Source organism: Argiope bruennichi, chromosome 7 (assembly GCF_947563725.1).
Source record: "Argiope bruennichi chromosome 7, qqArgBrue1.1, whole genome shotgun sequence".
NCBI lineage: Eukaryota > Metazoa > Arthropoda > Arachnida > Araneae > Araneidae > Argiope > Argiope bruennichi.
In genome coordinates this window covers 28,689,302-28,792,489 of record NC_079157.1, presented here as the reverse complement: position 1 = coordinate 28,792,489, position 103,188 = coordinate 28,689,302, and the positions used below count along the sequence as shown (strand labels likewise).

The following is a 103,188-nucleotide window of genomic DNA, read 5'->3' as shown; positions in this document are numbered from 1 at the left end:
TTGTTTTAATCTGTAAATGGTTTACTGCAATGCTTCATTATTTTACATTCATGAAATTTTATAAAGTCTTTGAAAATCGTGTCGTATCAGTTGCCGACAAAACGGTCTACTACTTCTGCCATATACTTATGAATGACATTTTGCATGAGTCAGCAGATATTTTCATTTTATTTTCAAAGCACAATTGTCTTCTTTTTTCTGTACCATTCAGCTCATGAGAAAGCAAATTTTTATTAACGAGTGAAGTGTTTATCACACTTATTTAACTTTACAGTGTCTTGGTCAACCAGTTTGCCCACAGGAAATATTACTTGAAATATCGTTTTTTGATACCTTAATTTTCATGATGTTTTGAACGTAACATTTTTTAATTTAAATTTCAGATATATCTCCTCTCACTGCTTTGGAAGCGAGGCATTGTTTCCAGTTCATTGCTTGAATACACCTGCAAAAAAATAATAACAGATTTGATCAAAGTCACCCTGTGTATGAAAACTTTATCCTTTCATGCATAAATGTAAACGGAAGATCTTAACTTTAAAAAAAATTGCATGGTATAAAGATTTTATTTAATAGATTAAAAATACATAAAACAATAAAAAAATTTAATTTAATGTTAATTAAATGTTTTAAGTTCGTTAAAATAAACTTTATTTTTGATGTTAATATTTTTAAATTATAATAAAACGAGAAAATTTGGCTTGATCTTTAAAAAACTAAAATGTTTAAAAAAATCGCTCTGGTTGTTCTTCTACTTCCTCCAAAGTATATACGTATATAAATTTAGTAACTCTTCATGCAACAGTCTATTTTATAAAATGGACAGAGTTGCAAACATAAACACACATTCACTTTTATTCATAGAAGAAAACCTCTTGGATTAACTTTTAAAATTGCATTCATAAATTTAAGCGAAAAATTTCGAGTGTATTATCTGATTTAAAACATTCCTTTTTCTAATTTATCTGAAAAACTATTATTTCAGTTCTTAAAACCGTTTTTCTTTTATTTTACGACAGTTAAAATTGGAATTCGAAGAATTTAAAGAGAACTAAAACTCTAAAATATAGGATGAAATAATAAACTTTTTTCTTCATTTTTATTAAGCTTTCCTAATATCTAATGTTTATTTATATTTAATAACATTTGCAAAATATCGATTTTTATTTTAGAATATTTTCCATGACTTCCTTTTTCTTCCGTAGTAATAAATTTAGGCAATTTTTGTGACATAACACTATATTGTCTTGATTTTTCATTGATGTTATAAATTTTGACAATAAATATACGAAGAAGTATATAAAGGATGCTCATGACAAATATCAATCGCCGAAAGTATATTTAGGTCAGTTAAAATGGATATTTAAGTTGATTTACAGAAGAGAATTCAAATATGTCGTAGCTGAATGGGCGAAAAATCTTAATAAAAGATTGATTAGTCAAGAAAAACAATGAAAAAAATATATCTTAAGTTAAAAATTAAAAAAAAAAAAAAAAAAAGAAAGAAATTGAATAAATCTGGGGAAAATGATAAAACGGCATTAAAAACTGGGGAATAATGGAAAAACATCCATGATACTTTGCAATTTTATTGAAATACGATTTCTCACATCAATTTTAATTTTTAAATAGATAATCAATATTTTAATAAATAAATGTACCTAAAATTGGGATATATTTCAATCAAAATACTATTTAGACAGCAAACTTATAAGTCTATATAATGTTGATTTGTTTGAAAGCAGTGTAGTTTTGAGATGTTAGGGGAGATTTATTTATATTATCGGATTTTATAACAGCCGAAAAAGAGATTGCTATGCCTTGGTGATTACTACATTTCATAAACAAAATGAGGAGTTATATAACCGATAAAAAAATTTATACCTGAAAGAGTAGTTCTGATGTTGATATAACATACTACCAGATAAAAGTATACCTTCCGTAACTTGGGCTTCCTTTAAGTTATTTATGGTGAATCAAAAACATCCCTTTAGCAATTATCATTTCCTTGCCAGTCAATTCAACACCAATAACCTCACGGACCTGCACTTCAAACTTAAGAAACAATTCTCTGTCTATTCATTTTTTTCTGTTAAAAGACCATAATAAAATACCATTTTTTTTACCGAAAAGCAGTAGCTTCTGATTAATAAAAGCTGTTATATTTCAATAAAGTAACAAATTGTTAGTTCAGAAATTATTTATCTAGAACGCAGAAGATATGATTATTGTTTCAACAGAGGTACAATTTCTTATGATAAAAATATTTATTCTTGATTTTTTTTTCATACATTTTTGTATAAATTTACTAAAAATAAAATTCATCCCTTATAAAACACACTGTGGAAATTATTGAGATTGTATTAAAAGCCATGTCATTAAATATCCAAAAATGTACTAAAAAGGTCAAATTTCACCAAATCTCACTCTTGTAGATAACAATTAAAATGTTGTAACCTCTTCCAGAACTAAATGACACAACCCGATTTCAAAATACCATTGACTGATAGTTTTATGACCGGTATGGAATTGCCCTGTACAGGAAAGTCCTATTATCTTACAGTTGAATTCACAAATACGTAACTTCTTAGTATTGCTGAAATATGCTCTCTTCAAATCCTTCTTCAGAAGAGAGAGGGTAAAAAATCTTACGATACCTCTTCCTAGCATGTAATTTCTGTTCTTTTCGTAGAGAATGCTTTAATACAAATCATGTTTTTATGGCTTCTCTTTCGTAGCTGTCAAGAAATACTTTTTAAACATTTTTTTTAAGAAAATTTTTTAAAAGCAAGTCAGAACTCATTTTCTATTAAATAAATCATAAAAGCGTGATTTTTTTAAACTTAATCTTTTAGTTTTTATTATTATTATTCCTCTTTTCAAAAAACTGTTTATCATTCAGGTTCTGGCACAAGTTTTCTCTTCCACATGAATATAAAAAATCAGCCACAATTCCTTTAATGGTTTAAAAATATATATATTTTTTCTATGTGCGAGAGAAAAACCTCTAATAAATACAACACAGAAATAAATTTCAAGTCTATTTATTGTTTTTTCCATTTTGTTGTAAATGTGTCTTTAAAGTTTTCTCACCAGAAAATACCTTGCAACACTTATAGCGGGGATATGATTTCATTTCTCGTTCTGATGTGGCAGCAAATATCTATTTAAATAGTCTCAATTAGAAAATAGCGTATAACTCTCATCACAAACAAAAGGCTTTTCCTTCGCATGAGTGAATAAATGTTGTTGTTTTCAACTTTCCTATAGAGAATGCACGTACTATCATAAATCAGAAGCATGTGGCTTTTCTTTAGAATGAGTCATTAAATGTCTGTTTAAGTTGGACATTTGAGAAAACGCTTTATTGCATAAATCACAAACATACGGTTTCTCTCCCGTATGTGTTAGTAAATGTTTCTTTATAGATCCTCTCAGAGAAAACGCTTTATTGCAAATCTCGCAATGATACAGTTTTTCTTTTGTATGTGTCAATAAATGTCTGTTTAAGATGCACGGTCGAGAAAATACTTCATTGCACATCTCGCAGCGATATGGTTTCTCTCCAGTATGTATCACTAAATGTCGCTTTAAACTAACCTTCTGAGAAAACGCTTTATTGCAAATATCACAGACATATGGTTTCTCTCCCGTATGCGTTTGTAAATGTGTCTCTAAATTTCCTTTCCGTGAAAATGCTTTATTGCAAATCTCGCAAGAATACGGTTTTTCTTTCGTATGAATCAGTAAATGTTTCTTTAAATTTTCCCTCAGAGAAAACGTCTTATTGCAAATCTCGCAAGAAAACGGTTTCTCTTTTGTATGTACTAGTAGATGTGTCTTTAAGTTCTTCTTTCGAGAAAATGCTTTATTGCACACATCGCAGCGATACGTCTTCATCCCCGTATGCGTAAGTAAATGCTTCCTTAAAGGGCTCATTTCAAAAAATGTCATAGAACATGTACCGCAAGTATACGGTTTCTCATTTGTGCACATCAGTAAATGTGGCTGTAAATATTGCTGCAGAGAAGATGCTTCAGTATATATCTCACTTGTATACAGTTTCTATATCATAAATGAGCATAAATTTCTTCTCAAATTGCTTTAATTTGTAAATGGTTTACTGCAATGCTTCATTACTTTACATTCATGAAATTTAATAAAGTCTTTGAAAATCGTGTCGTATCATTTGCCGACAAAACGGTCTACTACTTCTGCCATATATTTATGAATGACATTTTGCATGAGTCAGCATATATTTTCATTTTATTTTCAAAGCACAATTGTCTTCTTTTTTCTGTAATATTCAGCTCATGAGAAAGCAAATTTTTATTAACGAGTGAAGTGTTTATCACACTTATTTAACTTTACAGTGTCTTGGTCAACCAGTTTGCCCACAGGAAATATTACTTGAAATATCATTTTTTCATACCTTAATATTCATGATGTTTTGAACGTAACATTTTTTAATTTAAATTTCAGATGTATCTCTTCTCACTGCTTTGGAAGCGACGCATTTTTTCCAGTTCATTGCTTGAATACACCTGCAAAAAAATAGTTTCTTCATGAAAATTTACAATGAAGGTAAAAATTAATAACAGTTTTACAGAAGTTCCATAAAAATATATCATTAAATGTAACTAATTCATTGTGCAAAAAATTAAACAGTACCTTCTTGTATTTTGTTATGCGATGTTATAAAACCTTCATATACGTAAAAATAAAGAAAATAATTTTCTTCAAGAAAGATATGTAGGGAAAAAACACATATTATATATTAAAAAAAAAAATCAGTTTTAAAAATTAGACTCATAACGCACACAGGAGACTTGCAACAAATGACGAAAAATGAAGGAGAAAATTAAATGTCTTTTTTCAATTTGCAAATAACACAGTATTTTAAGCTCAGTATCTCTCATGTGGTTCCAAAATAACTCATAATAATTAATTATACATTTAATTAAAGAAAATCAAATATTATTTAACTTCTTTTTTTATTCAAATGCTGATCCTTTTTTCCATTGTTAAAACTTTGCAAAGGAATTTGTAAATAAATGTTTTCAGTTTCTTTTAAAGACCATAAAAAAAATTGTCAATATTTGAGTCTATTTCTTTATGAGACTGTTCAGATTTAATTTCTCTGAGATCTAAAATTAGAAAAAATATGTTATATTCCTTTCTAGATTGTAGTATATAGATAGGAACACAGATTGCGCCAGAATGAAGTGTCATGCTAAATAAACAAATGCATGCTCTAAAGTTATATAAAATAAATGTTCAAAGAAAAAGTTTTATAAAAGAAACTTTTTCAGAAATCTAAAATAATAAATAAAAATTTTTTCGATGTTTTCACCAAAAATCGATTTTTTAGCGTAGTTCTCCCTATCTAAAATATTTGCGGCAACGAGCAGGAATTCAGATATGTTTCGAATCCGAGGATTTTAGTGCGCAACAAAAATGCATCAAATAACATTTAATACAACAAAAGATTTACTATAATTTTGTCACGATCAATATAGAATGCGTAAAAGATACAATGATGTCTTTTCTTAAGAATACTGGGGAAAATATTTTGTAAATATATGTACAAACTTACTATTTTATGTAAGATATGAAAAATATTATCTTGAAAAATGTTTTACTTAAAAATTAGATCTGCCATGTATTTATTTTTCAATATATATTTAGGGTTAAAAAATCAGTGAATTTTATGAAGAAACAATTGGATCTTGAATATGAATTCCCCTATCTTCATTTTTAGGCATGCCTTCTTATGGTTTACTTTTTTAATTCAAAGTTATTGCAAGCTAATATTTCCCTCCCAAAAACTGAGTTTTATCCCCTCAATTGCATGCATTGGTTTTTCTTAACCCCTTCGTATACAATGACGAGTCTGATTCGCTATAGAATTACTAAATTTTTATCTTTAAATCTGCAATTAAGGGAAAGTACTTAATAATTTAAAATGCGAAAATCACTTGAAAACGCATCATAACCTCAAATGCCGTTATATTATTCTAGGGATTAAAATAACAATAATTATCCCAAATAAAAACTGCCATCTAATTAGGAAGTTAAGTAAATTCGTCGGAAGTTAAGAAGTTAATGTGTTATATATGAATATTTTATGAATAATAATTTTAATCATCCTTTTTATCAAGGCATCTTTATATAAAGTCCATAAAAATTTAGAAACATCTGAAATCATATAGTTTTTCTGCGAATAGTAATTGAAAAAAAATAAAAAACGATACGTTCCCCGATTATATAGTCATAATATTGAATGCAAAGTTTGAATCACTTAGGAAGTAATTTATTTCACAAATTTAGTGCATACTTAGTTAAACTCTTTTAGTGTAACTACAAAGCTATCATACCACATTTTTTTTTTTTTTTTTTTTTTTTTTTTTTTTTTTGTCGTCAGTTGTAGTAGGTAATACGTCTTTAGTGTAATAATTGTAACTTGATAATACAAAAGAAAACAGATATTTTACTGTAAAAAACGTAATTTTCAATTGTACAATTTACTTACTTCAGTAATTTATAAGGAAGCCACATAATTTCGCTATAGTAAAGTATCTTTTTTTAGCATGCATATGCACAATCGTGGTAAAAAAAAAAAAAAAAAAAAAAATGTTTGATGAAACCATTAATTAGATTTTAGTCGGGTAATTTTAGTCGGGTAGTGAAATGAATAAAATAAATTTACCAATTCGTTATCGAGGAAGTAACAATTAGAATAAGACGACGATTAACTTTAGAATTTGAATGATGAATTATGAAAAACGACCCTATCGTCCTATTCATGGATAATATAAAAGCTTCAATTTCTCCAATAATTCCACTGGCAGGTAATCGAAGTGCACTATGAAAATAATTTTTTTTTCTCATAATCTATGATAAAATTTTAGCCGAAGGGAAAAAGATCAGTCGAGAAAAATGTGACTTCTTATTCACTTGCCAGCTTATTGATTATTCTGCTAAATATAATATAAAGTATGTGCTGAATGAACATCATAACATTTAAATCAGATGACTGAGAATTTGAATTTAACGTCATCGACATCCATCGCATTGAAGTCTTGGTCGACCGATCAACGCTTTTTTGCAAAATGTAATATATTTTATGTCTTATTCACATGTTACCTTGTCGGTTATATTGCCAAAAGTAGTGGAAATTAAAAGCTTGATGAGCAACATTTGAATCAAATCTCTGAAAATCTGCAGATATAGTCTCCGTCATTCATCACATTCAATTCACAGTCGGCCGCCTTAAAATTGTCGGCAGAATGCGATATCTTATTCAGTCGGATATATTGCAAAAACTAGTGCAAATTATAAGTTAAATGAACGGCATTTTAATCAAATGTCTGAAAATCTGCAGACTTAACGTTTTCGACACTCACCGCATTCAGTTCATAATCAGCCGATCAAAAATTGCCAACAAAATGAGCCTATATCACCTTGTACATATCTTATTCACTTGTTAGCTTGTCGGTTATATGTCAAAAGTAGTACAAATTATAAGCTGATGTTAAGTTCGCAGATTTTAGACATCTTCGACATCCATTGCATTCAGTTCTTAGTTGGTATATCAAAAATTGTCCGCAAAATACGCCGTATTATTGACCTACCACTCTATCGATTATTTTGCCAAATATAGTCAAAACACTTTAATCATTACTTGGATATTTCGACTGTTTACAATATATTAACTTCAAGGCAGTTTTTAAATAATCATATTCGATAATGCGCATCTCCATACAACCATCCTGAAGTAGTAAACACTTTTACCGACGAAACTCTGAATCCCTCGCCGACGGGGGGTGGGGGGTGGGGGCAAGACGCTTCTGACAGGGGGACAACTGGCCCCCTACTACCGGCGCTTCTGCTAATGATGTCAAGTTCCGAAATTATCAAGTTAAGCCCCAAACACCATTAGATCCTTGCTATGCCACTATAGTCGTTTTAAGATGGCCACCTTAAATTCTTAAACCAATAAAAGTGTTATGTATTTTTTCTTTCATGGCAAATCGATCGGACTATAAGAAAGTCAGTCAGTTTTTCTATAAGCTGAAAGAGAAATCAGATTCTGTCTTTTCTTAATATATCATTGGCAGTTATTTCTTGAGTCGTCTGTTTGCCATTTGCGCTATTTTCAACGGCTTGATACTGCTAATATCTCAGCATTATAATTATGTTAGTTGTGTGGATTGCGTTAGATTACTTTACATGATCATAAATTAGACATTCGATTTGTATACATGAATGTTTTAATTAATACTGAATTTCTTCAACATGCGCTTCTTTATGAGACAAAATGAAAAGAATTTTTCAAGCATTTTTCTCGTAATTTCTGATAATAAATTCAATTAATACTGAAAGGAATCGACTTTTTCTTCAAATAGACATGCAAAAGGAAATGAAACATGAACCAAGTATTTAAAAGGGATACATTTCTCCCATTTATCAGTTTTTTTCGTAAACTTAAAATCTCTTACATAGATATCCTTAATTAAACATGTTCTGCAATTAAGGAAAAGTCTTTTTAATCATTAAAAATATAAGCAGTTTTACAGCCATTATTAAAATAAGCAAATTTTAAGGAATTTTAATTATGTTAAGCATTTCGGATAAATATTATGAGCAAAGGAATAGTCGGTTCTTGAAAGCTGACTATTATAGCATCCAATAGTGCAATCGGCAAGTGGGAGAGGGAATGAATATGGCAGAAAATAAGACTTTTGAGGTATATTTCGATTCCTCCTAGATCAATAAATCATCAAAATTACAGCTGATTAAAAACTTTTTTCCAGTATTTTGTACTTTCTAATTATTTATCATGCATTTTAATAAATTTCCTTAATATTTCATCTCAGATGCTGAACAGTGAGATTGAGAGTATAACACAACACTTCGTGACTTTTTGTTTAATACTATAAATCAGTAAAGAAGTCGTCAAAACGTTGTTCACATACAATGTTTTACAGCTTTATTTTATTTATATCTTGTTTTGAATAAAACCAGAGCTATTTTAGATCATATCCTCTTAAATCTAAACCTTGTCAGACGCTGAGGACGTCTCGTTCACTCTCCAAATTTCCTCCTAAACCAAAGAAGCATCGATTTGATACTCGACGTCAGCTTTAACGTGTAACGTAACGTATGCCAACATGCACGGTTTTCTTACTGGGTGTTCATTGGCAAAATCCGATTTCAAACACGGGATTCTCCGACTACAAAGCCAATCTAACAACCAGGCAGAACGTCTTTACATTTTTTCGAAGTACCGTTCTTGTAATAGATTATTTAATAAGTATTTCAATGTACAATTAACACCTACTGTTTTTAAGAAGTGTAGGCAAAAGAAAACAATTCTTGTTTAATACGGCTACCATATTTGGAAACGATGTTTTCTTCAATGAAAAATTGGGAGGACTTTTTATTATAGATTGTTTATTAATGGTTCGATTACACAATCAATATTTCTTAAATACAAAAGAATATGGCATTGATTTTTGACATTATTATTAGTAGGGTTTTCTTGTTATAGGTTTGGTTTTATGTAATAGAAGTCAATGAATCGCTTAGAGACAATCGATATCTCAACCAACCACTCTCCAAGAAATTCAAACTTTTATTAACGTCGAAAAATCAGCATTGTGGTTTTGTGTATTTAGGAGGAATTAGCACTATAAGAAAGTAAACATTTCGGCGAAGCCTATGATATCACAACTTTTATTTTACTTTTGTATGAAACCATTTAGATAAAGAATACCCAAATCTCATTGGACATGTATAGCAATTAAAAGTTATTCGACATTACTTGATTTGTTTAATAAAGATATAAATACTCCAGCTGTAATGAGATACTTAAATTAATAATTTTGTAAATTAATATGCTTATTCAATAAAATATTGAAATGTTGTACAGTACATATGCAATCAAATAGCAGGGGGAAATACACACAGACAGAGAGAAAAACCCTAGCAATTTTGGAAATGTTGCAGAGGTTGAATTATTCCATTTCTCTGTAAGGTTTTCCAAATTCGAAATGAAAATGTGCGGTTCCAAATCATAGATATGAACCAAGAAACTCTTTAGAATTATTTTTGAATAATATTTTAGAAAGCAAAGATATTGCAGGAATATTCTCAATAATAAGAATAAATAGAAATTAGAAAATAAGAATAATAGAAATATTTTTGAACAAGATAAAAACAAATATTACTTGCTTTATTTTAATGAATTCATGCATCTACATTAATTAAATAAACTAAGTACTTTCAATTTCTTTTTGTTAAATTTTTTTTTTCACAAATAAAAGCATTAACTAAAGAGTTGACTTTTACAAAGATACAATTTTTTTGTTTCTTAATCCTTAATTTTATATATATATATATATAATTAACATGTTTTCTGAAGCGTAAATACTTTTCAAAGGTCATTAAAACTGAAGGAAGGAAAAAAAAATCTTTCAATAAAAATACAAAATATAAAGAAAAAAAAGCATATATATATATTAAATAACTTTGAAATTGTACATATATTTCCAGAAAAACAAGAGAAGAAACTTACTATATGAATATTAATGAAAAGAAACCCCCAAAAAAGATCTGCATTTGAAATCAAAATTGTCCATTAAAACTCAATTTAAAGCTTAGAATTAACACTGTACTGTAGAATTAAATCTGTACTGATTTCAACTTAATGAATTAATTGCCAAACCTACTGCATCAGAGTAATATGTCTAGATAGATATATTTTATATACAATGTTTTCAGTATTCTCAAATGATACTTATTCTATTTACAAGTTAAAATGTGGTTCAGTTTTCACCAGATAACAAACCAATTTAAATTCAATGCTTTGCTTTGTTAAACTGTTAATTTAAAATAAGCAATGCAAACATGATCTATTTCATTCTGTTATCATTTTTTATATTTCTATAATATGCATAATGAAAAACAAAACAGTAATATTAATAAAAAATTGTTTACTCTTCTAAGAATAAGATAAAAAAATCTTTCACTAATTAACAAATAAAATACATGATTACAAAATAATTTTGAAATATAAAACAGTATAGATTAAAAATGACTAACAATTTATAATGGTTTGCAAAGTTTAAAATAAATGTAAATCTCATCACACTGTATACTCTTTTATACAGACTTCTTTCTTTCTTTTACATTTATTAGATAATCAAATTTTTCCTTGCCTTGAAATATGTATGTTACAAAGAATACTTTTGCAAAAAATCATAGCAAACAAAAATCATTTTATAAGATTAGGAAAGAGTATTTAAATTCTTAATTAAAGTAAACTTATTTAAACTATGAGTAATTCTAATGATTAAATAAAAAGCATCGAAACAAAAAATGCATAACTTAATTATGCATATGTTTGTATAATTTATTTAAACTAATTTAAACAAGTAATTGTTTTCTATATGTTTCCAATTGTATTAAAAGAATTTCAATAAATTTATTTAAAAATGTAAATTTAGCAATAAAAATTAATTATAGGAAATTGTATTCCATAAAATATTAATCTTTATACATTAAATAAAATTAGTTACAAGCAATGATTAGAAGCTCTCACATTATAATTTAATTGCTTTCACATTAAAGCTTCAAAAGAATGTAGCCAATTTATTCCAAATATAAACTAATTTATATTTGAAAGTAGTAATCTACATTAAATGCTGATATATAATTGCAGGAGGGGGGGGGATAAACTTGTTTAACTTGATAATGGCCAGCATCATAATTCCAAGTCAGTAACACTTCACTTCTTTTGAAAAAACCCATGCTTCTTTTCTGCTTCATTTAAGCAATTATCCTAAACATTTCCATTTCCTATCCTAAACATCCTATTTTCCACTTATGTATATCACTAAATGGCCAGATTTGAGAATCACAGCATCATTATTTTGAATACTTTTATTATTAGCTTTGTTTCATTTTCGAGGTTTTGGAAGAAATATAAAAATATTTTTTACCTTTTTAATACTTAATTATAATTCAAGATTTTTTTAAAATATTTGTCTGCAATTTTTTTTAAATAACATTTTAGTACTTTTATTTATATTTCTATAATACTAATAATATTAAACAAAAAATATTCTTTGGAATTAAATTTTACTTCACAGTAATATCAATTTTAGTACTGTCCACATAATATTTCATATACTTTAAATTAAGTAATGAATTTATTTGACTTTTACTTTTTATCATTATGATCATTAATATTTTTGCAAAAATTCTATAGTAAAAACTACATTTTAAAAAAGAGCATAAAAGAAAAAATGTAAATATTTAAATATAATATATATATATATATATATATATATATATATATATATATATATATATATATTTAAAATATCATAGTTTTAATATATATAAATAGTATAGTAAAAAAATATATATTAAATTTTAATCAGAACCAAACAAATTAGACTGACATTCTCTGGGTTACAAAACACTTTTATTACAAACTATTGATTTCATCATATTTGTTTAAAATTACTGAAATGTGGTTTATTGCAATGTTAGTAAGAATATATTTAATATCAGTGTTCTGAATAAATGATGAAAAAGACGCAGAAAATTTCAAATTAAAGTAAAGATAAAAATTGTTGCTTTATTTACATACACTAAACATATTTAAAAAAAAAAATTATAAAACTGACAGTAAGGGCACTATTTTTCTTGAATGGTATTGGAGTACTTCTCGTTTTAACTGAATTAAGATCTTATGTTTTCTTGGAAAGGGACAACACAATTCTGCCTATACTATCTACCTACCTATACTTGAGACAATTACAACCCAGGTACCATTTCACATGTTATATTCTGTCAACAAGGAATTTTAAAATGTTATGCATCAAATTGACTTGCTGGTTTTAATAAAGGACATAGGGTTGGACTTCAGGACAAAGTCAGTTGAACTCCATGCTTCTATCTAGCATTATATAAAAAGAAACAGCTTAATTCTTCTTACATAATGAGCAGAAGATCCATTGTCTCTACTCTTTTAAAATTTTTCATACCATTTTTCTTAGAGTTACAGGATTTCCTGATTACATCTTTTTTACCATAGAGGAAAAAAGGTAGCGTCAATTCATACCTCATATTTCTATAAAACAATTTATTAGAAAATAGTGTAATGTATATTAAAGAAAATTTTAGTTTTTTTTTCAAAAAAAAAAAAAAACATAAATAAAAATAGAGCATTTACAGCTAAAAAAGTTGTTAATATGAAACAAGTGGATCAACTGATTGGCAGTATGCCATGTAAATCCTGATTTTACTCAAATTTCTTTTTTGATTAATTTTCATCAATAACTTTTTATAGCTTAGCCTTCTCATAGATTTATTTAAATAATTTAAATGTGTCACAATTTTTCCTTCGGCAACAGAATAAAAAAAATTTCCAAGATATATATAGCTTTTGAATTCAACAGTTTTTTTTTTTTTTTTTGTAAGAACTTATACTCAAATTTTTTTTATTTTGAGTATAAGTTCGAAAATATAAGTTTTATAAATTTGCCCATTTATTTAATCCCCAATATTCAGATGATTTTTTTCATCACATTATTGACATTTAATTTTTCTTTATAACTAATCCTTTATCCAATGTGCATTTTTTAATGTTTATGAATATTAATTCTATATACAATAAAAAAACCAATTTTTTTAATTAAAACATTTAAAGAAAAAAAAATTTGATATTTTTTATTTACACTTATTATAAATCTTTTTTTGTTATAATACTTGGAGCTTATTGCTTTAAATGTATATTTACTTTTAAAAAGGCATACTCTTTACAACATTTTATTTTTAATTTTTTTCACAAAATTTTCTTTCTATGAACTTCAAAATTTTTTTAATGAATCATCATATATAATGGAGACTAAAATGAATGAACTAAAAGGTAATTTATGCAAAACCATCTGGTATATATATATATAAAAAAAAAAAGGATAATACTTTATATTGCATTAATTATAACACTTGGGAACAGAAAAATCTTAGAGTAAGAGATAAATTGAATCCATGTTTCCAATACAGAGATATATGAATTTTTTTCATTACTCTTCTATTAAATCATGAATAAAGGTGTATTGTTACACACAATGTAATTTCAAAAAAATGATTTTTAAAGTAATATGCCAGTAGGAAATAAAGATTTATTGATATAAAAAGTTAGACAGAAATCAAAAATACTGAATTAATTTTAAGATTAATGACCATTTCTCGAAAAGAAAGACTAATTTGGCCCGTCATCTTAGAGACTTCAAAATTAAAAAATGTATACAGTGGCTTAAATAATTGAGAGTACACCTTACTTTCGCTTGCTAAATCCAACTTTCATTATAAATAACACATTAACGAAAAGTGCAAAAATGCTTTTATTTTTATACATAATAAATGGTTTAATTTAAAGTAAAAAAAAACAATCAACGGAAAATTTCTAAATTGAAAAGTTTTAGTAGAAGCATTTTAAATAAACATACGCAGATTTTTATCTCAAAAAATTCAGAATACACCAGTGAAATTTTTGTAATATCTCACATCAAAAGAAAGTGTAAGTATTTAGTTGCATGTATTTTGGCTTTTATAAAGGCCTTTAAAAGTGGTGGTACCGATTAGGCCAAGTTTGGTGGTATTTGAAGATATTTTACCCCATTCTTCTTGCAACACTTGTTTTAAATAGATTTTATTTTTAATTTTGCATTTTTGGACCACTGTTTCGAGTGTGGCTCACAAATATTCAATAGCATTGATGTCAGGGTACTGTGATGATGTGTGTAACTGCTGTTTATAATTAAAAAACGTTACGTGCTGTGTGTTTAGTGTCGTTGTCCTGTAGAAAAATGAAATTTTAGTCTAAACCCAAATTTTTAACACTTCCATTTAGATTACTGCAACCATATGGTCCATCTAACTTACTGCATAAATTTCTCAGATCATAGACAAAAGAGTAAGTGCTGAAAATGTGCAAAAGTAATTAGACAAGCTGGATATAAAAGTCGAATTGTTAGAGACAAACTGTTCATCAACTTGCAAATTCAGAAAAAGCGTTTTAAGTTTGCAAAAACTCATCAATTGTCATAACTTTTGGAAGAAAATTATATTTAGTGACGAAAGAAAATCAATATTTTTGTCAGTGACAGCCGTTCGCACCATATGGAGAAAGCCTAATACTGCTTTTGATCCAAATAATTTACATCCTACAGTTAAAAAAGGGTGGTGTCTCCAGCATGATTTGGGGTAGTATGGCTTCATCCATTGTAAGAAATTAAGTTTTTAAAGATGGCATAATTAACCATATGTTTTACTTAACTATATTTTACAGCAATCTAAAGTAAGGTACTAAAAGTTTGAGTCTAGATGGAAATTTCATTTTCCAGCAGTACAATGACACCAAACAGAATGTAAGTAATGTCAAAATGCAGTGTCTTATTCACTGTAAACAGCAGGTACACATACAACCACAGTACCCTGACACCAATGCCATTAAATATCTGTGGGCCACACTAGAAACAATAATCCAAAAACACAAAATTAGGAACAAAACCCATTTAAAATAAATGTTGCAAGAGGAATGGGGTAAAATATCTTCAAATACCACCAAAAATTGGTCTAATCGGTATCACGACGTTTAAAGGCCTTCATAAAAGGCAAAAAACATGCAACTAAATATTGACACTTTCCTTCTATGCAAAATATTATAAAAATTTTATTGATGTATTCTCAATTTTTTGAGATACAAATCTGCATAGGTTTATGCTTCTAAAACTTTTCAATTTAGAAATTTTTCGTCGATTCCTCTTTGTTTTTACTTTAAATTAAATCATTTATTATGTGCAAAAATAAAAACATGTTTACACTTCTCGTTAATGTGATATTTATACTGAAAGTCGAATTTATCAAGGAATAGTAAGGTGTACTCTCAATTGTTTGAGCCACTGTATAGTATTTATAATAACTGTATTTATAACAGCAATTCAAATACCTTTTATTTTACAAGTATCTTTTATTAAAAGACAAAGACATTATTAAGCACTACATTATTAACAAAGCATCTATAATATCAAAACAATTTGTAATGTAAACTATTTGTATAAAAAATAATCCCTTAAAAATGATTAATTAACTGAACTTACTGATAAATGGGAATTTTTGTGTGCACCCAACTGCGCCAACTATGCCAAGTCGTCAATAAACACGGCGGACAAAGTATGCAAATACTTCGGCGGAACAGTTACGGTTACCATTTCCCGCTATATAATTAGGACTTTTTACTGATAAGTATTTTTTTTTCCGTACTGCCTGAGAAGGCACCGGACAGAATATATATATATATATATATATATATATATATATATATATATGTCCGAAATACTCCCGACATAACAAATTATGAATTATTGCAGCTGTTTTTTAAATTGAGAATGCCGACGAATTTTTAAAGCGCATACTGATGATTAAAAATTGCAAAAGAATAAATATTTTCTCTTCGTATTCACATTAAAAAAAGAAAGAAGAAAATAACTATTAATTATAAGCTAAACTTTCTTTATTTAATAAATTTTAATTATAATAAAGAACAAAATTAAAATCTGTAATCGATATTTTTTTAATATAACATTTTTCATAATATTGTTGTAGTTTATGTACAACTCAACCATTGCAAAAAAGTAGTAAACAAAACAGCATTAGGGTTGCTAGAAAAGCATTCCGATATTGGCGACAAACTCGGGTGCACACTAAACTTCACTTAATCCAACTTGCAATTATTTCAATATCATGTTAGACTGAAATGTATTGAGATTTATCCATGCTTTTAGACATTGGTCTCCGCTTGAAGTGCCCGGTATTACAATTCCCGAGCACAGATGAGTTGTTCGCGAAAGAACAGATCTGAAAGGACGGTTCATTTAAATTATCGACCTGCACCAGATCTCCCATTTCTGAACTGGTATTTGTGAGAGCGGTAGAAAGTGAGGTGCACCTTACAAGACCAAAATGTTTTTAGCCAATCAGCATATAGAGTCAAACTTGCATTACTATTATCGGGAAAGAAACAACATTTCTCATTGTTTTGTTTAATCGAAACATTTTATTAAATTAGTATTTCGAAGCAAAATAAAAGTGTTTTTTTTTTTTTCATTTACCAACATGTATTGATTCTTAATTCCATTAGTTACTGTAGTTCTTTTACTAATGGCCTTTTAATATTCCAGTTTAAATCTTATTGTACATGGAAAATTTATTATTGACCAATTCTATAAATGAGTCATAGAAGTAGCAAAAGATTTTCGTGCCATCAAAATAAATAATTTTAGAATGTTTTAGACTCAACATTTAATTTTATTGCAAATTAATTGTGCATGAACACATCATATTTGGTAACATTTTAATTTGAATACTTTTTAAATTCAATTTTACATTGAAATGCTATGTTACACTTATTCTACAAAAAATAAAAGAAAGATTTAACATTTCTTCCAATTAAAGTGATAATTTTTTTTCTTTGAAGGAGTTTTTATTGATACTATAAAAGATCAGTTAATATATTCGTTCAAATGTTTAAAATTGGAATTTGTGTAGAGTGGCTTGATTAGAGAAATTATCTTTTAGTACACAATGAATTAAACAGTGGTAATGCTAACTATCTTATTTAATTAATAGTTTTGAAATGATATATTGACATATTTAGCTTTTAAATTATTTTTGTATTACATTTAAAGGTTTTTTTAAGATAATGTTTCAAAAAAATAGTTCTTATATTAATATTAACACCAGTTTTATAACTGAATAGAGTTGCTAGGGTAAAATGTTAATTTATTGCTTAATATGCTATAGAAACTAGTTTACAATGTTTAGAGTTTACCTTTAAGAGGGTTTTTTTTTTTGCCAGGAAAGCAAAAATTAAAAGCACAGAAGTGATTATATAGGTTCCCAGAGGACCTAGAAGTTAACTGGGAGAGGTCTTCTCAATTTAATTTGCAATTCTTAACATACTTATAGAACATAACATACAGGTTGTGAACCGTTTGAAACATTTCCTAACCAGTTTTTGTTCTGGTTAATGGTCCAATATTTTAAGGTCTTCAAAAAGTATAAGCTAGTTTTATTTTTAATGTATTAGATTTTTGAATTAAACAGTTCTGTATACTTCTCTCTGTTAAAAATCAGTGCATTCATTTTTCAAAAAAATGAGATAGGCATAAAAAAATATGTCACAGTTAAAACATCTGATTTTTACCTTCTTTTCATTTAGTATTATCCTGTTTTATGGGTTTCAGTTTTGAAAGTACAGAATGCATAATTTTCGTAGATTTATAAATGTTACTTATCAAAAGATTGATTTATTTCTGATTATTTTTATTCAAATAGTTTATCTGGGAAAAAATTTATATAACAATATATGCTGTTTTAAATATTTATATTAGGATATAATACTATTGTAAAGTTTCGATCTAATAAAAGGTCGCATTATATTCAAATTCTTTATTGATACAAAATTACAGTTCATCATCTAGGTTCTAGGTTAAATGAGTGATTAGTATTCTATTCGACACAAGAAGGATAGTTTCTTGAATACTTTCGGAGAAACCTCCCAAGAAAACAGCTAACCGACTCTTAGCGTTCTAGCAAACACAGGCGTAATTCAAATCCTTGATACGATCTTACTGATGATATTTCGATTATAGGTTTTGGATCACGATAGAAATTAACAATCGATACGATATCACTGAAATTTGCCGGAGCGGTGACTTTACTGGAAAGTAATAATCGATACGATCTGTCCAATGGAAGCTCTCGAATGAAATCTGTGATTGGATTGAAAAGTGAACGAACCGGTTATTGGAATTATCGTATCGTATCATTGAATTGCATATCACTGAAATTTATGGGAGCGGTGATTTCACCGGAAAGTGCGAGGCTTCACTGGAAAGTGCGAAGTCACCGTTCCACTTTACGGGAGTGACCGATATTCGTATTTGATGATGCACTATTCGATACAGATCATTTTTAATTGCTCCTGACATGATTGACTTTGATTACATGTACTCTGTTTACTGCTGGCGCCATCTATTGATCGAATATAGGACTAAAGTAAACATTTTAAAGGAATGACATATATTTTTAACTCATCTTTTCCAGAAAATGGTTCACTCGAATAAATAAATTAATTAAATAAATAGTTTTGAGAAAAAAAATAAAATTTAAGAAGCTGAACAGATAAATTAATTCAATCACACGTTAGTTAAATTAGTAAATTAAGTATTAATTACAATGAATAAATTTTATATTTAATATTAAGTAATAATTTTTAATTAATAATATGATTGAAATAACAGATATTTGGAACGCATATTTAAAAATAACAATAGCAATATTAATTGTTATTCAAAAAATCGTTGATTGTGCATCTCTAGCTGTGGTTGTCCCTATTCCAAAACCAAACTCTGATTTGACCTTACCTCAAAATTTTCGTCCCATCTTGCTACTTAGTTGCCTGAGCAAAGTGTACGAATCTGTGCTTCTCAAACGCCTGAATCAATTCCTCAGCGACAAAAATATTTTAATATCCGAACAATTCGGTTTTCGTAAAAATCTGTCGACGAATCACCAGCTAATTCGTGTTACAGAATTGGTTCACAGCGGCTTTGTGAAGTCTCAAACCACAGGTGCACTTTTTCTGGAAGTAGCCAAGGCCTTTGATAAAATTTGGCACGAAGGGCTTTTATTCAAGTGCATGCGACTTGGATTTTCGGCGCAATTTGTCAAAATTTTATGCTCGTACCTACTTTCTCGTAACTTTCGGGTGCGTGTTAATGATGTAATTTCTTCCCCCAGACCAATCCGAAGCGGTTGTGCGCAAGGAAGTTTACTCTCTCCAACTCTTTTTAACATTTATGTTAACGATCTACCTAGAGCTAGTAATTGTCACTTAGCAATTTTTGCAGACGATACCGCCATTCTTACACAGCATAGGGATCCAAACATAGTCACTGCAAACATTCAACAGTACATGACCATTTTACAGTGCTGGCCCGTCGGCTGGAAAATAAAAGTCAACCCAAGTAAATGCGCGTGCCTCCTGTTTACTAAGAAACTGGTAATGCCTGACTTACTTAGCCCCTATCCAAATTTTCGGCCAACCCGTCCCTTTCGTAAATGAATATAAATACCTAGGGGTAATTTTAGACGCCAAATTGAGCTTTAATAGTCATATTAAAGCAGCCCTCACCAAAGCTACTAGAATGAGTGTTAAACTCAACAGCTTAATTTCTCCTAGGAGCAAGCTATCGATTAGGCTCAAGCTTCTGCTCTACAAAGCTATTTTAAGACCAATATTAATGTATGGCTCCCAAATTTGGGAGGCGACTTCCGCCACTAACATTAAGAGGTTGCAAGTTTTCCAAAATAGGCACCCGATGAAGATTGTAAACGCCCCCTGGTATATCAAGAGAAAAATCTTACATGACGTTCTCAAAATTGAACCTGTTTCGGAATTTATTAGAAGAACATCAATCAATTTCTTCGAAAAACTGCCCCAGATTCGTAACAAGTTACTTAATTTACCTGCATATGATCCTGCAGTACCCAGCTCAAGAAAACGACCGAGAGCTGCGATAGACAATGTCTATGTAAACTTTCCCTCAATCAAAAAAACTGAGAACTAATTAACTCTGTTACCAATCTGGTGGATTAAATTTATCAAAATTATTTGTTTTGGCCTCAGATAGCTACGATGAGCTACACGCGTGAAATTTCTTGAAATTTTTTCCTTTAGAAAATTTATTCTTAAAATGTCCCAATAGTTAAGGCACGTGCAACGTAATTCCATTAAATCTCTGTATATTACCCCATAAATAATCTAAATATTATTTTAATTAATTAATTGTATCATAAATAATAATAATATGAATTAAATACCAAATTTCATGACGTTAGAGCTTTACTGAGCTCGTCCTAACTAGTTCCAATTAAATTTAACTTTTTCCTAAACTAACAAATTAAAGTAACTATTCCAAATGATGATGTGGAGGTGCTCGTGACCACTTTGTCACATCGCGGAACTCCGAAACATCATGACGTTGCCGTTGCCGACCGTGGGAATCCGTTGGAGAGCCACCCTCAACAATGTAAAGAATGCAGGTTTACATCTGTTTCAAATACCTGTTTCCTGCATGTGTGGTCCCTTATATGGACTCGCACTAATTGCCCAGATATCCTTACTTTAAAGGGGTTGACCACCTGGTACTTCTGGAAGCACTAACACTGCGGTAGGGCGTCGCCATTTCTGATACTGCTGTCTGGATGCTAATTATGGAGAGTGGGAAAAAGAAGCGTCACCATGGTTAAGCAGGGAAGAAGCTGAATCATTACACTATCAATATTTGTGACTTTTTTAGAAGTTTGTAAAGGTCCCCAAAGATAAATATGTTACTTACATCTTTAACATGTTATTTTAAAGCTGAATAGGGAAAACAAGCACTAAAATAAATTTAAAGTAATAATTATTCATTTTTAGCAATATAAGTTAAATATAAATTTAAGATAAAAATAGGAATTGAAAACAATAAATAAAAGTCAAATGTGCATTTTCCAATTTAATAATTTTATTATTTTTAAAATCTGGAGAATTGACAGTTTATAAATTGAATATGAAAGTTATAAAATCAAGATAAAAAAGGAAAAAGAACAAAACTTTAAGTTCTGAAATGAGTCAACAGATGATAGTTTGACTCTGAATGCTGATTGGTAAATAACATTTTGGGCGTGCAAGGGGCACCGCTCCATCTCGCCGTTCGTCTGATTGCAAACCATCTAAAATTGCAGTTTGTCCAAGAAGAAACTGTGGGTTGGATCGTGAACTACTTCTCGTGGTTCACGGTGGAATCGTCACCTCTCCCCCTTGGAACCCTTGATTATTGACGAGAAAAAGCCTGAATTACTCAGAAAAATTTTCCTTATCGCTTTATCCATCAGGGTCAACTACTCTTCTTACCCGGATTCCACTGGTGTTAAAGCATTTTATTTTTGAAATTATCTTTTCTAAGTAAGGAAGTTCAGTCTTTTGACTGAAAGGCGATTTATTAAAGCTGGAGCGGGAAAATACGGGCACTTATATGGATTGATGAAATTTCATTTTTAGAGTGTAGTTCTTGAAATATCTTTACAGAAAATACGAGATTTTAGGAAAAAAGCTATTTCAGAGAATTCAAAATTACTCAATAAAAATTAAACGCTTTAGAATTACTTCATATAATAATAAAAAATAACTAACCCCACACACTCACAAAAAGAATTTTTTATGAAACTACTTAAAAAGTGAATATTTTCTGAGTGAAAGGTATTAAAAGAAAGAAACACTGTATTTAGAGCGCATTAATGCTGCTACATCTACAACCAAATTATCTTAACCACATTATAAATAAATATTGTTTAAATGCAAAAAATGAATTAAATGGAACAAGAAAGAGGGAAAAGATGAATCTGACCTGAAGACTTTATCAAGGATCATCCACAGGTAGGGATTCCAACCAGGGAATTTCTTTCTGGGAGGGGCCTAACTTTCATACAAGTATTAACTCCTCGTGACGCGAAAATCGCAAGAAATTGAAGTTTTAGAAGACAAGAATTAATATCAATAAAGCAATGACATTAAAATTACAGAATAAAAATAAGCAAAATATTAATTCAAAATTCAAATGTAAGTAAAACCACGGCAAAATTGAATCAAAATGGTTTATATCTTATCATGGTGTAGTTTGATATTTTGCTTATTTTTATTGTGTAATTTTTTTGTCATTGCTGTACTGATACTAATTCTTGTCTTCTAAAACCACAATTTCTTGGTATTTTAGGGTCACGAGGGGTCAATACTTCAACAAAAGTCAGACCCTTCACACACACACACACACACACATACACAAAAAAAAAAAAAAAAAAAAAAAAACACCTTTATTTGAATTCCTGTCTGTGGGTGACCCTTGATAAAGTTATCAGGCTGAATTAATCTTTTCTTCGTTTTTTTAATTCCATTTTCATTTTTTGCATTTAAACTTAAAATTTATTTCTAATTTGTATCATATAATGTTATAATTAAAAATATAAGGTCAGTTTTCTGTCAGTTTTATATGTTCTGTGATTTTTAAAATAATATTTTGAAAGAAATAGTCGATTTTTTTTTGTTTATGTTAGAAGAATTGTTAGTAGAATATACTATTTATTTGGCAAGTATAAACAAATCATATAACTTTTTCTGCAAACAGAGAATGGCATGGATTGATTCGTTCGCTTTATTAAAATATTTAGAAGCTTACTTTATACTGAAATAATAATATTCAAGCATTGCCCTTTTACCTCTCATGTGAGTAATATGTATACAGCAAGACGGAAATGTTATGCTTTCTATAAACGACTTTAATGTATTTAATTAAACAAGTATAATAAAATAGATCAGGATTTTTTTTCATGTAATTATCTTTATGATATGATATCTATTTTTGTTTATGCAAATATTATATAAAATTATAACCTTAGAAACAGATGTTTGGTATTTCCATTATTTCACACTAAAAAGGAAAAGTGGAGAGTGTCAAATGTTGATTTAATCTCATTTTCATAGAGGACATATAATGTTCTAGTATCTGACTGGAAAAGTCAAAACTTCCCTTGCAGTTATTACAGGGGCTGGCTGAAAACTCGAACAAACAATATTTAATATTGCTTTATTAAAAATAAATAAATTAACAAAATATAGCAGATAAAAATAAGAGTAGACTTTTGCTAATAAATATATTTAATTGGTTTCAAAGTGACTACTTTCTTCAGTGATGTAGAAGTGCAAACACTTATTGAAATTTTCAGCAAGGGGACGAAGAGATTGTTTTAGAGTTCAAAATTTTTTGTGGTTTAGTGCAAGTCCTGGACTCCAAAATGAACCATACACTATAATCCATGGGATTGAGATTCAACGAGTATTGTGTCCAATCTCCAGATGATAGTACGTCCAAAAAATACGCTTTGCACCACTCTTGTGTCTTTTTGGCTTTGTGAGCTGGTGCGGAGAAAGATTAAAGTCCAGTTTACATTGTCGAAGCGCTTTTTGGCGCACAGAAATGCAACAGCTTCTAGAATATCCAACTGGTACACTTTTTGACTTTTTTTAACGCCCTCATCCAAAAAAAAAAAAAAAACCAGAGATAGTTTGCCGCTTGCTCAAATTCCGCCCCAGAATATTCCCGACTTTGGATGTTCGCGATTTTCAACAATTACCGACGTGCTTGGATCGTCTACAGACCAGGTGACATCTTTCCGAGTATTAAGAGCTTTTTGGAAGGTAAAGAGCTTCTCTTTAGTGAAAAGGAATCTCTCCCAGCGCTGACTTGAGGCCGGTCTCAAAAGTTTTCGGGATTTTTGGGGCCACATGAGTTTCTTTTCTTCAGTGAGAAACTGAACTTTTTGGAACTTGTAATGCTTCAGTTCAAGCTCTCTTTTTGCCATTCGCCGCACTGATTGGTCATTTATTTCCATTTCTCCAGAGATCTTTCTCATGGAGATATTTCTTTTCCATCTCTCGCTTTTTGATGGCCTTACGATTATTGATAGTGTTTACAATACGTTTTCGTCCACTTCCTGGACATGGACCATCATTTCAAAGCTCTTTGAAACGACAGATTGTACAAAACACTGTTTTTCAAAGCACATTAAGCATTCATACTGTCGTTTTCCTTTTTTAAACAACTTTAAAACTGCAAATCTTTTGCTTGACATTGTAAAAAGCCAAAAAAAAAAAAACTGTATGTAAATTAGGGAATATACTATAAAATATTTTATAATTGAAATGATAGACAAAAAAAATTTTTTTTCTAAAAATTTTTATTTAATGTATAAAAATCTCATGTCACGGTGTTTGTCTTCGTACTCCTCCGAAACGGCCCGACCGATTTTCATAAAATTTTTTATGTGTATTTGGTAGGTATGAGAATAGGTCGCAAAGTATATTTCATAACGCTATGTAATTAGGGTGCTCCTATCCACGTTTAACGTACGCTGATGAGATCACCGCTTGCTTGAAATCATCGCCACTGTGGCGTAATATTGAAAACGTCCAGCTAATATATCTAATATATAAAAATCTCATGTCACGTTGTTTGTGTTCGCACTTTCACCGAAACGGCTCGACCGATTTTCATGAAATTTTTTATATGTATTTGGTAGGTATGAGAATAGGTCGTAAAGTATATTTCATAACGCTAGATAATTAGGATGTTCCTATCCACGTTCACCGTATGCTAATGAGATCAACTGAAATCCTCGTCACTGTGGCGTAGTATTGAAAACGTCCAGCTAATATATCTAATATATAAAAATCTCATGTCACGGTGTTTGTGTTCGTACTCCTCCGAAACGGCTCGTCCGATTTTCATGAAATTTTTTATATGTATTTGGTAAGTATGAGAATAGGTCGTAAAGTATATTTCATAACGCTATGTAATTAGGATGCTCCTATCCACGTTTAACGTACGCTGATGAGATCAACGCTTGCTTGAAATCATCGCCACTGTGGCGTAATGTGGGAAAAGTCCAGCTAAAAATAAACATGCGCGTCCAAATGCTACAAGATCCATCTGCTGACATAGTCTCGAACCAATTGCTAGATATCAGCGATTGAAAAGTTGCTGTCTATGAAAATACTGGATGCATAAAATTGTCCACTAATTTCTGCACTATCGTTGATTCGCGAAATGCTTTCATTGATCGATGTACCCATATTTCCGATGTACTCCCAAAATACATAAATATGCGTGGCTGGCAGAAAGAACCATCTTGGCAGCAAAAAATGTGGACGTCGACGATTTAAACTTCAAGATACAGCAATCGTTGCAAGGCGACTTGGTATTATACAAATCGATAGATACAATTTGCGATGCTAACGAAGCTGTAAATTATCCAATAGAGTTTTTGAGCTCACTGGATTTGCCAGGCATGTCACCACACCTTCTACGACTGAAAGTTGGATATCAGGTTATTTTACTTCGGAATTTGAACCCACCGTGGCTGTGCAATGACATGCGATTGGTCATTAAAAAATTGATGAAAAACGTTATCGAAGCCACCATTTTGAAAGGCAAATTACAAGTCGAAAATGTTTTGCTGCCACGAATTCCAATGATTCTCACAGACGTGCCAACAGACGTTAAACGCGTTCAATTTCTTATTAGATTGGCATTCGCAATGATAATCAATAAGTCGCAAGGCCATACGATGTCTGTTTGCGGCTTAGATTTGGGCACACCATGTATTTCACGCGGACGATTATACGTGGCATGTTCTAGAGTTGGCAAACCATCCAGCTTATTTGTGTTGGCTAAATACGGACTGACAAAAAATATCGTACACTCAATTGCTCTTCGAAATGAGTATTGATTTTCTTTATTTCATTTTTATACTTTCGGATAAAAAATATATTACTTTTTTTACTTTACGTTTAACTTTTAAGAGATCAAACAATGTATATGCTCGTTACGTTAATGAAAAACATTGTATTGAGAAAATAAATGGTTGGTGTTTTTTTTTTTTTTTTTTTTTTTTTTTTTTTTTTTTTTTAATCGGCTATCGTTTACAGCGCCCCATTCCCCTTCCTGTCATAGATCCCATCCCCACACACTTACAATACATTCGTTATTTTTTAATTAACAACCAAAATAGTATAATAACCAACAACTAACCATTAGAAATAATTTATTACCAAATAACCACTAGATATAATTTATATGGCAGAACAACGTTTGCCGTGTCAGCTAGTATATATATATATATATATATTATAGTGGTGTGTGTTGTGGTTTTCTGAAGAACTGCCCGGTTTTAAATACAACATTTTTAATCTTCGCAAACGCAGCTACACTATAAAATTCACACACACACTTATCTACTACAGACACATAGAAAATTAGGTAAAAGAAAAGTGTGATGGAGGGATTCCACGGTTTCCAACCGAAAACATTCGGCGTTAGCGCAAGTGTTGCGCATAGGGAAAAAGTCGACCTCCGGATGCAGATCTGCTGTTCAACTGCTTGTCTTCTGTAAAACGTCACACTCTCTGCTCAGGTGTCAAGAGGAAAAAGAGGTGTTACAATATATATATAATTCGTTTGTAGATAGTTTCTATTGGGAAGCAACAATTTGTTGTTGTTGTTGAATATGTTGAGTTGAATTGAATTGTCTCACTGTTAATAGTTTATTATTTGTTATATTTATATTAAACATAGACCATTCTAATGGAGACAGACTCATAAATTCATAGCTTTATTAAAAGCATAAATATCTAGCTTATTTACCTTCTAAATCCCACGATATTGAATATTCGGGTTTTTTTATTGGTTTTGTGAACTAAACCTCATAGATATTAAACAAAAATCCTTTCTTAGCTTTCAGCAATAGAAGGAAAAAACCCGATTAAATATATGATGAAAAAATGAAAACAGTTTAAACCCCAGAGCAATAACGGATTTCCATTATTAAAAATCAGTCAAAAAAAAAAAATGCCAAAATTCAGAAAAAATTCGCATGACTATTAAACTGATATCGTTGATATTATTTGCGCGGGAATACTTGTGGAAGTTATTACGAAAAAAACATTAAAATCTTATTTATTTTTTAATTAATTAAAATTATAAACTAAATTAAAAAAAAAAATTGCACCGAAGTGCACATTTTCACTTTTTATAATATATTTGGTAGCTTTAAGTCAGTTTAAACGGCTTGTAGAGCATCGACACACATATTCATCTTTATTTTAAATAAAGATGTAAGAGTTCAGGTAATAAGCAAAATTTCTCTTCCTTCTGTCAAAAAAGGTAGAAAATTATGCGATTAAATATTTGGCAATATAATAAAAACGATCGAATTTTATTACAATTAAATATATTGTTGAAATTATAAAAAAAAATTTATCAAAATTCAGGGAAACATTGATTGACAGCAAACATATCATGAACAAGACAGGTTTTAAATTTTAAAAGGCTAAAAAATTATTTTTTTCGACAGTATTTTTGGCAGTTATCGAGGAAAAAAATTCAAACTCCAAAAAACCAAAGACCAATAAATAAATATCTTAACTAATTGATATTTATTAAAGTTCAAAAGTTAGTTCCGAGTTGCACATTCTCATCGTCCAGTGTCAAATTGTTAATTCTAAATGAAACAATCCTTTAGAGTACCAACACAAGAAAACACTCAGAAAATGAAAGAGAAAAAGAGAGATTTAGGCTTAAAATAAAATAGTCGCTTTTGTTGACCAATTAGTTTGCTGGTAATATAGCTTATATATAATTTCAGATAAATCGTTTTGCTGTAATTTCGCGTCGAGGATTTGACCGAATTATGAGATTTTAAAGCTGTGTTATTCTAATAGTATTGCATGAGTTCTATTCATAGTTTTGATGAAACTTTGTGATGGGGGAAAAATCTCATGGAGCAAAATCATAGGATAATTAAAAAAAAAAACTTAAGTTCAGTTAGTCTACCTTTGAATTTCACGTTATTGTAACTTCACTTTTTTATTTACTTCGTAAACTGAGTTACGCAAGTATTAAACAGAATCCTTCTTCTTTAGCTTTCAGTAATAGAAAAAAAAATCAAACGATTATATATTTGATGAAATGATGAAAACAATTTGAATCTCAGAGCAAAAATGTAAACTATTCTTGAAAATTAGAGTTAAATTATTTGTTAAAATTTCCAAAATTGAGAAAAAAAATGATATACGAATATTAAATTGGTATATATATATATATATATATATATATATATATATATATATATATATATATATATATATATATATATATATATATATATATATATATATATATATATATATATATATATATATATATATATATATATATATATATATATATATATATATATATATATATGTGTGTAATGATATTTTAAACTCTTAACTTCAATTTAATTAATTTTCAAAGTTTTATCTTAATCTAGCCCATAATAAGTTCATTCTCTTATTTCGTGATCCAATTCCACTGTCTCTTCTTAATTAATTCAAGAGAAGTTTTATAAAATTGCTGAATTGGGTAAACGCCGACACTTTCACACACTCGGCGTGAAGGGGTAAGAAATGTCCAGTAAGCACATTCTTTCTTAAAAGATCCCTGTGTTTCCCTTACATGTGATTGACATGCGTCAGAAATCTCTATCAGAATTTAATTAATATATTAGCTCTATGAAGAAATATTTTCCCTATCAAAATCTAAGGTTATATAAGGCGAGGGATAATTTATTTCGTCTCTTCTTCCCCACTTCCGCTTTTGTGCTGCGTTGTGGCGGACGTGAATTGTCCGCGTCTTTACTTGTAAATAATTATGCTTTCCCGATGGATTAAAAAGAGTTTAAAAATGTAAAAAGTCTCTTCACTGTCTTCAAACTGCATTCTGCTTCACATAAAATAATGTTACATATATATATATATATATATATATATATATATATATATATATATATATATATATATATATATATATATATATATATATATATATATATATATATATATATATATATATATATACATACATACATATACATATATATACATGCATACATATATATATACATCATACATACATACACACACACACACACACACACACACATATATATATATATATATATGTAACATTTTTCGGAATCCTGTTGGCTCTTTAATATGTAACATTATTTTATGTGAAGCAGGATGCAGTTTTGAAGACAGTGAAGAGACTTTTTAACTTTTTAAATTCTTTTTAATATCCATCGGGAAAGCATAATTATTTACAAGCAAAGACGCGGATATTGCGTCCGGCACAGCGTAGACAAAAGCGGAAATGTGGAAGAAGGGCCGAAATAAATTATCCCTTGCCTTATATAACCTTAGATTTTGATAGGGAAAATATTTCTCCACAGTGCTAATATATTATTAAGATTCTGATAGGGATTTTCTGACGCATGTCAATCACATGTAAGGGAAACACAGGGATATTTTAAGAAAGAATGTGCTTACTGGACATTTTTACCCCTTCACGCCGAGCGTGTGAAAGAATCGGCGTTTGGCCAATTCAGTAGTTTTATAAAGCTTATCGTGAATTAATTAAGTAAAGAAAGTGGAATTGGATCACGAAATAAGAGAATATTTTTAGAATGAAGTTACTATGGGCTAAATTAAGATAAAATCTTGGAAATTAATTAAATTGAAATTAAAAGTTTAAAATATCATTATATATATATATATATATATATATATATATATATATATATTAATTTTAAGATGACGTAAAGATAATTTTTACTGTAATATTTTCAGAAGTTACAATAGAAAAGTTTCAAAATGTTGCCTAATTTTTTATTAATTTAAAATCTAATTAAAATTTCCAAAAAAAAAAAAAAACTCGGGGATGCACATTCTACCTCCAAAATATGCATATGTCGAATTCGGCAGCTCTAGGTCAAATGATCTGGCTTCTAAAGAGCCAACAAGCACACTCACACACATTCATCTTTATTATTACAGAGATACAGAGATTAACAAAGATGATTCTTAAACAATAAATCATGTATGATCTACAAATTAAATTCACATTTCCATTCTTAAAAAATAATTTTAATATCAAGGCAAATTTATTTTAAGATTTTTAAATAAATAGAAGTGTGTCGCTTTAATGCCAGAAAACTGAAACAAATAAAGAACTATGTCACAAACCAAACTTTAGAAAATCTTTTAAAGAAAACACATAAATGAGTTCTTTGATTTATGTTTTAGAAAAATGAAATGAAAAGAACTAATAAATATGGTGATCCAGTTTAGAAGATTACTTTTACTTACCTATTAGAAGCTTATTTTAAAATAAAAATGTAAACATATGCATTTTTATTTTCTCATATACGAATTGTACAAAGAGAAAATATTGCAATCCTCAAAATGTTCGAACTCGAGATTTTGATGAATCTTCGCGTTTTGGGCCTGTCCCATGTCTGTCTGAACATAATAACATAACTTAAACGCTTTGAGACAGATGAATAAAATTTGAGCTTTATATCAAGTTTGTAAAACTCAAATCAAGATTTCTATCAAATTTTGAAAGAGTTACATTCGCTGGAAGTGAATCCATCTGGCCTTCCGAGTACAGTTGAACACGATAATTGCAAAATGTAAAGATCTAGACAGATGAAATCTGGTACACTGATTTATCTACTAAAAATTAGCTTCATATCAAAATTTGAACCATGCCCAGTTAGGGGATTGACTGCATTTTCGCATGTATTTAAACATGGTAACTCAAAAACTCAAAGACTTAGATCAGAGAAATTTGGTACCCTGTTGTAGTGTTTAAAATTTAGATACTTATCAAATTTTGAACTAATTCTGTCAAATGCTTGAGCGTCTATCTATGTCTATCTATATCTTCGCATGCATGTAAACGCAATGGCTCAAAAATGAATGACTTAGATAAATGAAATTTGGTGGGTGTTCTTGTAACTACTTTTGTAGCTCTACAACAAATTTTGGTTTCAATCGGTTCGAAGCTCGGTCACTCCAATAAAGAAACAAAGCATCAAGTTAAAATAAACGATAATATAAATCAATTATCATGAACATGAATCATGAGATTAATCTCATGATTCCTTCAAGAAAATATTTTTAAACATCAACTTCTGACAGACAGCAAATTTATCATAGTCAAATCTGATAATCTAAAATTTTGCTGTCAAGAGCACATAAATATTACATGCAACTTGCTTCATGTTTTTTGAGTTATAGTGTTCACATACAAATGGAGAAGCAAGAAAACTGAAAGTCTGCCCTTTGATATAACGCGATTCTCAAGTTTAAATGTAATTAATTCATAAGTTTGAATTCAGAAAAGTTGAGTGAAGGCAGTTTTATATAAATTGAGTAAAGTTTAAAATCTACCTCGTTACATGTCTAAATACCCTTCATATATAAAAAACACACAAACAAACAGGTAGTTAATTCTTAACGTACTTCGTCTACAGTTAGGTACCCATTTTAAATTCATAAAGAAAAATTATATGGCATATTTCATCTATCGAGTTTATGCATTTTTTAGTTATCGTGTTCACATACTTAAGTATGGATGGACAGGCAAACTTTCCATAGAGGATTTTCGTTCAAATTATGAATTATAGTTTTGATTTAAATATATATCTATACATAGTGTAAAATGAAGTCTCCTGAAACCGTCTGTATGTTGAAACCCTAAAAACTCGAGAAATACTTAACTAATTTTGGAGTATTTGTACCATTTTGTAGGGCATTTATTGGGTTTTATAAATGCGATTTTAAATATTTTTCTACTACGATTCGCGTATGCGTAAAGCAGCAGTATCTGTGCTTTGTACTTATCCGCGCGAGAGCGGAAATCTCTAACTTCGCATATGCAAATAGCAGGAACTGTGGTATTCATATGCGATCAGACGTAAACTCGTCTGATTTTAAACAACGATTCAAATCTCATTATCCCCAAAAGAAGGAAATTCAACCTCGGCCGGAGCACATTAAATGCCAAAACGCTTCGTTTGTTGCGCGATAATGAAAATGTAGAAGAAAGAAACGTTAGGTTAGCGAATACCAGAGAAAGAATGTCCACGCTTTATTCAAAGGAGGGTCTTCTGCTGAGCGAAGTAACTGTGTCTCTTTAAATCGCACTGCAATTGAATTACAGAGACAGAATGAATCTCGCCTGTCTGCCTGACAGAGAAAGACATTTAAATTTGAGACACAGGGGAAGAAGTGAAAGAACAAACGTTCCTGATATTTGGTCCGAAAAGCAGTACTCCGCTCTGAGTTTCGATCCATGTGTGGATTACAGAAATGATGCTTCGGTTTCAATAGGAACAATGTCTATAATCTGTCCATATTGTTCAGCTTTAGGAACAGAACATTTTCCCCAAAAAATAATTTATTGCCAAATTTTAGCTAAATGGTCGAAAGTGGCGAGAACGGCAGTAATAGGGCAACGGTAGCAAAAGTGCCACCGAAAAATTGCCAACCTCGCAAGATGAAAAATGACTGTATATCAAAGCTTAGCCCAGCTTTAAAATGGAAAGATGAATCAAAAAGCATGTGTTGTTTACAAGGGAAAATTGAAACCATTTTAACAGTCTAAATATGGAACAGCATTGATATACAGTCATTTTCACCCAAAAAATAGCTTATCGTCAAATTTTAGTGAAATGGCTGAATGTGGTGCGAATGGCAGTAATAGCGTTTGCAATCTTAAGGTTCCGAGGAACGCTGTAGCAAATTGACGGAAATATTAAAAAAAAAAAGTCAATAAATACGTAAAATGAAATGCATGCAAAAAAATTTAATAGAAAATAATGAAAGTAAGCAGAAGTAGTATGTGCAGCAGGAAAAAATCAAGGGAAATGAACAGGAAAGATCAAAATACAGCAGCATACAATAACACAAAAAAAAGGCGGCCATGCAACCCCTTAACAAAGTGCCACCGAAAAATTGCCAATCTCGCAAGGCACCAAATGACTGTATATCAAAGCTTAGCCTTAAATATTTCTGAATGCGTGCTATAAAAAATTGTTTTGTAGTTATTTTTGATGATTTCTAAATATCTTTTTGATCCCGCATGACATTCCCATGTCATATCGGGTGGAGGCTAGACTTAAGTCTAAAGCTAATTATATATATATATATATATATATATATATATATATATATATATATATATATATATATATATATATATATATATATATATATATATATATATATATATATATATATATATGTATGTATATAATTTTATCGATAGTTTGCTGCGTTTTTGATTTATCATATTCACAGATAGACAGTATTACAAAATGGTTCTTTTTCTCCTTACCACACAGGAAAGTCTAATGTATGGATATTTATTCAAATCTCTAGGCAGGTATATTTTTTAAGATCTCTATTTTTATTTGCACATTTTTCATATAAGAGAGTAAAAAGGAAAAAGAGGCAAAGCCGACATTTTTAGTTAAAAATAAATCTTTTAACTAATTAAACTCAACTCTTGCACGTGCGATAACAAAATTTAGAATATTTATTGATATTGTCAAGTTGTCATAGAAACAAATCTTTCTCTCATGCTGCAGCTTTTAGCAATTTCATAAAAACTTTTAAAGCATTATTTTGATACTTGTATACTAATTTATCAATGTTCTCCCGTCAAGCAACGAAGCCTCAAACTCCTTCAAATGCTCCCCCATTACGATTTCCTCAGAAATTGTGGAAGATTGCCAATGAATGTCAAAGTGGAGCTGTCAGCTGGAGTCCTCATGGAAAATCGATATTACTTCGATATTCGCTATTCAAAGAAGAATTTATGAGCACAAAAAATGATTTCTTCAAAACTGATAACATTTCCAGTTTCGTGAGGCAGCTAAATTTGTATGGATTCCGAAAAGTTTATGACCATACTCATAAGCAATCTTATAAAGCCAATCCAGATTTGCATGAATTCTCCAATACATATTTTCAAAGAGACAGATGTGATTTATTGGACAAAGTTACCAGAAAATCAGGAGTTTTAAAGGATAGGAATGATTTTTTATCTGAAATCCATCGTACTTTGGTGAGACAGAATTTTGTATGATTTTAATATAGATAAGTATTATATTAATAGATATAGTGTATAATAACCATATATATATATATATATATATATATATATATATATATATATATATATATATATATATATATATATATATATATATATATATATATATATAAGTATTTTAATAATTAAAGTTCATATAAAAAGACTCGAGAACAAAAAACCATTTGCTCCATTGACTCTTTCGCCAGCACTCATAACAGTATTAAAACTAAGAACTATTTTAGTCAATTATCGCTGGAAAAAATACATTTTGATGATGATATTGTTTACTGGAGTCTAATATTAATGCGTTTAGTTAGTTACAAGTATAGATTACATTGATGTTAGTAAATAAAAATTTGGGTAAGACTTTAAGATTACTGTACGGTTTATCATCACGCATGTCAAAATCGTGCTAATCATCCAAAATGTCTCCAAAAGTCCGCCATCTTGGATCCCTGCCAGAAATAATAAAAAACGACTTTTAGGGTTGCAATAAAAAGTTGTCACAAATATATATGGCGAAAAATCGCCCTAAAATAATTTATTTTTGACAACTATGCATTAATTGGAACTCTAACTGGAATTTAAAAGATAGTTTCATGTGGATTTTTTTTTATTTTTCATTAAAAGAATACTATATTAAGCCTATCACATATAACTAATTTAAAACGTAAATTTTATTAATAAAAATGAAGATGGCGGCATTTGAACTCTCAGGAATATGGAATATCGCATTTTTTTTAAAACTTGGGTATTCGATCAATATTATTATAAAATGCTCATATTCTTAGGTTCGGAAAAAAATTCTATGAAAGTATTGAATTACCTATTATTTGGCGCTATTTCCAAAATTGTCAACAAGACGCACTCTTGCACTTTGTCCGCTGGAGTTGTTGCAACCGCTCCAGAAGATACTATGCAAGAGCAAATCTGACTATCGAAAACCGCGCCAAATAAGTGGGTAATTCTGCATTTTAACTACACCCCCCCCCCCAGAAGATTGTTTATATGAATATCCTGAAAATAAATGATGTTGTGCAGAAACTGATTTGAAGCGTTTGCTATGCTTTCGTTGAGAAAGAAAGAGAAAAAAAATGTAATAAAAGTAATTAGACGATATTTTATTACAGTTTTAAAATCTAGAAATATGTAGTGTATAACGCAGAATATTAAAGTAGGGACATAATATGGACTTACTTTGCGCAGAATACCGATTGAAACTATAATAGAACAGAATAATAACAATAATAGAACAGAACAGCTCTGAATTCTGTTCTATTATTGTTATTATTCTTCTAGTGGATATTTTCTATAGTTGAAATTAACCACTGTTCTAGTATAAAAAAGAATTCCAAATATAGGATCCCCCAAAAATAGAAACTTGAAATACCTACTTTTGTGAAATAAGACACATTAAAAAGCTAAAGTCTATTAATATTTATCTTGCTAAATGTTCGAAAATTCATGCAAGATTTCTATTTTATATGCTCAAGATTTAACAAAAGCAATATTTTTGACAAACTGGAAAAAAGAAGAAGAAGAATACGATCTTGAGAGAAAGATCTCTAGTTTAGTTGAACTGAAAGAATGCATTCAGTTAGCTAGCTATTGAAAAGATAACTTCTGAAATATTCCAAATATGCTTTCACAATACTAAAGATAAATCTGAAATCTCCATGAATACATTTTCTTTTATTTTATTAATATTTTTGTATTCATGACCGAATTCTAAAAAAATACATTTTATTTTAAAAGAACTAATAAAATACGCGTTAATTCTGAAGGACAAAATTAAAATTTTAGAACACCTTACACATGAAAAATAAAATTGAGCTTAAATTAGTATATAATAAAAAAACGTCCTTTTATTTGCCATACATATGTAATAAATAAAGAGATTTGAATTTTTTTTCCTTCCTCCAAATGTCCGATTTCAAGAAAATTACTTTTAGGACAACCTTTTCATTTGAAATTTATTCAGGATTATTCGGTAAGCTGCAATACATTACAGAGCTTTCCTTGTAGAGTCAGTTTGAGTTTTCTCTGTAGTATGATTTGTGTCTAATAGTAAAAAAAAAATCTAGATTTATTTAAAGTTACTTAATTACCATTTTACTATATACTTAAACGTATTATGCTTCTGTCCTGAAATGGTTTGTAAAATAAACACTGTTATTTTTACTTCATCGTAATAAAGTGTCCGCGTATATTTCGAACAGTACAATCCAGACAAATGAAATTTAGAATACGGTCTCCAACGAAAATTATAGATCTGTGATATTGATCTATAGCAAAGTTAGTGCGAAACTCAAAGGGAAAACTAGCTCACGGTCTGTCTGTGTGCGGGTGAATACGATAAAGGTGGGATTACACTCGGGCAGTTATAAGACAGCCAGTAAGACAACGCATGCGCAGAAAGGGACTGATTCATGTTTGCCGGAATTTCATAAGACAGATTCAGGCATTCTATGCTTGGTTATAAATTGCTGTATTGGCGACCTGAATTTTTCTTTTTAAATGCTTATCATATTAAAATGATGAATATTTGCACAAAGAAACATGGCAAAATAAAAAGTCAACATACTTGCATTTGGAAAACTATAAAAAAATGACAAATAAAATGAAAACACACACACACACACACACACACACACACACACAACCTCTCATTAGAAAGAACATAGAGCAAAAAATGTCGGAATTAATCTATGATAAGTGATCAGTTTTTTCACAGGCAAAAAAAAAAAAAAAAAAAAAATCCCGCCATATTTTAAAAACGCATGCGCAATAAGACAAATATAATAAAGCTGCTTTTAGTTGTCCCGTCGGCACAATTACTTGCAATCGACCGAACAGCCTTTTAGCCTTTCTACGCATGCACTGTCTACTAGCCGTCTTATAACTGGCCGAGTGTAAACCCACTGTAACTCAAAAACGAAACTAATGAAATGAAACTAATGATTGATGAAATTCAATCAATGGTTTTATCACTGGTATTGTAGATCTGCAGTAGATTTTGCATCAAATATGTGTACATAAAACCTGTCTATTCATTATTTCATTAATTAAAAAACTCAATTAGTTAGATGAATATCAGTACCTAAGCTTCCCACTCCAAATTCTAAATCTGCACCGATTTCGTACTAAATCCGCCAATGGTAGTTCATCAGGTATTTCCGCTCGTATGCATATGAACACAATATTTTTTTAAAAATACCTTGAGAGCAAAATAAATGCAATTTGGTATGTGGTCTTGTTAGCAGAATATGTATCACTGTATGACTTAGCTGAACAGAAAACTCTTAATACAAGGACAGAAAGTCGAGGAGATGTTACTTCCTGAGGATTTGTTGCAGTTTCATGGAATAGAAAATGTAATAAGCAAATAGTTTGAATTGCCTTTGACTCATATTTCTTTTTAAAATCTCTGAAAATAAGAATGCTTTCAAAAGATAAAAAAAGTGTGATTTTTCTTCCCACGGCTTTCTAATATATTTAGACAATACAATACCCTTTTTATTCTCACTTATAAGAGAAGTATTTTAATCATCAAAACCTTCGTATTCCAAAGTTTGACAGATCTCCAGGTTTCAAACTTCCTTGAGTTTGAAAAACACATTTTGGGAATTGTGTTTTTCTCTCTGTGAACACTATAATTTAATAACTTTTTGAGGTATGCAGATGAAATTTGACATACGGACTTTAAACCAAACATGTGGATTTCTGTCAAATTTTGAACTCTCGGTAACTGCAAAAAAGAGTTAGGCAATTAAAATTTATTACACAATTTTAACCTCTAAAATGTAGATTAGAATTTTGAACCAAATCTGTCAAAGGGCTGAGTATCTGTTGGCTTGTTTCTTCTCATATATGTAAATGCGATAACTCATAAATTTAATGATTTCGATCAAAGAAATTCAAATACAACTGTAGTCAAATCTTGATTTCTATAGGTTAAAAAAAAAATGGAGGGCATCCAAAATGCTTAGGCATTTAGCATTTAAAATATAGATGTTTTGGTCTGTACTTTTGCATGCATGCAAATGCAATAACTCATAACTACAATGACATACTTACATCAATGGAATTCGGTTTCTGATCTTATGACTTAAATTGCAGTTCAGTGTCAAATTTCGTGCAAAATACATATCCGCACGATAGATTTAGTAAAAATGCTATCTGTATTCTGTATTTTGTAACTATTCACTGATTCCATATAAAGCATTTGCGATCTTATCCGAAATCTACATTTTTATACGAAGCGGGGGGGGGGGGATAAGACCGGTGATTATACGAAAAAGCTTTGGGGTGATCATTACAGCTAGCGTCTTCGCTTCCCTTGAAGAAACTGTCTAAGTCATCGATAGTAATAGCAAAGCTCGTAAGAATGAGTTGTTTCTTCTCTTTCCGATTTTTCCATACAATAATATAATACAATACCACGTTTTGTGTTTTGTAGCATAAACAAAAACGACTACTCCGCCCAATCCTAAGGCATTCGGATAAGTTTGTATGACCAGAATGCTGCGACAGCATTAGTGAGTCTTATCGTAGTGACCATCACCGGCCAAGGTACAACCGCGTCCGTAGGAGGCACGTCCTGTCATCATAGGGAGTAGTCGACCTCCACACCATTTCTGTACGCATCAGAGCAGTGAGAACCAACCACATGACAGAATCTTCTCATTCCCATTTTTGAGGTGCCCTTCGGGAAGAACTGTTTTATAGTAAAATGAAAAAAAAAAAAAAAATAATAATATAAATATAGTGTCTTCCTCTCAATCTATTATATACAAATTTTAATGTATAGATCAATACTTGCCACCCCCAAGACTCGTAATAAATTTCATTGGTTTAAGTCATATAGTTTTTTAGCCATTCCTTTCACATACACAAATATACAGACTATTGATGGCAACAGCTTTGAAGGATTTGGCACAAGATTTAATACAGATCACATTTCTGATAATAAAACAAATTTACTGTTCATTCTCGGATTCGGAAGCGCTTTGCGCTTTTGCACCTACGTAAGGAAATGTTTATTTCTTCAAAAAAGGGATGAAAGGAGGAATGAAAGCAGATATTCTTATTTAGCAATAGGGTGAACAATGATTGTTCGCGGAATTATTATTAAGTTAATAACCGCTCATCTTTCTGCATAGCACCCCTTAGCTATATACAGTAGTCGAAAAGTGCTAGCTTCGGAATCCTGAGACGAACAGTACTTAATTCATCTATCTAGGTATTTGAATCTTTGAATCAGTGGAATGGTCTCCCCAAAACTTTCTTGCATATTCTTTAATAAAGGTGGTATCCCAGAAAATGCCTTGCATGGCATTGACATACAAGAATTACGAAATATTAACCTTTGACGTAAATTTAGCATTTTTACTGAAACTGTCGGGTGATCCTTGGCAAGTGTTTTGGCGACCAATTCCTGGCATGTGGTTAAAGGTATCCGAAAATCGAAATTAAGTTTTAGATGCGTTCTTCTGAACAAATTGAAACTAAAATTTGATACAAAACTTCAGTCAAATTGTAGTCACAAAATCTCATATAAAATTTGATATATTTAAATCACTGCGCTTTTGAGTTATCGCGTTTACATGTTACTGAAAGTAAAGACCGACAGACGATCAACGCCTAGTTTTGGATTTGGCTCAAAATTTGAAAGGTAATTGATAAGACAGTATACAAAATTTTATCATCTAGCTCTCTTCGTTTTGTAACTATCGTGTTAATGTATTTTCGGACAGCCGGATAAACTTCCTCAGAACGGATTTTGCCCAAAGTTTGATAGAAATCTACAAATTTGGTGTAAAAATCATATATCAAATTTCATCTGCCTAGCTGAAAGTATTTTTGAGTTATCTTTGTCACAGACATATATTTCCCAAAAAATGTTTTTTCGAACTCAGGGACATGTAAAACTTGGAGATTCGACAAAATTTCGAGTTCGAATTTTTTGACGATCACAATACTTTTTTATACTTTTATACGAGAAAGTAAATATCTAATTCAAATACACATGGGCAGGTTTTTCTCGGATAGATTTGGTTTAATTTTTTTGTTTGGGGGGGGGGGGTAAAACTTCGTTTCAAATTAAGTCCTTCCTGTTCAAAGCGTTTTTGAATTACCGTCTTCACAGACAAACAAATATAATTCCAAAAGTGGGTTTTTCAGACTTATTGGGTGGGTTTTTCAGGGTTATCTAAAATGTGGAGATTCATCGAACCATGAGACTAAATATTTTAATGATTACAGCACTTTCTTTTCTAATATTTACACGAAAAGGTATAAATGAAATATATCTAATGATGTTACAGATTTGTGGATGAACAGAGTCCACAAAATATTAATATCTATGTATTAATAATCTGAACTGTCACTGATTGTAGCATTATAATCAACTTCCCCGCTCTGATTTTTTTTATCTCGATTCCGTTTGTTTATTTTTATCTTTAGGCATTCCGTTTTTAGCATTTATAAGAAGGAACTACTATCGAGTAATCAACGTAATGATATTTATATGCTGGATACTACTTGTAAATTGCATGATACATCACGTAACTTGAAATAAACTGTGAAGAAACGTTGTAACAAAGTAATCTTGCACGACTTATGTGTCAATTATTTACATTATTTTTAAAATCTATGATTTATAACAGCAGAGATATCGTGCACGCAAAAATATATTTAATATCTTCGCAATTCGTCGTATAAATAGAAATTTTCACAAAATTTCTATTACAGTAAAATGTACATTAAAATGCTTTAGAAAATTGATTAAAATTAAAAGTGGAAGATACTATGCGAACATAAAATTGATATACCTAAAAAGTTAATCATTTGAAATTATTGACAAAAAATGTTTTTAGAATTTAGAATAGTTTATAATTAAAATTCTATTTAAAATTCTTAAAAAATCCTTTCTAAGCTATTACCTAAGAAGTAACTAAGTGACAAATTTGATAGTTCTATGTTCCATTATCTGCTTGTAGAATGTTGTATACGACCTTTAATCATGAATATCGTAATTTACAAATAAATATATTTTTATTTAAATAATTCAAATTGCTAAAAAGGGTAGACATTTGGACATAGAACACCAAATTTGATTATGTGGTTACTTTTTAGATGGTAATACTCAATGAGAAAGGGGATTTAAAACTTTAATAATTTTTTAATTAAAATTAAATAGAGCGCTACTATTTATATAACAAATTTAGCACAATAACAAATAAACAAATTATAATTAATATTATAACAAATTTTAAAAAATATTTTAAGTATATTTTACAGCTATACTTTACATTCATTGCTTTAGTTTCAACGTTCATATAAACACGCACTGCGATGTTGTTAAATTCATAATTTTTATAGATGTTTTATCTTTGGTATAGTTAAGAGTAAAATTTTAAAAATAATATAATCAAGTTGAAGCATCTTCATTCACGAAATTTAAATTGGAGTTTCAAAATTCCGCTAATTTTCCTCCCCCACTCTCCCCAATATCATGGGACCAGTTAAAAAATCTGCCAAATCTTAGTGTTAACTCGTCACATTTTAGCAATTTCATCAAGAAATCTTAAAAGAGACTGCCCTACTAACGGAATGGTACCAATATTAAAACCTAGTTATGATTGATACCTCACTAACGGAAAAGTATTCGTTTCTGGTTTGATCCATCTTATTTCATTTTACTTTCCTATTTTCTGTTAAGAGTAAACTATTCTATTAAATAGTTTATCATTTGGGTTAAAATGTAATAATTTGTGATTAAGGATATTTGAGAAATACTTTTTTTTCCCTTCTGGATATGGAAATTCCAAGCCATAAGATCATTTGTATGATGGTCCTTTCTAAGTTATTATCGTCATTACCTAAAACATTTCAAAAGCATTGTATTAAAAATCATATAAATTAATTGAACTCTTACAGGAACTTGTTAATGAGAGCGGCTGCGAAAACAAATCTGAAGAAGAAATTAACATCGTTGATGAAAATTTAACAGATCGACCGCCTGAAAAAGAGGAAAACTGCCAAGCATTATCTTTTCATGAACCTCCAGAAGAGCAAGATATAAAAATCGGTGAAACTCAGCAAGTAGCTGATGTCCCTTTGACTGAACGGTCTCCTCAACCAGTACAGGTTATGCCACCAGATGCTGCAACAGAATCAGAACCGGTGAAAAAAAAGCGTGGCAGGAAACCGGGAAGCAAACGAGATCCAAACAAACCGAAACCATTCCGCTTTTCAAAATTAAGGTTGAAACAACGCAGAGAATGTATTCCAACTCTGAAACGACCGGATCTTTTTCCCAATCTAATTTATTACAATGACGAAGACAAGTCCTGTTTTCTGCGCAACACCAGCCCTGATGTTATGCTATCTAGTACCTTGCCTTTCCAGGAATCACCTGAGTATCTTGAGTTGAAGGATACCTACCACCGACTTTACGAGTCTGAAAATCACCAAAGATATCCTTTAAGGCCTTTCAGTATCTTAAACCTCGGTAAAAAAAATTTCGATAAGAAACAAAGAGATCATACTATGCGAATTTAAACTGCATTTTCACTAGGACTATTGTTGATAACGTTGGAATATATGACTCCGATAAAATGTCATCACCAGTGGAAAAGTATGTGGTATATATGCCGAAGACCATAAAATGTCGTCACCAGTGGCATGTGCTCTAAAGATCCAAGTATACATGCTTAGACATTGAAAAAAAAAGGAGAAGAGACGGCAATAAGTCAATGCAAATCCTCATTTTCACTGTCCATTGTTTCAAAAATCTGCGCATGCTCTTGTATTATCCTCATACCTTGATACCTTAGAAAAGTAACATGATTTCCAGTTGTGGTCATCGATTGTCTGAGTAACGGGAACTTTTAGAGATGATCGAAGTCTGAGTTACAGCATTGATTGTATGACAGTGTGTGAAAACCTATAATAAAAACTGTAGCATGTTTTTTTAATCTTGTAAAATTATATACTTTGTCGATTCTTCATTGCGTCGATAGAAATACAAGAATTTAGAACTCATGAAAAAAAAAGCACAACCCGGGTAGCACAACTTGCTGCACAATATTTTACAATGTTTGCGATATCATATTATATTATTCAATATTTTACAATGTTATAATATATTACGAATATTTTTTAATATCATACAATATTGTACAATATATGTGTGCTACTAGGGATATATAAATGTAACTTATCTCACTCGGACATTTTTCATTAGAAGATAAATTATCATTATTTTGAACGCTTTTTTATTGTTTAAATTAAATATGAGACTTGCGGCTTTTGACCGAATAATTATAATATATATTCATACCTAATAGTTCAAAATAAGAGATTTTGAAAGTAATTATTATTGATTTTATAATATCAAGCGGAAAATACAAAATTTCGGTTCATCTGTTAGTCTCAAAAAACATCTCCAAAATTGTGAACAGCGGTAACATGACATTTTTGGTTTAACTTTTAAAATAAAATAAAAAAGAAGAAATGTACTAAGATTTTGGTAATTCTGTTAAAATGTTCTTCAATTACTTCTGAAATAATTATAGCATGAAATCGACTTAATTGTCCTCTTAAACAGTAAATCAATTATAACAACTTAATTATCGCACAATGTTTTTTATATGTTATAAATTTTTCAAAATTCAATATAAATCCCATTTATAATGGTGCTTTCTTCTGTAATTGAATTCAAACCAATTTTATAGTTTCAGCAAATGCTTCATTCATGCGTTTCTGCTACTGTTAAACAATTAATTGAAAGGCAGAATTTTGTTTTCACCGCAAGCATACCTTTTAAATCGTACATATAGCAAAAATAAACGTAAATTGAATTATTCTTTATGTGCGATATTTCGCTTAATTTTCACAATATTTAAATGATTATAATGAATGTGTAAGATTATTCAAGGTTATTGAGGTTCCGTTCCTACCGAAGAGAGATGATATAGAAAGAAAAGAAAAGAATGCTATGAGGTGATATTTTTACAGGTATGCAAATACTAAAATGAAAAGAAAAGTACTTCGGATCACAGTATTTATAAAACCATGAATATAAAGAGAAAAATATTTCGCTGTTGCAATGATGGGTAGGGAGAAAAGAATCCTAAGGCTAGCTAAATTTGCACCAGGTAACTCATGCTATTGTTGTGTTGTGACTTGTGACACTTTACAAATCCGCTGACAGTTATCTGTTAGCGATTTAAGCCGAGTGAGCATCTCTTGTTTTTTCAGTAGCGCCAACCAGGGCCAAAAGTACGACTTAACTACTTCATGCGTCACATTCGCTTGCACAATCCCTTTTTAAAGGGGGGCACATTCACACACTTCACAGATAGAACACAGAAGAAGAAGCACCATGCCCCAACCGGGACGCCCAGATCATGGGGAACACGCGCTACCCCTATAGCCGTGTTCCAACGATCCGCGAATTTTCAGGCGGGACACGCGTTTCCCTGTTTTCCTTCTCTTGCGGTTTCCTGGGGTCCTTTGATGCCTGTCTAGTTTACCGACAATTTGTTAGTAAACTAGACAGGCATTAAAGCAATCCAGAAAACCGCAAGAGAGGGAAAACGGGATGAAAGCGTGCTTCTTCTACAGGCGGACAGGTCGTAGGAACGCCGCTTATGAGGTAGCTCAAACACATACATCAAATGAAGAAAAGGGGTATGCTGTTGGCTGATTCTAGTCACTTAAAAAAGAATGAAATCTTTATAAAAATATATAATGATCCAAATAAATTTATTGCTCAAAATTCAATCGGAGTGGATAGAAAAAAAATTGACATCCAATTTTGTTTTTCTTACTTAACTGTTGTCAATTTTTTCCCTCTTAAATAAATTAATTACAATTTTAAGACAGATAAAAATAGAATGTAAAACATCAAATTATTATAAGTAAACGGAAAGTTGTAAAAAATATTGCCATTATTAAAATATATGTGCAAAAAAGTACATATTAAAAAATAAATTCTATAAAATTAAAATCAAGTACAATACATAAACAAATAATTTTAGTTTCTTGATGACAACAAGATTTGTGAAGAAATACATACGATACATTACATAATTATCATCAGTTATAGTTAATTCACCATAAAATTATAAATGTAACATGAATAGTGATGGGGGCATTCTAGATTTCATAACACAATTTACAAATTTATAGATTAAACTAATGCGATAAGTTTTGAATCTTGGGCAGAATTTAGAATTCCAGGTGAGCAAGTAAATCAAAGGCATTAAAAAGTAATGAAAAACAATTTACAGTGAAAGCATTCTATGCACATGAAGTTCCTGTTTTAAGTAAATTAATTTTTTAAAAAATCACTTGTAGTATATAATGATATAAATAAATAAAAAGATATGCAAAATAAATAACAATTTGTTGTTATTACTGATCCCTAGTTTGTTTGACATTGTCATACCAACTCCACAAGTCCAAAAACCTCCAGAAAAAAAAAAAAAAAAATAGAGGTTTGGAAAACACCTCGTCCAATTTAAAATCGATTCAAATTAAAATATGCTCAGGCGAAGCCTGGGAAGACTTACACTTGGTCCAAGTCTTAAAAACTTTCTGTCGTTGCTCAAAGGCGAGAGACTTCAAGTGCACACTGACAAAACGAGAGAGACAAGTCTTCTGACATCTGTTACCCTGAAAAGAAGAGCACCCGCCCCCAGGGCTCTTCCTAGAATACCAATGGTGACCCAGAGAAAGTTTCCACAAGCCCCTATTCAATTTCTTTTGTTCCGAGAAAACCTCACTGAAGGTGTAACACTGATCTGGATGAGAAGCATCAAGAGCAGCATCACTCGCCAGGGTATCAGCCATCTTGTTGCCAGAAATACCGACGTGGGATGGGACCCATTGGAAGTTGACTTCAAAATCACCAGAGAGTCTATTGATAAGAGTCAAGATGGACAACCCAGCTCTGCCACCAGCCACCTTCCAATTACTAAGGTATTGAATTGGGGATCTACTGTCAGTGAGTATCTATATAGCTGTAAAATCCGGATCAGTAACACCCTCGACAAAATTAAGGCCATTCTCAATTGCGATAAGCTCAGACCTGAACACAGAACAGTAATCAGAATTTCTGTATTTGAAGCAATATTTAGAAGTGGTAGTACTGATGAAGACACCGCTACCAGAGAGGCCCTACTACCATCAATGTACATTTGAAGGGCGTCTGTTGGAATGTGATTGATCGTTTCCAAGACCATTTATCTCATAAACTCAGGGTTGTCAGCGGTTTTGTTGGTAGGGTTCAATAGTTCAGTATGTAAGTATACTCCTTTCAATTCGTTGACAGGGCTGAAACACGGCCTCAGTGAATGACATTCACTCCGACAGGAAGGTTGCAAACTAACTATAGTGTGCAGAACTGCTTGGGAGAAGGGACTATTTCTTTTCAGTCTTTGATAGATGTTCCAGTTCCTGAGATAGGAAGCAGTTCTATTCTGGTTCCCATAGCTAATGAGTTTATTATAGTATTTCACAAGAGAGGCTTCTTTCCTCAGGCATAGAGATTGGAGGTCACTCTCATAAAGGACCACATTGTCGGGGCAGCTACGTCTCAAGCCCGTGATGATTTTCGCTGCACTAGTATGAACATTTTCTAGCCTATTTAAATTAGAATCTGAAGCGCAGAAGTAAATGGGAAACCCGTATTCAAATATTGGTTTAATGAGGGAGGTATAAGCAGTTTTTAAAGTAGAAGCGTCTGCTCCTGTCACTCCCAGATATATATTTTAAAATATTAAGTCGCTTTCTACATCTCACATCCAAGGCTTGAATGTGCCTATTACTAAGAAATTCTTGATAAATCCCAAGTACTTAGCGTTTTTTTCATAGTGTAATGTCTGGCCATTCAGAACAAGTATGGGTTGATAGTTATAAAAATGTCTGTTAGTAGTAAAAAAACTAGTAACAGATTTAGTGGCATTAAAGATCAATTTCTGTTCTTAAATAACAATTTTATTTGTACTAATAATAAAGATGAATATGCATGTGTGTTTTATAGGGCAGGCAGACATAGATTTACTAAATTTATCTTTATCTAATGATCATTAGATAAAGTTACATTATTTATCAAATTATTATTAGGTATAAAGATACATTACATAAAGATATATTTTATCTTTATCTAACCAAAATTAGAAATAAATATTAAGTTAATAGTCAAAGAATCAAAAAGAAAACTGAATCCGGCCCGAAGACTTTTTCAAGGGTCACCCTCAGGCAAGGATTCAAACCAGGGATTTTTTCTGTGAGGGGTCTGACTTTCGTCCAACAAACTGACCCCTCGTGACCCGAAAATCCCAGAAAATTGGGGTTTTAGAGATAAATTAGTATCACAAGATTAAAACAAGTAAAACACTAGATTAAACAAGTAAAAACAAAGATTTGTACAATGAAAGTACAAATCTTTGTACTTTCATTTGTAAATTTTGTAAGTATTTTGCCTTGTGTTTATATTACTTTTTTGGTTCTTTTTTCATGTATTTTGTGGTTTGATTTGCTGTGGTCTTATTTGGTTTGTTTTTTGCTAGTGTTTTTACTTGTTTTAATCTTGTGATACTAATTTATCTCTAAAACCTCAATTTTCTGGGATTTTCGGGTCACGAGGGGTCAGTTTGTTGGACGAAAGTCAGACCCCTCACAGAAAAAATCCCTGGTTTGAATCCTTGCCTGAGGGTGACCCTTGAAAAAGTCTTCGGGCCGGATTCAGTTTTCTTTTTGATTCTTTGACTATTAACTTAATATTTATTTCTAATTTTGGTTAAGTTCATTTGTGTTTTAGTTGTAGCAGCATTAGCGCTCTCTAAATACAATGTATATTTTATATTATTATTATATAGATTCAGAAAAATTATATAGGTGTTTTTTGCACATTGTTTAGTTATGGATTGATAGTTTCTTATCTTTATTTAATGTATCTTTAGGAAGCCGAGACCTTACCACCAGGCCACCGCGGCTCTTCACCTACTGGAAGTATATAGGCCTATAGATAAATCTGATTTGCATATCTTTAACAATGTAGCTGTTTACAGCACTATCTACTAGAAATTTTTTTGCACTAATCTTTTTTATTTTCCTGCTATTAACACAGAAAACGTAAGATGTAAACCATTTTCAAACCTGATAATAATTTAATTTTATTGAAATTTTGACCTTTCTTGCATAATAATGTGAAAACAAAACCTAAAATTACAGAATTATATGGGCCAAAACTTTAAACTCTTTCAAAAGATAAACATAACTCTGAATGAAATAATAAAATTTAGTGTGAAGGATTGAAACCCGTTTGAAGTAGTTCAAAAAAATTAAATAAATAAAAAAAAAAATGAATTTTAATAAGGTAAGATAAATTAATTGGATCAAATAAATAAAAGTAAAAACAATTATTATGAATTAGATATGCAATAGGTAATTACTCAAAACTGACCTAAAATCTTTAAGTGTACTGTACAGGTTTTTTTTTTTTTTCTTTTTGAAGAATTTTGAAGCAAAATAAATAAATAAAATTTAAAAAAAAAAAGATTTTATCTTCATGGAAATGTTTTTTATAAAACTATATTTATATAAACACTTTTTGTCTGAAAGAATGAATGTTTCATTTTCAGGATTTATTACATGAGAGTCTGAATGCATCACAATTTTAATTACCTGGATTTTTTTTTTTCAAATTCTGAAGCAAGAAAGTGACTATTATCTCCTTCCAATTCTTACAGAATGAATGCTTCCAATTCTTTATTATTCCATCTTTTAAAACATTATTATTATCTGCTTCCAATTCTTAAAAATCTCTTTCTGGATAATATTTTTTGAAATAAAGAAAGGGCTGATATAGAATTTGAAAACTTTTTTCAACAAGCATAAAACTCTGATTTATGATACATCTAATAAAGAAGCTTCAAGAAAATTAAAACAAACTGCTTATAAATATTTATGTATAGATTACAATTATTCAGCATTCTACGAAACAAAATTGCAAACAAGTCAATTAATCACAAACATAAAAAATACTATAATTTTAATATATTATACTTTAAAAATATAAATCATTTTAATATACAAATTTTATATATTAAAGTTATTTATGAACATTTGTAAATAATTTTAATATATAAAATTTCAATTAATAGGAGCTCATATTGTAAATTTTTTAAAATTAAAAACATTGACACTTTATTTTTTTATGGCTGAAGAAGATTAAAAAAATTCAAATTGAAAATTTTATATTGTAAAATATGTATGTAATTTACTTTTAATATACTGAAAAAAAATGAATCTTCATATACAAAAAAAGAATACTTATTTTTGGGGATATCATTCTTTTTTTAAAGTCAATATCTGTTGATCGTCATGATCACATAAAAAATTAAAAACTAAACTTAATTAAAATATCTTTTCAAGCAAGCATAGAAATCCATAAAACAGAAGTGAAAAATACAATATAACTCACAGAGAACTATAGATTAATGTTTTTGAAAATAGTAACCTGGATTCCTTTCTTTCTTTCTTAATCTTTATTTAATTTTTTTTTTCATCTGAACAAAATATACAGAAATATTTTGAGTGCAAATAATATACATAATTATTCCACATGAACATTTTTATTCAATACATAAAAATTTTATCCAATATAATGCATTTTTATTAAACCTCAATGGTTACTGAAAAAAAAAAAAGTGATATAAAGATATTTTTGATTTATAAAAGTTTGAAATAAAGGGATTCAATGATAATAAAAATTTCCATGCAATAATTTCGTATAAAAATACATTTATTTATTCATTTTTCCAACAACAAAATATTCATCTTTAAACAAGGAAAATACTTCTTTGTCCAACTCATAAACTGTTTCTGTAGGACACCATTCATTTTTAGGTTCATGTTCAGTAAATGGATCATCAGTTAAAATATCAAGGGTCTCAATATTGGTTGGCATATATAAGCGATAGGAATGTAGAAACATCCTGTAAGGGAAAACATCTTTTCTATTGCTATAAGTATAGTCACCGATAATAGTATGTCCCAGTTCATGACAATGCACCCGCAGTTGATGACGGCGACCAGTAATAAGCTTCATTAGCACCTTGGTTGCAGGCTTACCAGTATACAACCCTCGTTGCAGAACTAAAAGTTTAGACATTGCCCATCTGGGCTTTAAACAGTATTCCTTATCTGAGGAGCACATTCGATGTGAATAATCTGATCTGGAATCAACACCAATAGATTGATCCATCTCTACCATATTGTCTTGAACATGCCCATGGACTAAGGCCAAATAATATTTATCAATTTTTTTAGAATTGAAAGCAATGGTACTTTCTTTTGCTGCTTTTTTATTTAATGCAATAGCTAATGCTCCACTTGTAGAATAATCTAAGCGATGACAAAACCTAAAGCCAAATTTTACTGTAGGATCATACAAATCATGAAATCTATATTTCAATTGAGTTGCAACAGTTACTGGATGCTGTTCCTCAGAATCAGAGTTTATAGGAATGTCACATGCTTTGTTTATAACTAAGAAGTTATCACTTAGATGTAGAATATTCAAGTCCTTAACAGTGGCTGGTTTACAGCCCATTATATATACTTTTATAAAATGAGAAGCAAACCACTTGAATTTAACTTCCAGCTGATTCATAAAAATATGGATGAATAATGGATAAATCTAAAAATAAAAAGAACAAAATAAAAGTTTTTAATTGACAATATGAACTAAGAATCAAAATATAATTCTTTTTTTTAGATTAAAAAATAAATTTAAAAAAATATTTTTGAATTAAATAATTTAGGACAATTACAGCCAACACCTTGAATTTTCACCAGATACTCAAATATATATTAGGTTTTTCCCAGAAAGATTCACATATTTTGAAATACAAGTTCAGAAAAATTTATTACAAGCTTTACACACTGTATCATTTAAGTCTGATTTTTGGTTGAAAGTATCATTATGCGCATGAGGTTGTAAGTAAAATGAAACATTAATATTATGCGTATGAGGTGGAAAGTAAAATGAAATAAAATTAACGGACAGAATAAATAAGAAAATTGCCGGAGGGCGCTTTTTGTAAAAATATAATTTTATCGACTATCATTGAGAATAACGTGACAGTTTAATTTTTATAGATGTAATTACTAAATTATAGTAATTTAATTGTATGGGAAAGTTAATAAAAAATATCTAAAAAAATTACAGTTTTTGATTCAGTTTACACACCGTTTCTAACTTCCGAATTATTCGTCTGTTTACAAATTTTTATTTATATTTATCTTCATATCACTTCAAAGCTCTTAAATTTCTATAATAAGCGAGCTTCCTAAAAAAAAAAAAAAAAAAAAAAAAAAAAAAAAAACCCTACAAACTACGCAAATAAATTTTGAACAATATTTCACATGCTTTATCATCCTAATTCAGATTCGTTAAATAAAAGGATTCTAGACACTATAGTTTTACATTTTTACTTTTCAGTTTCAAAAGTTTGTTTTGAATATCGATACGACTTGTTTATATCAAATCGTTACAGTTTTCGCTTGTTGTTGATGTGTTGATAGATGTGAAAAAATTATGAGCTAGGGATTCTTTTGTTTTTATTTATTGCTGTCTGCATTTAATATATGTTTAATTCATAAATTTTTAATAAATTAAAATTTACTTGAAGTCTTGCAAACTAAACTGTTTTTGAGCTATTGCTTGCTACTTCAGTTTCTTGCATAAATGTCAGAAGTTATGGCTCCATTTAAATGTTTTACTTTAGATTTGACAAAAGCAAATAAATGACTAAAAATGTCATCTTCAGCAGTTTCAGCTGTTGTAACTTTCATGAAGAGTCCTTTAGTATCTTGGGTTCGTATGAAAAATTTTATTTTATAATTTTAATGTATAAAACGAATGAAGATATTTAAATTTTTAAAAAATATTTTCATTTGCACCGTATATTTATGTGAAGTTTAGGTAAAACATTTAGCTGCAGATTTTTTTTTCTGCTAATTAAGTAGACTTTTAGTCATATAATCGCAGTTTAAATAAATAATCATAAACCATCATGTTAATTCAAGTAATAACGATCTAGGTAGCTTTGATTGTAGAAACTTCCATTTTTTAAAAACATTCTTATAAAATATGATTTGTATATTTGAAGTGCATGAATAGTATTTTTAAGTTCTCTTTCAGGTTTTTCGTCTTAAAAGTTCTAAACAAAACGAAAAAGAAATACGTTATAGGTGTAGTTTCGGTTTTGGATTATAAGAATTGTTAACTGGAAAATTATCCAAAACAATTCTATTAATTCAGATAAATACAATAAGATAAATATTGATTACTGCTATAGTACTTTTTGTATGATATTACATGATTTAATTCCTATTATTATAATCCTGAAAAGCTAGTTTTATATTTGTTTTCTTTTCTACACTCATATAATATATATAAAGTGCTCTGTACATCTCCCCCCCCCTTTACCATTCAAATCAATTGTCTTTGTTGCTGAAAGTTTAATTTGTGCATGAGAAAAATTGGCTAAATGCCAAAAACTTTTGCAGATATGAAAAATTAAAAATGACCCATAAATCTTATTATAAGTAATAAAAGGTAATATTATTTGTTGATAAAAAATAAGTTTTAAAAGTTGTTCTTAAAATGTTTCATTAATATATCTTTATTTTAATTTAAATTTGTTAAAACAATGTTTGTAGTACAACTTATATATTCAGAAAATCTGAAGAGTCCTATTCCCTTCTACTATTAATAGAAATATATGTTTTCATTTCCATGCATAATTTTAAAAAGTATGCTTAAATATATGTTATAAAATTAAATTTCAATTTTATTTAATGTTCAAGTTTGCTGCTAGGAGTTATCACAATAAACATTAGATAAATTAATTGTATGTTTATATCTAAAAAAGTTTTTATGAGTTTTAAAATATTTTATTGTTATTTTTATATGTTAAACATTTTGCTTCTGAATAATTTAAATTCAGTATTGATAGTTTTTACCTCTGCTTATAAGAATATTGTTTACTTGTTAGACAAGTTATTATAAATATTTTTTTTTTCAATTATTTGTTTAGAAGATTTGATATATATTTATTAAAGATATAATGTCATAATTTTAGTATTAATGTTTTCTGCTAAATATGCAATCATTCAATACATCCTCTATTTTTATTTTATGAATGATTGATCTCAATATAGAAATTTCATATGCTTGTCTTATAAAATTCCCAATTTTATAATGTAGTGTTTTTTTCTTAGTGAATAATATGCTGTATCTCTAAGTTATTAAAAATTCAGTATATTTGTGATGTTCTTCTGACATGTCTGTCATTATTCTCTGTAATTTTTGTCTATTTCATTTATGAAGACCATGGTGGATAGGCTTATTGAAAATTTTATAAGAGAGGAAATGCTATTTGATTTGTGATTTAAAAATTGAGAGGTCATATGCATGGAAAGGTGGCAAAGCACTAACTTATTTCCCTTTTGCAATTTTAGTTTTAAAAGGAAATTTTGTATTTTTCAAGTTAAAATTTGCCATATTTATTGTTATTTAAATATGATTATTATTTCTCGTCGTTCTGTACGTGACCATAAATTCAGTTTAGATCTTTTTTTTATATTTAATTTGTTTAATATTACCAATTTTCAATTTTTTGTTTATATAAAAAATAAGATAGATAGTAGAAATTTTTAATTTCTATATTATAATCTGCATAGATTTCTCCTTTACTTTTAATATACATTTTCTTAGCAAAATAACATCTGTCTTGCTTTTACATTTAAGAATTTGAATATTAGAATATTGTACAAGGAAAATCAGATGTAGAATGAACATTTAGTTAATACAACGATTTTTGTGTTAAAGTAAAAACTGTCATGTATAATCTGGATAAAAAAGCAAAAGAGAATAAAATTAGAAAGGTTTATTCATAATTGATAAAGAATATTAATTCCTAAATTTTTAACTTTTGAATTAAAAAGCTGAATAACTGTTGTTAAGTTCTTTTCATAAATTACTTTATTATTTTGTTGTGTTAAATAGCTTTGGTACAAAAATTATCACTTCACATAATTCTTATTATTTGTTAATAATCAAATTATTTACATATGTATATATATATATATATATATATATATATATATATATATATATATATATATATATATATATATATATATATATATATATCAGTGAAAAATTATTCCTATTGTTAATTACCATTTTGAATATTTTTATAGGCTAAAACATTCCAAGATGAAGAAAAGAAAATATTGGAATACAGATGTCTGTGTGATGGGCTTTTCATTTATAATATGTGGCTAGAAATGTTTGTTTCATTTTTCTTTCTTGGCTTATTATTTATTGATATATTTATAGTGGCATAATTATCATTTATTAATTTGATTGTTATTTGTAGTGATCCTCATCCACCATATCATGGAATTAGCTCATCAACAGATGATCTGGCTACTCGGATACGGAATTTGGATATTATACTCCATAATATAAAAGCATTTTATGAGGTAAGTATGTCTCAGCATTTAGAAATGGTGATACAAATAGAATACTTTTCCTGGTTCTTTTCCATTAGTTCAACTACATACTGCTGCATTATTAACTCTTTCAAGAGTATTTTTTTAAGCAATGGTGTATTAAACTATTTTTGGTTTTGAGATTAATCTAAGGAAAGAAATTCACTTAATCTATATTTTCTCTTAATTACTTTGATTGCATAATTATATCTAATTAGTAAATCAATACATTACCTTGTTCCTTGAGATAAGAAAATGAAACATTTAGGTTATTTCATTGAATGAAAACTTATGTCAACATTCTTTTTAGTAATAGGTGTAATATATTACTCTTTAAAATAGAAACTATAATAAATTTAAATGTGTTGAAAGGATGTCTGTTCACAAATATTTGATTTTTGAAGGTTGTAAAAAATGGACATTAATTAGAGATGGTAATATTGCTTATCAAGAAAGTGGGCTAAGAAAAGTGATAAAATTTTATATTTTACACTGTAATTATGCCATAAAGCATTGTTCTCATGGCCTGTGACTTACTAGAGGAGGACATGGGGTTGAAATCTGAAATCGGGTTGAGATTTAGTATAATGATGGTTAGAATGTTCATTCTTGAAAATATTAAAACGCAATATGAGGGAATTCTCATCATCAGCAAGAAAAGAAATCAAGAACAAGTAAAAAATCATCTTTGAATGGAAACAAATTAATAGAAGAAGGGTCATCAAATGATGGAAATGCAACTAAAAGACCATTGGAGATTTCATTACCACCTTTTGGTGAAAATACCTCTAAAAGATCAAGAAAAATTGTCCCTTCCCAATTCAAAAGAAATAAGACTAGATATGTCAAGCTATCTACAACATTACATGCGTTATAATTATGAATAAAAATGCAGATATCCAGGATTTAAATCTAGAACAAACAGTCAAGTGCTCAAAATTCAGTATCTACTTATGTAATATTTAAATAAAAATGAAATTTCATTCAAAATAAGGTTTAAAAGATTATTAATATAATAATTTTTTTTTTTTTGAGGATGCTTTAACTTGCTTTACATGACAATCTAATCAATTACACATATGTGTACCCGAAAATTATGGAAAATAAAATTGTTTGATCAGCAAATATTTTTTTCCGCAAACTACTGAGATGTAACAAAGGTGAAAGATCTAGAAATCAAATTTTTAAACCAGTTTTAAAAAATTCAGGACTGAAGAGCTTAAGAGATCTATGGAAAAATAAACTTCATTTGCATTTAAAAGTATCTCTTTCATCAGAAAGTTGGGCAACGTACTATGCATACCTTATCATCTTATTAAAAATTAGTGATGACAATTGATGGTGCACATTTAATTGAATATTTACACTATCTTCGGGATCAGCGGGACGGGAATCAAGTTATCAGTATATAAGCTTTACCAAAAGTTTGAGGACCATTTTCTGGAAATTGACTGAATTGTTTTAATATTTTCATGAATGAACGTTCTAAATGTATACTATCATTATACTAAATCTCATCCCGATCCCAGATTTCAACCCCATGCCCTCCCCTTGTTAGTTTGCCTGTTCATACTTGAGGGATCTGTGGTTGTTTGAAATCTGTCAAATGGTGCTGTTTAATTAGTATTCTTCAGTTCATAGGCCTTTAATACAGAAGCCTTTATTGACATTTTGCTGGAAATGCCTGATTTATAATGGGAAATATGACCTATTTATTGCGAACTCTGTTGTGCCATAAGGTGTGGGAACGAGGCCTAAGATAAATATGCTTGCATTTAAGTAGCTACTGAATTAACTTAATCATGACATTGTATGCTTATGTTAATGCTTTATGACAAAAGCTGTGAACTGATGGAAAGGTACCAATTTCCTTTATATGAAGAACTTAATTATAATTTTGCTATGCAATCAAGAGCTATGCTAAGCAAAAAAAATGGCATTCTTAAAAAGGTTTAAGTTCTGACATTGGCATTGCATGCCAAAGTGAAATTTGAATTTCAAATATTATTTCTGAAGCAAAAGTCATTCTAAAAATTAAATCATTGATAATTTCTTTCTTTTATAACAAAGATTATCCTATAAGTAAAAATTATTATTAATATTAAACAAAAAATTTCTAAATATTGTTGAAAATAACAATCCTCAACATTTTCCTGAAGGATTTTGACTGTGTGTTTTTTAGAAATTTAATATTCTTAAGAAGCTTCCATTTTTATTTCTTGCATTTTGGATTTTTCATTTAATAATTTTAATTAATTTTGTGGCATAGTATCATTATTTTGTTTTCCATTTGAATTTCTTACCAGAAATCTTTCATGCACCATTTTAAAAATTTCATAAATGTGTTACTCTATTTTTTTAAAGCTATACTTAAAAGTTTTTTTTTTTGTGTGTGTGTGTAAAATAATGAGATGATCTGTCACTGACAGCCATGAAATTTAGTAATAAATAATCTTATTTTTGACAGTGCATCACAAAAATCTGAATTTTAAAATTTGATGTAGAATTATTTTTTAAAAATCCATCAGTTTTATTTTAGGTGAATTTGTTGTTTATATTATTAATATGCTTTTTATGATTATGGAGAGAGGATTGTGGGAGGGAGGGGGGGGGGGGGTTCAATGCATCATCAGCTAAAACAAACTATTACTGTTCAAATGATTTTTTTTTGAAAGCCTTATACTATTTATTGAATTTTGAGACATTTTTAAATCAGTTTTTCTAAGTTTTAAGATTTAAAACTAAAATTACTGTAATTCAGTATTCTAATTTTTTCATCTTTTCCATTTTTCTTATTTTACTACTGGAACACTGTACCTTTATTGAAAAAAAAAATGATGAAATAATCTTTTTTAAGTTGATTCTTAAATTATTTCTGGTTGAGTTGAAAGAGTTTATTCACAGACTGTAGTAAAAAAGCAGTGAAATTTTTCACCCTACTATCATTATTTAGCTTGGCTTTCCATTTTGAACTTGGTAATGAATCAAACGAAAATTAATGATCCAAGAGCCATGTCATATGCAACACTATGCTTGACATTGCATATATTCACTCTAGTTTGAATACTATACATGTTTGCTGAAGATTGTATTGTATCTGCATCATAATATTTGTTTATAAATAACACAATTGCCAATCTACTTTGAAAATACAGGATGGTTATAATTAAATTGACTCCATTCACACACTTATGTAAAGACCATTATGGTTGACATATTGTTTTTAACTTGATATGTATTTATATATATATAATATTATTTGGACTATGGAAGAAAGAATTCTGCAATAAAATATAATTCAAATTTCAACTTACAGGCAAAACATGGCCATAAAGAACAAAAATATAAATTTGGAGCACAAAAATCTATTCAGTCGCATTATTTGTTCAATGTACAATTTATTTGCATAAATCACATGTTTAAAGTGTTTTATAGTATATTCAATAGCAGTGCAAAAATTTTCTTAAGAAATTGCAACAACATGGCATGTTATTCTTGTTTTCAATTCAATGAGGTCCATATGCTTTCTCCATAGACATGATCTTCTAGGAATCTTCACAACCAGAAATCACAGAAATTCAAATCTAAAGACCCTTTCTTAACTTGTCAAGCTATATGCAGTATTGTGATATCTTGTATAGAGATAGTAGGACTAAAACATTCACCTTCTTGTGAGTCATGAATGGCTTGCTTGATGTTGTAGAAGTTTGCATTTAGAGGTATCCATGACAGAAATCCTTTTAAGCCCATGAGGAGAATGCTCCTTAAAGAAAAAGAACCAAGTATGAAATCAGCTGTAAAATCTTACCATGCAGTAATATAATCAAAATGCAGAGCTGTTCATATGTAACATTAGAATATGCGATATCCCATATGCAATAAATATGAGTATTTATTGTTTCATCTTGGATAAGACACACCTCCTCTAGCCATTAAATGTTGCACAGTCAGTGGCAAAATAGTAAACAAAATTACTGTGTGGTTCTGAATTTTAAGCATACAGTTTTTACATCGTGTGGACTTCATATGGATACCACTTTAAAATGAATGGCAGAACCTTTTGTATCATAGACTAAGAGAGACAAATCACATGACATGTCTAGCAAGTTTTGAAGAATATTGAGAATTTGGCTGTCTTTCAACCACATCAAAAGCAACTTCTTCCACAATTTGATTTGTAATCCATTTCCGTCCTCTTCCTGGGAATGCACCTAATTCTCTGATCTTTTCAAATTTAATAATTATCTTTTTCAATTCATTCTTTGCCTATTCTGCAAGCCTTTCAAATGTCAATATACCTACTGAGCTACTAAATTGTTACTGCTGTTGAAACATTTTGACCAATAAAGCACAGTTTTTCTTATTTAAAGACAAGGATGAACAATCTTTTTCCTGCATTAACTAGTTGGTATATTTAAATGTTCTTCTTTCTTTTTTTTCTTCTGTTGTTTATGTTCCTGATTTCCATTTTCTAATGTTTTTTGTCATTTTTTGCATTATATAAAAATTGCGTCTAAAAAAATGAGGCTGATATACAAACCAAGTTTCATTGAAGTATGTCGATTAGAATATACTTTTCAGGGTTGAGTAGAGTCATATGAATTGCAACTATCCAGAAACATTATATGTGTATGCTTGCTATGAAATCTGAAGTTTTTTTTCAATAAATATCTAAAGAAGTTTTCATTTAAATTGCACTTGAAAAAGTCATGATCTTAATACTTAACTAATCAAGTTTTGTATATCTAGATTTTTTTTTTTTTTTAATTTGACTATGTTTTGAGTGAGTATGACTTCTTAATTTCATTTAAATTTGATGTCTACTTTTAATGCTATGTATAAAATATCTACTTTTAAAGCTTCTACCTATCCCTATATAATCTTTTTTTGCATGTCACAAAATCCTGTATCCGAATTGAAAAATATTTTTTATTTCTATTTTTTTTATCATTTATATTATTTTAAGAACATTATCTTTTTTGATATAGTTCTTATAAATTTATTTGAAAAGATAAAGTATGTTTTTTTTTTTTTTTTTGTACTCTTTTGGATTGTCATTTTTTTATTCATCATTTTGCAGGAAGTTCTGGGGCAGTTGTTACTGATTAAGGTACCTGATATCTTAACCTTAGCAAAACTTAATGATGAGCGTAAGTAAATTCAACATATGCTTCTTATAATCTTAAAAAAAAGTTATATTTATCGTATTTTATTTTGTTATATTTTTTGCCATAATATAGTTTTATGCTTAGGTTTTTATTATATTTCTGACTTAATTATTATTTCCTTACAATTTTTTACATAAATTAATTTGAGAAATAAGTAATTTTTTTTCCAAATTGTTTTGAAATTTTTATTAAAAGTAAATTGTTTTAAGTGTAAAATGTTACTTTATAGATTTTTTTAATCCCAGTTTTTAGTTTTTTTCATTTTCAGCATCCACTTATGCATAACTTTAATATAACAGTAATCAACTATATTATATATAGCAATCTATTTGATCAGTATTTCTCACTTTTTATTATGTAATCTCTAACTTTTTTTTACTTTAACATCAGTAAAATTTCATTTGTAAATGGTAAATTTGTATGGTAAGATTTTTTTAAATTACACATTTTTACCAAATTTAATAAATATTCATAATTAATATTTAGAGAACTTTATATTTTTCTTCTTTTTCTTAATTTATTCTTAATAAATTGATATTAATGCTGCCTTTTTATGTTTTGCGTTTAGAACCGGTATTCATTGCTGATTGCTGAATTATTCTTTCTTTTTCAGCTAATGTTGAGGCTTTTTTTTTTTTTTTTTGCAGTAAATTCTTTAAATTTTACTTAATATTCATTTAGAACAGTATAAAAAAATAATATTTTTTGTTTTTGCATATTTGGAAAATGCTGCATCTTGTGTCTACAAAAAATTTTTTTCTCACCGCCCTTTCCTCAATGACAATTTTAATGATTGCTTGCTCATAGAAGCTTTATATATATATATATCTTTTTAGAAAAATTTATTTCTAAACAAGTTAATGTTTTAAAAATGTATTGATCAAAAATTTTTGTTGAATGTTGATATAAAAATTGTATTTTAACATTTTAAAAAAATCTCTTGATATATTATAATGTAGATTCCAGTGTTGGGGAGATGGAAGTTCTATTACTCTTAATATTAGGCTGTGCTGTGCAGTGTGAAAGAAAAGAGCATTTTATTGAAGTAATAAAATCCATGGATTTAGAAATTCAGCATAAAATAGTTGACTACATACAGCAAGTAATGTTGCATTTTGTATTTGTATTAAATTATGATATTTTGTGTAATTTAAACTGTATTAAATATAAACATATTGTTTCAAATATCATGTTATTTTTATACAATTTTTAAAAGAAAAATTTTTTATTTCTTAAAAAATTCTTAATATTTCAAAAAACTTGTAATCTTCAAGGAATAAATTTTTTTTATATAGATATTATAATTTGTGATTTTTTTTAAATATATATTATTTTTTCACGAATGCCAATGCTGTTATCTAAATAACTGAAATTTAAAATCAGTAGTATCTTAGTAACTGGTATCTTATCCAATCAAACATAGATATTGGCATTTATGGTTAAAAATTGGCAATGTTTGTTATTGGCATTCCTGGTTGATTTCGTCTTCCAAGCTTTTATAGGAAAGCTTTTAGATGAAGAAGAAAAATTTTATGGCAGTAGTTTAAATGATCATAATTCTATAAGTAAAAACTGTTGCATTTATACCTACTGCCTTTCCCTTACATACTGTGACAGATATCGGAACACAAAGTATTTGAGTTTCACTCGGTTTATAGATTTAATTCCTTTGTACCATTAATTGGATAATAAATTATTTCTTATCTTAAGCATTTTATACAGCATATGTAGTGATTAGATTTTTAGTAACAAATGAGGATAGAAATATACACCTTGCAGGAAGTTGATGCGGTTCACAGAACTTATCTTCTAATTGTACAAAAAGGTGGAAAGTACTTTCATTCCGAAATGATTTTAATCTTGATATATACACATCTCTAGAATTATTATTTTTATATATTTATTACATTTTTAAATGTGCAGTTTTAGAATCCTTGGACTTTCCTCACATTTCTCATATTTTATTTAAGAACAAGTATTTCATTTAAAGATTAATAATTAAATATGCTTGAATATTAACAGTTTAGATGTTCTATGAACTGAAATATTTTTTCTTATAAGCAAAAATACAATTGAAAATTGGGTAATTTAAGGTTAGGAAATCTTTCTCTAAATGTGTTTCAAAATGATTTATACTGATTGTAAATATGTAGGCGATAAATTATTGCATAGCTTATTACAATTCCTTACATTTTTTTTGAGTCATTATTTTCTATAGCACGTCTTTATCTCCAATATTTATTAATATACATACACCTTGTGTTTAGTGAAAAACCGTTGTCTGCTTCAAAATGTCTTTTGTATACTAACAATTTTAATAGCAGTAATTATATGAATAAAAAAAACTGATCTCATTATGAAAAAGAAGTTTAACTTCTTTTAAAACATGTTAAGAAAACTCAATCTTTTCTCAATGCAGTGAAACATAATTTCTTTATTACTTTTTTTTTAAAAAAAACTTCCTTTTTTTTAAAATTACTAATTAAATTATTTGAAAATATATGTTTATATCTGTATGTGTTTTATTGCATTTGAATCCTGAATTATTTGAATTTTTATCATATTTTTACTTGTGATAGTTTTCCAGATTTTTGAAATATGATCACAATTACTTCCTTTCCCATTTTAAGAGGTTTTTTGTATTGCTAAGAAGTTGTTTTTATTATCTAACAGTCCAGTTATTAAAAGTAATAATCATATAAAAAATTAACACGAGTATTAATTTGTCACTAAACTGTTCTCTATTCTTCATCTTTAGATTACTGATAATCCTGAATCTGTTTGGACAAGTGAGTGGAATGAGCTTTCTTTAGTTCCTGCTGAAGATCAAGAGCACATGTACAGCCTTCTAGTTCAACATCTTCGCCGTCTAGTCAAGGAAAGAGATGAACTTTCCCAAGTAAGAATAGGTTTATAATTTATGCTAACTGCTATCTCATGCTTCTCAGTGAAATAGTTCAAGAATTAGAAGCTATCATAATAAACTGGAAATAAAGAAATATTTAAAGTTAAGCCAACTTTGATTAATACACATGCGATAAGAACTTTTAAAATTGTAGTATATTTCATGTGAATTTCTGATGAATAAAGACAGCATCTAGTTAGATATATTAAAATCTCTTAATTAGAAATCTCTTAATCAAAAGCAATATAGCAACAAAAATATGCTTTTTGAAATTCTGAAGAAAGTATTTTTGTCTGGTCTAAGAACTACATATGATGACATATACCTTTATGGAGGTGTTTTAAATGCTCTGTTCTCAAGAGATTTGCTACAGTCTGCAAAATTAGTGCAGTAAAGTATTATGAAACTTTCGAAAAGTAGAAGAAAGTGTTTTTTTTTTCCTTTTTTTTTTTAGGGGGATGTTTAATGAATGCAAAACAGATTTACAAATTAAACTGTTATGAGCGGGTAGGGGTGGGGGAGTGAATGATATTGGTAAATGAAAAATTTGCTGAAATTGGCAGAAAAAAATTGCTTTATGATTTTTTTGGTAAAAAATCATTATCAAGATTGCAAGAATGCTTATTTGTGTTATATTTTTTTATGTCCTGAGCCATTAATTTTGTATGACTTAAAATTAGAGAGCTTAAGGAAATGATCAATATCACTCCCTGTTTTTATATAAATATAAGCATTCATTTAATGTGTCGTTATTTCAGGTAATATTAAATAGCTACTGACTTTTTATTTTATATACATAAAAACTAGGGGATAGGGTTTCTCTCTTATAAATAGCACATGAATGCTGTTGTTATTTTTCCACTTCTATGTTTTTTTATTCATAAGAACTAAGGGATATGATTATTCTCTTATAAAAAACCCCCAGATAAATACTGCTGTTATGTTTCCTCTTAAGCAACATATACAATTAAAGAAAAACACTGGAAATCCCCTGCCCCCAAATTTGTTAAGCAACCTTACACAATACAAATATAAAGAAAAATATGAAGACAAATTATCTAATTTATTTTGTATAATTCTTTTATGTATATATTTATCATTTGAGAAATGTTTATATCTTAGTCATAATGTGCCAACTTAGTAATTTTTGTGTGTTATAACATTTCTGATATGTTATCATAACCATTTTCTTTACTTTTAAGTCTCACTTCCTTCAAATTTTTGAATTCTTTCCATTTAATTTAGGCTGTTATAAACATGCTTTTTGAGTTGATAGAACCAGTCTGTTGGTTTGGGTACTTTAATTATATATATAAAGTGATCTTTGATGTTTCCAATCTTTTATCTTTTTACTCATAGAGAAATTTAGATTTTCCAGAAATTATTGAGGATGAAGTTAAATTCTTTCATATGAAGATATTCAACTGATTTTTTAAAAATATTTTCTGAAGTTACTGACAAAAGCGTAAAATTTTCAAATTACAAAGTTTGTTGGATATCATTTAGTGGTGAAAATGTGATGCATATATTTAATTTTTAACGTATCTTATTATGGTTATAAGTTACCTATGCATGGCTTTTAAATATGATTGTTTTATATTGCAGAAAGTTATTCAATTTGCCTTACAAAATTTATGTTATACTTCTGGGACCAGCACCTTAAGCCCTACTAGTTCAACCAGCATTGATAAATCTCATTTGATAGTGGAGTTGGCTGATGTGAAGGCTCGGTTACGAAAACTTCAACAAGAAGTGTAAGTCTTATTGTTATGTGAAGATATTTGTATTAACTTGTTTAAATTATATATTCTATTAATAGCATTGTCATAAATCGTTTGCTATATATTGTCATTATTTAACGTTATTTGTTTAAAAAATTATTTCTTTTTGATAAATCCATATATATATATATATATATATATATATATATATATATATATATATATATATATAGCTGCAAAATATTAGATTAACAAAATATTAGATTATTAATCTAACACGAAATCTTGCTTAACCTTCACCAGTCACATTATCATCATGACTTGCATTTTTAGAGTTTTTAGAGTATGGAATTTGTTATTTCATACTCTAAGACATTCTGTGAAATAATTCAGAAATCACAATCATTATTTCATGAAATAACTTAGAATTCTGTGCAATAGCTAAATTACATACTTTAATGTCAATATATAGGCATATTAATTTGCTCAAATCATAATTTGTTGCAAATCGATTCCAATTAACTTGTGTGTTTCAGTCTTATTAAATAACAAGGTGAAATCTAATAAATGTATTCTGTATTAATAGTTAACTGTCTTAAAAGTCAGTAATCTAGGCAAACAAGCTGGTTGCCAAAGGTAGGCAGTATTATGAAATAATCTGCATTTTTAATTCTAAAATTGCTGTTTTTTTTTTTTGGGTAAGCTTATAACATTAGTTGTGTTTTGTTTATTTATTTATGCTTATTAAAATTTTTAAAATTATCCCATTTTTAGTTGTGCTTTTTTTTTTTACAAACATTGGTGACTAAAGTTAATCTTCTATTCCTTAATTTAAGCTGCATTATATTCCACATAAACATGAGAATATATTTTATGGTTGCTGTATAGAATAAAATTACAAAATAAGTTTTGACATATGTTTAAATTATGTTTTTTTTATTAATTATTAGAATTGTGTAATATTTTGAAAAACTGAATTCTGATCAATTTAATTAATGTTCTATTTCTTTTAGGGAAGAGAAAAATGAAGGAATAACTGAATTGAAGGAAGAATTGGAAAAATCAAAAGAATCTCAGTGTAAACTTCGCCAAGAGGTAAAAAAAAAAAAAAAAAAAAAAAAAAATTATATACAAGAGCTATTATAAGTTATAAAATATTATCTTTAGAACAATGTCTAGTTTCTTAAATTAATTAATTAATTAAAAATAATTTCTACTATTAATGTCTCTTTTTCAGAATTTGGAGCTAATTCAGGATGCACGCACTGCCAAAACATACAGAGATGAAATTGATATTTTGAAAGAAAGAGTAAGTGTGCATGGATTAAAAATGAATTTAAATTTGAAAAAATGGTTTAAATTATTTATTGTTCTCATTTTCTTTATTATTTCATTATTTGAAAACTTTTTATAGGTACATAAAGTTGATCGCCTAGAAAGTGAAATCCAAAGGTATAAAGATAAGATGAATGAATTAGACTTTTACAAATCAAGAGTTGAGGTAATTTTTCCTCCTTTTAAATTTTGTTCTTTTCTTTAAAGCAATTAGATATCTAAATTAATGAAGGAAGAACCAAACGTAATTCTTTCTTCACAAATTTGTGTATGTTGTTCAAAAATTTAAACTCTTAATGTATAAATTTTGATAAAATATCTTTTAATAGTAAAATAAAGTGTATATTTGCATATTTAAAATGTGTACAGTAATTCTTCATGGTTTCTTTAAAATATCCCACATTTATTTATTTAAATTCATTTATTTGTTTTGTTAAATTTAGAATTTTTTTTTTTTTTATTTCGACTATTTTGGTATTTAGGAACTGAGAGAAGATAACCGCATTCTTGTGGAGACTAAGTCTATGCTTGAAGAACAGTTGGAAGCAAGCAGAAAAAGAGCTGAGCAAGTTGTTGAATTGGAAGCAGAAATTCTAAAATATTGCTCCCAAATAAATGAGCTGAATATTGTGAGTATTTTTTCTTCTTCTTGTTTTTACTACCTTAGAAAGTCTAAATTTTGGTTAAAAATCAATTTAGTGTAGCATGGATAGTCAATGATGAATCAGTGAAAGTACAAACAAATCAGGTAATGACCATTTTCAAGGAAAATTGTTATGTAAAAGGAAAATTATCTGATGTTGAATGCTTCATAGAACAAACAAAAGAAATGGCAACATTGTATGTAAGATTAGAAATGTGCATCACTCTATTTACAATTCAGCTCATTACAAGAAGGGTGAGCAGATAAAAAATATGGAATACCAAGAAGCTGTTATGAATTGTAACTAGCTTGCCAGGAGAACAGTTATTTTGGGGGTATTAAATTCTAAAGTATGAATTTTTATTCATCTATTAATAATTTGTGAAAAATATTTTAATGTATGTATATATAATTTGGTTGCTTTCTTTGCTTTAAATAGATGATTCCTTTTCTTTAAGTCTTTTCATCTGATTTTTTTTATTTGAAAATTTAATGAATTGTGATAGAATCACTCAGCCTAAAAAGAATGGTCAAAAATTTTGCTTGACTTGGAAACCAAATAGATTATGTATGTGTCTTCGTCATTTCATGTCAATAAACTTTGTTGAAAAATTATAGAAGTTTGCTTTATTTTCATTACAAAAAAAATCATATTTCTATGAAATAATTTTTGTTACATCCATGATCGGTTCATCAACAATTCAGATAACAAACATCATGTGTTATGTTTATAAGCTGATCACCCTCTCTATTGTTACATTTAAGAGAAACTTTTGTTTGTGTCATTTTAAAATCTTCTCATGTTTAGGAACGAGATTCTGACAAAGAAAAGATTCAGCAGTTGCTCGAAGAAAATGCTCAACTTCACATTGAGCGTAAGGCTTCAATGGAAGAACTAGTTCAGCTTCAGAGTGAACTGTCTCAGGCATTTACTCCTTCCCCACGTAAGAACTTTTATTTTTGTTTTGTGAATGCTAAACATGTAAGTGCTTCTTGAAAACTGTTGTCTCTCATTTTTGGAAATACAAAATTTAACAAAAATTTCTTCACATTTATTAAGGATATTTATAGTAAAACAATATATCTATGTATGTTTCCAGATGTGTGACCAACAATAAGAAATTTATAATTAACTGAAATTTATTTTTCCATGAAAGGGCAAGATTTATACATGAGAATGCACAGGGGAAACATCAATGTAATGCACCTATTAGCACTGAAAAAAAAAAAAAAAATGATGATTTTTTCTTTCAACACTTTTTACTGAGAATTTCTTAGGGTTTTCTTTGACATGAGTAATTCAAGAAAGGGGGTCAGAGCTATCTTTGGAAGGAATGCTGTAAGTATTAGGATCATTTAGATCAGGAAATAGAAAATTTTAGAATAAAATAATATGGATAATTTAAGATTAAAAAACTAGTGAATTAAGACAGATTTAAGAGATATCATTACCCACACACTTATATAGACCAAGATAACCATACAATTTGGCTCCAAGAGATATCATTACACACACACACACACTTATATATGCCAAGATAACCATACAGTTTGGCTCCTTTTTGATTTAAAATTCTCATAAATAATTTATAGCTGTTTGAAGTTTAAATGAAAATATTGTCTGGTATTATATTCTCCGCAAAATAACTTTATGCAAGGCATTATTAAAAATGTTATTCTTACTAATAGAAAGTTTCCTTGAATTTCTAAAAAAAGAATTGTAATAAATGCTAAATGTAATATTAGTAATAAATTGCCTGTTATAGCAAATCTCTGTACAGTATCATTTGATCATGAAATTGCTTATTTTTTATTATCTTAAATTAATAAAAAATTTCTTATTTTTTATTATCTTTATTAATATTATTATTGCTAATTTTTTCCAAAATTTTTAATCTGTCTTTGAAGTATTGATTAAAGTTCTGTCACATCACTTAAAGTGTATTCTGATAAATATTTTTGTAACAGTTATTTTAAATTATATAATGGTTTTTATTTTCATAGTGGAAAATCATAGTCTGATGGAACAACTGAATACTGAAACGCAAACCCGTGTGTTACAGTTGGAGCTTGAGAACAAAAGACTGCATATGCTTGTTGAGAGTCTAAATAGGTCACCATCTTTTGAGATTTCTGATCCCGTAAGTATTACTTTCAAAAGATTTAAAGAATGGATTTGCAAAAATAAGAGTAAAATCTCTGTTGTCTTAACCTTTTAAGTTAAAAATACCACAGAAAGAGTAAATCTATTCCTAAATATTGTCACAACTTTTAGAAAGTGCATTTGAAATAAATTTGGTTGATTTTTGAAGAATGTTGAGGAAAAGTGTTAACATGAGAAAAAGATAGTGGAAATGAGACATTTTTTCAGAATATTGTATTTAATTTGTTTAAATTAAAATATAACTTAAATATTATATGCAAAGTCTAATAAATAAATATCTACATTTTAATTCAAATGTATGCAATTAATCTGCATACAGAATTTAATTAATGGTTTCTTTTTTAATGTAAATATTCTACTTTTTCATACTTTAAAATAATAGTTTTTTTTTTTTTTTTCTGCCTGAAATCTTTTTTATTTAATTTTTGAACTAATAATCTGAATCCAGTATCTCAAGCTACTTGGTCCCCATTTTATTCAGATAACTGAAGTTGAACTGTTTACCTTTTTATTTTATTGAAATTTTTTTACAAAGGTAAGGTGAAAATATTTGAATGAATATCATTAATTTTCATTTATTTTCATACTCGATACAGTTTCAGTTGTATGAAAAGCAACATTTTCTTTTTAAAAAGTACTTGCACAGAAAAGCAATTCAGGCATTCAAAACTTGATTAGGGTTTTAATCCATGTTGTATCTTTATTGAAAAAATTAAAAGACCCTGAATTTTACTAAACAAAATAATTATCTACATTTTATTATGATTGTGTACATTTGAATGAATTTAGGTTAGTAGAGTCTTGTGAAAACTGCCCTCATTTGTAAAGGTTATTACAAAATTTATGTATAATTCAGGTCAATCTTCACAGTTGGAGTATTAGAAAATACAATCGTAATCTTGTTTTCTTAGAAAATTTATTATGTATGGAGCCTGGTCCACATAAAAATTGTTAAATCAAACTTCTTAATGTTGTATGTAATGTAATGTATTGTCTATGCACTGCCTACCATTAAGTAGTTGAACACCTGTGATAAAAGAGATTAAACACAATTTATTCTTATTGAATAATTGGTAGAGTCTCCACCTGAGGCAATAACAGCTTTAACCCTCCGAGGCATGCTTTCCACAAGTGTTTAAGTAATTTCTTCCTATTAGCTTAGAGAAAGCATGTAATTTCTTTCACTGAGTTTGGATGGTTGCTGCATCCCTTAATTCGGCAATCTAACTTGTCCCAGAGGTTTTCTCTTAGATTCAACTCTGAATTCTGGACAAGCTAGGCCAATCAGTTCATCCCATTGTCATCATACTAATCCACGGTGGACTTCGAAACATGACAAGTGGGTGGCATTGTCATCCTGGAAATAACAATGATCCAACCTGTAAAACTGCCACAGAATAGGAAACACGTTGTTCAGAACAGTGGAATAATAGCCGGCATTGAGCTTACCATGAATTAGTATCAAATGTCCTGTCCATACCATGAGAAACATCTCCAGATCATTTTTTCACCTAAACCAAAATTTACTGTAGGCACAGTATAATCTGGTAGTAGGTGTTGTCCTTGCTTACGCCAAACCCTGTCTCTGCTATCCAACTGGTGGAGATATAATATCGATTCATCTCTTTAAAGAACCTGTTTCTACTCATCTACGGTCCAATTTTGATGTGCCTTGCACCGCCTGAACCGAGCATGGTGGTTAGATTTTTGTATCAAAGGCTTATTGGTGGCAGTACAACCATGGAATCCAAGCAAATGTACTTACTTGGAAATGTTATTTATTGAAACAACAGTCTCAGATGCTTATTTGAACTCTTGAAATATGTGAGCTATCAGTTTGGTGTGGTTTTTCTGAATTTCTTTGGACAGTACTCGTTAGTGTCTATTTCTTAGCTTCGTGAGTCTGCTAGGTTGAAGCTTATTCTGACAATTGCCACGTACTTCGTAATCATAAAAGCCATTATTGATTTTGGAATGTTTAACTCAATAGGCCCTTAACATTCATTTCAATGATATTAATCTAAGAATTATGCCTATCTCCAAGGCAGATAGCTCTGAATTTCATGGCATCTTACATGCAATTAATGTCAATGGTGTGTCCTACACAATATTTAAGTACAGAAGACGTGACTTAGATCAGGAGCGCTGATATCCTCAATGGTACTTTTGATGCTCATTATGCGTCATGTTAGTGTAATGTGATGTGTCGAATAATGTTTTATTACCTCTTTCCATTGCATCAAATAAGGGAGAGAGAAGGTTGAATTGATGCTCTTTCTCTCTCTAATTTATTTTCGTAAATGTTCATTTGTTCAAAATTTTAAATCTCCAAAGATGATTTCATTGATTGTTTTGAAATTTTGACGTATTGTATTTGAATACCTGCATTTTTATATACCTTTTATATAGATGTCACACATGACAAGTAAAAGCATGTTTAAAAAAAAAAACAGTGCGAAATGTCGGACGTAAAAGTGACATACACTAGACTAAATATTTTATGATTCCATTTCATTGTTTCCTATTGTATTGCTAAATTGAATTTTTAATAGGTCTTGATTTATTTACATTTTTATGTAATTATTTTTTGCATCCTTGCATTAAAATTGAATTTTGTTGTTGTTTATCATAGCATTCATTTTGCGAGTATAGTTAATTCTTTTTCTATCTTTCATTGCATTTTTTCCCCTATTATCACTTTAATGCTAAAATGTTCAATCCAATCAGTGATGATAAATAAGAGATGCAGCATAATGAACAATTATTCGTACTGATTAATGATTTAAGAAAATAAAGACAATCATATTTTGACAAGCCATCAATTGTTTCATCAATATATTGTAGATGTGTATGCAAAAATTGAAATTATACATTTAATATTCATTCATTTGAAACAGGTCACATTTTGCTCTGAAGAATTTATTCATTTGCAAAGTGCAATTATAAATGATGTTGTAATCTAGTTGTCAGTTGTAATTCATTCAATATTGAGAGATTACCAATTTTGCCATCTTATACAGACAATCCTCATCATATACATATGCTCAAGGCACAATTGTGTTTGTTCATCACTTTGGGCGTCCTACTCATTGCATTCACATTCAGTCCAATTTGGGAGGACATACAATAAAGGCTGCCCAAGTTTATTTCATAGGCAATCGCTAATGAATGGGCGTGATGTCACAGTGCATATTTTCAGATGGAAATTGAAATAGTTAATAGTTTTCATGGTAAAACAGGAAGTATTTGGGTCTGAATGCTGTTGAATAGAATATAATGGAATAGAAAAAGAGAGAATTGCCACACTGATGCTTGCTAATCTTCCTCTATAACAAAATTGATGATGTAGTATGTGCTGAAATATCAATGCTGATAAGAATTTGCATAAAGTTTTTACGTACATGGTTTTTGCAGTACACTGAATCCAAATTCACAATGCATTGTAGACAGAAAATGTTTTCAATGATGTCCTCAAGTATTAGTAATCAACACAGTTCAGGAAAAGATGGATGTCCTTCATAGAAAAAAGGGCAGCTGATAAATCAACTACCTTACAAATGCTAAATGGTGACATCGAAGTTGAGAACCGGTGAGCTGTTCTATATTCACCTTTGCTATCAAACACATACAAATCTCACAAAAGTGAAATAATGTAACTTCATTAAATCCATAAAATATATTTGATAGTAAGTACTTGAATAAAGGCACTGACACAATTGTTTTTAGCATGAAGCCAGAAAGAAGTGTTAGAAATGTGGTCATACATATTGATAAAATTGCACACTGTCAGTTTGAAAGATACATAAACAGGTGAAACTGCATGGCAGATTCTTTTATTTCCCATACATGAATGAATTCCAGCTGTTGTTCATTTACCAGTATATCAAGAAAACGAACAACACGTTTTATTTCATACCTGCAAATGATGTTAACAAGGAGGGAAATCAATGGATAGCTTGACAAATTGTAAGAAATTATGATAAGCAGACTGTACACTGTGAATCCAATCAAGATTAATGCATCTTTCGCTGTATGTTGGCAAATGGACTCAGTTCAACATCTTTTCAGTTTTACTGGAAACTGTCAACAGCATTACGAATGCTATTTTCTGCAGTACTTTGAGTTTATTGGAGAACTGCTGACATTGTGATGTATATATTAATGATGCATACAGCATGTCACATTCTATGTGTGTTTGTAAACATATTTTAGCAGTTGCATGGCCAAATAGAAGAAACTTTTGAAATTTTAAAACTTTGATTTATTTCACCACGGAAGGCATAATTTCCCATACTAAAGTCGTCGGTAAGAAATACTCGGTCTACATTGTGACTGAGAATAGAAGAGATTGAAATTTTTCCCTTCGATGGTGTTACGATGACATTTTAATAGTGGTTTCTTTGACACATGTAGACTTACAAAAAGGAAAATTGAGGTTTTTTAAAAGAATATTGCAAGCATTTGAGATTGTTATCCCTTTGCTCAGAGTCTGAGAACCTGCTGAATTCATCAGTTTTTTAGACCATTTTAGAATGAAGTTAATATGAGCTAAATAAAGATAAAAATTAGGAAATTAATTAAGATTTAAATTTGATTTAATATTTATATATATATATATAAGCATTGTAATTTTCTAATCAGAAGGCAGTTTCAAAGGCATTGAAGATACTTTCAATTTTTTTGGCATCATTTTATTTTATTCAGGAGAGGCACACATTATGTATACACGACGAATATACACACACACAACATAGAATGACACGAGTGAAAAAAGAAGAATGAAGGCCAACTGAACATTTTATGCATGGTCTTATATAACATGAGATTTCTGACATGTGTCGATTATGATTGGAATTTCTCATGTGTGGCAACCTTGACAAGAGAAATAGAAGGTTCCCTTCATTCGGCACGTAGAACGGATGACGCAATCATTTTTACAAAACTTCAGTTGAATTAATTAGAAAAAAAAGTGTAGTAGGATCAGGGAATAAGAGAATATTCTAGAATGACTTTGACATGGGCTGAATTAGGCTAAAAAATTAGGAAATTAATTAGGATTAATTTAAATTTTCAAATATCATTATATATATATATGCAATACTTTTTGAATCCTGTCGGCTAAATAATATGTAACATTATTTTGGTTGAAGCAGAGCGCAGGTTTGAAGATATAGATGAGACGTTGCATTTTTAATTCTCTTTAATATCCATTCCGGTAAAGCAATTTATTTACAAGCACAGGCAGTATGTCACAAAAGCAGAAGTAAGAAAGAAGCGCGAAACAAATGATCACTACTCTTATTCCAGCCACATGCCATGTTTTGACCTCTGATAAGGGCAAAAGTATAACTTTCATTTGAGACATAGTACTGATGGCGCATTAGTTTTACAGAGGAATTAATTAAACCGATGGTGGAATTGGATCACAAAATAAGAGAATATTTTAGAATGAAGTTGTGATGGGCGAAATTAAGATAAAATCTTGGAAATTAATTAAATTGAAATTAGAATTAAAATATCATTACATATATATATATATATATATATTTGCATCTATAATTATCAATTCCATAAATAACAATTAAGCATTGTACCTTAAGTTTTGACAGAACACGACTTAGAACATTTCTGACATTTTTTCTGGTTGTGTGTATATTTTTTAATACTTTATCTTGCAGTCAGATTTTTCTAAAATACAGCTCTTTCACAGTTGTACAGTAATATAAGTTTCTCAAAATGTTTTTTCTTTTTTTTTTTCCCATAATTGTAGAATGATTAAAGTTTATTGATGCTCCCTAATAATGCAATTTATGTTGTTTTTACTTTTTATTTTATGCACCTTTCAGCTTTTTAAATTACTTCACCTTAATATTTATTCTTTATAGGAAAGTATGAAGGATATGGAAGATAATATATGGAAGTTAGATTTAAGTAATTGGAAGAATAAAGCAGCATTAGAAAATGTAAGCCGGCAGCTTAAGATTTTATAATACAGATCAGAAAGTTTTATTGTGAAGGAAATTCTTAAGCTTATATGTTGGAAAGATTTGATTGCAAAGAAATTTTTTTTTGCATGTTTTGAGATGAGAAAATCTATACCATGAAATTTCTTCTTGCAAACCGTAAAAGTTGTAGCTAGCTGTTGGCTTGTAATTTATTATTTAATTTCTCTTAAAACATGACATAATTTGTTAGTTGATAGCATTAATATCTTGCTTAACATCCCAATTTTGCTTTATTAACATGCATGGATTTCACTGTGAAACCAAAATAATACCATGTTAATCAATTTTCATTAAACTCATTTGTCAGCATTAATTATTAAAATCATTTTTCTAATTCTGAAAAGGAACAAAATTAATGTATTTTTTTGAATAACTTCTCTTAGCTTTTGATCTTCAGCTGTCTTTTGTAATGCTGTAATTGCTTTTTGAAATTTTTTTCTCTGTGCTACCCTATGATTAAGGGTAATTTTCTTTCTTTTTAATTTACTTTTTAAAGTATTAAATAAGTTAATTAAAAACATATATACATTATATCATTGTTGTTTCAGTAAAAACTTTTTAAGATTATATGTTGGAATATATATAAATTCCTTATATTGGAATTTTTATATGTTTGAGTATTTTTTAGTTGGAAAGCATTGGCTAGTGAATGATTAAATTTATTTTATTTGGTACTGTTTACATCTACCTAATGCATTTTTGCTAGTATTCATAGTTAAATCCCTTACTTGGTAGACAAAGCTTTGTAATATCTTTGAGATTCAACTACTTTATTGTGACAAATTTATGTCATTGTTATTTGCCATTTCACTCTACTTTTTTAATATAAATTAATTGAGCTTTTGTATTAAATAGATTTCATAAATATTATGTGTATGAGAAATTTGATAAATTTCAGTACCACTAGTGTTCTTAACATTATTCTGTTGATGCGTAAATTAATTTAAAGCCTAATTATTAATAAAATTTTAAAAATGCAAAGATTATGATAACTAAGTTATGAAATTAAATTAAAAAAAAAAATTCTAAAGAAACTTGTTAAAAAAATCTTTTAAGAATCATTTTATAAAAAGCTTTTTTATAATTAAAAGATTTTTAAAACATTGTGAAGTATAAAAAATAAAGAATACTTCAGAATCTTGAATCACTTTTAAAAAAAAAATCAAAGTAAATAAATAATTTGATAAAAATGATGACACAATGACTACAAAATTTTGCTAATGGATAATATATGCCTATTGAAATCTTCTTAAGGGATTTGGACATATTTAATAATTTGTTAAAAAATTCAAAAAGAAAGTTTTAAAAATGGTCAGCTTAGCCACAAAAGTGAAATACTAATGGTTCTCAAATGAAGATGCTGTATTAAAAGTATAGTTGGATGTTCTGCAAATTTCTTAAGTATTAGGTGTTTTTTAACTTTTAAATCTGAAATCATTGCCTTATTTTTTCCAAAATTCTGTCATGAAATTTAAAAAAAAAAAGGGTTCTTTTTGCCCATTAAGTTATTTCAATTTGTTGACATGAATGGCACTTAGTTTTCTGTACTATTAAATGATGTGTATTATTTATATATTGTTTTAGTACTTTTCCATTAGCCGAATGCAAATGTCGCTAATTGTGAACCAAACACGAATTTGGCGGAATTCTACATTATTTGTCGATTTTTCGCTTGCGCCCGGCTTAACAGATTGTGAACCAAATGCGATTGTGGCGTAAGAAATTTGGCGGAATTCTACATTATTTGGTGATTTTTCGCTTGCTCCCGGCTAATGAAAAAGTACCATTGTTTTATATGAAAATTAAATTAGCTGTTATATTGCAGATTGGAAATCTCAGAAAAGAACACAAGGCTCTGAAAGAAAAGAATAATCACCTTGAAAAAGAAATAGCAGAACTGAAAGTAGAAGCCAAAAAGTTCACTTCCCTTGAGTTGCAATGTGCAGACTTTGAAAAACTTGTTGGGGAACTGAAACAAGCTTTAAAAGTTCAGCAGGTTGGATTTTTAAAAATCTTAATTCATTATAATTTATCTAAAATTTGAAATATAATTTAATATTTAATATGTTAAATATATTTATTTAAGGCTGATGTTTCTAAATGTGAGCAACTTGAGCAAAGTCTGAATTCCCTAACAACGGAAAATCAGAAACTTCAGAAAATGGTGGATTCCAGTCAACAAAGAATAAAAGATTTACAACAAGACTTGCAAGCTGTAGAAAATGAAAATCAAAAACTAAATAATACTGTAGAAAGTCTAAAACTCACTGTTCGAAAATATCATGATTTAGAGAGAGAGACTACAAATCTTGAAACAGTAAATCATCGTTTGGAGCAGGAAATGAAAGGACTCGAAAAGGAAAACAGCCGATTAAAGACTGCTATTGAAGTAAGGAAGTATTCCTTTCCTTTAATTTTTTGTAGGAATTAAATTTATATTGGAATATTTTTTAATTAGTGATTTTAATTTGTAAAAATTAAATTTATTTAAAATATTTTTTAAATTTTAATGACATAAGTTTCTTTTAAAGTGACTTTGAATGTTGCTTTTCTGCACATGAGTATTTCATTATGGAATGCTTATTTATTGTATTTTGATGCTGTTATTAGTGAATTATGTATATACATGTAATTCAAGTCATTTTTGTTCAAAAGTCCTTGAACTTTTTTATAATATATAAGGAAAATTTGTATTTATATTTAATTGTAAATATAAAAAATGATTGCACTGAATTGTTGAAGACTTGCAAAGCTAATAATAATCTTTATTAAAGAAATGAAAATATTTGACATCAACTCAATCAAAACATTGTCTATTTTGGGGGAAAGGGGGGGGGTAAAGAAATTACTGCTAATTATAAATATATATAGATAGATAAAAACGAGGATCTGATTTCTTAATTTTTTAGGGGAAAAAATTTTGCTCTTAGAAAAGGATAACAAAGGTTTTACATATGAATTACTGAAATAATATGTAAATCTATTGTATTTACTCAACAAACTAAACAAATAAAAAAATTGTTATTAATAAAATTTTATGCAATGTAAAAAGCTGTTAACGAGAAAACTGTACAATTGTAAGAGTTACATAGTAGAATTTCTTAAAAATAAATAGATAATTTTGTTTACATAGCTGATAAAATGTGCAGATTTTTATATCTTGGATTTATTAGCCAGATTCTTAATGTATCAATTCCTTTCAAATAATTAAGCTAATATTCTGTTTTAATACAGTTAACTGTAGTGTAAATAAAGTAATTTTAGATATGATGTGCCTTAGTAACATTTTTCATTTGAAACTGGCAGAAGAAAATTTTAATAATACAATAATTTTTTTTAATGTCTTCAATGCTGGTGAAAAATATTTGCAATTACTGGTGGTATTCAATCTTTATATTTGTATAAAATTGGATACTTCCTTTCCCAACTGAATGAATTTCATCCCAATGCATAGTTCTATAATCCAAACTGTTATGTTAATGTTGGTACCTATTTTTTCTCTAAAAGAACTTATTTTTTAAATGATAAACTGGAAATTTAATATTGTATTGCTAGTGAAATTTAACATGAAATGGGAAAATAAATAACATGTCTTTATACTTTTGCATGTTATCTTTATTAAATTTAAGAATTGATCTATTATTTTGCTATGCTACTCATGCTAGGCATAAACTGTTTTTTATGTGATAATATTTTTAAATGTGTGATCCTGATTGTCGTTTTTAATCGACTGAAATTAGTATGATGCAACTTTTATTTAGTCTAAGGATCTTACCATTGAAGAATATGCATCACGTGTTGCATATTTGGATAGAGAAAACAAACACCTTGTGAAAGAAGTGGAGAATTTGAACCAGATTGCTGTTAAATTACGTGATATGGAGCGTGAAAATAAAGATTTGCTTCAGCAGACAGCTGTGGATAAAAAGTCTTTAGAGGCTTTAAGACAAGTATGCTATAAGTATTTTTCCTCCTTTTAATATTTCGATATGTTATTAAAAAGATTTTAATTATTGCTGTTGCTAAGTCAGAACAAATTACTAATTTATGTGTATAAATGTTGCACTTTTTCTAAAATTGAACTGAATTTATTTTAAATCTTGCCCCAAATAATGTAATACATTTTACTTACTTTCAGAGGTATTTAAATAGTAAAATCGTGATTCAGTGAACAGATTAGCAAAACATTCAAATAAAATCTTCCATCCACTAAATTTTAATCATTTACAGGACAGTAACATCACCATCAAAATTGAATCTAATTTGCTTAGTTTTTTTAAAAACAATAGCTTTTTAGTGCAATTGTAATCATAACACTTCAAAAAGTAAGGCAATTTTATATATTAAAGTAAAATTTATATATATATATATAATTTTACTGCCTTCTATGAAATATTATCTATATTTAAAAAGTGTTATTGTGACATCCAGATGAATTTGTTACATTTAAATCATGAAAGTTGGTACACTGGTAGTCATAATCATCTTTAGCCTTTATTTACCGAATTACTTTACCATCAATTTTTCTAGTTTATTTCTGGATCAATAGTTAAGTTTTGGTACATAGTAAACCCAGGAAGAAGAAAAAAACTTTTTAATTAATTAAATTATTAATTAAAGTTTTTTAATATTTTTAGTTGGTCATCTATTGCTTTCTATTGGAAATATGTTTCTTCGTGTTCTTTCAAAATACTGTTAGAAAAAATAGCCATATTGTGACGATATCAGCCGGATTTGAATGGTCTTTTAAAGTACCGTTGATAAATAATAAGGGTTAAAATACAATTAAAGAAATATTATTGTAAAATAATTCCTCCCCCAAAATTTTCAAAAGCAAAAAAAAAAAAAAATGCATTTAGCACTCTAATTTTATTTATTTATTCCAACTTTTTTTAGGTCATTATTTGAACATTTTTTTTCTTTTAATTTAAAGCATGAATAGTCTGTTATTGTTACCTATTGTAGCGGTTATTTTCCTATTTCATTCATGGATTTTAGTTGTAGATCTACAAAAGTGGGAAGCAGATTATCTTTCTCTATTTTCAAATCACAAAATACTGTGCCTTCCTGGCACACGAACATAGAAGAAAGAGAAAAAGTGAGAGGTTATTAAAATGGTGGTGCATGAATTCAACAATGATTTTGTGCTATAAAACAAAATATAAGTTGCCAGGAATTTCATTGAGTTTTGTTCAACTGTAATGACAAAAAGTACAGATACATTTAGTTATATAGTGCATGTTATGCATAGGAAAGCAGTAAATATTTTGTGTATGTCAACTTAATATAAGTGTAGCCAATTAACTTTAAAAAAAAAAGTTCGTATATTCATTTTTACTAAATATTGACAACAAAAATGGAGATGAAATCAAATATGTCCTGTTTACATAATGTGTCTTCAAAGTTTAAAATAATTTCCTGAAAATTTCATCTTTTTTTTTTTTTTTTTTTCCCTATGAAATTGAATTTGAATATTATGAATTTTTATAGAAATTAGGATAAAATTTTTCTTTTGATGTCTCTTGATCCTCTTGAACTAATTTAAAATTTAATTAAGCTTTCTTTCTTTAGTATTTTACTCAACTAGTGAAAACATTATAAATCTTAAGTTTTTATTTCCCACAATTATAATTTATTTGTACTGTAACTTCAATTGGAAATTGTTCTATTGAATGGCTTTAATTCAAATAAACTAATACCAATTAAAGGAGTCACAGTTTTAAGCAACCTTTGTTTGACTTATTTTTATTAACTTAAACTCATTATTTAATCATGTAAACCTTTTGGTCTTTCCAAGAATCATGGAATTTATTTTTACACAGTTGTATTGCTGAAACAAATATTTTAATTTTATTGTTTTTCCTTTTAAACATATATATATATTTTAGGTATTTTATATGATTTTTATCTGTTCACATTAACATTGCTGTAAAGAAAAATAAATGTGTAAAAATCATTCCTATTTTTTTGTATTTTATTTTGAGACTTAATTTTTATTTTATTATTTTATTTTGGTTTTGATTTCATTGACATTAATCATATCATGAGGAATGCCAGAAAGTAATAAGAAATAAATATGTACATGAACATTAATTTTGATAAATTATAAATATTGCTATTTAATATTATTAATTATAATTAAATGTGATTGTTGAGTATATCAAATGTGTTCATCTAATTGGTGATTTTATGCTTTTAGTTTCTCTGGAAATCTTGTTATTTTAATTCTGTCATAAAATATTACATGTTCAATAATTAATCGATAATAGATGAAACATTTGTTAATTTTATAATCTGTTGCATAAAATGATTGCATCTGTTGCATATAATTTTAAAAGTAATTGTTGAAATCTATTGACTTTTATTTTAGATAAAAGGGAAAATGTACATCATGTTTTATTTTCTGTGAACAGTAAATAGAATTTTAATTATTTTGTAATATTTTTAACTGCAGATTTTTTTAAAAATTTAGGATTTAGTATCTGAAAAAATAACTAACCAAAGACTGAATAGTGAGATTCAGAAGCTAAAATCACAGATTGAAGCCATAGATCTTCCAAAGGAAGTCATTGTAAATGATCATGAAGTTTTTTTGAAGTAAGTTATTCCATTTTAATTTTAAAATGTAATTCTATTGAAACTGTATTTTGACAGAATAAAAACTGAATGAATTCCATAGAAATATATTTATATAATGTAATATATATATTTTTTATTTTTACATATAACTTTTTTCCTTCAAATTATTTTATACTTTTTTATAAATAATTACAATTTTTTTTCAAAGTTCACATTTATGCCCATAATTTTTTAAACTTTTATAAGGAGTGAAATAAACTTATTTGTTTAGTGTTATTTGAGATAGCTAATTTATTACAAATACTTTTTTTAAATAAGTTTTTTCATCAATCATTTTTACAGTGAATTAAAAGGTGCTGATAAATTTCTCTGTGATGATGAACACAGTATAGAAGATAGAAGTTCAATAAATAAGCAGTGGTAAGTAAAAACATTTGAAATAAATTCAAATTTTAAAAATTTTTAAGTACTTTTTTTGCTACATATCTTACTACTGTCAAAATGTATTAAAATATGATGCAATCTTTAAATGCATTTGCAGTAACATTGATTACAATCGCATCTCTGATGAAGTAAAAGAAACAGGGGAAAAGGCATTTGAAGAGCTGATGGTAAGATCCCCTGATGCACCAAAAGATAAGCAGAATGAATTAGATAAAACTTCTGAGTACAAAGAAAATTTATTATCTAAGAAGTAAGTTTGTGATGAAATTTATCTTCGATTTTTTTACTAACCCAAATTATTTTGCAAAAATTTCAAATTTCAAACATTATTATTACAACAAATAATCTGAGTATTAGTCATTTATTAGTTTTTCTTGAATGCAATAATGTTGCATCGGAATGCTAGCTGCAAACTGTTTACTTTTCTTTTCCAATCAGTGTTCTATTTAATGTTTTAGATTAATCGATGAATTCTTTTAAATATATTTTCAAATAAAATCTTGTACTCATCCAATAAGAAATATTAACAGTATGAATATTTTCAGAAAAATATTTGCTAATGATAAGGAAGAAATAAAGCTAGTAACATTACGAGAAGAGTTAGAAGAATTGAAAGCTGATGTTATGGAATTAGAAAAAAAGGTGAGTAGTAATATCCTTTACCTTTATTCACAGGTGTGTGTGTGTGTGTTTTGTGAGGGGGGGGGCATAATCATTTGCCATTTGTTTTCTTCCATACTATGCTCAACTCTTTATTTTTTATCCTATATGATAGTAAATCTTATATGAGTAATTGATACTGTTTTTTAATGGTTAACTTGCAGATTTATAACACTAAATTAATGAGAACTCTGTTTTATTTTTAAATATTGTAAGATTTCTTAATGTCTCTTTATGTTTTAATTTATTCAAAAATTTTAATACTATTAAAGTTTATTTTCAAAATCCACAACACACTCTTGGATTAACACAAACCTAATAAATAGTGTTCACATTTGAAGGGCACATGGGAAGAATAAATATAGAATATTTTTCATAATTTTTATCATATTTCCTGGTTTACCTGTGCTCCTTATTGGAAATATTCAAACAGATTGCTTTCAGAATCACCAAATTGAATATCAATAATTGTGAAAAATTCATGTGGTGTAGAAATTAGAAGAGAATCAGTTGTTAAGTTGGATGTCATCATCATTGTCATTTGATCTTTGTTCCAAATTTAAGTCAGTCCTAAAATTTGGTTATTAACATAATAAAGCAAATTCAACAATTCCAGTATTTACAGCTGACTTTTTTCTCTCGTTTTTTCACCCTCCAAAAAATACCCTAACTTTGCAAATTTAGTTTTGTGAATAGAAATTTTTATTATAATGCACTCTCATTTATATTTAGTCAGTAAATATGTATATATTTAGAATTTCAAATGTTCTAATTTTAGATATGAAGCCTTTTTAGAAATATAGTATATAATGTTGGATCATGACTTGATGTTAAGCAGTTTCATATCAATTTTTAGCCATATTTCCAATTTTTCTTGTTATAAATTTTATAATTTATGAATGTCATTATATAATTGTTATTATTAATGTATGCATATGTTGTATATATATATATGTATTATATAATAATACATTAGGTCAAGATATTTACAGTCATGGTTATTTTCAAATTCAGTATTATTAATTTTTTGCAATTTCCAATCTTTTTCAGAAATCATCTGTTGAAGAAGAAAATTGCAGCTTAAATAATCAAGTTTCATCCTTGCGGGACCAGAATAACAACTTAAAAAGCCAGCTTGAGTCTGTTGAGCAGCATTTAGGATCTGTAGTCTCTCATAACAATACCCTACAATCCAAACTTGCAAAACTTGAGGTTGAAATTACTGTTGTCTCCTCTCAGAATAAGACTCTTAATCACCAAAAATCACAATTCCAGTCACAAGTCTCAAATCTTGAAGATCAACTTAAGAAGGTAATATATGAATGCCTTTATTATAAGGTACTTAGAAATTCTTCCTTTTTTTTCCTGTTCTGAAATTTGGCACTGATCTACAATGTTGGTCAAATTACTATCAAATCAAATTTTATTATTATTATTATTTTTTTTTTTTTTGTAATTATGGTCTTTACATAAACCAAAAAATAGACAGATTGACAAATAGGTGTGATCAAAAATTTGATAAAGATCTGAATCTTTAATGATAAAACTTATTCTTTAAATGGAATCCTTCTTGATTTCTGCTTTTTCATTTTCTCATTTATAAAAAGTATTGTAATTGTCAAAAAAAAATCTTGATGAGATTTTGCTGAAATATTATATTTTATACCTATCTTTCTGTGAATTTAATAACCCAAGAACTTATTAAGCTGTAGAGAAAAAATTTATAATGTGATCCTAATACAATTTTTCTAGATTTGTATGAAATATCTGAATCATTAATGGCTTACATACATTCACAAACAAACAAATTTATGATGGGATTTACTAATGCATCAGGATTGACGGTTCAGCCATTATTTTCATATGTGTAGCAATTTGTAAATCATGCAGTTTATCAAATAATGACATGCTGTAATAATTATCATGTTAAAAATATTCTTGATTTTATTTTCTGTATGTTTTTAACACTATTTTGTCATTGGTTTAGCAGCAGGTTTAGAAAGCATAAAACTATATTTAAATAAATTATTGAATTGAAAAGTGGAGTAAGAAGGATTTTTGTTATGGAAAAACATTAAAATTTTGAGACCTTTGTTAAATATCCAAGAAATGATTGGTGCAAAATGTAGTAGCTCTAGGACCCTATCCATATTAATATCTCTTGGTTTTTCTACTCCCTAGAATATAAATAAGAATCCCCTCCCCCATAATGCAAATTATTGAACATTTTCTAGCTTAAATATCTTATTATTATTATTATTATTAAAACTACAAGAAAGAGCAGTCGCAAAATGTACAAACTTTTCTTATCCATTCACCATATGGATAAATGAATCAAGTATTAAAGGTTGCTGTGCACGTAGTGTACAAAGTAGTTAAATACATAACATGATATTAATTGAGAATCGACTGTACAAAATCGATAACAATAATATATTCCTTCTTCATTTATGTTCAAAATTTGATAGAAATAAAAATCTTGGCCCCAGAAAAATTGTTTTGCTTATTTGTGTGAAAGAAAGAGAAAATCTATATCTTCAGTTGAAACTCGAAGAAAGAAAATTTCTTTTTAAAAATATTTTTTTCTGGGGCAAAATTTACTATTTTTTTTAATTTGTAACTTCAGTTTATTTTACAAGACAAGTTTCTGCACAAAATGAATTAACAATACCAATATGAATGAATCAGTTAATAAATTCTGAAATAATTATATTAAATTAAAATATTACTTATTATATATACATATATATATATACGTTACTGCGATATAGGAAATATTGACATTCATTATCTAAAATATCAATTTTTTTAATATGCAAATTACCAAATGTGTCATAAATTACATATTTAATATTGTTATTGTGTAAATAATCCAAAAAACTATTAATTAGCAAAAATATAGTACAGATTGATTATATTTGTTATGTTCTCAAAACTATATGCTAATTTTTTTTCTTCTTTATCCAGGCAAATATGCAACAGATTGAAATGGAAAATAGAAATAGAAGTTTAGCCACTGATCATGAGTCCCTTCAGCGCCTTCATGAACAACTTACCAATGATTATGATTCATTGATAAAAGTTCACAGTTCACTAAAAGCTCATCATAAATCTCTGAAATCTGAATACAATGATTTGAAGGTGACAGTTAGTTTTATTATAGTATTATACGTAAGCAAGTCAAAAATTATCTACACTTTTCATTCTACAATGCATTAACACGAAACTAGGCTTATACTAGGCACATCATTTTTCTACGTAATCTTCCTCCTTTTCAATGCACTTGTTCCAACGGTCAAGTTTTCGAGTGGCCCTGAAGCTACTTTTGCACCGCATCTTGCACGTTTAAATCTGAGGCAAATCGGCAACCACACAAAGCATCCTTGAGTGGCCCTAACAAGTGAAAATCAGATGAAGCTAGGTCTGGGCTATAGGGAGGATGTTCCATTAACTCAAATTTCATCTTGTTGATTGTTTCAATAGAGGAGGTTGATGGCCATCCTGCTCCCTCTTCATGTATTATGCTTGTTCGACCACTTTTAAACTTCTTGAGCCACAAAAACATAGTTTTATGTGATAGTGCACTTCCCCCATATTGCGATGATAGTCTGCAATTAATATCTGACTCTTTGACACCCTCTGACCAGAAGAATCGGATCACTGCTCGTTGTTTCTCTTTGGTGCAAACTTCTAATGGAGCAGCCATGATATATCTGCAACAGAAGGAAGAAAAATGGCGGAATTACAATCAATTACATTACGATCAAGCATTACCACAACAGTCTAATAGTAAAATAAGTGAGGAAGCCAGAGTTATGTCAAAAGTGTAGATAATTTTTGACTTGCCCTCGTATTAAATAATAATGTTGAGTATACATTATTTAAAATATGCATCTTCTTATAAATATTCTTTGATAATGTTAGATTTTGTCTGTTATTCAGGAAAAGATGCAGTCTGTGTTGATTTCTCATGAAGAAGTCATGCGCTTGAGACAGGTTCTTGAAGATGATGATTCAAGAGTTGATTCACGTGTGTTGAATACTTTACGAGCTGATCATATTCAATTAAAGGTATTTTCTTGTTTGCCTTTTTTAAAAAAATTTTTTTTAAGGATTTTATGAAAACTATCCAATTAAAATTCAGTTATGTTAATTTTGATCAGCTGTTACACCAAAGTTGCAGTTGTTCCATTTCATTTCCCAGGAAATAAAGACTATAAATTTCAAACAAAAAAAATTCAAATAATTCATCCCTTTGGTTTCACTAATCTGTAGAATAATAGTGTAAATCCTGGAGCATAATAGTTTAATAACGAAAAAGAAAGAAAGAAAACTCTCTTTCTTAAGAATAAAACTTTTTTTATATTAGTTATAATAGCTAATTTATTAATTAGTTATTATATTATTTTTATATATGCATTATTTATTCCATATTTATAGCAAATAATTAAAAAAAAAAGATAGCGATTCTGACTAATTTATCAATCTAACACAAATGTACAGAACTTTAAATCTTTAGTAAACAATCATTTTTAGTAGACTATGAGTAGGTAGGGAGAGTATGTTATGCTGCTTTGGTAAATTAATAAAAAATTATGTACACCTTTGTTCTATAATTGGGGCATGTTACAATGAATTTAAAAGTGATATAATTCCCAGTAATGTAGCTATTAATGAGATATATAATGTAAAATGCATTAGGGATTTATATATCTCATTAATAGTTGAATGGTTAAATAATAAAAAAAAATTCCTGTGTCTTCAAGCTAATCTTATATATATATATATTAAAGAAGCTGCATGTGTGTCCTTAAGAGTTTTTCTCTCCTATGCTCTCTCATTTAGTTGGTTTTAGTTCACTTTTGTGAGAAGTATTTATTGATTTATCATTTACTTACTTATTAAAAATTTGGCTTAAATTCATTAAATTATTGTTTGAAACTTACTCTTCAAATAAAAATGAGAAGCATTAAAAAAAATTATAAGTAAATAAGTTTTTAAAAAGTATACAGCAGTTCAAAAGAATGATTTTATGTTTTTTTCAATGTTAGTGAATGAAAATTCTGTGTATTAATTAATGATTTTCTTTAAGATTTTAGAGTTTCTATATGAACTGTTATGAAAAATAGGAGAAATTGTACTCTTAATATAATAATTGATGGATGCTTTTTTATTGCATGTAATTCTGTAGAGCTTATTTACTGTAATTAAGATTTCTCTTTAATATTTTCTTTGTAAGGAACAGTTGAAGTCATTGAGAGAAGCACATGAAGGAGTTACTAAGGAATTAAAATCTTTGCAAGCTATCCATAAATCACTGAAGACTGAAAACAATGAATTGAAACTGAAACACACTGCCTTGCAAGGAGAGCTTCTAGAATGTCAAAATGAGACTTCTTCGCTGGACGTAGAAGTTTCTAAGCTTACTAATTGCTGTGAAGTATGTTTATTTATTTGATGTTGCAGATTATGCATGAGCATAATTTGTTATAATATTTCTATTAAAATTACTTAAATTTTATCTACAGCAGAGCATTATTTCAAGAAATTCATTTTAGTAGCACTATAATCTTTTTAATTTCATAATGTTCTTTCTGAAAATAAGAGATTCCCAGTTAATTTCAAGGAGGATTTATGCAAAATTAAAAGAAAAAAAATTGAATATTTAAAAGTTATTTTCAGGTTTGATTATTCCTATATGAAAATTCTGGTAAGAAACAAAACACTTCAGATATCTAAATAAAAGAAGGGGAGAAAAAACAACATGAAAATTCTTTTATTATACTTGCCCAAGTGAAAATAGTAATTAGCTTGAAAATGAAACTAATGCCTATTGAAAAATATTGGATATATTAGTTGGAAATAAATGGTGAATGAAAATCAATTTATAATTAGGTGGAAAAGCAAAAATATACATATCAATATGAAAGTCTTTAGAAAGAAAATTTGTTATATTTTGCTATACAGTATAAATCTAAAAAGTTATGAAATATGCTTACAAAGAAACAAAACAAAATAAGGCATATATAGATTGTTGCACTGTCATCATTATTTTACAAAAATAACTCAGTGTTGGGGAAATGATGAGGAATTTTTAATATGAGAAGTAATAAAAACAGTTTTAATGAATACCAAATAATTTTTTGTACAAGTTCAACATTGGAGACATTAAAAATATTAAACATTAAAAATATTAAATGTTCAACATTAAAAATATTAAATAATAAGACAATTAAACTTACAAATGCATAATATGAAAGTGTTAAAATGAATGAATTCTAAAGAGGTATATAGAAATAAATAGTATATGATGTCTGAATATAGCAGAAATATTTTGAATTAGAAATGAAGTATAAATCAGCAAATACACTTAAAAAAATTTTGTAACTTACATTTTATTTAGTGCAGTAAAGTTTTATGATTCACCATTAACCTTTTGGATACATTTGAAGTATCGGAACATTTTATATTTGTCTGAATTTATATTCCCTTTTTTTTATAATTTTAATTAGCTCAAATTATCCCAATATATCATGTGGTACATATTCTGAATAATAAGAAATAAATTAATTCTTATGTAAAGCATGCTTTCACATGTTCAAAAAATTAAATGCATTTCAAATACAAAAGTTATTTCAAATAAAGGTTTAAATTGTCCCACAGTTAAGTTGTCCACAAATGTGTAGTTAGTAATAGGGATTTTGAATTAATTTTATTAAAAAATATTAATAAAATAAAATGATCTATAATTTTCATTATCATTAGATGGGTTGCTGAAACCATGTATTTAACATACTTTTTTTGTTTAGTTCTAAGCAAATTAGATCACTGTGGTAGTGTCTATTATTGTTAATTATTTGTGTTTTAATCAACTAGAAATTTGTTTGTGTCTGTGTGTTTTTAATACTTGTATTTATTATGAATTTTGAAGAAGTAAAGCGATACTGTTTATGAGAAATAGCCAATTGTTGTACATGATGTTAAAATGACTCATAAAGTTGAACTAGGAACAAAAAAACAAAATCATTAATATAAAGATCCACAAGACAGTTTCAAGTGCAACCTTGATATTTTTTATGAAATATGATACAGCAATAGGAAAATATCATGCTGTTAAGAAGCAGCTATCAAAAGTTTTTTAAAAGAACATCTATACTACCTTTGTAGATCCATTTTAATTCTGTTTTTATAATTCTTATTATTTGTTTATTATTTTTCTATAAAGATAAGCATAGATTATTAGTTAACTTATTTATATAATCTTAAAAAGTAAATATTGCTTCTTAGTCCTTATCAGATATTGACAGTAACTGCCTTTGTTGAATAATGAAGATTGTATAGTAAATGATTTAACAGAAGTATTTGGTGCGTCGTTTTTAAATTAATCTAGAGTACTTTGGATGAATATGTTTCTTTGCATCAGATTTTTTTTTCTATTATGAAACACTGAAGCATTTAGTTATGTTTTTTTTTATTTATTTATAATTAACTTTGAGCAATGTGTTAATAATGTATTTGTTTTAATGATAGATTTTCTACAGAAATAATGAATATTTTGTAACTAAATATAATTCCAGGTTATATGAATAATTATGGATCTTTTTTTTAAATAGTTACTAACACAAAAAAATTCTATGATGGAAGAAGAACAGCAATCACTGATGTCTCATCTCTCTATGCTTTTGAGTCAATATCATGAACTTTTATACCAAGTAATTTCAGAGCAAAATCTATATCGCAAAGAGGAAAATAGTTTGTAAGTAGTTCTTTCAGATAAACATTTTGTTACTAAATCGCTGTCTTTGCATTCTGTTAATCAAAATAATTTTTTAGTCGAGAGAAACTCAGGGAGCTTTGTCAACAAAAAGAAAAACTTGAACAAAGAATTTTAGATCATTCTAACAAACTTCAAAAATCTCCTAAAAGGTTTGTCTTTTTTTTATGATCAAAATTTTTATTGGTAATAATTTAAAATGTTGTAGTAATCTTTTGTAATAAGAAAATAAAAACTAAAAATAGTATACAAGTTTCTAATTTCTGATGTTTTTTTCCCCATTTTATTACATTTTACCATCTTTGTTTTTATTTTAGTTCTACATTGCTTTTCAGAAAACCTGGTTCTGGTGGCTCTATGCGGATGCGAAGAACTCGATCTGCCTTTTTACGAGTAAAGTCAATTTATTTATTGTTTCATATTTTTTTTTCATTGAGATAATCTACTGATAATGATCATAAGATAATTTATATAAAAGCTTGAACTACCTTTTTTCCCCCCATTGAATTGTAATGTTATGTACTTTACTATAAATAATAAGTTAATAATATTTTAGACTTCAATAATTTAGGATGACATATATTTCTTTTAAATAATTTATGTAGAAAGTTTTCAGTTCTTTATCAAATACCTCTTTTTCACATATTTTCAACAAGGATCAGTGCTATTCCTGCTACATAAAGATGTTTTTTAAAATTTTTATTTTAAGCCGAAGAAAAAATTTTAATCTCTGAACAAGATAGCCTTAAAAAAATATTGAAGTGTGTGAAAAAAATTCCTTATGTACCTTTTTCATTTGTTAGGTTCATCTAATAAAATTATAATGGAAAAAGAAATCTATTAAACTTTTGCTTAATCTAAAATATGATCTGAAATGTTTCAGTGCATTTATTTAAATTAATTATTAGATATATATGTATGCTTAAATTGGATTTTTTTTACTAAAATTTATTTATAAAGGGCAGCATATTTTTAATATTCAGAGCATGTGTTATTCAAGTTTTCAAAATTGTTAATATGAAGCGGACAAATTGCTTATAGTTTAATGCTTTGTGTTTGCTAATAATATATTCTATTTATCTTTTTACTTCCCCATAACAATTATGGGTTTCTTAGCTAATCATATTTAAAATTTGTTTAGGATTGTGAAAAGTGTAATGATAGTTTCAAAATTACAATCAAAACCTAAAATGATTGAAAAGTAAAATGAAAAAATGTTTTATATGCAATATTAGATGAAACTTTGTTAATAGATAGTATATTTGCTCACATTACAGATAAGTGTACAACATAACTGAAGTTATTATTTTATTTTGCATATATTTTATCCAAAAACTTTTTTTTTAATCCAGTGACTTTTAAATAAAATTGACTTATATTTTGACAGTTCTGTCAGAAATTGTTTTTTAGATTTATGGAATAATTGAATTGCTTATGTTTTTTCTTTCTTTTATAGAATTCTAAACATGATGCATTAAGTTCTCAATCAGATAATTCTACTGACTCAAGTTTGTACTGTAGTCTCCGAAGGCCAAATAAACCTCTTGGCTGGTCATTTAAAAATAAAGGTAATTAGTATGCTGTTTTTAATTGTGTATTTAAAATATTTCTTTAAAATATAAAAATTCCTAATATGGTGTTTTAAATTGTTACATCTAAGTGGATTGGCATTTAAAAATGATTTTATAAATTGTTAAGTTTCCATAAATAATGTTGATAGTAGTTATCTTAAAATTATTTATTCCTTATATAGTGATATTTAATTATCCTGAAGAAGATAGTTATTTATGTCAAGTTTCTAAAGTGACATTTATACTGTTAGATAATAAACAGCAGAGATGTTCTCTTCTCAATACATTAAGCACATTTTTGAGCTTCAAAGTGAAATTTTGAGTGTTTACTTTTTCAGTGATTGGATCCAAAATTTTATTCTTATCTCTAACTAGCCGCCTTTGGCGACCAGCCGGTTCACCAATCTTAATGCTCGTTAAAATTTTAATAATTAAATATTTTATCTAATTAATACTTTAATAGCTTTTTCATTAAAATATTTCAAAACTTCAAATTTTGATAGTCATATAATTCACTCATAATATTATAAAGGCCTTCAGTCATAATGTAATATGTATCTTTCTAATTTTCTGTTAGCTCCTGTAGAATTTATGCTTTAAATTAAAGTGGAAAGAATTAATCTGCAATTAATATAACAATATTTTTTACTGAAACAAAGCATTTTTTTTTTAATAATATGATTACTGAAAACAGAGTCATTAAGCATTAAGACTAGGGATTGCAATACCGGGATACCGAATACCGGTATTTCGAGCCATTTGTACAATTTCGTGATACCGGTATTCACAAGTTTAAATACCGGTTTTTCGGTATTTACTAGAAATTTTTAAAATTGTCTCCACTATATGTTCAGGTATCGCAAAACATAGCAAAATAGTATACGTTTTTGTTTTTATGTCTCCCTAACGGGCGAAATTAATTAGCTAATTAATGGCTTAATTAATTGCTTAAATCTAAATTAGTGAAACATTGATTATCCCTGAAAGAAAATATTGTAACCATAACGACTGATGGGGCAACAATTATGAAAAAAGTTTAGGAGTAATAGATGTATTATATCAAAAAAAATAAAGAACAGAAGAATCCAAATACTGTGGATATAGAAATTTCAGATTCCAACTTTGAAAATAGTAAGAGTGAGAGTGATATTGACAATGAAGATAATGACAATGTAATTGTTGAAGAAGATATTGCTAATGAGGATGAAATATTAACCTATCAAGAAATGTTTCCTATAATTTATAAAGTTCGAAAAATTGTTAAGATATTTAAACGTTCCCCTATAAAAAAGATATATTACTAAAATATATACTAACTGAAAATAAAACAGAATATATGTTAATATTAGATTCTAAAACACGTTGGAACAGTTTACTCCTAATGATGGGACGATTTTTGAAACTGAGAAATCCAATCCAAATATCCAATAATCAACTTAAACCTGTAAATTAATTTTTCAGATAGTGAATTCGACTTAATATACAGAACTATATCAGCTCTACTTCCAATAAAACTGACTATTGAGGCATTATTTCTGAGAGATTCTAATTTATTAACAGCTAATGCAACAATAAATTTCATGTTGCAGTCATTAAAAGAACAGCACACATCACTATCTGAAGAATTATATATTACATTGAAAAATCGCACAGAAGATAGGCATACCGAAATAGAAAATGTCTTATGGTATTTACCTAATTATAATGATTTTAAAAATGAAAATGAAGAAAAGAAAATAACCAATTCAAATCTGATTAAGTTTAGAGTAAATTTTCTTAAAATTTTTTACCCACAAACCTATCCACATTCAGAAGAATTCGGTTCAATTATCGAAGATTATGATGTCACTACTGTCGATAGTGAAAAGGAATTGTCTCTTGAACAAAAATTAGAATTAGCGATAAATAAAAAAATTTAAACGAACCAAAATACAATACAGAAATCAGCTATATCCATAATCATCCGACTAGAAATCGATTTATTTTATTTGAAGATGAGGGATTTAGAGATAAATACTTGGGAATATCGCGTATTGTTAACAGTACCACAAACTAGCATAGATGCCGAAAGAGCGTTTTCGACAGCTGGTCATTTTTACTCAAAATTAGTTTTCAGGCTTAATGACAGTACAATTTATGCATTATGTTTTTTAAGATCACATTTCAAAACTTTGTAAAAGTACCACAGACTGAATAGTGATATTTACACTTTTTTTGTGATTTAAATAAATAAGATGTTTCTTTACTTTTTTGTGATTATATACTGTTATAATTTATAAGTTACAAATTATTTTTTGTGATATTTACACTCTCTAACAAAACTGGCAAATAAAACAAAGAAACACCTGTGTTTTCTTTCTTTTTCTAAAATTTCTAATACCGGTATTAAAACCGGTATCCCGGTATTAAGATTTAAAAAATACCGAATACCGGTATTGAAATTTTGGTCCGGTATTGCAATCCCTAATTAAGACCTTATGGGCACTAAAGAATATATATCTTAACTTATGTAATATCTCAAGAATTTGTCTGCAAAATTTTCTCAGATCATCATGGGCAGATTGATTAACAATGTTTAGTTTTAAATGCATTAAACACTAAGAAAATAAACAGAATAAATAATCAGTCGAAAACAGGTTAAAAAACTACTTAAAAAAAAACGATATACTTAAAACTATAAGTATATACAAAAAAATATATGACTAACATAAATACAATTTAATTACAAAAGCATAAAACTAACCTAAAAATAATTTAAATCAAGTCCGCAATTGTTGAAAATAGTTGTCAACAATCAGAACACAATGCGCATGTGTGAATTTTCTACGCCAGTTGGGGTAACGCTACGCAGATTAGAAATTTTTAATTTCCTTTATTCTGTTTTATTTTAATTCAAAAGTACTCCAGAATGAATCTGAAAGATCGATTCATTAACAATGTTTAATTTTAAATGCATGAAACACTAAGAAATTACAGAATCGTTTGAAATAATCTGCCAAATATATGTTAAGCCTATCCTTGTTAGCGTGGGAAAAAACACTGAAGCTTTACTCATTTGGTGGTGGGGAAATGAAAAGAGTTTTTGGCGGGAAAGTTAGTTTTTAATTAATAATTACAAATTCAAAAAAAGGGAAACCCAGGTGCACATTCCCTCCCTCCAAGGTATGCATGTGCCAAATTTGGTAGCTGTAGGTCGAACGATCTGGCCTGTAGAGCGCCAACACACACACACATTGAGCTTGAGCTTTATATAAGTATAGATGTTGATGGTAAGATTACATACCAAATTTCATTTTCTGAATCTTTGTACTTTTTAGTTAAATTTGTTCTCATACTCTTAGATATACGGAACACACACACATAGCCAATCCTTTGACAAAAATACACTTTATCGATAATTCAATATGCTTAATTTCATCCATATAGCTGCTAGTTTTTAAAATTATATTGGGCATGGATAGACAAATAGACTTTCCATAGATTGATAGAAATTTGCAAATATGGTAAATATGTCAAATGCCAAATTTCATGCATTATGTTTTTGGTTTATCATGTTCACAGAAGGCATAGTTCCAAAAATGTTTCTTTTAGATTCGGGAAAATCTGAAATATAAGATTCTTCCTAATTTTTTCAATTTTACAATACTTTGTACACCATAAATAAAATAAAGTAAAAAATTTTAATAAATACATTTTAAAAATATATTCTTGGTAGTGAATAAAGTTTCATAAACTTGCTTTAAAAGGATCAAAGGATTTTTAATTAAGGTGTTTGTTTTTAGCTCCATAGTCTTGAAAATTGTGAGGAAAATGTATAATCACTGTACAGTTATTGTAAATTAGTTAATTATTAGGTATTTTTCCTATCCTCTTGAAATAACTGTATTCACTAAATTATAATGATGAATGTTTCTACTAATGGAATAGCATCAACATTCAAGCCTTTCAATGTTTGGGATTTCAATACGATTAGTGCCAATTGTCTAAAAGGATAAATTGTTCTTCTATAGATAACTTGTTTGTATGTAGTTATCTTACTCACCCCTACAGAATTTCTTTCTTTTTGTATAATGTTGCTTCATACAATTCAGAAAATTTACTTAAAAATTTTTATGCAATATAATTTTTATTTAAGATGTCAACAAGGGATGGAATCTATCTTTCAGGATACCAGTATGGAATGTTACATTTTTAACTTGATGATGCTTATAGACTTCTATTTGCCAGTTGCATCAGATGCCTTATGATTTAAAAAAAAAAAAAACATTCATAATCATCTATAAGGCAAACTATTTAACTTTAGATTCTGAATTGTTCATGTAGGTATATCTCTAATACTTGCATACTAAGAATAAGTTTTTCAAAAATTTAAATTTATTTATAAATTGATCAAAATTCTGCTTTATCTTGGCAATTATAAAGTTTAATTTGGCATAAAAAAATAGTTTTACACCATTTTGAAATTTTAAAATGCTGTAAATTTTCTCCAGTAAATTTTTAAACATATTTTTAAGTATGTTTTGCTACAATTAAGGTGTGTAATGTCTTTAAAATCTGCTTACCTTTGATGATCCTTATTTAAGGGCCTTTAAAGTGCGTTTCTTTATATATACATATATTCAGGTGCTTATATTTTCCTTCTGATGAAGGAGGGAAATAAACTATTATAGGCTGCATTTCTTTTGTGGTGTCAGATCTTCCAATGCTTAATGAATTTAATGAAATGGGAGGTCAACAGAAAAGGTTTTATTTCTGATAGAATTTGGAAAATGTATCCTTTTCATTCACTTGACTCTTCTTTCAACTACTTTTGTTTATTTAGATAGAAGGAAAAAATTTTCTTTTTAGAGATATTTTTATGTAAAGCCACAAATAATGGTTTTTAACTGTAACTTCAGCACACCAGTGCCTTTCTATGTGTGTTTACTTGTTTGTAGAGCAATTATTAGTTATACTTCAACGTAATTTAGTGACTCGCCATTAGTGAATTATTTTATTTTTATTTTAATTTTTGTACAAAAGTTTAGAATTTTTAAATAATATACCAGAGAATGGGTGTTTTATTCATTATGAACTTCCACAAGTAAATATGCTTATGTATTTAAGACTTTTAAAAATAAAAGTAAATCAAAATATTTATGATGAAGTGTTTTTGCAATTCATTTGTTCACTGTGCCAAAAGATATCAAAAATTAATTAATCTTATATAATTCCTTTATTTATTTATTTATTATTATTATTATTGTATATGAATTTTTCAAGGATAAAGAATTGCAGTACCAAAAAATTCATGCTTTACTCAATTTCAATTATTCAAACCTCCGAATAACAGAATGTGAACACGATAACAAAAAAATGCTTTGAAACGAAATTTCGTGATTTGCAGATTTCTACCAAATTTTGAACAAAATGAATTTTTTATGAATTGATGCTGTCATTAGTCCGAGTACAAGTAAACAAAATAACTTTAAAATGCATAATGCTATATATGTGAAATTCAGCACAAAGTTTTTTGTATAGATCCATATAATTCATAATTATTCAGTGTTGATGAAAAAAATATCTAGTAATACATGGTAGTATTTACTGCATATATTGATATAAAAAAAATTGAACACTTACTAAGTTAGTGCCCAACTCAATTTCTTACACTGAACTCAAAGTTCTATAGTAAAAAAGGCTTCATTAAGATTATTTCTTATTTTTTTTTTCTAAAAGTGCTTATTTTTTTCAATATAAGATTAATCCACGCACCCTGACAAAGCGTTTTATTTTTTTAGATGATTAATTCTATATTGACATATGGTGCAACAAATTAAATATATTCTTTATGTGCATATTGTCACTGCTATATAACTAAAAGTAAATTATTAAAATGAAATAAAGATGGGCAAGTCAAGCATAAGTTATTACTATGCTACAGGGATTCAAACTGCGGGTTCAAATCTTCTTTAAATAAAAAATATTAAAAAAAAATTTTTTTTGAAGTAGTTGTTATTCTAAAAGTCATTTTATCTTTTCTAATTACAGGAAATATTCTTAATCCTGAAGATTCCTGTCAAGAGGACCATATTCCAGTGAGAGATGTTGGACTAGCCGTCCAAAAGGATGGCTGTGTCGAACAGAACATCATACCATCTGAGAAAAAAGATGATGTATGCAATTTTTTCCCCCATCCTCTTTTGAATAATTTTATGAAGTTGCTAAATCTTTGTTTTGTTAGTCATAATGAAATGGTATAGAATGTTTTAAAATTGGGTATTTTTATTTGTTCAATTTTTAAGAGAATAATTTTAAATTGATTTTTTTTATTTTTTTTATTTTTAAATGTTAATGTTGTTTAAACTACCAGTTATAACACCCATCAAAGACATGAACATGTAATATTTCTAAACTACTTTATAAATTTATTTGGAAAATTAACATGGCTGAGGGAAATTGAAGTAATAAATAGAAAATGTATGTTTTGACTTATGAAGAAAAATACATTTAATAGTTTAAGATATAATAGTGTTATTTATAATACTTTTTCGTTTCATCAGGTGTTCAAAATTTTATGGTTTAGTTGCATTTTTCACCAATTTTCCTTTAGAATTTTTAAGCATTCATTTGAAACTTTAAACTAACCAAAAATGTGTTAAACAGTTTTTTTTTTTTTTTTTTTTTTTGAGAATTAGCAAATAGATTTAGTTACATTTGATAAAATAAGTGCTTTTAAAGTTTAGTAATCCTTATCAGTTGGCTTAAAATATTATATAAGTTGTGTAATGTAACAGTTTACAACTCAAATATATATATATATATCCAGTGACAATTTTATATAATTTTGTTAACGATATTACTGTCCATTTAAATCCTGTAATTATATTTCATATTCTATGTCTATTTGTTGATTTGTCTTCTTTACAATATATATATATATATATATTATAAATTAGATTAGTTATTATTTCATATAAAATCATTTCTTATATTCTAGACTGGTTCTGAATTTATGAAAGATATGGGATCCAAGCATACTACATTAGAAAATAATATGACTCTCAACTTTATAACAAACCTGACCAGTGCAGATCTACTCAGTTGTAGTCCATCCCAACCATTTTCCAGAAGCGCTTCCTCTCAACAGATCTCATCTTACAATCTTGGACGTCATTATACTTCTGACAATTCATTTCAGCCGCTTTCTTACATTGCCAATGATGTCTTGCACTGCCCTCAGGTGGCGAATAAGCCTACACGCCCCCTATCTGCTTACTGCTCAGACACCAACAGCAATATAGACACAATTGAGGCTTCCAAGTTTTCCAGGACTAAACCCGAGAAGAGTGATCCAAGCGGCTCTCGTGGATCCTCGAAGGAAAAGTCTCTGGAAAATTCTGTGTGGTATGAATATGGATGTGTTTAGTTTTTTTGGTAATATCTGTAATGTTCTAACCATTAACTCTAACTCTGCATTCGCACATGTTATGTGTATTAAGTAGCATTTTCCTAACTATGAGATGTGATGCTGTAAATGTAAATACAGACAAAGCATTTAATAAATTAAATATGTAGATATATATATGAGTTGATATTTATGAGGAATAATTAAATTTGAATTTTGTATAAATTGTATTTTGAAATGTTAATTGTATTTCTTGAATCTTTAATGTAAACTCTGAGGTTGTTTGAATTTTTGACATTTGCCTTATATAAAATACTTTAAGTGCATGTATTGATTGCATTTTATCTCACTGTTTTCTACTTAATGATTTACATCAGTTAATAATTTATTAGAAAATCATCTTTGTGGTCATTTGTTGATTAATTTTAGCTAATATTTTGTTTTGTTTGGATGTTTTTTAACTGCAGTATTAGTGCTGTTATGCATAAATATCTGTATTTAGCATATATTTTTTTCCGAGAGAATTTTTAATATTTGGAACTTTTTGATTTTCTCCAGGTGTGTGCTGGAAATGACTGCTTAAATATTTTATAAATAAAACTTGGATTATAATTGTGGTATTTTTTAAAAGTTTTATAAATTTGATTTTTTTCCGGTTAAAAAAAATTTTTTTTTTATTAAAATATCTTTTGCACGACTACTTACTGTTATAAATTTGTAACTTTAAAGTTTTTGATTATATTAATAGTTTATAGATGTTTGCTAGTTATAATGTTAATTTTGATACAAATGCTTTAAAAGTGTCAAAATTACAAGTTTTAGTTTGATTAAAACTAGGCATTGCTAACATTGTTTACCTAATTAGTTATAAGAGTTTTATTAAATTGTTTTTTCTTCTGTTAAATGTACATTTATATTATTTTATCTTAAAATTTTCAATTTTTTTCAACAAGTAAATAATGATTACCATTTTAAATTTATCTAAAACTTAAGAAACAAATTTAAATGATGATATTTTAGAACTAATTATGTATTTTATTATTGTGCCCATTATCAGCATTTTTTCAATTTAATTTTGAAATTATTTTATGCAATCATATGTTTGCTTCCTTTGTTGCAAATTTATTATCAGTGTTATGATGAAAATTTTAAATGTATCATCATATTAAAATATTAATTCATATGCATGGCAAAATTTTTTTCTAATTTGTGGCATTTTTATAAAGAAAAAATGTATTTATATGTCAATGATTTTTTTAAATCCTTTTTTATTCTTTACATCTCTTATCATTTACTTTATTTTTTAAAAGATTTGTATTTTTTCTTTCATTTTTTGATGTATTTCATGTTAGTATTTTCCAACTTTTTAAAATCTTTATCTATTGAAAACCAACATTCCTTTTTTATTCTTCAGGGTATAATTTTAAGAGAATGATTTTTTTTAATTATTAAAACTGTTTTCATGCATATTAATATGTATAAGAACAGTTGAGGAAAAATAACAAGTATAAAATGGGTCTAAAGAAATAATTATGTAACAAAATGCTTTTAGTATGTCACTTTACAAAATATACATTTATGAATTTGAAATTTATCCTTCAGCTACATTTGCTATTGTTTTTATAAATGTTTTTGCTGTTTTGAATGTTTAAAAATTGACTTTCTTTTCCAGTGAAATTCTTTACTGTTTGTTTCTAAGCTTCAAATGAGAACACACCAGCTAGAAAAAAAATGTGTTCATTCTTATTTTTATTATCTGTGATAATTGTATTTTTCTTTATGAAGTGGAACAATTAATATTTCATATGTATGAATAATAATATTTCATACATAATCTGTCTGATTTTGTCTAATTCTTCTAAGCTTCTCTTTGAAAATTAATTGCAAAAGTAAAAATATCCCATATTTCCATTTATAAAATTTTTATAGAATTATAAAATCTTGAAATTCTTTAAAAATTATTGGCAGCTTAATAAATGTGTTCATTACATATATTTATTTATATTATTATAATCATAAATACTAAAATCACTCTGCTAAATTAAATATGCTTAAATTTTTAAATAACCTCTACAACATAAAAATTTTGTTAAAATTTGGAATTATTTAAATCGATGAAAATATCTGTGCTAGAGCAGCTCTCTTTATATTTGGCTTACGTAGTAAAGAATTTTAGAAAATGTGACAATAAGTGGATGAATTTATGTATAAAATAAATATTGTTAGAATAGTTCATTGCTAATATATGGATAAGTCTTAAATAATATATTAAATTTTAGAAATTTTCATTCTTGAATTATAAAAAAGAAATTATGCATAGTTAAGCATCTTCATATTTAAATAGCCACGAATTGTTGCAGTTTTTCTTTCTTTTATAAAACTTACTAGCAAACCGGTGTTTTACTTTGTTATGCTGTTAATTATTAATTGTTATTAAAAAAAAATTTTATAAAGAGCAAAGTTGTCTGGAACATGTGAAGTAGATGTAAATTATTATTTCAGAATTCATTTGCAGTTGAATGTCTCATCTATATAAAGATTTTGTGATGTTTTTAGAAAGTAATGCATTATGCTATTCAAGATCAATATGCATGTGATAAAATCCGTATTTTTGAAAAATGTTCCTGTTTTCCCTCTTATGTTGTATTTTGTAATTTTTGTTTTATTAATGAAGTCTTTCACTCAAATCAAATCGTAATGTCCGATTTCAAACACATTTGCACACTGATTTTTTGCGACTTCAAAAAATTCACCACTAATGAATTGCTGTGCACTTTTGTCATTAATCATAAAGTGTATCTGCTTTGTATTGTTGTGCAGCTATTTTTTATTTGTAAAAGATGTATAATCAAAAGGCTTTATGATATGGATGTTTAGAAATAACATTGTCTTATAATTTACTTAGGTGCTGTAGCATTCACTTTGTTATCGTTTAAATAAGACTTTTTTTTCTTTTTTTTCCCTAATGAAATTGTAAAATGCAAACTGTGTATTCATTACCTCAGGTAGTAAAATAATAAAGTAGAATAAGTATTGATTTTTTTTGTGTGATTCATTAAGGGTTTATATATATATATATATATATATATATATATATATATATATATATATATATATATATATATATATATATATATATATATATATATATATATCTGCTAAATAAAATTTATCAGCAGTTTAAAAATGAAATCTTTTCTTTGGCACTTAAGTTTTAAAATGAAAACACTTTAACTTTTGAAACACATGGCTTTTTTTTTTTCCCCTACCTCTGAAAATCTAATTACCATAACTTCAACTTGTAACATTGATCTATCGTATAAATAGCACGCTTCAAGTGCAAACTCTTGTTTTTTCCCAGGAAAGTTCCAGTTTTAAGTGTATGAAAAGCTAGATTGCATTGCCAACTGCCCCTTTCTGTTTTGAACCCTAACTAGTGAATATGTTCAGCATTTTCCTTAAAAAATTTTCAACTTGGAACCAAATCAATAGCTTTATTTTAACCTATCAAGTTCTTCAATCAAG

At 28.2% G+C, this 103,188-nt stretch overlaps 3 protein-coding genes across 7 annotated transcripts; 2 read left to right on the top strand and 1 right to left on the bottom strand.

Annotated features, from left to right (window-relative positions):
- The first annotated feature begins 34,277 nt into the window (after nucleotides 1-34,277).
- LOC129975326 (heat shock transcription factor, Y-linked-like) lies at nucleotides 34,278-43,289 on the top strand. Its single transcript, XM_056088389.1, has 2 exons — nucleotides 34,278-34,694; nucleotides 42,666-43,289. Exons 1-2 carry the CDS (start codon nucleotides 34,278-34,280, stop codon nucleotides 43,287-43,289), a joined length of 1,041 nt encoding a protein of 346 aa, XP_055944364.1.
- Nucleotides 43,290-50,500: 7,211 nt separating this feature from the next.
- LOC129976081 (RNA pseudouridylate synthase domain-containing protein 1-like) lies at nucleotides 50,501-52,050 on the bottom strand. Of its 2 annotated transcripts, none has more exons than XM_056089457.1 (2): nucleotides 51,994-52,050; nucleotides 50,501-51,441 (listed from the first exon to the last, which is right to left on the bottom strand). In XM_056089457.1, exon 2 carries the CDS (start codon nucleotides 51,412-51,414, stop codon nucleotides 50,545-50,547), a length of 870 nt encoding a protein of 289 aa, XP_055945432.1. In that variant the 5' UTR covers nucleotides 51,415-51,441; nucleotides 51,994-52,050; the 3' UTR covers nucleotides 50,501-50,544. The 2 variants fall into 2 exon arrangements, with proteins under 2 accessions (XP_055945432.1, XP_055945431.1); XM_056089456.1 differs by having other exon boundaries at nucleotides 51,971-52,017.
- Nucleotides 52,051-52,307: 257 nt separating this feature from the next.
- On the top strand, nucleotides 52,308-102,700 carry LOC129975699 (girdin-like). Of its 4 annotated transcripts, none has more exons than XM_056088834.1 (31): nucleotides 52,308-52,620; nucleotides 55,014-55,102; nucleotides 55,193-55,298; nucleotides 60,388-60,457; nucleotides 61,435-61,577; nucleotides 63,234-63,374; nucleotides 64,986-65,134; nucleotides 66,115-66,196; nucleotides 66,339-66,410; nucleotides 66,516-66,602; nucleotides 66,919-67,065; nucleotides 67,888-68,023; nucleotides 69,084-69,220; nucleotides 75,129-75,206; nucleotides 77,074-77,244; nucleotides 77,335-77,637; nucleotides 79,010-79,198; nucleotides 81,721-81,845; nucleotides 82,170-82,247; nucleotides 82,369-82,521; nucleotides 82,817-82,913; nucleotides 83,982-84,242; nucleotides 85,899-86,072; nucleotides 86,874-87,002; nucleotides 88,177-88,371; nucleotides 90,545-90,687; nucleotides 90,765-90,857; nucleotides 91,023-91,098; nucleotides 92,162-92,273; nucleotides 98,307-98,431; nucleotides 99,256-102,700. In XM_056088834.1, the coding sequence occupies exons 1-31, from the start codon at nucleotides 52,561-52,563 to the stop codon at nucleotides 99,682-99,684; spliced, it is 4,350 nt and encodes a 1,449-aa protein (XP_055944809.1). In that variant the 5' UTR covers nucleotides 52,308-52,560; the 3' UTR covers nucleotides 99,685-102,700. The 4 variants fall into 4 exon arrangements, with proteins under 4 accessions (XP_055944809.1, XP_055944810.1, XP_055944808.1 ...); XM_056088835.1 differs by having other exon boundaries at nucleotides 88,171-88,371; nucleotides 91,041-91,098; XM_056088833.1 differs by having other exon boundaries at nucleotides 88,171-88,371.
- Nucleotides 102,701-103,188: the final 488 nt, after the last annotated feature.

Coding starts and splice junctions, on each gene's coding strand:
- LOC129976081 (XM_056089457.1), bottom strand. CDS start 51,414: ATGAATCAGCTGGAAGTTAAATTCAAGTGGTTTGCTTCTCATTTTATA.
- LOC129975699 (XM_056088833.1), top strand. CDS start 52,561: ATGTCATCTTCAGCAGTTTCAGCTGTTGTAACTTTCATGAAGAGTCCT. Junction 81,846..82,169: donor GATCATGAAGTTTTTTTGAA/GTAAGTTATTCC, acceptor TCATTTTTACAG/TGAATTAAAAGGTGCTGATA. Junction 90,858..91,022: donor CTTCAAAAATCTCCTAAAAG/GTTTGTCTTTTT, acceptor TTTTTATTTTAG/TTCTACATTGCTTTTCAGAA.
- LOC129975326 (XM_056088389.1), top strand. CDS start 34,278: ATGTTCTCCCGTCAAGCAACGAAGCCTCAAACTCCTTCAAATGCTCCC. Junction 34,695..42,665: donor CTGAAATCCATCGTACTTTG/GTGAGACAGAAT, acceptor GAACTCTTACAG/GAACTTGTTAATGAGAGCGG.